This window comes from Clarias gariepinus, chromosome 16 (genome assembly GCF_024256425.1).
Source record: "Clarias gariepinus isolate MV-2021 ecotype Netherlands chromosome 16, CGAR_prim_01v2, whole genome shotgun sequence".
Lineage (NCBI taxonomy): Eukaryota > Metazoa > Chordata > Actinopteri > Siluriformes > Clariidae > Clarias > Clarias gariepinus.
The window spans coordinates 14,327,914-14,450,346 of NC_071115.1; the positions used below are offsets into that span (position 1 = coordinate 14,327,914).

At 37.5% G+C, this 122,433-nt stretch overlaps 1 protein-coding gene across 1 annotated transcript; it reads left to right on the forward strand.

Moving 5' to 3' along the window:
- Window positions 1–61,572: 61,572 nt before the first annotated feature.
- On the forward strand, window positions 61,573–121,140 carry fam20ca (FAM20C golgi associated secretory pathway kinase a). Its single transcript, XM_053515279.1, has 10 exons — window positions 61,573–62,704; window positions 65,331–65,506; window positions 71,881–71,959; window positions 108,821–108,913; window positions 113,923–114,038; window positions 115,691–115,871; window positions 116,481–116,590; window positions 116,800–116,881; window positions 117,989–118,048; window positions 118,191–121,140. The coding sequence occupies exons 1-10, from the start codon at window positions 62,115–62,117 to the stop codon at window positions 118,435–118,437; spliced, it is 1,734 nt and encodes a 577-aa protein (XP_053371254.1). The 5' UTR covers window positions 61,573–62,114; the 3' UTR covers window positions 118,438–121,140.
- The last annotated feature ends 1,293 nt before the right edge of the window (window positions 121,141–122,433 follow it).

Sequence of the window (122,433 nt, forward strand, 5' to 3'; positions counted from 1 at the left end):
TTTGGGTTTATGTTAGTATTATTGTTAATATAACTATTATTCAGTTCCATTCATATTTCAACAGTTTTATTTCAAACAGTTTATTTATACAGTTTTTAAACATTTTTTTTATTTACCTACAGTATACCACACCATAACGCCCAAGATTATTTAAGATCTCAAAAGGTGAAAGTAAACAAGTAACAATCAGTATAACGCATACAGGATACCCTGCTAATTTTTAATCATGGTTATAATCACCACACTTTTTACAAATGACAACAAACCATCTTAACCTGCAGCCAAATTGAATCTAAATATTTTTATTATTTATTTTTATTAATTCTTTTATAAATATTAAATTGTTAATTTTTAACACAATAAGATAAATATCAAAACTTGTGAGACACAATCTGGCAATCCTGATTAAACCTCATTGTTTGTTTGTTTGTTTGTTTTTATACCAATCATGCAGTACCAGAAAGTGGTATTCAGATACAACTACTACTACAACTACTACTACAACTACTACTACTACTACTATTAATAATAATAATAATAATAATAATAATAATAATAATAATAATCATCATCATCATCATCATCATCATCATAATAATACTGTGGCGTGGGCGGGGCGGCGGCTGACGACCAGCATGCCTTGCGGGGATGTCGGTGTGTGTTCACCATATTGGGGAAAGGTGTTCTGGTTAGTGGCTTAGGCCCTGTTGTGTGTGAGGTGGGTGTGACGTGTGAAATGTGCTCCAGTTCAAGCTAGTGCTGAATTGGATGTAGGCTCCTGAGTGAAGGTGCTGCTCATGCCTTTCATGCTGTGTGCTTAATAAAGTACTCCCAGCCATTGCATTGGGTAGCAAATAAGCTCACTCGTCTCTCCAGCATTCTTCCCGGCGTAGAAACGCTACATTGGTGTCAGAAGTGGGATGGAGAATAACGGGTTCGAGCGCACTAAGGAGGACCTTCTAAAAATCCAAGCGGGCCGCCGAGTAGCGGAGCGACTACTCGCGCAGAAGAAGCGCTTTCCTGGCGGAGCTAGCGCGAGCACACCACGTCAACCAACGCGGAGCGGGAAGCAGAAAATCCCGGCGCTGGATCTCGGGGCGGAGGCTGGCGCTGCGCAAGCGCCGGAGCAAGATACAGCTCCGTGCGCCGTTAGCCGGCAAAGCGACCTGCCGCTGCGCGAGGCCGAGCGCACTGAGGCCATATCGGCGGCACATCGCGGCGGAAGAGCCGAGCGACCGCCCGCAGCTCAGTGGCGCTCGGTTCGTAAACCTAGCCGGGGACAGGGCTACCCGTCGCGGCTAGGCAACAAGCAGCTCTCCGACGTTTTGCGGCGAGGCGACGGCGCGGGTGACCGTAAGGAGGCGCTGCGCGAGGTCGAGCGCGCTGAGCCCATAATGGCGGCACATCACGGCGAAAGAGCCGAGCGACCGCCCGCAGCTCAGTGGCGCTTGGTAGGTGAACCTAGCCGGGGACAGGGCTACCCGTCGCGGCTAGGCCTCGACACCGCTTCCGTGATTCCGCGACGACGCCGAGGCCAGGGACCGCCGGACTACAGCTGCAAGGTTCTCAGGCCTGAGGGACAGCGTACACCAGCAGCCGCTAAACTAGCGCCGGGTGGACGGTTGGGGAGCCCCGCGGGGCTTTACATCGACTGTGTGCCGGACGGCGTCTTACTGCGGGCGCTCGTGGACACCGGCTCCACTGTTTCCCACGGGTTGTGGAACTGTGAACCGCTCATCGCCAGGCAGAAGGGCCCCGCCCAGCGCTCGCGGGCACCGCAGCAAGACTTTTGGGTGGGGGCACCTATGGGGCGAATGGGCGTGGACACTCACAGCCGGGGGCGAGACTTTGCTGCTGGGGAGCAGGTTTGGGTGTATTCCCCCGGAAGAAAAAGGGGGCTCACGCCTAAGCTTATGTCGCACTGGGCGGGCCCCTGCACGGTCGTTGCTTAGCTCTCCGACGTAGTCTACCGGGTGCGGTTGACGGGGCGGTCGCGATTGGTCGTGCTCCACCGGGACCGGCTCGCTCCCTACCAGCCCCACGTCAGCAAAACATCGAGCTCTGTGGAGGCCGGTCCACCTCAGGAAGAGGGCTGCGCCCTGCCTTCCCCCGCAAAAAGACTCCGGCGTTCACAACGCCAGCGCCGACCATTTCGCCCCGCCTGCTAGACTGATTTCGCCATGGTGACCAGGGACGGTCACAGCTCGGGTGGGGGCAGTGTGGCGTGGGCGGGGCGGCGGCTGACGACCAGCATGCCTTGCGGAGATGTCGGTGTGTGTTCACCATATTGGGGAAAGGTGTTCTGGTTAGTGGCTTAGGCCCTGTTGTGTGTGAGGTGGGTGTGACGTGTGAAATGTGCTCCAGTTCAAGCTAGTGCTGAATTGGATGTAGGCTCCTGAGTGAAGGTGCTGCTCATGCCTTTCATGCTGTGTGCTTAATAAAGTACTCCCAGCCATTGCATTGGGTAGCAAATAAGCTCACTCGTCTCTCCAGCATTCTTCCCGGCGTAGAAACGCTACAATACATTAAAAGCAGTAAAAGGAGAAAATTATACCCCCAGCGTCTTTTAAGTCAATTAGGGGATTTAGTTATAATAATTATAATAATTGTAATAATAATAATAATTATTATTATTATTATTGTTATTATTATTATTATTATTATTATTATTATTATTAATAATAATAATAATAATAAACTTTTCATTTTAAATAATATATCATTTATATGTATAGCTGTATATTGGATTGCATGGATTTTTTTCTGTGCTGAAGTTGTGTATTGAATTAATTTTAAGCAATGTATCATTTTTTCCATTTCATGTTTTGCTCAAAATCAATCATATAGGTAGTTTTTTTTAATGAAGATGAATGTTAAATTAAGGTATAAATTAAATGCTAATTATATCTGAACTAAAAACTTCACCATCACGCAACATGTAATGATCCAATGATTTAACAGGGAGATGGTGTGCAATGCTCCTGCAAAATTTACTAAAAGCTGCAGTGTTCTCTGGGTAATCATTGGAAAACATAAAAAAAATACTTGAATTTAAATAAACACGCAGGGATCTTTAACTAGGCAATGCATAAGGATAAAAGGTAGAGAAAATTAAATCTGAATTCTGTAATAGACATATTTTTAAACATTGAGCATACAGAGAAAAAGTTGTTAGTCTGGGTACATGGAAGACAGAGAAAGACAGATCAAAAGATCTTCACCTAGATAAAAATACACAATACACATTGGAAGCAAACATGCCAAAAATCCCTAGTGTCTTTCTTTAGCTTTCCAAAATGGGGCTTTATTTCCCACTTTGAGAACACACTGTTAAGAAAAGGCTCAATTTCTCCCAAAGCCCCTTTGCAAAATTAAATAGTATCATAAATAATTTTCATTAGACATTCAGTTTCTGTTTTAAGCTTAAGGCTCAAACTTGTTTGGGTATTTTAAGTCTTCGGAAGCTTAATAAATCTGAAAGTCAGTGTGAGTTTTAAATGCCCCCAAAACTAATAAATTAATGTATTTTTGTATGGCTATGTACACAGCTCATAAGAAATTGCCTTATAGACTTAAAAGTCAAAGGGTTTAAGCTCAGTAAACCCTCAGCAAGTGAATTGATTTTTATTATTGAAAATTCTTAAACTCTCCAGTAGAATACTGTTCAAATATTGCTGTTAAATTTGGGAGAATATAGTATTCTGTAATGAGGCGGCCTGTATGTGACAAACTCACCATGTCAGAAAGAAAAAAAAGAAATTTGTGCCACAAGCAGTGTATGAGCCAAAAATGAAACTGTCTTAAATGATAAAACAAAGTAAATATGACAGCTAGTGGGTTTTCTTGCCAAAATCAAGTTCTACTCATTTACATGTCAATCTTTATTTACTGTTATTCTGGATCCACTTTGGGTCTCAGAACATCAATATCAAGGACGTAAGGGTGTGTCAAATTGTGAAGAGTCTAATCTTTTTTTTTTTTTTTTTTTGCTTTTTTCCCCTGAGACTGGAGAAAAACTTGTGTCTGGTGGAATATCAGGCAACAAAATCAATATGAGTGCGTGCGCCTCCTAGATTCAATTTCTAAAGAAGGAGAAACTATAGACTGCAAGCCATTTCAGTTTTCTCTCAAGACTGAAAAGAGCTAATAAAGTGGAAAAAGTGTTCAGTACAGTGATCAAATAGTTTTCCTATTTGTTCGACTTTTGTTTCATATACTCAGTACAACCACAAAACTATTGTCAGGTTTTATGCAAGATTCAGAATTTAATTAATAATGTGTGAATGGCAATGTTAGATTTATGATAGCACCAAAACGTAGTTGCATTCCTGATTTATTGTCTTTTGTATAACATTTTTCTTACACTATTAGTATCATATTGCAGTAATTTAAGCCTTACTTTTATATTTAAGGTATGTGGGCTGTTTGTATTGCAACAAAGGGTTACCGTGAGTAATATTCAGTGGCCTGCTGTAGTGCATAAAAGAATCTTGTGACTTTCTTATTCATCTTTTTACAAGCATTTATTTATGGATGCGAATTTTAGCCCAATCATCACAAATATAGATATAAATATAGATATATAGATATAGATAGGCTTTGGAATTTGTTGTCCGTACACCATCAAATTGTATTTGAAATGAAACACTCAAGATGTGAACAAAGTCAAGGTTTTAGCTTAAATGTAAAGGTTTGACAAAGTATGGCATTAACTATTCAAGAATTATAGCCACTTTATATGCATTCCCCCATTTGGAGGACCCATGAATAATGAATCCAACTAACATAATTGCCATCATCAGGATTGCCTTTGATACATAGGTAAAAATCCTTTGCAGTTAACAACTGCCTGAAGTCTGGAATTCATGTACATGACAAAATGCTAAGTTTCTTCCCTCAAGATGCTTTGCTAGGCCTTTCCTGGAGCTGCCAGCTGTTTGTGGACATTTCTGCCTTCGGTTTTGTCTTCAGTAAGTGAAAAGCATGCTCTATTGGGTCGACACCAGATACTGTACCAATGAATCCCAGCAGTCACCATCCCTTTGGGATGTGGTGGAACTAGATATTTGCATTATGGATTTGTAGTCTGCAGCAACTGCATCAACTTTTCAGGTCAACATGGACCAAAATCTTTAAGGGATGTTTCTAGAATCTATGCCATAAAAAATTGAAACAGTTCTGAAGGTAAAGGGGGTCAAACTTAGTACTAGCAGGTGTACCTAATGAAGTGGTGGGTGAGTGTGTCCTGGCATGCAAATTACTTATCTTAAAGATTAGCTGTACCATAATTCTATGCACTGGTTTATGAATTTGCATACAAAACTTGTTGTTGAAGCATCTTTCTGTGACTATGAAACATTCTTGTTTGGCATCAAAACCAAGTCTGTGATTTTATTTCAACTTTTTATTTAGTTTACTAAATCTTCTTTAGCTTCTGGTGCCACGCTCATGTCGATACCGTTCACTGACCTATGAAATGCAATTTACAAACTAAACCTGACTAATGAGTGAAACTAATGGGGTTGATCTTCAATGTGCCATTTTTAGGAACACTATGGAGAAAAAACTCTAGCGTCCATGTTCCTGGGAAATGAGTTGGATGATTAGAGACAAAAATCAATCAACTGTTGGTGATGAGACCATCCCAACCTGTTCTACTTTAAATGTCTTTAATATGGATTTACGAACTTCACAGGTAATGTCGTTATAATTTACTGATTTGCTATCCAATTATTTTGACTATTTGAAACATGAGCTTTTGATAATTAAAACTTTTATTATAATAACTTAACATATTTACAGTAGGTGTAGAATGAAATCATTTACACCCAATCATACTGTACTTTCACTTTGTGCTTTGTCTGTTTTATACTCTTAGGTTTGTAGTGATGGTACCTTTATAAGATGACTGGTGAAAAAACAAATGTGGAAGTTAGGGCACAATACCAGTAACGGATTGACAGTAGTGCTCACAGGGTCTCTGTCAATAAAATTAGTCAGATAAACGGAATTAGATGGAGAGAGTCAAGTTCTTTTATTCAAATGCCAATGCCTCCCAGCTGAAAAGCGTGCTTGTAATCTTCTAGCAGATACCACTTAATGTGCTCTAATCAATACTTGCCGAACCCATAGCATTGCTGAAGCACAGCATGCCAGCTCACATTGAACAGGTAGATTTCTTTTCCTCCCCTGACCTGTCTTTCTTTCCTCTGCAAAGCATTACTGCATTAGACACCCTGCTCTGTAAGGTAAGAAAGAACAGGTTATTTGGTCAATATCACATTTGCATATGGGGCTGATTTCTGGAAGTCACAGTATGTTTTCCCTCCAACTAGACACATCTGTTTGTTTCGTAGAGCAATTTCCCTGGCGCCCTTCACTTAAATTTGTCCTGATAGCTTTGCTAGTATCGTCTGTCAGGTCTGTTCTTATGGGACTTCATTTTGCATGTTCTTGGCACACAACTCTGCTTTTATAGACTGCTTACACTCCAATCTTTAACATCCCCTAGCAATGTCAACCTTTTCTTTTTTTTTACCTAGTTTAGCTTATAATGAAAACCTCCCCTGTAGGCAACTCAAACCCAAAGTGAAAGACTTTTTCCACACGCTGTACACGCCTTATGCTTTCTGTTTGTTAAATAGTCTAATAAAATATAGACACTGGACTGTTCCTTTGAGCCTGCCATTACATCTCAGCAGTCATTTATCATGGATGCGCATTTGGAGAAAAATGAAATTAATTTAACCTTAAATAAGAGTGTACTCAAAGCATATTTATGGCTCCTATCTTTACTTCACTATTTCATAGTGATATGAGGATCCTTGAAAAGGCGCAGACTTCAAACTTTTTATTCATTTTAGAATAAGAGAAGGGGGTCATAAAGAAGTGACTGCAATGCCCCATAAAGAATGATAATGAGGAAAAGAGTAACATATGTCACAGTCAGCCAAATATAGGCACATTTTTGGGGGAGGATTTACGAGTGGGAATAAAAGACAGGAGAAAACTATCTCCTATAAACTTCATGGGTGGTTGATTATGGCAGAAAATCACTGCAATGGGAAGCATAATATGGCAGTCTCAGAACCTAGTTAATACAAGTAGAGCAAACTACTAAATTCTAATGAGAAGCTGCCAAAGATACACAAATACCCACATGCAAAGGCTTCACCGGGGTTCATTAGTCAAGTCAAGTCAAATTTATTTGTAGCACATTTGAAAACAAACGAAGTTGACCAAAGTGCTGTACAATGATAGGGGTAAAATGACCAGAATTAAACAGCATAAAATAAAAGCAAATAAAATTAAATTTACCTATGTAAAAAATAAATAAAAATCAGTTAGTGACAGTTAATAAAAACAATAATCAAATGAAATCATGCATAAATAATTTAATTTAAATAAGTAATCAATTAAACTTAACTAAAATGTAAAATAAATAATTAAAATGAATAAAAGGGATCAAATGTCTCAGCCAGGTGTAAAAGCCATTAAAAAGAAGTGAGCTTTCAGTCTGGATTTACAGAAATTCACTACTGGAGAAATTTTTATAAAGGCCACAATCTCAGTTTTATTTTCATTTATTTTTGAGAAAATTTTGAGCCCCCTATGCTTTAATATCATTTAAACAAGATATAAGGGCCTTTATGGCATTTTAGTGTGTTTTTTCTTTAAAGGCAAATAGATCTGAGTTAGTTGACAGTGATAGATCTCATTAGCTGACAGTGAAGGAACGTCTAAGTGGATTCCTGGGAGCTCAAGTTCAAATTATAGGTGTGAAAACAACCAAATATATATTTTGCTTCCTCTAAGCCAATCTAATGAGAAAGCTAAAAGTGTCTTATTATTTTTTACACCACTTAGAGCAGGTTTTACAAGTATAGACAGATCTCATGAGGAAATCTTGAGAAGAAGAAGTGCAGGCTTTTCTCTGAAATTAACAAATACACACAGCATCAAAAGGTCTAAAAGAGTCTGGAGAGCATTCAACAGCCTTCTGTCCATTTTCATCCTTTATTCCAATGCTGATATTAAGGCTTGGCAAATCACAATTCCCTGCCCTTGATCTCTATGATGAGGCATATTGGATAAAAAGCAAAAATGACAAAAAAAAAAAAAAATCTGATTCTATTGCAGATATCAGTTCGTGCATCACAAAGCACAAAGCACGGTTGCATCCTTACGAATAACCAACAACCTTCTAGTACAACATTAAATATTAGGTAATACACCTAGTAATATAGCACAAAATTTTAGAAACTACGCATACTGTAGGCACTCTGTCCAGGGTGTACCCCACCCAAGTTACCCTGAATACAGGATAAAGCGGTATAGACGATGAGTAAGTGAGTGAGTTCACATTCTAGTACAGCACTGAATGTCCATGTATTAATCATGCTAGTTAAATCTGGAGGTACTGCAGGACCTAATCTATTTCTAAACTAAATTTTAAAGTAGTACTGTGTGTGTGTGTGTGTGTCTGTGTGTGTGTGTGTGTGTGTGTGTGTGTGTGTGTGTGTGTGTGTGTGTGTGTGTGTGTGTGTGTGTGCGCGCGTGTCTTGCGATGGATAGACATCCTGTCTAAGGTGCCTACCTGGTGTGCACTAAGTTTCCTGGGCCTACGGCCAGTACACAGGATAAGGGGTGCAGAAGATGAATGAATCCTGATTATATTCTACTCACATTAGCGCATTAACTAATTGGCAAGATATATCAATATCATTCAAGTACAAAGCTGAATTTCAAGCTACTCATTTTAGGAACAACCTAAATTCAGAGGAGGTATGACAAACACATGCACAAACTATCAAGGTACTGTACTACTTATCCTAGTACACAGCTACTGTAAATGTTGAGGTATGACTCACCCTACAATACAGCTAAGGTCTTGTCCATACATGTGCATAAATCTTTTTTTGCATTTCATTTTGGCCTTTCATTCACACACAAACCATTTTAGAGCACTAAAAAAATAGACCTTATGGAAGATATTTGGAAACTGTTAGTTTTCAGTGTTGATGCGTAGCCAGGAAAAACTGCCTTTTTGGCTTGTTAGAGCATCCACTGCAGGCACACTGTCTCCTGTGTTTGTTCTTAGAGTGTAACATACCCTTTGGTAACTTTTTTCAGGCTCCTTAATGGCCAAAGTGGCTTTGCAGCTAAGGTAATATCTCTGACGGCTGGTTTGCCATGCTTTCACAGCATGCTTTTGTATTTTCATATGGATAAAGTTGTGGTCAATTGTGTGGAGTTTCATACCTTAACATTCCAGATATTTTTTTTTACTTCTTAATTAAAAAAAAAAAAATCTAGGTTAAATAAAAGAAGAGGTTTTGAGTTATGTTGAATTATTCTGTATTACAAATACAGCAGGAAGTAATATATATAATAAAATTAAAAAAATAAAATTTTGTCACATACATGAAATGCTTAACATACACTAGTTGTAAAATAATAAATAAATAAAATGTTTTCAAAATTAAAGTAAAATTTTTTTTATCATACGTATCTCTTGAAAAAACTTCAAATATGGCCAATGAATGCTACTCATGGATGTCCAGAATAATGCCTCTAAATTAACTTTATGTACAAATAGTGACACTGTATTAAACAGCACTATTTTTTTTAAGTCAAAGATCTTTATTCTCCCATATGCTCTCAAATATGTAGTTACAGTACTGTATATTACTCAGTTCATTTCATACACTAGCTCACTGTATAGTTCATTTCAAACACTAGCAATGCCATATATCTCAGATGAATAGACATACTGTATATCCAGGGTCACTGCTTGCTTTAGTTTATTTGTATATGTAATTTATATTATTATTGTATATGTGAGTTCCCAAAGAAATAAAATTTTATTAGCATCTAAAATCAAACAGCTGGCGATTGTCATGTCAACTCCCCTGCAAATTGTGGCCCACAAACAGAGCCTCCACAGTGTACAACTCCAAATAAACATATTCACTGTTATGTTTAAGGTCTCCTAGTTACTAACTTAAATCACCTGGTCTAAATCTTCCACACAGACTTTGATCCTTTACTCAGTGCAAAATATTGCTCAGTGTTGTTTACTCAGCTGATGTACCAAGTCTTTTACTCTGAGCCTATCTGGTTTTCAGTATGGCTTTTAGTGTTCACTTTTTTGTTCTTGCAATCATGTACCTGTTTGCTGATTACACTGTAAAAAATGAAAAAAAAAAATTGTTTGCTTTTTTTTTTTTTTTAAATAAAGCAATTTCTACAAATGTAGCCATCCCTGCCTCATGACAGCCCCATAATAAAATAAATCCAGGGCTGCCACTACAATGCACAGAAATGAAACTACAGTATCATAAGAAATGAATTATGTATATTATGCTGTGTGTCTGTTTCTCTGTTTGAATGATAAAAAAACTACAAAGAAACACACTCAAAGAACCAGCTAATTAACAATACTTCCATTTCTTAATCAAAGTTTTAAAAAGGAGTCTTGATCTCGACAGAATCCACAAACATATCTGAAGTTGTTTATCACAGGACAACAGACTTTTAAGTCAAATCCATGTAACTAGATTACAATTAAAAAATTAAATCCATTTAAAATAAATAACACTATCACCGAGCTCCAACGTTATGTCCATTTGTGTGAGGCCATGCTGAGTCTGCTATCAGTTAATATGTTCTTTTTAGTAGCATAGCAGTAACTTATTAGAGATCTCAGTGGGAAAGCAGGCTTCATAGAGTCATTCACTCCCCTTCAATGAAAACTTCGGCACAGTTTATGCAAATCAAAGCACATCAACCGAGAAAGGCTCACATTTCCCCCTATAAAAGGATAATGTTAGCATTGTAGAATGATTGCTTTATGAAAGACGGCCATGATTGAATTCATTAACTCTTAAGTATATTTTTAGAGGACATTTGAAAGTTAGAATTTTTTCCCATTTAACTTTTTAATTTACTGTAGCCATTCGAAATGTTCTAAAAGAAAAGTAAAAGAAAATAAGCATATTTGGTCATATTTTTCTTTGCACAAATTTTACCGAACTGGTCCAAAGACCAACTAACTACATAGTATAAGTCACATGGGAACTAATCTGCACTTGTAATTCACAGACTGAATGCTCCATTTTTGTTGGCACTTTTTATTAGCAAGTCAAAAAGCTTGAGCATGCTTAGCTTATTTTTGTCCTTTCTTAGGGTACAATAGCTGACTAATCCACTGGCATAATTTTTTTTTGTTTTATATCTTCTATCAGTGCTAGAAGTCAGTGAGATCGGTTTGTCAGAGCCACAGTGTCTGCTACCTACTGTAAATGTAGGCTACAATACTTGTCAGAAACATGATATAATTCACCAGGTAGCATCTTACTCGATTGGGTTCATGGACGAAAGATAAAAACATAGGAATGGTCTATTTTATTTTTATAAACCCTTATAAAGCAATATACAAATCCTTAAACTAATTTAAAGGAACTAATGAGCTTATAATCCAGTAAGCATTATTTGTACTATTTTGCACATATACAAATAATGTGGCAAAAATATTTATCGTTTAACCATTAAAAACAGCAGTTTTAATTTTCCATTGGGTAACCAGATAGAACCCTCAAAGGAAATGGAAAAGCATCAGTGCTATCTCTGACATGCAGTGACGCTGGCCCTGTGGTTTAGTTAATCACTCAAACTTTCAAGGCGGCAAGGAATGATACAATAAACAATTGAGTCTTACAAATTTCAAGGAACAGAGACATTAGTATTGCTTACATTTTAATTGAACAATTTTGCTTACATTTTAATTTAACAAAAATATAGATATCTTTAAATGAACATGTTACGGATTTCGATAGCAATTTATTTTTGATTTTGACACTAATTTCATGCTTGTATTATGATCGCCACCCATATGCCCATATGATCTCAAAATCATTGAGGATGCAAACTTGCCATTGCTGCCCGGGCACACCAAAAAGACACTTCCAGCTGTGACGATTTCTTAAAGTTATGCCAAAAAAATGGCTCAGGACTTTCTAAGCACTGCTTTTTAGAGGTCCTAGCATGCTCAAAAACCACACAGTTCGGGCAGTGCACCCAGGCAGCAATGGATTTTTGGAGGTCATAACATGCTCAAAAAGCACACAGGTTGTCAGAGGTCTTAACATACCCAAAAAGCACACAGGTTGTATGGTGTGCCCAGGCGACGAAGCATGGGCTGCTTATCGTTGCTTGCAACCATATTTATGATTATAATTATGATTATTATTATTGTTGGATCTACTGGCTATTATGATTGTTCAGAATCCATTATACCTCAACATAGACATTAATCAGGCAGATAGACACAAACATCCCCACTCCGTGTACCACAGCACAATGACAAAATTTTGCTGTCCCATAAAACCATACACATTAGAGCTACAGTAATTAACCTGTTCTGTCATCTGAACACCACAATTTCTTTCTCTCTACTGCTAATATTTTTGCTATTATAACAGCTCCACTGGTCCTGTTGCCAAATCTTGTACCCTTGACTTCACTCCAAGACACACACACTTTCTCACACATTCACACACAAGCTTACTGATTATCCCGAAATACAATTTCTCAGCTCCTATCTCAGCACATATTGATCAGGTCTGACTGGTCGATTCTCACCACGGATTACACTAGCAAGATCTGTTTAGGTTAGACTGGCAAACATTGATCATTGTTAGAGGGAAAAATAATGAATTTTTTGAACATGGATTCTGAGGTCCTGCTTTGTTCGTGTTAGCTGATTAGGCACTGGAATTAGGCTATTGTTGCTTGCAAAGAAATTCAGGTCACGTAATACAGTGGATTAGGGAGAATGCTTTTCACAGCAGCATACATGTTCATATCTCCCATGACATCAAATATAAAGATTCAGGTTAAATATATTGTATGCAGTTTTATTTAACTTTAACATATTATGAATACTGCAAATGCACTGTTGTGAATACTGGGGCCACAGCTTAATGAGACAAAGGACTTTTCAGTCCCTCCAAAAATAGTTTTTCACTTAATAATCAAATAAAGTTTAAAAAAAAAAAAAAATCCATGCATAACTAGAAATTACCATTATAGTGTAGACAATGTTGTTTTCCTACATAACCTTATAGTTTCATAGTTCAAAACATTTATAGTTTTAAATAATTAATTGTGCACATTTTACCCAGCTCTCATCTGTGTTTCCGTGTACGTATTTAAAAGAAAGAAAAGGAAAAAGAATTAGTTGAGCTAAGAATTTAAATGGATACGAATTGTACTTTTCTCAGACTAACCCCTTTTTTATAAAATTTATAAGGTGAATCATCTTTATGTAAGGATAAAATAAATTTAAGAATAAAATATATACACCAGTATATATTTTGATCTCCATTTTCACTCACAAATAATTAAACAACTTGTTAGCTGATAACAATACACAATTTTAGATTAGAATTTCTAACTTTCTAGGTTCATTAAACAATAAATTAAAAACATGGACTATCAGCCCAACACAACATTAACAATTGTTAATGTTTCTCCATATTCACTCGCTCTGTTTTTTTTTTTTAATACACATTTACATTGGCTGTAAGTTGTACCACATAAGTTCAGTAAGATTAATTTATCACCATCACCATATCTACACAAATAAATGAATAAAGACAGAAAATAAAGACAGAATGAACTCACTCTCACTCACTCATCGTCTATACCACTTTATACTGTATTCAGGGTTGCAGGGGGCCTGAAGCTTATACCAGGAGGCTTAGGGCACAAGACGGGGTACACTCTGGACAGGGTGCCAATCCATTACAGAAAGAACACCTAAAATAATTAATAAATTAATGAAATATTTAAAAAAATACATGAATGCAGATTTATCACAATCTTCACTATAAATACAGATTTAAGATGGATTAACAGATAGAAATGTCAATAATTAGAGAATAAATCAACTGATGAATGTTTAAAGGGAAAAATATTATAGACATAAACAAAAGTAAAATAATGTGTGTATGTTTGGGAAAATAAGAGAAAAAAAGGTAATAGGTAAAACTAAGCTTTGGCTTCCAAAAACCAAAGACAGTAAAGGTTAACGTGTCGGGAACCGGGCCAATTCACAGTGCACATGAAGGCTTTCTATCCCCTGATGGTGCTAGCCTTGAGCTGTCATCATGCAGGAAGCCAAAATAATGACCCCTCAAATACTGTAGAACATAAAACAATTTTATTTTAAAATAAACCACATGTAAATGTGAAAGTATAGGTTATATAGTTAACCATTTAAAATAAAACAATAAAGCAAGCCAAATCACTATACACTGAAAAAGAGTTTATACATTGGCATACTGTATAGGCAAAAATTAATGTGTTCTATAATGTGAAATGAGGTAAAACAACAACACTTAACCTTCAATTATAGCGCTGTAATGAAGCAGAATGCATATTCCCAACCACAAAAGAACTATGCCTATAGCCCATGAACTGCAGTAACATGGTTGGTGCTAATAAACAGGCAAGTGTTTAACTTTTAAAGCTTTCAAATGTATAATTGTAAAAAAAATATGTCACCCTTAGCCTGTGTGGTTATCAAAACATGCACATCAGCCAATTTTATTTATTTATTCATTCATTTATTTAACAGTATAGCACTTCTTAGTGCTAATCGCTTAAATCCACTGAAGTACACTGAAATCCATTGCTACTAGAATAAAAAAGTCACCATTAGGCTAGTGGCATAGGATGCAAACTTATGAAGAATCTTTAAATTCAAATTTTATTTGTCTGTACACAGTCATACAGTATACAGTACGATATGCAGTGAAATGCTTAAACAACTGCCTGTAACCTTAATAATGTAAAAACAATTAGCAAGAAATAAATAGAACAAAATATTTTTAAAATATTTAAAAAAATATATAAGTAACAAAAAACTTATAACCAATATAAACAATAAGAAAAAAATAGAAAGATGAATTTAAATGAATCTTCAGAATTATTGTATTCTGTATGGCTCTTTATATTCACAATGCACAGAACCTTTTAAATAGGATCATTTGAACACAGTGACAAATCGTTTCTGTAGAACAATCTAGTCAGTGGATAGAAAGGGTTCTCTAGCTTCCGTTCTAAAAGGCTGGTTGTATACAGTGTCGGTGAAATGACCACTTCTTGGGAAAGTGGGCAGTTTATAAAAGTCTAAAAACTACTAAACACTAGGACACACTTGACATTATTCTTCAAAATTCGTTATTTGCAACACCTACTGCCTACAACTTGCCGTTGCCCAAACACAAGACATTGCATATTTGTTATTTCTTTCCTAAACGTCCATGCAATTATACACCATAATCGATTTTATTGTTTGGCAATATAAGAGCAAGGTACAGTTTAGTAGGAGCTCCAAAAAAGCCCACAAACAGTTTAGTCCAAATTAGCTGCTTCTATAAAAAAATCCACAGGACATTAACTGGTCAACTCTCCAGACCTGCAGGTCTAAGGCTTCCAAAAGGGGAGTAGGGATTTCATTAAGCATAAGCTGAAAACCCAATTATCCCAATGTACCAGTCAGCTTTAATTAGCCTTGTCTGGTATGCAGCAGATCTATTACGGTTCTAATTAAGTTCCTATCAGCACTCAGGAATAATGGGCACTGCACATCAAAAACACAGCATTGCTGCTCACGACATGATTATCGAAGTATCTCAAGGCAATCTAACCCACCTTTGGAGTGGGGGTGGACTGAGGAATCCTTTAAAGAATTGAATAGGTTCATCAGAGAAGCTCTATCAGTGCCTGAGCACAGGGCTGTGTGCATTCAGAACTTGAGCGAGACTTATCTTCACAGCACAGAGGCAAGACCTCCATCACTCTTGCTCTATCCCATCAATACAGCCAGTAAAAGGCGTTGCTGCATCCATGCCTCCAATCTGGCACACACCATTCACTTTACATGCATTCACTAACAAATAGCTCAAGTGACACTTAGATCCCTTTCTATCAGTGACATTCAGGCTGATACAAAGTGACACAATGAATGGTAAAAACAATAAAGATCTATAGACAGGTGAGATAAGAAGCTTTAAAAGTGAATTCCCATGCAATTATCAAAGGAATTGTCATTCTTGATGGTGGCATTGTCATGGTAGTGCCAAAACTACCTATTATCCCCAACAGGTCACAAGGCCTAATCATTCTAACCTGCATCTCATCTTACCCTAATTACCTCAAATATTTTAATTCCTGTTGTTGTTTTTTCCTTTTTTTAAGCTTTTCATTGTGTTGTTTGTTGTCATGTGTTGCACAATGTTTTTCTTCATGTCTGTAGTTCTTGCTCCTGATTTATGTATTTCAGATATCTTTGCTTGTGTTTGTACTTTGGTTATTTAAGGATCTGCATTTGCATGCACCTTCACCTCCTAATCATGACAGCCTCTTTCGAGCCTCCTTTTATACTCTTTCGATAACTAATATCGCCCCCTCTCTTTTGTTAAGGAAAAAATAAAATCCATGCAAGTTGAAGTAAACAAAACCAACAAAAAATTTTCACAAGCAAACAAGCCTGCGAATTGGGCAATTTCTCTGGTGACATTGTTATTATTAAAGATTCATTCTATGAAGAACATGATGACAACATATAGAAGCAATTGTCCTTTTGAGAATAAAACAACCAATCTCTTTCTGAGTAAATAAACAGGACCTGATTCTGATTTTTGACAATCCCAAGGAACAAACTTTTTGTTTGTTTAAAACAATGAATAACTTGTAAACAGGGACAAAACACAAAACACAATGAACATAAACCATTCTAGGAGCAAAAATACATTTGGGCATATCAGGCTTTTATGTTAGGTGACACATTATAAATGTATTCTGAAAGACGTCAAATTTGACATCTACAAATTTACCAGACAAAAATCAATCCGACTCAAAAAAACTGTATGCCAAAGGTTTTGAGTCAGCTTTGATAATCTAGGCACACTAGACCATTGACCATTGTGTCAGGCAATCCTGACCTACATTTCATATACATTTCAATGGTTTAGCTCCCACATACCTAACCGGACTTCTGATACGCTACAATCCGCCACGCTCCTTAAGATCACAAAACTCTGGACTTCTGGTAGTTCCCAGAATTTTTAAATTTACGAAAGGGGGCAGGGCATTTTCATATTTAGCTCCAAAGCTTTGGAATAGCCTTCCAGACAGTGTTCGGGGGGGAGCAGACACGGTTTCCCAATTCAAAAGTAGATTCAAGACGCATCTCTTTAATCTGGCATAGATATGTACTGTAACTCATCCCATAACCTCATACTCCAGTACACTATTCTGAATGGCAACTACGCTAATTCTCTCCATCTGTTCTGTATTTGCTTACCCATCCCGAGGCATCCAGAGAAGGACCAACTCCAGCTGGGTTGGAGCTACACATCCTGCTTCTGTGCTTCCAGTGACCCAGACCCCATCTGCCCTCGGCACCTACTGACTCCCTGTGCTGAACTGGACTTAATGTTAATTTAAATACCTTCTGTTATATTGAACTTTCACCTGCACAACACACATGATGTTATTTCTATCTGTTATCACACAAATGAGGATGGGTTCCCTGATTGAGTTTGGTTCCTCTCAAGGTTTCTTCCTTTTGCCATCTCAGGGAGTTTTTACTTGCCACTGTCGCCGTCACCCTTGGCTTGCTGATCAGAGACATTTCATTCATCATTCATTCATCTCATTATTATCTAGACACATTTTTCTCACACATACACACTTTCAAATATTTTCTTTTCTTAAAAATTCTTTCATTTTTTTGAAGCTGCTTTGAGACAATGACCATTGGTAAAAGCGCTATATAAATAAAATTGAATTGAATACACAGCAAATTAGTTCCTAGACACTGCTAATCAAGCAGATAGACTTCTCTAATGACAAAAAGCAGCAATAGGGTTTTTTTTTGTTTGTTTTGTTTTGTTTTTACAATCACTAAAAAGGGTTTGTAACTGCAAAACAAAATATTGAATTTGGACCCATTTTTATTTTATTTTATAATTTTTTTCCCCCTAATTTAGTTGCATTCCCACCCGCCACTTACGCGCTCCCACATTAAGGCTACTTCTACCAGTCTAAAGACTATGATGATTTTACTCTAAACCACATGACGCTAGCCAACCATATCTTTTTGGCTGCTCGCTCAAGCACCGTTGGGGGCAGCATAACACACTCGAAGGACAGCGCTATCCGCTCCTTCCGCCTGCGTCAGCTCACAGATGCCCATGACTGGCTCAAGACTCACGGTTGATGTGAGAGCACTAAGTGCCTTCCATCCCGCTCGACTGAGAGAGCCAATCAGCTTTCTCCCTTCCCTGTCTGCGGGAAGCTACAGCATTATCTGGGAATCGAACTAGCAATCTCCAGGTGATAGGGCGAGCACTTTACTGTTCCGCTCCACTCGGGGGCCATTTGCATAACTATATTTAACAATAATTTACCTATAAGGACATTTTGACCTTTTGCACGTCAATTTATGGTGTCTGGTCCCACCTACTTCTAGACAGTAAAAGGCACATTACTTACTGGTTGCCAATGATAAAACCTACATACAAAACCAACCATTGGAATTTAGCAAGAAATAACATCTTTCATCTCAAACAACATTTTGTCTTAAGATAGGAATAGGGTCCATGTGCTACCCAGCATATCGGGCAACAGATACTCCCTACCCCGGAGGTAAGTACATAGTTTCTGTGGCAGTTACTTATGGTATCAGGTTGCCAGCTCAAGTGAAGGACATTGTTCAAGGGTCTAACAGTGGCAATCTGACAGCATCAAGGCTTAAAACGGGGACCTCTTGATCAGTGGTCCAACTCCTTAACCACAAGGCTACCCCTGTCTCTTTGTCTCCTCAGTCACTGGTTCTTTTAAATAGCTTCTGTCATTTTACATTGTTTTAGAACTTTCTTTGCCTCTAACATAAGGCTGTACCCAAAGCCCTCTCTATGCCCCAAACAATGGCACCGGTGTTGGTTGACATCACCGTAGTCATGTGACTGCAAATGGTAATTATTTCTACAGTCAACATGTTATAAAGTATAAAGATTTTAAAATCTTAAATAAACATTCAAGACATGAAAGCGGCAGGAATGCTGAGCAGATTCCAGAGGCACTGTCTGTGGTGTGTAATAGCACCACACAGAAGAGCACAATGCTATGATTAACACCTTTACAGCCCAAAAGCAAAGCCTCAGGAAATTAACAAATGATGCTGCATTAATACATAATGAAACGTAATTTATTGAAAGCATTAATACTTTTGTTTTCCCACTCCTACATACACTATATATATATATATATATATATATATATATATATATATTTATTTATTTATTTTTTGCATTTAACATAGTGACTTCTGCTAGGAGGCAATTCCCCTCCTACCCCCACAAACTCTATCCAAAATCACACAACAATTCATTGTGGTTTGTTGCCGTGACGAGCCACAGCACCACCAGCCTATTGTGCACTTTGATAGGCTTACAGTGGCCAACAGTAATAGCATGGGCTTTTCCAAAGGCTTTCAAATTTTTATGTTCAGCTTTGCTTCTAAATCGATCTGACCCAAATTAAAAGGCAGTTGAAATCCCTATGAAGCCTTGAATTCAGAGCCGGGTCGAGCACTGAGCCAAGGGACAGCAGGACGTTTATTTAACTATCCACTGAAGCAGAAATATCAGTGAGAGGCAGAGGCCTGTGCTGCCCCGTGAAACCGCTGTGTGTGAAACCAGGCAAGATTCCCAGAGGATAAGAGAAAGTCTATAATGGAGTGAGATGAGATGACGAGGAGCCTCTGAACTCCCCAATGTATACATAATAGCCAGTTAATAATGGGAAACAAGGGCCTTATTAATGCCAAAACTAATGCTACTCATTTCCTTCCTTGGTTGTTACATTTTTCCAAGTGTTTTTTGTCCCATCCTGTGAAATCCATTTTCTGTATTTTCTACTATGTATAGTTTTAAAAACTATATCGCTTCCTGAAGTTGTTCTTCTCTATGTAGACCATGTGGCCAAAGGTGTTGTAAACCTCATTAATACACATCACATTCATAAGCCATGGGCATTAATAGTGAGTTGTTCCCTATTTGTTTCCCTAACTCACTCCACTTTTCATGAACACTTTTCAACTAGAAATCCACTACAACATGCTGCAAAATCTTAATTAATTCTACATTATAAAGTATCAATATAAATTATAATTAAGTTTACAATAGAAAATTAGTTCTTGCTTTCATTATCAGCATCATCCACATCAGTCTTTCACAGCTTTTAAACAACACAAGCTCTCTCTTTATTTAATTTTGCTTAATTTTACAACATTAGTGGGAAAATTAATTGTGGATTCATTTACTTAGCTGGCTAAATTTCCTGGTGTCTATGTGTCATTATTGACCTATTATTAGATCAATTAAAAAAATTAAAAACCATCAGCTGTCCCCTGTACAGTGTATATAATCTAATTATTATTATTATTATTATTATTATTACTATTATTATTATTATTATTATTATTATTATTATTATTATTATAAGAATGCACCATAAACATATCGAGAGCTGTCAAACTTAGTCTTATGTTGACTTTACTATAATATAAAACTTTCCAAAAATATCCAAAGAGATATAGCAAATAGCCCAAATGATACATTTTCATGTGAAATATCACATACAGGGTTGCAGGGGGCCTGGAGCCTATCCCAGGAGACTTTAGACATGAAGTGGAGTACACCCTGGATAAGGTGCCAATCCATTACAGGACACACACACACAGTCACACACACACACACACACACTACAGGCAATCCCGTTTAGCCTAATCTGCACGTCTTTGGAATATGGGAGAAAACCGGACTACCCGGAGAAAACCCACCAAGCACAGGGAGAATATGCAACCTCCACAGGAGACAGGAATTGAACACTCGACCCTGAAGGTGCGTGGCCACAGTGCTAACCAGTAGTGCCACCTATATTTTTTCATTTATTAAAGCAGCTATGTGAAATGATGTAAAAAAATATATTTTTTCAGCTTTTAAAAAGGCCATTTTTTCCTTTTTTTAAATTATTTTTTTACTGTTATTCCAGCATACAAATGGCCTTAGTGATATCTCAGCATACAAATGGCCCACCTCACAAATTTTTTTATGGTAAGAAGTAGAATTTTGCAAGAAATTTGCATTTGCATGTAAAGCATTTTCGGCAAACAAACCAACAAACCAAGCTGAATTATATTTTTGGAAATTAGTAATATTGGTAATATTTTTGAGAGGCTGGAATGGATTATCTGCATTTACATTATTTTCTATTGGAAAATGCATTTTGCAATACGACATTTATGGAATAGATTAAATTTGTATGCTAAGGTACCATTGTACTGTATACATACAGCACACATACAGTATAAATGAAGGCCAACCTACTATTAAGACTGGCTACAAAAAAAGCAGACAACTGTAAAAGCTATTCCCAAATATTTAGTGGTATCGAGTAGAGGTATCCTTGGTATACCATACCTTTACTCTTATTGTCCAAGGAAAAAAATACCAATACAGTTCTTTTCCCAATGCCTCTTCTTACTTGCATGGCTCTCCATCAAATTTGGCTGCCATCCACCCAAATACTGATGCCAAATTTGCTTTTTGCTTTGAAATGAAGCATTAATGTATAGACAAATAGTAAATAAGCTTCAGGCTTCACACATCTCTGTAACACAATATATTTTTTCCTTATCCATATTTAATACACCTACTTTACACAGGATGCTCATAGACTTCATGATTTAGCTGATTGTAAATAAAGAAATACATGAATAAATAAAATCCCCTCTTTATCTTGCCATATAAATGGACCATTAAATTGTGAGTTGAGTTTATTAGTCCACAAGCGATTTGTATTATGGTGTTCTCAGGATAAATGGGTAATAAAGTTCAATATCACATACTGTACAGATTTTACCATGCATCTGTGCTTTTGTATGTCATTATTTTCATGAGATCTCATGAAATGCAGGATTTTTAATGCAGAGCTAGGAAAAACTGCTTCCTTATTCATATTCATATGTTTTATTTCTCTTATCTGGAGGCCAGCAGTGTGATTCATTCCATGCATCATTCATGACTGCATCTAACACCATCTGACTCGCAAACTGATTTTCAAATAAGAGCATGCACATCAAGTCAGACAACAGACCAACTCTCTCTCTTCCTCCTAATAGCAAATGAGAGAACAAATCACCCATACACAAGATAATGCTCGACTTCCACTTCTGTTTGATCAAGATGTTTATAAAGATTTCTCTAGATTGTAGGAGGAATTGCATAATCATAATTTGGACTATTTTTTTTTTCCAAATGTTTGATCCCTAAAACCCATGGCAGCACCTGTTATATGCTCTGTGAAATAGGAATGTATGCAGTTTGGATATGCCATATTATATACTAAATAAAAATATGTGAAGTGCAGTATCTCCTTTTTCTTTCTGCTCCTGCTCCTCCTATCAAAAGACTTGTATTATCTGTCTGTTATGTTATAAGCCATAGGGGACCACTGATGAACATGAGGTTTGTTGATGCACGAAGGTAACTAAAAGGTTTGTTTTATGTGTAAAATAGGGAGATGTCATAAAGTACCAAAGTAAATTAAAACTATATTGTTTTATACTATATATAAAAGAATATAGTTTTAATTATAAAACTATATAGTTATATATTGCATAAGCTAGTATAAAACTATATAGTTATATATTGCATAAGCTGCTGCAGCATTGCTTACACCTGTATAGTGTCTGTCTGAGATCCAGCAATGAGAAAGGCTGGTGTGATTGCTGCAGTTGCGCCGATGGGCCGGAAGGAGTCGCTGCCCACATCAACGCACTCTGCCATTCCATCACTGCCCATACTAGCCAGACGAGTGGCCCTCGACTGCTGGGCACTGACTGGACCTGCACGTGCAACCTTCACTTCGTTCCTTCTCTTATTTTCCTTCCTGCCTCCCCAGTTTTCTTCTCATTTTTTTATTATCCTAAATAAATGTACCCGTTTCCCGTAAGACCTCACCTCATGTCTGTGTGTCAGTGGTGCCACCCGAGTCAAAGATTTTACACTGGTGGAGAATGCAGGCATTGGAAGCACCTGGCACAGACCTAATAGGGCTTAATGTTAAAGGTGAGAGCGGCATGCGGGTGGAGTGAGCTACATCAAGCGCTCCACAATCTTTAAAGGCAAGTAAACAGGACACTGCTAATTATCCACCTCATGAGGAGATCCTGACTTATAGTGGGCATACCAGCACACAACTTCCAAGGTGGCCAGTAGATGGCTGGGCAGGGCCAGCTGGGCTCTTCAGTAAATGGTGTAGTTAAGCGCATTAAATCCTGCACAGATTCTACCCAGGAGAAACCACTCTGCTGCTTTAAGCCATCAATGAGTACTCTTCTGCACACATGAGTGGCATATGAGTGGGGCGATACCCAGCGTCCCAGGGAATGGTACAAGGTGAACCTGCAATGCTGTCGATGTATCAATTTAAATACTTTATGCATGCTTCGCTGTTGTTGCACCAGCCTACGCCTGCAATACCACCCTTCTTCCTTTCTCAGCTCCTTTCATGAGTGCCACTGCCATATCTGCTTGAGATTGCCAGATAAAGGCAAAAGGACAAAGTGCCACCCTGTCTCCCGCTTAAGCTTAAGCACTGACAACTCACCTGATGGAGCTCAACCAACACTGTGTTCTGACAAATTTCTATGGAACCCAACATTAACCTTTTCCGCAATTTGGACTATAATAGCTCTTCTATTAGATTTGACACAGGCGAGCCTTTGCTCCTCACGTGAATCAGTGAGCCTTGGCCACCTATGACCTGTCACTGGTTCACTGGTTTTTCTTTCTTGAGGTACCTTTTGTGAATCCTGACCACTGCACATGGGAACATCTCACAAGAGCTGCAGTTTTGGAGTTGTTTTGATCCAGCCATCTAGTCAACCCTGGGGTAGGCTCCAGGCTTCCCACAACCCTATACAGGATAAGCAGCATAGGGAATAAGTGAGCAAGAGAGTATTTGTATTTAAATTTTATTGTATGTCTTCATCAGTCATATCTCCAAGCTATAAATAAAACAGTGTTATTATTTCTGTGTGTGTGTGTGCGTGCGTGTGTGCGTGTGTGTGTGTGTGTGTGTGAGAGAGAGAGAGAGAGAGATGTGCTGATGGAGAACATTACACTGAGAAAGACAATTTAATTTTCTACAGGTGTTGCCATGCAGTTGCAGTAATAAAAGCATGATTTCTCAAAGATATGGGCCAGGGTTCATGAATAAGAATCCTTGCCTTACAAAGAAATCTTACTCCTACTGGTTTTGACACTTAGTCATCCTTGGACTTTTTTAGGCTTTTGACATCTGCACAAATGAACAAAAAGAAAGAGAAATCTGTACACAAGCAATGCTGTTAAACAATTTGTATATACAGTACTGATCCTGAAACTATAGTCATTAGATGAACTGTAGCATCCATACATATGCTAGGAGTGCTGCAGGGCATCAAAGTATTTGAATCTGGTGTAATAAATAAGCTAAAATGAATTGTAGTCGTGAAATTAATCTGATGCCCCACATCTCTATTGGCAATCAACATCTGTAAATCTGTAGCCTATATGGTAAAACATTATTCTGCGTCTTACACTGCAGAAAATAACATGTATGATAACAGACTGTCTGCCCTATTTCTATACCAAAAAGAATAAACATAATCACATGATCACATAATAGTTCTCTCTATGCAGTTATGAAGAATTTAGAACAAGTTTGTCTTTTTATAATTTTTGAGCTGCTTAATGGGTTTGCCAGCATTTTCAATTTAGCATTAATCCTAACAATATAGCTAAATGGCAAGTCAAATTCTAGCAGCATATTTTATAAATAGCACAATACGTTTCTCCTTACAAATTGTTTTGCAGTCAGCTCAGCTCAGGAGACTATTTTTTAGTTCCAGATGAGTTAGGCTTAATCCAAACAAATGTAAGAACTACAGTATCTGCTGCTTAATTTGGACACAATTGTATAACTTTATGTCAAATGAATTTTTAAATGAAATAACAAGTAATTAAGAAGAAGCAAATAAACAAAACAATGTTTTTTTCCTGAAAGGTAATAGTAAAGCATATATAATAATTCAAATCAAAACAAATTCTAATTTTATTTGTCACATACACAGTCATACACAGCACAAAATGCAGTGAAATGCGTATACGATTGACATGATCTTAAAAAAACAAGGTTACCAATATAAAATAAATTATGGAATAAAATAGAAATAAAATATAGAAAAACAAAATATAAAAGATATAGAAGGTTTTGTCCGTACAAAATCTTCTTATAAGCATGGAGTATTTCTAAAGTTATTTCAAATTTTAAAAGAAAGCACTAACACAAACTGCTTCGATTCTGCTTTAGATTCTGAGAATCTATCAGGCATCTATCTAAAATCGAAACAGTGTCCTTAAAGGTGCATTCCCAGCAGAAACCATATTGTTGTATGAAGTATTTATATAGTAGTAATAATGTGGAAAGTTTTTCACCCGAAAACTTCAATCCCACTAACCACAAAATGATGTTTTAAATTGAACCACAAAATGACAAAATAACAACATTTATGTCACTTAACATCTGTTTGCACAATGTGCAACAATAATTGGACTGTGGTTACTTAAGTTTTTAAGGGTGTTTTCCAATTTAATAGCTTGGTAAATTGCAGTTGACTTTTTCAACTTGGAGGAGTTATTTTGTGCAGCTCCTGTTTAATAAAGCAATGTATACACCTTTACTAACATCAGCAGTAGGTTCCCTAATGGACCAGTGGCTTTCACTTAGAGCTACTTCTACCTTGGCATGGGTTCTTTTCCTGGTCAGGAAATCAGCTTAGTTGCTAAATAAAAAAATATAGCAATACAGCAATATCAGTATTTTAGTAATACAGTGGAACCTCATATTACGAGCATAATTCGTTCTGGAAGTTGGTTCGTATTCCAAAACACTTGTAAACCAAATTTAATTTTCCCATAAGAAATAATGGAAACTTAAATTGTTCATTTAGGCAGACGCTCTTATCCAGAGCGACTTACAATTTTATTTTTTATCTCATTATACATCTGAGCAGTTGAGGGTTAAGGGCCTTGCTCAAGGGCCCAACAGTGGCAACTTGGTGGTTGTGAGGTTCGAACCTGGGATCATCTGAACCGTAGTCCAATGCCTTAACCACTGAGCTACCCCTATTCATTCTCCAGCCCAAAGAAATAAAGTAAAAATAAAACTAATTAACCTGCACTTTATCTTTTAAAAAAAAAGGAAAAGTAAATCCCAACAAATAAGTGTTTCTGCACGCAGGCACTGTGTGTGTGTGTGTGTGTGTGTGTGCGTGCGTGCGTGTGTGCGTGTGTGTGTGTGTAATGTGCATGCACACACACACATTAACGGAGAGACTGTTTTATCGGAAAAATTAGCAAGGAACATCTCTAGTCACACTCGCCTGAGCGCATACTAACGAAATCACTGATGTAAAGTAAAAAAAAAAAATTAAACCCTACACAGAAACTCCGCCCTGTCGCGATTCTTTTCAAAGGTAAAGTGAAACATGACAGACTGATACAGAGAGAAAAAATGGATCTTTACCTTCTGATGAGACTTGCTCTTGCCTCATACACGCACGCACACACGTGCGCTGTACAAACATGCTTACAAACACAAAATAAAATATGTTTCACACACACACACACATGTGGTCACAGTGTTGTAGTAAACAGTACACATGTGCACGGCTGTTGACTAAACCAGTAGGAGACAAGCATTAAGACCCAGCAGGGGAGACAATTACCTACAATTCCACAGCGCAAGAGAGAAAGAAAAAACATTGGCTCAGTTGTGATCACGTGACACTCTGCATCAAAACAAGAAGCGCATGCGTGATACATGATACTCGGTGCTTGTAAAACAAGGCAATGCTCGTTTTTCAAATCAGAATTTATTAAAACACTTTGCTCGCCCTGCAGGACACTCGCAAACCACATTTATATACTGTAAAAAATACAGTATATAAAATATGTTTATGTACAGTAGATTCTTAAACATATCCCAGAACAAAGGAGTCCTGCAAAAGAAGACTATTTGCCCACATGATATTGACACAGTACACTAGCAGAAAGCAAAATTTCATAACAATAGACTGTTACTTGGTGCCATCTTATTAAATCTCTCTCTGAATTGTTTTGCCACCTTTTTTAAACTTTGTTCTCATTCCCGACCACTTCCATATAAGCAAAAATAAGACTCAACTATGAATACTTTTTAATCCATCAGAAAACCAATTTTCAACATCAGCTCCACAATACAACTTCCCTTTTACGACTGGGAACACGTCATTTTGACAGTTTGTGTGTCATATTTTTTAAAATTGATGATGAAAGCATGATTTAATAGCCTGTAGATACAACTTTAGTAGGAATAATTTAATTATTTTTTCCTTTATGACTTTAGAAAGAAATATTGGTTTATTATTCTACATTGTTTTTTTTCATTGAGGTTTTATAGTTAAAGGCTGCTTATCCACATCTCTTTTAATGTTCTGCCACATGTTAATTAGGTTTAGGTCTAAACTTTGACCAAGCCTTTCTAACCTTGATTATTTATTTATTTTTTTATTTACTGGTTTCCTTCACATCATTATACTATTGCATGATCTGTTTTTGCTGAAATGCAGTTTGTTTTTTTACCAAAGATGGTGCTGGGCCAAACAACTCCACATTGGTCTCATTTGCCCATAGGACATTGTTCCAGAAGTCTTGTGGTTTGTTCAAATGCGGATTTGCAAACTTTATCCATGCCTCAATATTTTTTCTGGACAGAAGAGGCTTTTTAGTTAACCCTTCCAAACCAAACCGTACTTGTTCAGTCTTCTGCTAATTGTCATGCTGTCATGGACTTTAACATTTAACATGTTCAGTGCAATTTTTTTTTTTATTATTCCTTTGAACATTGCATGGTCTGATGTTGAGATGAATCTACTGGGCAATGGTCTATGGTGTAAAAAAAAATTGTTTGTTTTTTTTTGGCCTGAGGTAGTATTTGTCTAAACAAGTAATTGTAAACACATTGCCCTCAGAAAATATCTAAGTGGAATGATTGCTTTTAAATTAGTGCACTTTACACCTTGCATTGTTCCCCTGCTATTTACTCTATTGAGTATCTTGTGCTGGTTAAAAACTGCTTTTACTGATTTAAGATTTGATATTTGAAACTGATTAAACCCTAAAAAGTCTATTCGAAAGTTGGGTGACAAAGCTCCATGGTGTCTTCATGTTTAAAAGCAAAAATTGTACCTAATAGTTTTATATGGTTTATATGGCCACACACAAAGAAGAAGAAAAAACAAGCAACACTTCTTTCCAATCTCTGAGTCCTCAAATAGATTAAAAACTAATTACAATTAATTTAATTTAAATCAATAAACATCCCTGAACTTGGACCCAAGTTAATGTTGATTCATTTACCAGATATGCTCATCTGTTACTTTTGAGGGGGGAAAAGGTTTAAAATCATGTGCCATTTCATTTTATACCTCATTTAACAGGCTAAGCACATAATGTGTTGTTGCCTCATGGCTAAAGGCAGTTTCAGTCGAGAATATCTTTCTAATGGAACTGGAATTAGCAGAGTAAATGCTCCACGCTTGCTAATGTTAAGAAATCATGGAAAAGTAGTTTATTAGTTTTACAATGCTCTTAAATACTGTAGATGCATATAGAATATCCATCAGATTTTATGTGCATTATTTGGTTCCTTTCACAATACAACATATGGTGATGGTGCTGTAGTTGTCTTGTCCAGGATAACTTCACTCCATCCAAAGTTCATGTCGACTTACTTACTGTGTGCTTTAGTGAGGATGTAAATAATTAAATTATATTAAAACTAGTATAACATTATACCTTTACTGTATAAACACATAATATTTCAGCCATCACTGCCATAACCAAAATAAACCTTAATATATTATAATCAATGTTATAAATAATGTTTATCACAGTGTAAGAGATGAGACAAGAAGAGGACAATCTGTGTAGAGTATTGTAGCACAACTTAAAAATATATACTTAAAATAATATATACAACAGTTAAGCTTTTTGTATGCCATATTACAATAACACTGAGATTATTATATGTTAGGTTGGGATTTTAATAATCGTTCCAACTACAGTACCTAGCATGCTTACCAGTAAAAAAAAAAAATAATTTTAATATCTCATTACATTTAGCACGTATAAATATGAGTTTCCTTAGCTTAGCACCAAATGTAGCCAAAGGCCTTGTTACTGTGTATTATCTTTTTCAAAGCTTATATTAGTGCTCCATTCATCCTGTCACCACCTCTTCCTCTGAATAGCATGTGATAACAGTCTGTGACTGAAGTGAGACATCCAGAAGCACTATGCTCAAGCCATTTGGCAAGTTTTTCACAATGCTTGCATATGCTTCACAGATGCTTTACATATCCTCAGCACTATTTGAAAATGTAGTTGTTTAAAAATAAACTTTTTGCTTTAGCTTAAGGCAGAGCCTTATGCGTGCTTTCTAAAAATACCACTTTACCGATATTGACTGTCCTATTATAAAGTCCTTGCATGCAGCTCACAAAAGTCAGTTCCTGTTACTGTGAATGCTGATGATCATGTCATACTTGGCAATATAATTATTGTATAATAAGTGTAGTTATTTATAACACTGCTACAGCTGTCATTACAGTGAAAAACTTGTTCAGCTTGCAGTACCATTCTCATGTCCCTACAAGCTATTTGGAACAATCTAACACCTCTCTTCTTTAAAATTTATCCAGAGTCTACTGCTGTGCAGTTTTAAAATTATTTATTATTATTTATTTATTAATTTTTATCTATGTTTAGTGTTTGCTAATGCTAAGGGATATATTGACCTATATATTTATTTTACATTTAGTTAGTGAATTGTCTCAAATGATCATAACAGGTTTTATCAGATATCATAAACAAATATTACAAATATCACTTTTTTTTTTTGTCCAAACATGATGTAATACTATTCCAAACCAGGAAGTCAAACCAGGACTTTCACTTTTGTGGAATAACAGAACACAAATACTGTATGAGAGTAAAACCATAAACAATAAATAACTTTATTTCCCTATATAATCCCCTGTTACACAAATGCATTTTGCTGGAGCTTGGATATCATCGTGATAGAAAGTATCTCAAGAAAAAAAAATTATATCTCCACATATTTAATTTAGGGTCAGTAATTTCACTCAACCTAAATATGAAAAATATGTAAATATATAACATAACAGATAAAAATCGATAATATTAAAAATAGTTAAAAAATTATATGTTAATCTTAAACCCATTAATTAGAATTAAGTACATACTTACAAGAGGCAGTTATAAAATTATTACTGCTGAAAAAAATGCATAGTCCTTCTCAACATATCCACCATCTAAGGCAACACACTTCTCCAAATGATGGATGAGATGAGCTGGGTGTGATCGTCTTTGAAGAAGCCTTCTTTTTGGTGCTTGAGAAAAAGTTCATGATGAAGACACACTTAAAATTTGTTTAACAGGATGCAGAATTTTGGTTTTGACTCTTTAGCGCCATTGTCCAGACTTATATGGCGGCATTTTTTTAAACAATAAGAAATGTTAATGAACATTTCTGAAGACATAATGGAGCAAATATTTTCCATTTTTTCATGTGACGATACAAATTTTATGACCATCCCTTGTACAAACTTACGACCTTAACTCATTGTAGTAAAATAGATGTAATATCAATGTTTTACAGCCACACTAGGTCAAACTCATTTTTCACCTGACTAGATACTTGTTTAGATTAGATTATCTTATCTATATTCTGCTGATAAAAACATGTTTGTCCTCTCTGTTTGTCTTGAAGGCTTAGAAGCAGGAAAATAAGGAAACATGAGCAAATTCACTGTATGCAGCTATATTTAAAGAGGGTAGTCATCATTTACAGGTGACTGTGCTAAAAACAGGCAAGCTTTAACTTTGAAAATTTGAATCATTGAACATTTGATTACTTCAACATCAAAGACTTTAAGTAACAATTCAAAAATAACTCTGGAGCTCAGATAAGTACATTGCTCTTAAGTGCAAATTCCTGTTTACACATTTTACTATATAGTATACAGTTATACTATAATTATTTATAATCACATGATCTGGTGCCACTCATAAGTATGTGTTCCCCTTATGTCAGGTTCCTCTTCAAAAACAACTCTGTCATAACAGTTTTTCCAGTACCGCTGGCTTGCCCATTAGGTATTTTTTTCAATCCACATTTTGTATGTTTCTGTAAAGCTGCTTTGTGACAATTCATTCCATTGTTAGAAGTGTTAATCCAATTACGTTCAGTTAAATAAAATTAAATACTGGCAACAAACAAAAAAAATATAAATATAAATTATATTTAAGAAATAAAATAAATTCAATATTTTTTCACAGCACCCTGTCATCCATGTTTTTTTTTTTTTTTTGTTACAGTGAAACCTTGGATTGCGAGTAACTCAGTTTGCGAGTGTTCCACAAGAGGGTCTTAGTGCACGTCTCTTACTGGTATAATCAACATCTGTGCACGCGTGTACTGTTTACTATAAATGGTGTGTGCGGAAAACATATTTAATTTTGTGTCTGTATGCATGTGTGTACGCGCATGTCTGAAGCAAAGGCTTTAAAGTCTCATTAGAGAGACTAAAGTCTCATTAGAGAGGTTAAAATCAATTTTCTCTCTCTGCTCAAGGCTCCGTCTGCTCTTTCTGTCTGTGTGCTTGTGCGTCATTAGACACCGTGCTACACACACACACACACACACACACACACACACACACACACACACACACTCCTTCTTTCTGCTTTACACAGAAACACTGCTCTGTCGTGATTCTTCTCAAAGGTAAAGTGCAGGTTAATTTGTTTTATTCTTACCTTACAGCAGTGATTTTATTAGTGTGTCGCTCAATCGAGTGTCATTAAAAAAATTTCTTGTTTATTTTTCTGACAAAACAGTGTTTCCTTTGGGTGCGCGCGTGTGTGTGAAAAGAGTGGAGGAAGGCTAACTGTGTAAACCGCGAAGGGGGAGAGCGGAGTTTACATTAGATTCACACACACACATACACAGCGCCTGCATGCACAAACGGAAACACTTATTTGTCAAGATTTATTTTTACTTTTTTTAAAGGTAAATTGCAGGTTAATTTGTTTTATTTTTACTTAAAATTTGTGTGATTATTATTTTTATGTATTTATTATTTTTTTGGCTGTGGAACGAATAATTTGAGTTTCCATTATTTCTGATGGAAAAATAGATTTTGGTTTATAAGTGTTTTGGAATATGAGCCCGCTTGCGTAATGAATTATACTTGTAATCCAAGTTCCACTGTACTGGGCACTTATTTTAAAATCTGCTATACAGCTAAATTTTTCTTTTAATTTTGAAATCAGTCTGTTATGTCCAAAAACTACTAGTGGTAGCACATTTTAAAAGTGCATTTGGCCCTAAGCATTAATTTAAAATTTGTGCTACCCTCAAAGGGGGATAAAAGCCAAGTATCAAAGGACCCTGAATAACATTTTCTCATATAATCTTTTGCATATAGACTTCAAAACATGCAAGCAGTTGCAGTACCTTAGTAATTTAGGAATCAGCAAAGAATTCAAATAAGTCAGATAAATAAAAAAAATGGTGGTTTGTATAGTGTCAGAATGGTCTAAAAGCATTACTAGTAGAACCGCCTTTAAAACCATGTGTTAATAAAAAGGAAATAAATTCAAGGTAATTATTGTCACTAATATTGTCTGTGGATCAGAAAAGGCAAGGTCATTTAACGACTGAGGGGTCGAGATACCAAACTAAACAGATTTTACATTATAAATATATCTAGACCTTAAAGAAAAAAATGACTGATCGAGTCCTGATTTGAAAGGTACAGTAGGTATATTATTTTAAACCAGAATGCTCAGCGCCAAATAATGCCTGAAATATAAAACATTGAAGAGTCCAGTACCTTAAATACTGATACAACAGGCCCGTAGCCAGGGGGGGTTCGGGTGGTTCGAACGACCCACCCCCCACTGCCAAAGGTCCAGAATTTTTTGTTATTATTATTATTATTATTTAAAAATATATATTTTTAAGACAGATTAAAATTGTTGGGCATTATTTAAAATAACACTTTATTACAAAACAATTTACAAAAAAAAAAAAACGCGACGTGACAAACCTGCGCAGCAACTGACGTTTTTTAAATGTGCGCGGCGGCATCCAGCGGTGTATAATATGGGTCGAAAAGAGCAGGAGAGACGGAAGAGAAAGCAGGCAGCAGCGTCATTATCGCAGTATATTGAACATATGTTCAAAAAGACTGCCAAACAAATTGCTAACGCTAGTTAAGTGGTAGCTAATCGTCAACCCCACATCACACACAGAATAGTTCTCTTGTGCCTTTTCTTGAGCAGTCTGAATGGCTATGACAAGTCTGTAACATCTTAAATAAACATTAACAGACAGGAGCCTATCTGATGGATCTGTGAATTTATTATGTTAAATAATGTTAATCCATCAAAAAAAAAGAAAAGAAAAGAAAGAACGACGAGTTCAATGCGTAAACAAACCTGCTTGACCATGCATAATATTAGGATTTATTAACATTTTATTTTGAATTAATAAATTATTATATTAAATTAGTAAATTTATTAAATTATTTTATTAACCATAGGTGATGCTGTCTGGTGTCTATACGCGGTGTAGACAGCATTCGAATAAGGTTTATCATGAATAATTGTTACATAAAACATAAAATAAAATAAGCCCACAAAAAATAAATTTTATTCATCCCACAGTCTTGTAAGTACAATAACTGATCTTCTTTTCCCCGTAATATTTGTGTATTATTATTATTAGATAATTAATGGTAATATTTTTATATTTGTTTATATACGATTTTTCCCCTCATTTCGATCTCTTTACATTCTGAATGTAAATGATAGCCTACTGTAAATGCTCGACATGCCAATAAAGATTAAATTAAGCTATATGACTGGGATTTTAAAGGTTGAATTTAACATATTTTATTATATTTCGCCTAATTAATAGACTATATAAATAACAATTCGTTGAATATTAAATATATTTTATATAAGTTCAATAAAGTGAAGAGGCAAAGACAAAGAAATGGGAGAGCATGTTGATGAGAGAAGTTGAATTTGTAGTTTAATGATATTCCAGTAAAAATTCCTTAAATGTATTCTGTTGTTAGTGTGGTTTTTAAACTTTTGAACACTGTGTGTGTGTGTGTGTGTGTGTGTGTGTGTGTGTGGGTGTGTTTTTGAAGTGAAAAAAAGGCGCACGTGATCTTGATAAGCAATTTGACAACATTGTAGCAAATATTTTTGGTGCATCAAAAGCATGCACATTATGATACCAGCAGACAAGCTAATCCAGCACATGTCACTAAAATGCAGTATTTAATCCTCAAAATGAAATACAAAATAAGTAAATACTCAAATACAAAATACTGAGAAAAAAGGTCCACTTTTTAAAAAAAAAGAACCCCCCCCCCCCCCTTGCACTAGGCTGGCTACGGGCCTGTACAACCCTATATTTTGATACATAAAGTATACTAACTACAAGTTTGTTTGTTTTTTCTGTCATTTAAAATCCAGGGTACAGCTTCACATCTAAGCCATAAATGTTTCCAAGAAACCACAACATAACTGTATCAAATATAAGCATTATTGTCATCACCTTGGCTCAGGGGTCTCATCCTTCTCCTGTAATCCAAGCTAATGGGATGTCAATTTCAGAGGAGACCCTGGCTAGTGATGCTACTAGCACTGGCGTAAAATGAATGTCCAGTGGTCTTGACTGAAACCCTCCTTTCCCCTCCCATACCCATAAAACAGAGATTTGCTCATTTATCAAAGAAGAAACTGGCTCTATCTCTGCTGTGGTTTGCGGGGCTGGCTAAATGAGTTATAGACCCATTAAACCCTTCATCACCCATGGTTCAGTGTGTGATGACGGCCAGCTTCAGACGATGAGCTCAATGTAACCACAGAAAAATCTTTGCCAAATACCAGAGTTAATACCCCTCACAACTACCTTCTGCCCTCTGTTGTCCTGAATTGCATCTGCAAGTGCGTCATTTAACTTTATTTGGATAATTTAAAGAATGACTGTTGCAGGTATGAGGAAAATCCCTGCATCACCTGCAACATTAAATAAAACTAAATCAGTTCTGCTCATAGTGCCTGAATAAGTGTCAGTGCCTTAAAAAGAAATCAGTTGTCTCAATGTATGTGCATTCTGTCATTCTGTTAAATTAGTTACAATTACCACATTGCATTGTACTTATTTTCCAAGCCACAATAAGTGATGCACTCTATTTCTTCTACTGTATGCCACTACAGAACTCTCTGTGACACAGTTTTTTTTTTTTTTTTTTTTTTTTTTGACAATGACATTTGTAGTTTCTGCATCTAAGAACATTTAAGGAATAATTTCTTAGGCTTTTTTAAGAAGTGACTACACTTAAGAAGACTACACTTAGTCTTAAGCATTTAGTAGTTTTATGCTGCCTTGCCTCTTGCTGCTCTGACATTTGGATGGAGTGAAAGTCTGCACTCTCCAGCTGGGATCTACAAAGCCAGAGCTAACCCCACAAAGTAAGAAGCCGCACGAAGCATAGGACAGAAACAGCAGCATGCAGAGGTGATGCATGTCACTCGGCGCTCCCCTGTGTAATTAAGGGAAAAAGCTACTGCCTACATGCCAGCTCGGAATTACTAAGCCTTGAATTACCTTGCCCCAGCCCCCCAGCTTTACACCCCATGTAGCAATGTGAGCACACTCCATGCCTGCTGCCAGGCAAAAATTGAAAATCCAGTTATAACTTAGTGGCAGGCCACTTCCCTTTTTTGTAAATTCCTTCTTCACATTTTTTGAAACGTCTTTCAGAAAGCAGCCTGTAGATTACAGCCAATGGAAAGTAAAAATGAGTCTACAAAATAATCACCTAAAATTATCAACTAAAACAGGGGTAAGCCACAATTTACCACACTGACCACATACACCCACTTGTCTGCATTTTTTGCCTCCATACTTCCTGGAACAGAACAAGTAGCTATATCCAGAGAAAAACATACACCCACAAACACAAACAATGACATACTGTATTTATATATGTCCACATCCTGTAGTGTGTTCATCCTATATACAGTGTGTATGTATATATACACACACACACACACACACACACACACACACACACATATATATATATATATATATATATATATATATATATATATATATATATATATATATATAGGCTATATATATTTATTTATTTAATTTTATTTTTTATGGGGGAGGGGGATTAGTTCAAGTAATAAAAATTGAAGCACTGAAGGATTAGCCCAACTACTGAAGAAATTGAGCATTGAGTCACAACTGCCCTGTAAAAGGGGATGCTTTACAACCCCAACATGGTTTGAACACGCAACGTTCTGATGTAGAGTCAGACGCTCTACTATTGCGCAATGAGGTCCTACATATAGTAGTATACATACAGTACATATGGAGTAATAACTTTTACATGATATAGCCTAATGCTTAAGAATTTACTAATTTCGCATTATTAACTTACTGTGCAGACAAAACTCTAAGGTAACACTGTATTGCCTACATTTACAGGCATCATGCACTTACTTGCAAGTACTTTTTCATTACCAGTGCATTGCTATTCAATGCCCTCAGCCTTACTGTTAAGAACTAGTGTTCAATATCAAATTACATATCATTACAGGGTTGTTACCATAATACTAATGAGTATCCAACATAAATTAGTTATGTTATTCTTACTGTAAATTATTACTATTACTATTAATAGTCTTTACTTATTACATTTACAGTAGGAATAGCTGTGGATTAAGAATAGCTAAGGAAATATAAATTTTTTTAAATAATTTAGTAAGTACACAATTATTAAGTTAAGCACCATAAAAAAACATTGCTATCATTATCAATTTAAATGTCTCAATGTATTTAAGTATTTATCAAGAGACTAAATGGTAAAATAATGCTATTTCTTTTATGTGAATTAATTCTAGACACATTCCCTTTAAAACATACTGAATCATGTGATATTTCAAAACAATACCAGATCTTTGAACATGTTTGGGGGCAAGATTATGTAAACATTTTCTTTTTAATGTAAAATGTAAGAACAATTGCACATATCTGAGGCAGTTCTTAAAGTTCTAGCTGTGGTGTTTAAATGAGCATGAGCATCACTCTGAGCATACTCCCCAAGCACAATCATTAAAGCATGATCACACACAAGTATGCTTTTGAGTATAGAGCAGTGAAGAGTGCGTGGAGAAACTGTTGCACATGAAAGCACTTTACTTATGTCAGGACTCTCAGCGTTTGCCCCTAAAGAGCTTTTTTTAGGCCTAGTATGACCTCTATTTTAAGCATATACTGTAGATGCTGTTTTTTTAACATAATATCACTCTAAAGGGCTGAATGTGCAAAAATATGCAAACTGATGAGTTAATAGGTGTCCTCTAGCGATTCTTAGAATAAATAATGCTCTGGATGAGCTCTACACAGGCCTCAACATCTCTTTCTGACTGCTGACACATGGTGAATACTGTCTGGTTTGGTTTGTTGGTCTTATGCTTTGACTTTGAACAAGTGCCTCCTCAAAGTATTGCGTCTTCAATCATTCTTGTCTGAACAGCCCACTGCTTTACTCTCTCCTTCTCCTGCCCATGGGAATCATGCCAACAAAAAAGAGCCTGTTCTTTTGCTTCCTTAAAGCAGCAAATTTCTCTTTCCTTGTTAATCAATCTTGTTCCACTCTTGTCCAATTTTACATGTTTGACCAAATTAATTATGTAAAACTTGATGCTGCCTTATTGATTCCATAATTGGAGAGCCACAACTATATAAACTATAAAAATTTTCTTTCAATACTGAATTTTAGAAAATTAGAATTTAAGAATTTTAAAAAATTACATTATAACAATACAATGCAATATACACAGTTTTATGTTTAAAAAAAAGAATGCATTATGATCTTAGACTAGTAACATAGTTCCGGTTTTAGGATAGACTTGTCCATCCATGGGTCCTCCATGCTAATTTGATGAGATGATTAACAACATTTAAATGTGTCATATGTCATAATGTCATTCAATAAATTAATTTATTATTTAAATAATATTTATTTTTCAATCAATGAGTAACAGGATTATACTTATAAAGGTCCTTGTCCACCAATATGTTTTGCAAAATAAAGGAAAAAGAAAAAAATAATGTTGTAAAAAAGTATATTCAACAATTTCAATGTAACATATACATATGCAGGCCAAAGAGGTCATATTTCAGTGGGGACAATTTATTTGCATTCATCAAGCAAAGAAAACAACTAACACAATTGCTGGAACTTAGTTGAGAATTCTTAGTTTCCAACAGCACCTGGGAAGATACAGTAGTGCTGAACCATCAACTTCATAAAAAAAACAGTCAGAAAAACATCAACAATTGGAGATCACGTAAAACACTTGGGAAAGTCAAAGCATTTCCACATTTACAATGCAACAAGAACTCACAGGATAGGAACTAAACAACTGTGGCCATAGGAAAATCAATTGTTAGTGAGTCTAGACAAAAAAAAAGTTTCAGTTTACTAGTGAGCATAAAGATTGGACTTTGGAGCAATGGAAAATGGTCAGGTGGTTTGATGAGCCTACTGTATACTGACCATACTCCAGAGCCCCCTGTACAAGCCTTAGAAGGCAGTGTTGTGATCTGGGGTTGCTTTATTTGGCCAGACCTAGATTCAGCAACATTAGGTGGCAATAAAATGACTTCAGCTGATGGCCTGGATGTACTAAATGAACAGGTTGGATCACATCAATAGATTTTTTTTTTCTTTCCTGATGGCAAAGGCATATTCCAGAATGACAGTGACAGGATTCACCAATGATTTGGACACAAATTGGAATATGCAAGTGTCAAGTCAAGTCAAGTCAACCATATACAGTTTAGTACACAGTGAAACAAAACGTTTCTCCAGGACCAAGGTGCTACATAGAACATGAATTAACAGAAACTAACTAACTAAAAAACATAATTAGCTGGCCAGCTGAGACAAAACATTCTGACATGACAACATAAATTAACAACATAAATTACCAAAGACAAGACAGATTGACAGTTAACAGGGAACTATCTACGTTTTTAAACAAAAGAGACAACAAATCTGACTACTCGCTTGCACTGAAAGTTATCAATCTGAAACATGCCCAAACTCATGTTGTCATGAAGGCTTGACATGTAGGCCGCACTGCCTACTGTATACCTAATTTCAGCCATGGCTACAGGCACTCTGCAGCCAAACAATAAGTGTGATTATAAATTCGAAACAATTTTACACAGTGGAAGGAAATAAAAAGGGATCTTCATTCAGTTTGATATTAATATTGTAACTAGTGCTTATCCATATTATTCTGTATAAAATAATATTTGCTCAACCAATACATGAACAGTATTTAGCTGTTACAGGTTATCCCTTCTGATAATATCCAACATATTTTTAGGCTTGTGAGTCTCCTGAAATTTACTGCTTAAGACAGGTCAGACAGATGTAGTTAGAATGTGTGTTCATTAATGCCTAGCCAACCATATGAAATATGTGCAGGTGATGCTGTGACAAATATAAAATGATCTGACAAAATAGAAAAAAGTGTAAGAGATATTGACTAAAAGAGACAGTGAGAGAGAGAGAGAGAGAGAGAGAGAGAGAGTAAAAATTCAGGAGAGAGACTTAGACACAGCACAGCCTGTACATTCCCTTTTTCATTTCTGTATGCAAATGTCCCTTTGGAAAGGTACTGCTTTGTTCTCTATCAGCATTGCAGCGAAGGCAAGATCCTTTTGCATTTTCCATTTACACTTTTAAAGGGCTGTCATTATCAGTTTATAGGTACATTAGAAGGGAGCAATTTCAATATGTTTCCTTCGGCATGGCATGGGTGTGTAGCAGGCAGCACTATGAAACCGGACCTCTGAGAGCAAACCCATAGGGAAGCTATTTTTGGGTCCTCTTGGCAATTTCAGACACAGTATGTAGGTTTGCTGAGAGCCTGGGTCTCCTCCCCAAGGCTTCAGCACCAAGCACTGCAAACAAGAGAGGGCAAAGGGACACAGAAACAATAGGGAACAATAAATTATGTTATTACACAAGATATATGTTTGATGCACAACATAGTTTCAAAGATTATTGTGAAGTGGATTGAGTTGTCTTTCTCCAGTAAAGTCTCTAGTGTACTGTAACATATGCCTTATGTTTTGAATCAAACCCCCTCCATTTTCCCACTTGGTGCAGTTCGTTTAGGCAGGTGTGAACACAGCAATTGCACCCAAGTGTACAATGAAATGACTGGGTTAAGGAAATGTGTAAGAGGTGCAACTGATCCAATTACACTTACCTACTGTTTACTAGCTTATGAAAACAGGATGCAGGTCTGATTCAAACAAACTGATTAAAATGAAATTACAATGTCCATATTTTTCCTATCCTTGCTCAAGAAGACTTTCCGGTTTATAAACTTATGCATGTAGAATTAATGTTACATTAATTTGTAAAAAGCTGTTTATTAAGATTTGTGATTATCGAAATCATCAAAACAAATGTATGTTTCAAGATATCCACCAAAACAGCACTAAGAGCACTGTGTTGCTTATTTGCACATTTCTCACAGATAAGCAGTTTTAATGAGAACGACCTAAGGGCTGTTGAAGGTTAATTTTCGTCACTTCTTATTTTTACCCCTCATTACACAAACAGTATCTCATGTGAGAAACCGATAATAAAGATTTTAATTGGCAATGTCAAAGCCAGAATTAGAAACCCTTTGCTTTTTTTCACCTCCATGAGCGCACTTACAATTTAGATAGAAATGTCCAATATGTTTATTGTTTATTCCTGTGGAAGTCCATGACTAACGAAGAGCTCAGCCTTAGCAGAAATGATGACAAACCAGATTTTATTAACAGATTCAGTCATCTTTTCCGAGGTACAATGTGGAATATGGACAGAAGTAGAAGTGCAGAGTAAACTGATGCAGAAAGTGAAAAGTCGACATTTACAGTAGAAGAAAATATTGAATGAGATAAGAGTGAGAAATCAAGTGAGGGTGGGATGGAGGAACGGAGGGAAGCAAGCAGATGGTGAGTAATGCAGCTAAGCCCTCATTACTGTCTTCCTGTGTATTATTGTTTAGGAGAGAGATATTATAAAGACCTATAATAGGCCTGCGCGGCCTTCAGCTGAAGTACTTTTCCATGTCCTGCCGCTCCATAGGCAAACATTAGCCAGCCTGAATAAAGACAGACTTAAAGATATTATAGCCATGACAAGGGATATGAACACTGTACCGATGACCCACCAACAGGAATATTAAATCAATAATCTGTGTATTTAGTAAATAGGTGTAACATCCATTTGTGTGCTTTAGTTTTCTAAATTGGATTCTTCTCCACTGGTAAGGTAGGTTTTTAACTTTTGTACTGTTTTTGAAAACACAATTGGTTCATACTGTATACTGTACCTAGTTTTTGCTGTTTGGTAGTGTTGATTGCAGTGTGATTGAAGTAGGTCTAAAGCAATTAGTTCTCAGGTAATTAATCAAGAGTAGTTTCAGGCTTCCTTAAGGTGTGAATTGTGGGCAGGGCTTAGCTACATATATTGAAGGTGGATCTAGCTCATACTTTAGTGTGCTTTAGTTTTCTAAATTGGATTCTTCTCCACTGGTAAGGTAGGTTTTTAACTTTTGTACTGTTTTTGAAAACACAATTGGTTCATACTGTATACTGTACCTAGTTTTTGCTGTTTGGTAGTGTTGATTGCAGTGTGATTGAAGTAGGTCTAAAGCAATTAGTTCTCAGGTAATTAATCAAGAGTAGTTTCAGGCTTCCTTAAGGTGTGAATTGTGGGCAGGGCTTAGCTACATATATTGAAGGTGTCTGTAGCGGTTAATAAGAATATCCTGCAACAAAGGTAGTGCACAGAGAATTGATTTAAACTCTTGTTTGCCAAGAAGTTACAAGTTTTTATAGACAGTTACCTCAGTCTAGCATGTGTCTTCAACCTATCTCTGTCAGTTCTCACAGACCAAGATGCTTTTACTCACACAGCAGAGGCAGATCTCCCAGAAACCTCATCTACCCTCCAGTACTGTCTCATTGTCCTGCACTGGTGGTAGGTGGGCTCTGGAACTGCCAATCTGCTGTAAATAAAGCAGACTTTATCTCTGCCCTAGCTACTCATTACTCTTTTGACTTTCTGGCACTAACTGAGACCTGGATATCTCCTCAGAACTCAGCTACACCGGCTGCCCTATCCTCTGCCTATGTATTCTCTCACACTCCACGAGAAACTGGCAGAGGTGGTGGTACGGGTCTCCTGTTGTCCAAGAGGTGGTCCTTCTCGCCCATCACCCTGTCTCATCTCAGTTTTTCATCATTTGAATTTCATGCAGTTAAGGTAACCTCTCCAATTAACCTCCACATCTTGGTTATTTACCGTCCTCCTGGCTCTCTAGGAAACTTTCTAGATGAAATGGACATACTTCTTAGTCTTTTTCCTTCTGCTAACACTCCTCTCACTGTTCTAGGAGATTTCAACCTTCCATCTGATAAACTTCAATCCTCTTTCCTTCTCCCTCTCCTCAACTCCTTCTCTTTAACCCTAAACAGCTGCCCTCCTACACACAAGGCAGGAAATTCTCTCGACCTTGTTTTCTGCCGCCCTTCCCCAGTCACAGATATCACTACTATTCCTCTTCATAAATCTGATCATTACCTGGTATCCTTCACTATAACCCTTCCCATTCTATGTAAACCTAACCACCAAAATGTCTCTTTTACCCGCAAAAACCTTCACTCTGTCTCCCCTTCCTCTGTGTCTTCATACACCCTATCATTCCTCCCAGACCCAGACTCCTTCTCCTCTTTACCACTAGAGACTGCGACTGAAACTTTCCTCTCCTCTCTCTCCTCATCCATAGATCTCCTTTGCCCGCTGTCATCTAAACCAAGGAAGAAATCTTGTCCTGCTCCTTGGCTATCTGATGTACTGCGCAACAACAGGAGAGAATTAAGAACTGCGGAGAGAAGATGGAAGAAATCACAGCTTGATGCAGATCTCATCTCTTACCAGACTCTTCTTTCCAAATTCTCATGTGATGTGACTTCTGCCAAAACTACCTTCTTCAGACAAAAGTTGGAAGCGTCTGCACATGATCCTGGCAAACTCCACAACATCTTCTCCTCACTACTCAACCCACCGACTCCTCCTGCCCCTTCCTCTCTGACTGCTGACGATTTTGCCACATTCTACGATGGGAAGATTGTAGCAATCCGCCAGTCCTTCGCTCTCAACCAAAGTCCTACGGCAGAACCTCAGGACCTTTCCTTCCCTCCTTTAGCAGAATTTTCCAACTTGTCATCTGACGAGATTCAACAGATCATCTCGTCATCTAACCCCACCACCTGTTCATTAGACCCAATCCCTTCCACAATGCTCCAGGCCATCTCACGAGACCTCCTTCCCTTCACCACAGCCATCATCAACCAATCCATATCATCTGGTCATGTTCCTGCCGCTTTTAAGAAGGCGAGGGTTATTCCCATCCTCAAGAAACCCTGCCTGGACCCATCAGAAGTTAACAACTATCGCCCGGTATCACTGCTCTCTTTTATTTCCAAAATTCTTGAAAGAACGGTTTATAATCAAATGTCTCTTTATCTCTCACAGAACAACCTTAATGACCCAAACCAATCTGGATTCAAAGTGGCACATTCCACAGAGACTGCCCTTCTGTCAGTCACTGAGAAGCTCCATGCTGCTAGATCTGCTAAACTTTCATCTGTCCTCATCCTCCTGGACCTGTCAGCTGCATTTGACACCGTGAACCACAAGATTCTATTATCTATCCTTACAAGCCTTGGAATTTGTGGAACAGCGTGGCAATGGTTTGCTTCTTACCTTAAAGATAGGTCATATGAGGTAACATGGAGGGGATCTACATCTGCCCCACGTAGACTCTCTACTGGTGTCCCGCAGGGCTCAGTACTTGGTCCTCTTCTGTTCTCCCTCTATACCCGGTCTCTTGGTAAGGTCATATCATCGCATGGATTCTCATACCACTGTTATGCAGACGACACCCAACTTGTCCTCTCCTTTCCTCCCTCTGACACTCAGGTTTCCACCCGGATCTCAGCATGTCTGGCAGACATCTCATTTTGGATGGCTGCTCATCAGCTGAAGCTCAATCTCAGTAAAACCGAACTGTTGTTTATCCCTTGTGACTCATCTCCAGGTCAAGACCTTGTGATATCCATGGACAACAACCAAATCACTCCCTCAACCACCGCCCGCAATCTTGGGGTAACCGTGGACAATCATCTGTCATTTTCCCCACACATCGCTAACCTTACTCGCTCTTGTCGATTTCTTCTTTACAATATCAGAAGAATTCGCCCATTTCTTTCTTCACAGGCTACTCAGGTGCTTGTTCAGTCCCTTGTTATTTCAAGACTGGACTACTGCAACTCACTCCTGGCAGGCCTGCCTCTGTCCACGATTCGTCCTCTGCAACTGATCCAGAATGCAGCAGCACGACTCGTTTTTAACCTTCCCAAGTTCTCCCACACCACCCCACTCCTCCGCTCCCTGCACTGGCTTCCTGTAGCTGCCCGCATCAAATTCAAAACACTGATGCTTGCCTACAAAGCCAAAAATGGCCCAGCACCCACTTACCTCTCTGCGCTAATTACACCACGCACTGCACCACGTTGCCTCCGATCCTCCAGCACTGCTCGCCTCATCCCACCATCTCTCAGGGATCGAGGGCGGCATTCATCCAGGCTCTTTTCTGTTCTGGCACCTAGATGGTGGAATGAACTTCCTCTAGATGTCCGTACATCAGAGACTTTGACTATCTTTAAACGACGACTCAAGACGCATCTGTTTCTCCAGTACTTGGACTAACCCCCCTCCCCCCGAGAAAAAAAAAAAAAAAAAAAAAAAACACCTCAGTTGTGTTGGACTAATGGTACTTAGTTATTAACCTAGTAAACCCAGTGTAAGTATGTATCCAATGTTGTAAACATTAAAGCACTTTTTGTAAGTCGCTCTGGATAAGAGCGTCTGCCAAATGCCTAAATCTAAATGTAAATGTAATCCATTTAATTCACGTCCATTGTGAAATTTAAAATAAGAAAATGAAAAATCAAGGCTCTCCATTGTATTTACCAAGAGCAAAGACCATTTTAACAATTATTACTTAAATTAGTATCATTTTAATGCCCAATTAATTTTGAACAATGAATATATATTAAAATAAACATACATGCATTAGTTTTTCAGTCTGCCAAGATCATACACACACACACACACACACACACACACCTGCCCCTCCACATTATGTGAAAGAAAATGTGTTTAATTTTACAGCGCCACCCTTTTCTATTGCTCCATGTTCCAGTTCTGATCCTTACATGTCCATTGTAGGTGTCTCTGACCAGTCAGTTGCTACAAAGCACCATAGACAGCAAGCAGCAATGCTCTGTGTGTTCTGATTATTTTTGGTATAATCAATACAATTCAGCACCTTGTGCAACAGTAACTATCAAGCTAGCTTTCTCTCGCCACACACTTCAATAAACCTCAGAGCCTGTTGCCTGTTTATATTGTAGTTGTCCTTTTTGGACCACTTATTGTATGTACTATCCAGTACATACTAAGAACACCCATCACAACCTGCCTTTTCGGAAATTTGCTAATTTGTTTTCCCTTCCAAAATATCAACCTTAAGAATTAGCTACAGTATTCACTTGCTGTCTAATATCCAATCCATTAACAAGTACTATTGTAAAGAGATTATCGCTGTTATTTTCTTCAACTGGGTCAGTAGTCTGTAATTGGTAATCGGTAATTTGGTTGCAACTAACCCAGATGATGTGCTTATGAAGAGTGACAAGTAAAATGTACCAAAATTAATAAATGTTTGAACTGAGAAAATAAGTTTAAATAAATACACAAACAATGGAGTGATTTTTGAATGAACTGGAATTTTCTTTAAAGCAGGAAAATGAACACTGAACTTATTGATAGAAAATAACAAAGCTTTGGAGATGATGGAGCAGTGATTGAGACCTGCACTCATTCATGCTTGCAACATAATTGATGCTTTTTTAAGAGCACTACAGGAAGGTAGGTACTAAAGTTACTGGCTCATCTGATAAAGCCTTCATATTTATAGGGCTGTACAATCGTGTGCAGAGAGAGGGAGAGAGCGACTAAGTGTGCTGCTAACATAATTTGCTTATTTATGCTGAGAAGCAGAGGCATATTTAGCTTAAATTATGAATTCATCAAAATGAAAATAACCGGGGTACACACTAATTCTGTTCCCTGTGCTACAGGAAGAAATGTTGTCACATTGCTTAATGACAAAAAGCATTCTTTGTTTCTGTATCACCTAAGAGACCTATTGTACATACCACCTTGGGGACCTTATTATAATAGGATCACATGTTTGCATCATTGGACAACAATCATTAAGGTACATAATGCTACCTTATAAACAACAATCTTCGAGTTTACCCATTTTATAAAATTTGCTAATTTTATAAAGCCCGATTATGTATTTAGTCAAAAGTCCCCCCATAGACATGGCGACTGAAAAAAGGCAGGATTTAAGGATAGCATATCAGCACTAATCATTGGAAGCAAAAGAACCAGCACTTTTCACTAGATTAATCAACTCAGCCGTGCTTCATATCAGCCAAGACCCAAGGTGCAGACTATGCAGAAAAAAAAAATAGCCCTCGAGACAGTTCTGCACATACTGTAGCAGCAGGGTGCAAAAGACAAGATGGAGAAACATCCACACCCAGCCACAATCATGTAGCAGGAATTATATACAGGGGGATGTACAGTATAAAATATACTCCGTACGTCCAAGTCCCTCACTGGAAGGAACTACTGAGATTAGGAGAAAAGAAGGTTAAAATACTGAAAATATGGTTTGATAGACAGGCAGTACCAAACTGACTGGTCATCATAATAGATATTAAGAAATAAAGGAAAGAAAGAAGAAAATTGTTAAAATACAGAGAACTGTAAGAGCAACTGCAGATTCGGCATACTTGTGACTGCTTTGATTCGGTTCTGTAAAGCCGTGGTTCTGAAACCAGGGTTTGTGAAGCATAGCCAAGGGTCCATGATAAGGGATTTTTGTTTGTTTTGTTTGTTTGTTTAATGATGGAAATCCAATAGACCATTATCAAAGTTACATGTATTAGTACATTGTTATAGGACGTAACCTTTTGTATTACTTTCAACTTAAACTTAATCTATGTCTGATTAACTCAAAATGAGTCGAACAATGATAATATCAGTTTGAACGCATTGTGTTTTGTTAGTTGAAAGTTTAAGACTAAAAATCTGCATTAAAAAAATTATTATTCATTCAGCTAAAATTGGACATAAGTAGTTGAATAAGGTTCATAATGTAAATCTTTATTGAGAGGCTCATGAAATGTTTTCCACAGGTAAACAGCTGCTAAATGTTTTAGCTTGTCATGTATTTCCCCTGGCATTACAGGGACCAAGCACCATGTGCTTATCTTTGTGCTTGTTGGTATAACATTCTTGTCTTCACACCTAGTGTGGTACCCAATCATGTGTGAAATGTTTGTATTAGTTCTTAATTACTTTGCATATTTATACTCTGCTGCATCTTAGATGTTGTGCATTTTATCTATGCCTTTTTATTGTTTCTTGGGTTCTTGTTCTTTTTTTCCTAGTTCCTATTGCTTCTTGGTTCAGCATGTCACACGTTTTCAATTATCTTAATTGTAGAATAATCTCATTTGATACTATCTGTTTTGACCAATGTTGGGGATTATGGCTGAAAGATTTGGTCATATAAAGAAAAAGTGTATGCTTTTATACTGTACATGTAAACATCTTGCACTTTAAAAGTACACTTCTATTCATAATATGATTTCTTAATTATTTCCTTTTGTTGGCAAAATAAATGTAGTATTACTTTTTTTACCACAAAGATAATTTTGCATAATGGTAACATTTACAGTGGATTTGGTTTTGTTCTCTGTTCTGTGGTACCAACAAGGCCAGTTCTTTCCATGAAAGAACTGTTTCTGTTGGTGTTGAAAGAAAGAAAGAAGAAAGAAAGAGAGAGAGAGAGAGAGAGAGAGAGAGAGAGAGAGAGAGACTACTTGAAAGTAAAATATGGGTAAAGAAACAAGTTTTAAAGAAAATCAACAATAAAACCAAGAAATTTTCTGATAAAACTAGGATAATTATAAAGTAATTATAGTAGAGAGTGAGTAGTTACACTGAATATTTACAGCTGTAAGCTTACTTACCCTTTGAATCACCTGTACGTGAGTAATGATGTGAATTATGATATTATCATTATGCTAAAATGGGAAAATGAGAAAATGAGAAATGAAATACTATCAGCCAAGAATACCATTGCAAGCTTAAACTGAATAGGAAACCTAAAATGTGTTTAATAAGCTTTGAATTAGTTTATTCCATTTTTATAATAGGTAATAGCCCTGCGTGGTTGTTGTTTTTGTTTGTTTGTTTGTTTGTTTGTTTGTTTGTTTGTTTGTTTGTTTGTTTGTTTGTTTTGGAGTGATATACATCAAAGCATTTTGATGTGTGTTAAGAATTGACTTAACACATATCATAAGTACTGTATGTTAAACATGAAGCTACAGTAATAGCTGTAATAATAAAACAAGAAGGCAATTGAAGGAGAAATTAATTCACCTATACTGTAGTAGTAACAATATATTTCCTGTAGCTGCTTTAAAGGCCTTTGTTGCAGCATGGCATGACTAATAACAATAGCACTGCATTGGCAAGCAAAATTAATAAAAACTGTATGTAAGCATGACACAAAAAGGTAAATATGTTATGCATACCACTGGGTTGGTCCAGATAAAAATAAGGATATTAATTTGAGTAGCCTCATTCAGGGTAATATTCAATACTGTATCTCCTTAAAATGGTGCTACATGCTATCCACAAGGAGCACCAACTGCTTCATACCTCCAACCAATAGAAAACTCTTTAAACCTTTAAGCTGTACCCTTGGGAAATGAGGGATTAAATGCAGGTTAACATATTCATCAGAAGATAAGACTGGCTGTAATAGAAATATGGCAGAAAGTTTCAAGTCATCTTCATCTCATACTGTTCACCTTGGCATTATTTCAGCAATGTCATAAGATTTATTTCCATCAAGAGCTGGATTACTCTTTGGCCCAGATTTTCCCTTGATGATGTGAGAGTCAAATCACTCAATAAGGATAACCAGTCATTCAATACATTCAGGTTGTCAGCTGACCTTATTTTTTTTTATTGCCATATAACATTTCTGAGCTTAGACCCGTCCAAATGAAGCAAGCCCAGATCATAAAACTGCATTCAGAGGCTTGTACAGTGGACACTATACTACATACTGTACTGTATAATGTGTGCAACACTTCACAAGCTTTCATTCGCACCCTGACAATTTTTCCAATGGCCAATGTTTATGCTCCCTAGCAAACTGGAGCCTTTGTTTTTTTTAGCTTCACTTATTTTATTTTTTTTCGCCACACTTCTGTGACTTGTTGTTGCATTGTGCATGTGTAAATGCTATGTTGTATGTTTATGTTAGTTAATGTCAGTTTTTACTGATTGTATTTCTTTAATGAAGTTTAGCATCATCTTTATAGGTTTTGATAATTTTTTAACTTTGAATAAGTTCTCAACATAATGATAGTAATTTCAGCAGTCTCCCAAGGTTGCTTTCTTTGCTTAAAGCAGACCAATAATATGACACAACACCGTGGAATTTTACCGTAAAATATATACTGTATGCCATTTTTCACAACTATGGCATACAGTATACATTTTAATATGGTTGCTTAGAAATTAGAAGCTACTCACTTCATCAGTTGGGATTAAAAGAATTGTTGCCAACTGAAACATTAATTACTGTAGTAATTATTTAATTAAAGGCTCTTAAGGATTTATTTATTTATTTATTTAAATTCAAAAAGAAAACTTTTTGTTTGTCCTGGCAGAGTAGAGAAAACCCAAATATATTGGGTTATATAGGTGTTTTCTGAAATCAACATACAAAATGATACAGTACCTACAGCCCACATTATATTTAGTTGAATATTCCTTACCAAATTTCACCTTTAGCCGATGCTTTTGGTAGCCATCAAAAAGCGTCTGGCAGTCATCTGATTTGGATATTTGCCCACAGTTTTCAACTGAGTTGAGGCTTCATAAATGAATATCCATTCCAAACACGCACACAGTTTTCTCTTAAAGGCTTACTTTTTTTCAGTGAGGTCAACTGCAAACTTTATTTGAGCTTGAAGGTGTCAGTTTTAAAACAAGAGCTTCTTTCTTGGCAGCCTTTTAGTCTACAGTGATGTAAAGCTTTTCTATCCATAGACAGTAGCACAGTTCATGGCAGGTCTAAACCTTGGTGTTTCCTGGTTAATTTCTTACTATCAAAACCAATTTCCTCTCAGCTGAGGCTGGCAGTTTAGGCCTTCTTCCAGACCACATTAAAGTGGCTACTCCTTCCAATAACCTGTATTTAGATGCAGTTGTATAAACCAATCTAGGACTCCTCTGTTGTTTAGAACGTTCCGGACATCTGTCAATCTAACATCCTTTTTCTCTATGCCCTGAGCTCCTTGGACTTTTTTGTTTACTCTGTTTGTCAGTCGAAACAAACAAAGCTACCATCTGTAGTCAGGCATGCTCACTAACAAGAAGTTGAAAGGCCTTGGGCTTGGCAAACTAAAACACATTTTGAGACTTTCAGTACCACCGAATTAATAATGTATGTGGGTGTATGTATATTTTTAATCAGGTATGCATATTTGTAAACTTGCATTGATTTCACAAAAGCAATAAGAAATTACCTGTGCTTCAAATTATTGGTCTTTTCTTTTATTAAAGTCTGGGTAATCATTCTGGCCCAGAAAAAGATTAATAATTAAGCGTCCAATACAGTATTACTGTGATGATCATGGTAATGGTGAGTACGTGTATTTTTTTAAATGTCTCAATTGTAAATGTCTAGAAATTTGCTTAATAAACTTTTTTTTTTTAATTCTGGTGATATTATAATAGTAAACACTATGCAGTGATTGTTTTCCCTGACAAATTATATTTAAATTAATTTTTTTTATTCATTTTATTTATTTGTTTGTTTATTTAGCAACATTTTCCTACATATTCGGCTTGCAAATTAGAAATCTGTAGTACGCATGATGAATGATAAAATCATGTTTTTTGATGGCTTTTAACCAAATCAGGGTCACATGAAGGACTACCGTGTATGTGTTAATTAAGAAACTGCAAATAAGTCCTCTATAAAAAACAACAACATATACTGTATGGGGCAATTTTAGTTAAGGCTATGATTCAGCTGTCTGCAGTTCCGCTGAAGCCTCATTTGACTCCTACTTGTGGCAGAGTAAATAGTTGATTCATTTCCTGTGGCCTGCTTTCATGATCGAAAGCTAGTAACTGCCAGTGTCGATGACTGTGTGCTTCAGGCAAACAAACTGATCAACACCATTACTTCTTCTTAGTTTGGATGTAATGTTCTGCATAATTATGGCACTTCTGGAGAAGGAGCGGAAATTCAAGCCAACCCATCAACCTGTGACCTTGAATAAATACACGTCAGAATTTTTTTCCTACAAACCATGGAAACCCATGCTTTCCTTCCTGCAAATGAAACCGTCATGTCGAGGGCGAGCCCCACGCTAACCCATATATAAACACAAGAGGAGACAGACAGGAAGCAGCCTACGATGGGACCAAGCAAGGCTCATTTCTTTAACACTAAGCAAACGTTATGTGCTTGACAACAGCATAAGCCAGTGGTTAAGACATTAATCCATGCTGGATTGAATAAATTACTTCAATTTTAACCACCTTTATCTCACCTTAAAATTTAAATCATAGAAAATGTTGGTATGACCTGTTATACAGGTATTTATTTATGCAGGTAAAATCGCAATTTCTGTAATTTGCATGAGAACAAAGTTAAAGTGCTTTGGTTACTTTGGCATAAAATCAAACATGTCACTGACCAAATCCTCTCATATGACCACTGAATATCACAGTAAAAGCAAGCAGGAAGACATTATATGTCTGGCCTGCAGTGCTATGCTGCCAGTTAAGAATTTAAAAATTTCTTCCAAATGTCTGGAGGCTGAATGTAGTATTCCTAGGGGTTGAATTTTTAAGAGTTCTGTGCATCTTGTTTTTATTACTTTTAGTTTTTCTGTTATTATTTTTCCCCTTTGTATCATGTTTTATTATTATTGTCTTCCTTTGTGGCATGATTCTGTTTCTCAATGCTAATAAACGGATATATCTCATTTTTGAAAGCAGGGAATTAAACCTTTGATGGTTCGGTACTGCTACTTTCGTTATTATATCCATCTAAAAATATGCATGAATTGTTTACTTTTATGGGCTAATCTGCAGCTCTTACCATAGTCTTTTCACTCTTTAGGCAAATGCTAAGGCATGGTAAAAAAAAATCATATGTTGTTCGTATTTGCCTAATACTGAGACTGGTTACCTTGCCCATCTTTGTTGGTTTGTTTCTGGTGAAAATGGACAACAGGGTTATTTAAGGGCATTGTCTACACTTCTACAATGTCACCGGTTTAACTCTGGTGCCTCTCATAGCAATTGGATAATTTTTCATGACTAAGGTTTTATTGTACGTAATGATGCATATTTATAATTATCTAAATGTATGAGTCTCTGATTTTGGGGGTTTTCGTAGTTTTTTGTATTTTATATTATTTCAGTATTTCGAAGGGTGACTAAGAACAGCATGAAATCATTTTCACAATAATGATTAAATTCAAATTTTAATTTTATTGGTCACAAACACAGCCATACACAGTATGATATGCTGTGAAATTATTAAACAACTGCTGGTGACCTAAAATTTAAAAAAGAAAATAGAGTATCCAAATAAATAAATAAAATATGAGATAATTATAAGAGAAAATTGTACAAATATAGAAAACTTTAGCACAATTTATAAAACTTTAGTATCATATTACATGTGGACTTTGTGTTAAAGCAACACCTACAGTATTGTATCTTTTTGTAGCTTTTTAGGCAATAGCTGTAGACTCTTTGCAAATGATCCATATGCCTTCATCCTACTTGTCCTTCACCTGCCAACTCTTGAGTTATCTACTGACATAAAATCTGAGTCAAGGGCACTGACATTATCTGCCCTGACTACTCCTCATCTAATTCTTCTTACATCCACCTCATCTCTGTAGCACCTAATCTGTTGTAAAGGTAAATGAGGTGCTCGTCTTCTCCGAGCACCCCATCCCCCATTTAGAAGTTCTCTGTTTCACACCTTGACAAGATCACTCTGTGTCAGTGTCTGATGTTGACACAGCCGTAGCACTGGGTGTGTGTTCCATGAAATTTGGGGCTAATACAAAAATTGAAATAAATCAGAACACACATGATTTCTTTGTAATCACACATGATGCCACCTCACTCACATAAGATGGTGGTTTCTCTAGTTGTTCTTCTGCTGCCTAATGGAAATTGATACAAGCTATGTGTGACACCTTACATGCATTTATTTTCATATGGATAAAGTCCAGAATTATTTTACATGCCAGGTTTGGTTTGCATAAGTGACTAAGAGATTTAAAACTATTATATTTTATTTAGTTTAATCTTAACTTTTGTTTTTTAATAATGCTTTTCAGTACAAATAGCAGCAGCAAGTCTATCACAGGTTGAACATAAACTTTTATAACCTTCATGATGCCCATAAATGTTCCTCTCCTAACACACCACATTTTTCCAATTTTGTGATGATATTTACCAAAAAAAAAAAAAAAAAAAAAAAAAAAAAAAAAAAAATATATATATATATATATATATATATATATATATATATATATATATATATATATATATATATGAAACCTGCACAACTGCTGCAAAATCCCATTGTAAACTCACACAGAGTTTAATTACAACATGATCACCGTACATAATCATGTACAGGGTTCTTACCATGTATTCGTGTTTTTTACTTCCCCAGTGCAGAAAAGTGCAAGTCATTAAAGAAGCAAAAGTCATGTCTGAAGGACAGCAAGATTAGAAAGAGAACGAAAACAGGATTTACTACTGCTACTAATATTAAGAACAAACTCTTTGCTCATTTGCTCTTGACAGTGTCACAAGAAAGGATGAATAACTTTGCCATACTCTACTGAAAGTAGTTAACTTTGAATAAATTAACTTTGAAAGCGGAACATTTCAAGTAATGTGTTATATTGTACTGCTTGTTGTTTCCTTTGTGTAAACTGGAGCCAAAATGCTTTTAAATTATAACTTTGCTGTTTATTCTGTTTTTGAATAAAAAATGTCTTTCTGACAAAAGATAGCTGAAATATTGATATTGTTCAGCCTATTACAAGTTTGCAACTTTAAACAAGATTACATGAAGTGCTAGCAACACTTAACTGTATTTGAAGTTTCTAACATAGATATAGTTTCTAACATAAATATTTGTGGAAAGGAAGAGTCAAGGTTTATCAGGTGCCTAAGGTAACATTTCGTCTAATGATGCCCTGGTGCAACACCAGACATTCTTTGTATTTCTTTTTGCTCACATTTACTTCTAATTTCAACTAGATGCCCTGTGAACCACCCTGGGAAAATACGAGCAATATTTACATGATTGGAACACAGAGAGGCTTGTACAGTAGGCGTCTGGAAACAGGCTATATTGATGGCTACTGTATGGCAACTAGCTGCTATTATTAAGATGAGTGGATAACATTTACAGTGAAAGACAGAAAACATCTAATATGATGGATGAGCACATGAAATTGTTATGTATAAATAATTGATTCACATGTACTCTATATACTGTACAGCAAATTAATCCTTGTGGCTGTCACGTGCTGGAAGGCATATGCATTAGAGATAAATGTTTAAAGCATCTACTTGAAATAAAGTCATTGAAGAATGCTACTCCAATCCATTCATCCTATATGAACATTTGGGATTCGTTCTTAAATTCCATTCCTCCCACTGCTGTAGGATCTGAACATACAATGGAAAACACGCCGCTGATACATTCCTGATTACAAATGTCATTTTGTGTACAGTATATGAGAAATATTTTTGCAAGTGTAACCAAAATGAATACTGGACCTCTCAAATAGTTTCAGATAGTACAGATTGCATTTGGGCTGATATTAATAATTAAAACTCAGTGGATGGTGTCTATAAGCATGTAAAAGGTCAGACACTGCTCTGGCATCAATAATGAAACAAACTCTTTTGCCTGAGGGAGAAATGTGCGTTCAGTTTGTTGTTTACAGAGAGAAAAATAAATTCCAACTGAGATGGCTTTTTGTAAGTTCAGAATAAAGGAAAAACTGAAATTATGAGGTGTATTTTTTTCATATTATGCCAAGAAAATAGAAAGATCTTTACATTCTAACACTCATCTGAGGGTAACTGGGCAATGGTTATTCCTCAGCACGACAAGAGTGAAAGTTATTTTTTTATTATTTTGGCTGAGACACTAGACACCGATTTGTGTCTTTGTTCTGTCTGCAACTACATTACTCACTGCCATGCCACTGACTCCTCCCTGTCTATTTCTGTCTCAGATTGGGTCGCATGGTCACTGCCTCAGTCATACAGCCCACGAAGCAGCCAAGGGAACCAAATTTTTAATGTCTGTTTTTTCCTCCACAGTTGCCTACCCACATGAAGCACTTAATAATTGTCAGCAATAAATGTAACAACGGCAGTCCTTTTTTAATGTCCAAAAATTTGTAACAATTTGTACCACTGACTCATTTAAGTTGTCAAGCTGCCCAAGTAAGCACCTTGAAATATCTACAGTTTGGTCCTGTACCTCAAAACTCTATGAGGGTAGAACCTTCTGCTTTGGGTATAACAGAAGGCATATGCAGCAAAACAAGAGCAAATTTAATTACGATTGCACAAAAATACCTCATATTTTAGATTTGCAAAATATAGACATATATTTTGCTTATATCGCTGCATATTGGGATTGTATTGCTTTGCAAATTGCAAGCTGACACCATGCATCAGTGAACCCTTGCTGTGACACAGCTACATGATTTTGACAAAGTTTGCCAATTTTTGAAGCAGCATGAACGTCTGTGAGTCATCAGCACACCACAGAACTCTTGCCAGGAACATCTGGGGTTGGTCAGTATGCTCATCCTGTACATGATATTTTAGTTGATTTGTTATAGCTTTTATTTATTTTAAGTAAAGCTGTTTTTAAATAATGCTTAACATATGCAGTGTATTGAACTAAAAGATTGTGCTTCATAAATATGTATATAGCTCCATGTTTAAATATCATGAAATTTTAAGCATTATAGCACAGCAAATGGCTAATTCATATGAAGAATTACAAGCTGCTTATTTATTTCCCATAGTCATTGTGCTGCCACATGGTCTCCACAGTCCAGTAGTCTTTTTCTGGAATATGCATTGATTTTTCTGACAAAGCTCAAGTCTCCTTAGAGTTCTATTTCACTGAAAGAAATGTTTCATAAAAAACCTCCCTGGTTTTGGTGTGGTCTGTGGGTTAAGCAGTGCGATCAATGCCAGAAATAATGCAACTCACTTCTTGGCTTTGCTCAAAAGCCAAAGGTCAAAAACCATCAACAATAGCCAAAAAGCATGATCCAGATGCATTAACTGTAAAGAAACTTAATAATGAAAAAAAGAGTACAGTACAAATAATGAATAATGTAGAATTTTATTGAAATGGTGTTTATGAAACATGGTATAACACGTTTTCTTCTGTACCCACATGACCACATTGCAGTTTGCATGTATTGGTTTACATTTAGGCATTTGGCAGATGCTCCTATCCAGAGCGACTTACGAAAGTGCTTAAGTTTCCCATCATTAGATCAATCTTAACACTGGCTTACTAGGTCACTAAATATAAGTACCATAAGTCAAACACTGTTGGGATTTTTTTTTTTATTATTATTATTATTATTATTGGGGACGTTTTAAATCGTCGTTAAAGATTGTCAAAGACTCAGCTGTCGGTTTATACTAATATATAGCCACTTTAAGAGTAGGTATCATATCATCTTCAACTTGATCTTAATATTTGTGGGTAATAATGAGCCACACCAGAGATGGTAAGAATATGAATAGCCAACTGCTTAAACTATGTGTACAAAATTTAACATTGTGCCTATAGTGCATACTTAAAAGAGTCAATCACTTTATTGGTTAAGTCATACTAAGAAAATGTATGGTTAAAGCATTACCAGAAAACATATAGCCCATTGGATTTTAAAACATTGTACGCAGATAAAGAGTGTTTCAAATTGTGTAGACATTCAGAGATCATATCTGAAAGCCTATTTAAAAAAAAAAAAAAAAAAGCCACTCAGAGTTTTCAGCAAAAAATATATACAGTATATATCATTACTAAGAATGATACAACACATATAACTCTCCTACAAAGAGGAAGAAGACAATCCTTTATTTATAAAATAACTAAGCAAACTTGAATTGAATAAATTTATTTCAACCCTCAGTGACCCAAAAACAAGTCATCCTATAAATAATCTCAAATTGGCCCTAATGTGTTTTTATCTGTAGAAACATCTAAAATGCTCCATTGCTCCAAGACTTAGCCAAAATATTATTGTACACATGAAAATAACGAGTGTGCTATTTGAATCCTTAAATCGTAGATTTAAAAAAATATGATTACTTTAATAGGTCACTTAATGTACTAGCAAATCCAGCCTAATAATTTAGCAAGTTGCTATGTAAAGCAAACTCATTACTGTACATTTGCTGTTCTTTTTTTCTTTGCTGCTATGTGCTACAGTATGTGTATGCATGTATTAAAGCTGTGTTTAACTCTAATCACCTGGTCTTTTTCCAGTCTTCAACTGTTGTCCTGTGAGATTGTCTCCATGATACTTCTGATTCCTGTTTGTGGCTTACAGGAGGGGAACCTGATTGTGGTCTCATAGCCTTGCATCCACCTCAAGGTTAAATGTGCTGTGCATACCGAGATTCTTTTCTGATCCCCTGAGTTATAATATCTTTCCTGGCAACTTCTACCTGTCTGGCCATTTTTGTCTGACTGGGTGTTTTCACCCAGACATGTGTCACTCATTTAATCCTTTTTATATAATTCTGTAAACTCTAGGGACTGTCCTGTGTATAAAAAATAAAATCCTAAGAGATAAGCAGTTTTTGAAATGTTCAAATTAGCTCATCTGGCACCAAAGTAGTTTTTGAAATATTAAAATCAGCACATTTGGCACCAACAACCATGCCACTGTTATAGTCACTAAGGTGACATTTTTTCCCATTGGATAACTGATTGGATAACTGCCTAAATAAGCAGGTGCAGAGGTGTTCCTATTAAAGTGTAAAGTGAATGTATATTGCCTGCACACAAACCTTAAGGGCTTACCAGTTCTGTACAAATGTAACTCCTCCGGCTAGAGGATTTTTTAATCCGATTTTTAACCTGAAGTATGACACAAGATTTCAGGCTATAGTTCATTTAACTCTCAGTTTATTATAGACTAATTTATCTTAAACTGTATTATTCAAGAACTATTATTAATTTTTTTGTAAAACCAATGATATGTAGTTAGAATAATGGGAAGGGAAGGTCTGGACCCATTAACAGGTCCTGGAAGTTTAAAAGGCTAAATTATGCCTTGTCATTAACTAATAATGTAATAAAAAGTTAATATAGCATAAATGTTCACATCAATCCATGAACTAATATAACATTCGGTTAGATTTTATTGTTGTTTTATTGGCGTTTAGTTCATCATTATTATACAGTATATGCCAAGAATAAGAAAACAAATGTGGCAAACTTATTCCCAACATCACCCAGACATTTTACAGTAGTAAAATGATTTATCCTTGGAATAAAAACATTTCCAGCTGTTCTGTTCTGTTTCTTCTTGTCTTGTTTTTTCCCCAAATAAATTACAACAGAAAAGAGCCCAATAAGTGCTGATTATGTAATCGATATAAAAATATGCAAAAGCCTTTTCCCCCCGTTACTTTCTCACATTCAAACTCCATTTATGTCACCATCCACTGACTGACCCAATCACTGATGAGGGATGATCACTCATAGAAAGAGATTTTATATTAATTATTAGGGAGAATAATAGCTGGAGCTACAGTATGTAGAACTGTGGATGTTAGTTATCACAGCCAACACTCAATAAACAAAATGGTTTAGTCCATTAATTTTCAAGAGCAGATTACAATGATAAGCCTATTGTGTTATGCCCTCAAGAAAATTTTAGTTGTTAAAACACCAGCTGTTGTTTCTCTTGTCTCTGTGGGTTTATTTTTCCCTACATATGTTTTCATGCAAGGGTAATGCAGTGGCAGAGTGGGTAATTTCACAACTCCAGGCTGTACAGTTCAATCCTGAGCAGCAGTTATTGTCCATGCAGAGTTCATGTGCTCATCATGTTCACCTGTGTTTCCTCCGGATTCCCTGTTTTCTTCCCAAAATATGCCAATAGGTAGATTATGCTAAACTATAGTAGACAAAAGTCAAATATGATATTTCAAATGTAGGAAAAATATTACATAATGTATGTTACACATAAACATATTATGTCACTTATGATATCTTTGCATGTACTGAAACAAGTATTTAAACAATAACTAGATTGAATTATGGCATGCACCACTAGAGATTCTGGACCCCTGATATACTGAACTCCCAACCACGATGAAGCCAAACCTTTAAATTGTGATAAATTTTTTAGGGTCTCCCGTCACTCCTTACCTACCACTCCCTTTTTACGGCATCCCTGAGTTATGTAGACCAAGAGGTGCAAACGAGTGTGCAAATATGTAAGTGTGTTGTGCCTATGATATATCCTGTGGTTATTCCAATGTTCCTAGGGCAAGCTCTGAAATTACAATAACCATAATTGGGATAAGTTATTAACTTAAATTAATGAATGAATTAATGAATGAAAAGGCATCTAAAATTCATAACTCAAAGTGCTGATTTAATAAATTGTTGAATCTGTAAAAAACATTTATTATTTCCAAACATTACTTTTTATAAAATGTTATAGAAAAATTCTGTACAGCTATAAATAAAACAACATATTGCATAGCAGATCACCTATACACACACACACACACACACACACACACACATGCACATTTCTTTCAACATGCACATTTTGATAAGAAACACACAATTTCTATGTATAGCATATGTAATATTTTTCTTACATCTGAATTTTTTTTCCTCACAGCTGACATTTGACTTTTTTTTTTTCTTCAGTAGTTTAGCATGTTGTTGTTCTTTTGGCTGCTCCTGGCAAGGGGTCGCCACAGCGGACTATCCGATCCACATACAAGCTTGGCACAGGTTTTGCGATAAATGCCCTTCCTGATGCAACCCTCCAATTTTATCTGGACTTGGGCCCGGCACTGCATTCACTGGCTGGGGTTTGGGCATTGGCTGAGAATCAACCCAAGGCTTCCGCATGTCAGGCAAGAAACCTACCACTGAGCCACCAGTGCCCTTTAATGTAGTTTAGCCTAATCCCCTTTTTTGGGTGGAATAAGTCTTATGGGTTTTGTACTGTATGTAATAAAAGAATGTGAGTCAAAGTCTCCAGAAGAACTGTAAAGCATAAATGTACCTGCCAAGTTTCTTATAAAATTACAGTATACCTGTTTTTTATTATTTTTACTGTGTTATTATTATTTTAGGGCAAAGGGTTGCCAAACCGGTTAAAGCTTTTAACCAATTTTTCTACTGTTGACTCCCCTTCACACTGTTTTATAGTGCCTCATTTTTTAAGGCGTCTCTGCATGCAATATTGAACAGTAGCTTCAGGTGTGCTGACATGAAAAATGAAGCAAACGAGACCATTATTCTTGGAATAAAGCGGAGCTCGTTAGGATATGTGTGCACGAGCATGAGGGCCACCCTCTTTGTGCACTAGCGCCCTCTTGTCGCCCGCATGTGAAGTGAAGGTGGGTATTTCAAAATGGCATTTAAAGGTTTTCTTCGAGGATCGGCGGCTGCTCGCGCGTAGTCTTAGCAGCCAATCTGGGGCCTGTGACGCGCGCGCGAGGCAGCACAGTTCCGTGCTCATATTTAACACAGCAGTGCGAGAGAATAAGCGACAGCACCGGGACGCGAGCGCGCGGACACGTCAGACACCTGCCACAGCATAGCGGACACACGGCCGACACTTCATTCATTTTCCCATCCGAACTGTTCGTTTCATTGCTTCTTATGCGAGTTGTCTTGTGCATTTTTTTACACTGCACGGACTTGATTCAATACATTTTTTTGAATCTATTGGTGATAAAAAGGATTCATCTGTGCGTTAACGTTCAGTAAGGAAACGGACTGCACACGATCTCTAAAACGATTTCTTATTGAGCTTTGCTTTTTTTTCCAATGGGATGGAGTGCTGCTTCGGATTTACAGTATAGCTCGCCACCTTTAAAAACATTTTGACTGTAGGTGCACAGGAAGATGATGCGCGCGATATAACGCTGATCGATCGAAAAGCATGCTTATGTATATTATCATGGACCTGGATACAAAAGATGAATCATAGCTAAAAAAAAAAAAAATCAGACACCGCGGATTATACTTTGAGATGAAAGCAGATGCATATCCAAGAAGCACCGTGAGGTGTGTTTCCGTTTCAGCATCCTTAAAACGCCGGTAATGTGGCACTTGGATTGATCAAACTAGCCGCCTTTTTGAATGATCAAAATGATCCTTTTCCGCAAATTTCGCGTGTTGCTTCTCATGGTCTTTCTCGTAGCGTGCACCATGCACATCATGATAGACTTGCTGCCCAAACTGGAAAAGAGAGCAGCGGGAGCGGACCCCGCAAACTCGGGTTGTTCTTGTGCGCACGAGCCGAGCGAGGCGCCCCGCGGCCGGGGCAAACAGCAGCAGCAGCAGCCCCAACAGCAGCGCGCGAGGTCCGGCGCACCGGTGGAAGCGAGCTGGCCCAGCAAGCACACACTCAGAATCCTGCAAGATTTCAGCCAAGAGCCCAGCTCGAACCTTAGCTCACAGTCTCTGGAGAAGGCGGCGGCCACCGGAGACAAGACGGATCCGATTCGAGGAGCGCAGCAGCGCGGGACGGATTCAGACAGCCCGAGGAGGCTGATGAAGGAGGCGGCAAGTGGAGGCAGGCAGACTAACAGGGGCGCCTCCAGACTCGCATCTCTCTACCAACACCCGCTTTATAAAAGCGAGCTGCCGCTGCTCACCGACGACGACACGCTGTTCAGCGTCAACACGGACATACGATTTTATTCCAAAGCCACCGGAAACCAAGAATGGTAAAGTAACCAAGCTCGAGACGTGTTAGATTTGAAAGTAGCTCACGTGCGCTTTGGCTGTGTTAAGTTTTAAAGGTCGTTACCGACACCTGAGGAAACTGGCGTCTTACTAACGTGACATGTGGTGGAGGGAAAACATTCAAGTTCCGTTCTCACTAAATAAACTTTGATTTTTCCATGTCATTTACAGTATGTAAATTATAGTGTATCCTGCATTTCCTACATGGTTTCTCAGATAAAGGCACTAATCTGTACCGTGTAGCTGTTATGACATCCTTGCGCGTTCTTACCTTTATACAGTATGTTTTTTTTCTCCTAAAATGCTATATCTATATATACTGTAGCATAAAGCACATTGTAAATTTAAATTATAAAAATAATTACGTCCATATATGTACCTTATTTTTTAACGGTACACTATAACCAATCACTATAACCTATCAACATTTCCAGTTAAAATGTACACTTGTTGTGAGATTGTAAATAACCTTAGATGTTCTGCTTTCTGCACATTAGATACAATCCAGGAAAAGTAAATCTTCAACTGTGATCTTGTGGTACAAAACACTTCTCTCAGGGATTATATACACAAAGTTACTCTTTTGTACTTTAACATAATGAAATGTAATAAAAAGTTGTATTAAGCTTCATAACAAATAGGTTCAGACTTTAAGGATCGGTCTTGAATGTATGATGTGGGGAATTGAACATTTATATTGCATCTTGTACTGTTAGGGTGAAAAGAGTACTAAATTGTAATATCAGTATAAAATATAAAGATTACCTTCAGTTGAGTACCTTTTATGTGAGTGTTGAATTAAATACTTTTCTAAAATACAATCATATTAAAATATCGTTTATTTTTAGTGTAAGTGGAAATCAAGGGCATTTCAAAGAAAATCGAACATAAAAGACCATCCATTGCTTCCCTTGATTTATTTTATTTTATTTTATTTTATTTTATTTTTTCTCATATCAAAATGTGAGTTGTTTGTCAATCCATTTTTCACTGCTTCTCCTGCAATGGTTTTGTGCTCGAATTTGGTTTTGACAGTTATTCTGCGTAACTTATCCAACATAGTTGTTGTTATTTTCCAGACAAAAAAAAAATATGGTTGCTGAAAAATTTTAGTTTAAGCAATAAATATTATATTCCTGTATACCATCATAGCTAATGCATTATATATTTGTTCTCCAGAATGTTGTGCTTTGACCTCTAAAGGCTCTAGGAGTCAGTGTCATTCCCTGTTGTTGCAAGGACAAAATGATGAATGCAGAACACAGTCACCTAAAGCAATATGATCTACTTAGTGACTGTTTTACTGATCAAATTACCCACTTTTGTTATAATGGCATAAAATTAAGGCCAGAACTCCATAATTTTTTAATTGATTGTAATAGTCAGAGCCTCAGGTGCTAGGTATTACATGTGTGAATCAGTAATTATTCCAATATATTCTCTGTCAAGAACTTTGACCTAACACAACTTGACACTGTGTGACATTACGGCCATTATAAAAAAAATTCTTAACTGATTACCTGTCATTGTGTTTGTGGAATTTATGTCATAAATGTAGATTACATCTCTCTGCAATATCCGTTGAACTCTCATAAATGACACGTTTTTTTACGAGGCTATTTACTATGAAAACGGCCTAGCTATGAAAAAATAATTTAGTTAAAAAGTATAATAAGGGACAAGGTAAAAGAGAAAGATTGGCTACTTCCAAGACTAATTATTGGTGAAAAGAAAGAGAAATCCACAGTAAGAGATTATTGCAGTGATGCAGTGCAGAGAGAGGCTGAAATATAGAAACTGAAGCGAATTATGGTGATGACTCAACAACTGGACCACTGAGTTGCTAAAAAACTGGATTTGACTTTAGAATTACATCATACATTACCCTGATATATTTATAAGAGATTATATATTTATATCTTGACTTAATTTTTTAAGAGATGAGAGTAGCCTTTTAGTCAGTAATGTAGTGCTTTCATCTGATTTAAGCCTTGGAACTTATAAGTCTTGGTATTAGATTTAGACATATCTAATTAACCTATTTATTTACTTACCTTCTGACATTTATAAATAATGAATATAAAGTTTTGTAAAGTTTTTTTAGAGTAATACATAGTTGGAGCACTTTGGCTGGTGCCTTATTTTAAGACACTCACTCAAGAAAATAACCTTGAGAATCGATTTGGGCTTGAGCTTATAAAACTTAAACATTAAGTTGTGCTTTATTTATTTTTTATTTTTTGTGCTCTGGCAACAGTTCTACTTTCACCTGCAGTTCATTAAATTGGCCTTCCTTTCCTAATTTCGGATCAGAATGAAAAGTTGACTTTGATTCTATAAACATTTTAGGGACTTTAGACATAAATGTTAGGTTTGGAGTCATTTTTAATGGTAAAACTGAAATGCCAATTGAGAACAGACTTGACTTACAGACACACATGTGCTTGACATGTGCATGTGCTACAGTATATGTTCAGGTTCCCAACTGTTCCTCAGTACTTATGTAAAGATACAGATATTAGTTTCCATGTTCGTTGTTTATAATACAAATACATAACTTGCATAATTGTATGAAGTCTGATGGTCTGTGCTGCACATTGTTCTTAGGCACCATGAGGGTAATGAAGAGGAGTACAACCCAACCGGGGAAGCCACTGCTGAATCATACCCTAACTGGCTTCGCTTTCACATTGGGATTAACCGCTATGAGCTTTACTCCAGACACAACCCTGTAGTGGAGGCTTTGCTCAAAGACCTTCAGGCCCAGAAGATAACAAGCGTAGGTAAGCTCAAATGAAATGGGTCACTAATATGGAAAATGACAGTCATGGTTAAACTTAAAAATATTTAGCAAAGTTTGGCTGCAATTCCCTTTCATAGGCATCACAGTTTCATTGCTTAGGATTAACCTCTGGCAACCTACAGATGCACACACAATCACAACAAACCCACTCATGCAATTAAAAAGTGAAAAAGCATTCAAATTCTGATTTGTATGTACTGTATACAGTATACAGTAATGTGAAAAGTCTTAAGTCATAATAATTTCTTCATATTTTACTTCCAAAGAGATCGACTTTCTTGTATTTTTTAATGTAGTCTTACGGAATAGTTCTCCAGACTTCCTGAAGGAGTTTTTGGCCTACTGTAGTGATTAATATGTTTCAGTTTGCAAGATATTGAACCCTAGAGGGGAGAGGCTTCTCATTTCTTAAACAAACATGTCAGAAGAAATATCCTGTGACTGTGGCAAAGATGTCACTTTGTTTCAGAAGGGCCAAATTATTGTCCTGCGTCAAGGGAAAAAAACAACTCAGGAGATTTCTGAAACTACTTAAATTTGGTCAAGAAGTGATTACTTAAATGCTTAGTGAAATCAAATAATAATTAAAAGAAATAACAGTAGAACTCAGCTATGTTTAATAGTGAAAGTAAGAACTCAAGCGATTGGGGATAAACAGCAGTGTAACCTTAAAACCACTTGTCAGTGAGGCTAATTAATTAATTGAGGCTAGGTTAAGAAGAAAGGTGGATAAACTGATGCGCCCAAGCCATTGGGGCAGTGTTATGATCTGGGATTGCTTCTGTTGTTCAGGTCTAGATTCAGCAATGTTATGTGCCCAAAAATGAGGTCAGCTGATGACCTGAATATACTGAATGAGTTTTTCTATCAATGGATTTATTTTCTTCCCTGATGGCATGGGCATATTCCAAGATGACAATGCCAGGATTCATCAGGCTCAAATAGTGAAAGAGTGGTCCAAACAGCATGAGACATCATTTTCACACATGGGTTGGCCACCACCCATGAGTCCAGAGAATCTTTTGGATTTGCTGAAGAAGACAATCCAACTCCCTTTCTCAACTCAATTTGTATTCATTTTTTATAAGAAAAAAAATCTGCTGTTTTGCTGTCCTAGATATGCAAAAAAAAAAAAAAAAGGATACATAGCTTGTATGATAGAAATGCCCCAGAATATCATGATTGACTTTTCTGATTGATTGTTTCTTTAGTTTTTGTTTCTTTGTTCTGTTTTTGTTTTTCTGTTTAGACTATATTCACTGTAAAAACTGAGTACAGATTCAGATATTTGGAGCACTAAACAGACATATACAGTGACATCATACAGAAGGATGAATGGATGCATGTCTGCTACAGTTGAATGGCAGCCCAATCGCTGTCCATCTATCAGTACCCCTCTTAGCCTTGCTGCAGAGTGAATGCTGATGTAGCCTAGTTGTTTATAGTGCGGTATACATCAGTCAGTACCATCAGCTTTCTGACACTCCAGTAAAACTGTCCCAAGCTTAGGGATTTTAAACCCTGCACTGTAAGTCTTTACAACCTTTGTGTCTGGATGTTGGCTGAGTTGGAAGTGGTGCTGGTAAAGCACATTGTTACAACACAGGTGGGGTCAGATTCAAGATATTTACTCATACATTTATTTATCTTTATTATCCTGGGCAGCAGGGTTGCAGCAGATTCAAGGCTTATCCATGGATTACTTCCTGCCAGTCCATCCCATCGAAGTCAAATTTGTTAATGCAGAAGCAATATACAGGGTGACCCATAGTCCGAATCCACAAGCAAAACTCACTTAAAAGAATAAATTAAATGCAAATGCAGCAAAAATAATGGATTTTAATTTTGTTGCACTCATATATACACTGAATACAACAATTTTAAACATAAACATTTTCGAAAGTATTAGAGCTGATTGCATGCAGAGATAATTTTGATCTTGAGTCTAAAATAAAAGAATGATAACAAATATATATAAGCAAAATGCCTCCCGACTTCTTTAGGCCATTTGGTAGAAACAGTGTTGAAGCTATAGTTATGGCACTGGTGTTGAAACTTTTGTAACCACTTCCTGCAAAATATAATATGCAGTATAGAGAATGATTAATAGAATAGAATAGAATAGAATAGAATAGAATAGAATAGAGAGCTGGCAGCACAGTGGCTTAGTGTTTACCACTGCCGCCTTGCAACTCCAGGGTCCGAGTTCAATTCCCGTCTCTGCATGTTTGCATGTTTTCCCTGAGCTTGGTGGGTTTCCTTCAGGTTCTCCGGTTTCCTCCAACAGTCCAAAGACATGCAAATTAGGATAATTGGCATTCCCAAATAGCCCATAGTGTGTAAATGAGTGTGTGAGTGTGGGTATGTGTGTGCCCTGCGATGGATTGGCACCGCGTTCAGGGTGTACTCCGCCTCGTGCCTTAAGTTTCCTGAAATAGGCTTCAAGCTCCTGCGACCCTACTGTATATACAGGATTAAGTGATATAGCCGATGAGTAAGTAAATAAAAATATACACTTATTTCCTAGTTCTATGTTTTTTGTGTAAAAACATCATAAAAATCATCTGATCATAGCAGGTCTCATTATTAATTTCTATAATGGTAATTTATAAATATTTAATAACTTTATGAAAAGCATGTGTTCATTAAGGACATTCCCTCATTCACAGCTCCCTTAAAGTCCCACTACAGTATTTTAGTTGGCTTGCCTTTTCAATACTCTGGTATACAGAGGAATTCATGCTGGAGGCTGAAAAATAAGCCCAAGCCATCAGCCCTCCATGGCTGTGCTTGACAGAAAAGACTTTCTCCTGACAACTCTTTCAAACAAAGCATACTTGTTCAGTCTTCTTCTAATTGAGCTGTCATGAACTGTAACATTTAACATGCTCAGTAAGGCCTATAGAGTCTGAGCTCTAGCCCTTTTTTTTTTTTTTTTGTATTTCTCTGAGCATTGCACAGTCTGGTCTTAGTGTGAATGTGCTAGGACATCAACTTCCACTTGCATATAATCTATCCTACTGTAGAATGTTAAACTCCAAATTGTTTGAAAGTGGTTTTATAACATTTTTCGGGTTGATGTGCACCAACAATTGCTTCTATTAGACCATTGCTTATGAGCATTGTGTTAAAACACACACCTGAATGCTCCAACAAACTGCCAAAACTTCTGGTTTTATAGGAATCTGCATAAGTGCTGATAATCAAATAATCACGATCTCATTATTAGCAGTAGCTGGCTGCAACTTACCCTCTTGAATCCTGTGATAGCAATAATAGGGTAATTGCAATATATTTTTTTTGGCCTCCTTTTTGTTAAATAAATAATGGCACCTGCTATAATTAGATGATTTTTATACACAAATAAAAAACATAATCAATTATGTTAATAGAATTAAATGTGTGGTGCTGACTATTGAACATGTTTAAGATAACAGGATGAGCAGGAATTTATCGGCTACTGTCCAAAGTTTCAATTGATATTATTATTCGGACAGAAAAGTAATGAAACCTCTACTAAATTAGTTATTATACTCTACTGTTATACCTTATTATTTGTCTGATTTTTCTAAACTATCCTTAGGATAGGAATCTTTGATGTTGAAAAGTTTAAATTCTACTCACTTAAGTATCTTGTCTTAGAAAAATGGAACAGGGCTAGTCCATAAGTCTGAACTATCTGGCATCTGGGTCAAGCATCCATTGTAATGATATAGCTAAAGGATGCCAATTTTACAGCTGTGTACAATATAGGGAATAGATTCAGCTAAGCACACAATGAAAGATAAGCAAAGCTGCTGAAAGCCAGGCAATTAAATCTACCAGGCCATAAAAGCTGACACAAAAGGCGAAAAAAAAAAGAACTTTAATCTGTGCATTCTGACAAATAAACAGGGACACTGTGTGTCATTAAAGCTATGTGTAACACAGAAGACTCACATGAGAGGTGTGCATGTACCCACAGAGATTTATTAATGGGTTTCTAGAATCATTGTCAGCATTTACTGCAGAGGTCAGAAGGCAGGCAGACAAGGTGAATGCGTGCAGGTCAGTGATAAGCCAAAAGACAGGCCAGTAACAAATATTAAGGCCTTAGGATCTTCAGGCAAAAACAAGGGACCAATACAGCTAACATTCGCTGGATGGATAAACAGGACTTAAGAAAGGGCAGCAGGAAAACAAATCGCTTAAGTAGAAAAGCCAAAAGCTAAGCACAGTTAGAAACGATAATCAAGAGAAAGAGAGTGTTAACAAGGACAGGAAACGAACGGTGTATAGAAATACCTAGAATGGTTTTTTTTGTTTGTTTTATTTCACATTTAGTTAATTTATGTTCTACTGTTTAGGATTAGAGTGCATAATGTCATGGTGTGCATAAGGTGGAATGAGCCTAAATTAAAAAAAAAAAGTTTTGTGTCACAGAACAAGTGCAGAGTGGATTTTGCATTGTTTTGCAATTTAATATACTTTGTTATAGGCTATTATGTATCTCATAATTTTTTTTAATTACGAAGCGTTTTGCGTTTTTATGACAGGTAAGTTGTTTAATTAATTCATTATTTCTTGTTTGTTTTTTCTGTTCATGTTAATATAGAAAAAATGAAAACAACAAAAAACATTTTAAACAAAAAGCTGAAAAGAGCATTTTGTGCCAAAAAAGTCTAAAAGTCTAGGAAATTATTAGAATTAAATAATTTCTGCATTCTAAATTAATTAGACATTAGGTGTTTTATCATTTCTACCATCCCATCCACCCATCTACACCCAAAATTCTATTTATCTCTTAAGCTGTATGGATTTTGTAAGCATGGTGATAAAGTATGTATGGTGTTTTTGTTTTTTTTCATGATTGTTTTTTTATTGTTCTGTTTGCACTAGTTCATAGATCCTCAGTTGACTGTTAGTATCTGTTCTGTCCGTCACATAGTTTGCAGCGTATCTCTGACACCTTTTCAGTCATAACACATAGATTGAGCTGAACTTATCAGGTTGTTTATTGCTCTGTTGCTTCATATTATTGTAAACTTTTTTTTTTATCACTAGTACTATCACTCAAACTACATACAAAAAGGTATAACAAATCATTGCTTATCTCAGAGTGATGTTATACTATTTGTTGGCCAAGCCATAAATTGTCACTCTTGGGGGGGGTTGTGAAAAAGTAAATCAGTAGGGAAAGTTATCAGCATTTCTCAGGAGGATGAACGAGTAGGCAGGGGGACAATGGAGGCAAGGGAAGACAGAAGGGCAGGAGGAGAATAGGAAGACAAGGGAGGACAGTAGGCAGCAGAGGGACAAATATCAAGGGGTAGGCAGTGGAGGCCTGGACTCTGGAAAAGGACAGGTAGGCACAAGAGAAGTGGGAGGCGGGTGGAGGACGGGGTGGGATGGGGAGGACACGGAGGCAGTATGTTTTTATAGATATATTATGTTCGATATCAAGAATCAATTCAATATGACAGATATTTTTTTTTAAAAGAGCATTTTATCTATAGTCATTTAGTGTCACCCATATATGTATTTTTTAATAACAAGCAGCAGCGAAACGTCCTTGTAGTGTCGGAATGCAAACTATAAGGATATACTGTAACTATGACATGGGCCGTGTGAAATTAAATAAAGTGTATACACATATTGCAGGAACACATCATGGCAAATGAATAATTAAAGCAGTTTTGGAACTGTATCATTAACTTTGTGGGACCACAGGCTGCACATGGCTTCTCAATAATCATTTGAGCACCATTCAGATATGAGGAAACACTCCTCTATTCATTTGAATTAAGGTTGTCTATTGTTCTGTTCATCCGTCATGAAAATCAGATGCATGTTTCTAAAAAAAAAAATACTTGCATGGAAAGCAAAATATCTTTTTCACTGAAAGAAAAATAGTCATCTACAATGTACTTTACATTTATTAAGTCAGTGATATAATTTTAGACACATCATCACTGCATACTGGATGATGGTAGTGATGCTTGGTCTGGGTCATGTGCATTCCTAGAGCGGCAAAGTGAGAAAAGGAGAGTGCTTAAATATTAGGATCTCTTCGAATAAACTAATAATTACATTCCATCTTTTGTCAGGTTGGATTAATAAATAAAAGAAAAAAATTTTAGAGGAAAAAAGTATATTTGGGTGCTTGTCAGTATGCCAGGGCACAGTGCCAGAGTATTACCTATGTGGTAATCACTATATTAGGTATTACTGTGTGTGTGTGTGTGTGTGTGTGTGTGTGTGTGTGTGTGTGTGTGTGTGTGAGTGTGTGTGTGTGTGCACGCTAAATAAACTGTGATGAATTTTCTTGTCTCACAACTAAAGACCCTGAATAAAAAGTGGTCTCTCTTCCCACAGCTATGAAGTCTGGTGGCACTCAACTGAAACTCATCATGACATTTCAGAATTATGGCCAAGCTCTCTTCAAGCCGATGAAGTAAGTGGCACAAGAGTCTCAGATTTATCATCCTTAATACAATGCAATTAGGGGAATCTCAGGTTTCTTTACTGAGACAGGGAAAATATTTCAAGAGCGTGCTGTGTTATGTAGATGAGGTAATATTATAAAAGCTCTAAGCGTGTTCCTAAGCTAAAACTCTAAAAACAACCCTGAAGTTTTAGCCATCTGGTTTTTTTTTCTTTTTCTTTTTCGGCTATGTTCACATTACAAGCTGGATTATTCAATTTAGATTTTTGGGCCAGGTCAGATTTGCATATCATGATGGTTCACATTCCTAATTACATTATTACAATATTGTGGATGTGTCTGTCCTGTGTATCGATTTATCTTTGCTTATATTATCAAGGTTAAAACACATAATATTTGTGCAACAATTTATTCATTCAAAACACTGATTGCTATTTTAGCAAAAATGTTCTTTTCTCTGGAGGATAGCAAGCAGTTACTAGCACTGCTATTAAATCCCTGCGCTGCCATCAGTGAGCGCTCCACGCATGTGCAGAGACAAAAAGTCGCATGAATTCTAAACTGGACGTTAATTAATTTACGTCACCTATATTTAGCCTATATCTATCCAATCTGGGACCACATACAAAAGTGACTCAATAAATCAGATTTATAAGTTCAGATCTGTGTCGCATTAGGGTAAAAAATTTTTTTAACTTAGTCACTCCTGAATTATAATAGAAATGCAGCCTATGTTGAATAGAGGTGGACAATATGACAAAAAAAATTATATCTAAATATTTGAAGACAATACTATCCATGATATATATCACAATATATTGGTTTTCTAACAAACTTCCAGGGACCAACAGCGTTGTTTTAAAGAAACTGAATTGTGTTCAATTCTAATCTTAATTAATGCCTACAGTACATCAATTTATTAATTTTACTGAAAACAAAGTCAAATAAATGACATCAGGTGCATTCAATCAGAGTTTATAATTGTTACTAATATTTTTGTCAATTCTTTTACAATTAAGGGTCTTTATTTTTTATTTAAATAAAAAAATCTATTTTTGTCCATTTATTACACTACTGATATTATATCAATATCTTTCCCAACCATATTTAGAGAGGATACTTACAATACATGTTTGTATTATGTACAATCATCAATATAAAATTAATATAATAAAAATAAAATCTACGGATTTGCCATATGTAATATAGCATGCATCTGAAAAGTGATAGCTACAACAAAAAATATCTCTTCATGTTCCATGAAGTTGTCTGAGCTCACCGTGTTAAGATCTGCTAGAACATTCATGTAATATTTCCTGGTAGGTAATGATCAGTTTGGTAGTAATGATGAATCTGTTTTTAATTAACATCACCAGGCCTACATGTTAATTAAAAAGACAGAGGTGCCATCAGAAGCTCTTGGGAATGTTTGTTCGCAAAAGCAGTAGCAACACATAAAACCATGCTGAATGACTCCAGACTCCCACAGCTGAGACCGAGCTGCTACCTTTCTCTCTCTTGATCAAATAATTGCATGTGGATGCCTGATTTCCTTTGCGCAAAGACTGTCAAGCTCGTTTTATTTGATTGCCCCTAATCAAAGGAATTGGACCATTAATGCTCTGTGTTTTCGAACGCTCTGTGGCACACAAGAGCTGCTAAAACCACATGTTTTCCCAATTACTTTAACAATGTTAATTAAATAAAATTCCAGCTCCAAAACACCAATCCTAAAAAAACATTGGATGATTATCGAACATTGTTTGTCTGGTATCCAGATCTTAATTTGCACTTTTTTTCCCCTCCTTGCTTGAAGTTTTCTACAAATGCCCTGAAGGGGACTGTAAAAAATAATGTTATTTGATCCAGTGTAATGTAACCAAGCAGTTTTACAAATCTACCCTTACAAATGTACAGAAGCTGTGCTTACTGGATGCAAAATAATATGTTTTGTCTACATACTGATAAGCTGTGCTGACACAGATAAGAAGCAGAATGTGGTGGATTTAGGATAAAAGTGTCAATAGGCTTTCCCAGGCCAGCCATTAGAAATTATGGACAGAGGACAAACATTTTCAAAATTGGGTCCCTCATTCATATCGACTCTGTCACCTCTAACATCCAATGACACCCACCCACCCAGCAATAGCTCTAATACAACACAGGCAATTTCAAATAAGTGCTTGGCCATAAGCCTTGTAGTGGCACACAGATGAAGTCACTAATAACCATTTACAAATTCATTGTTATAGTCCCATCCAGGCCAGGCTTTGTTAGGTATACAGTACATATACAGTACTCAATACAACCCGAATTCCAGAAAAGTTGGGAAGTTTTTTACATTTGAATAAAAGAAAGACTTTCGAATCACACGAGCCAATATTCTATTCACAATAGAATATAAATTTTACACTTTCATCCACTAAACGAGCTCATTTTAAATTTGATGCCTGCTACAGAAAAGTTGAGACGAAGGCAACAAATGGCTAGAAAAATCAAGAAATTTTAAATAGATTCAGCAGGGAGAACATCTAGCATCAGGTCTGTAACATAATTAATCAATTTAATTACAATTTTTTAAATCATCAATTTTCCCAACTGTGTGTGTTCACACTCTGTCCGATTAAACATATACCCTGCCTATTGTAGTCACGTAACTCTGCCCCAGACAATCTGCGACATAAAAGCAACATGGCGAAGAACTCTTTTGTTAGAACAAAAATTTAAATTTAATTTAAATAGTTAAGCATATTTACAGTACAAACCTTAATAATACAGTGAATTGCAAGTAACTTGGTTTGCGATTGTTTTTTCAAGACGAGCAAATTTTAAAAATACATTTTAACTTCAAAAACGAGGTCTTGAATGACGATTGCTTTGTCTGACGAACATCATGTGATCACAACTGAGCCAATAGTTCTTCTCTCCTTCATGCTGTGGGATTGTGGGTAATCGTCTCCAACGCTCAGTCATAGTGTGCATGCATCACTCCTATGGTCAACATCCGTGCATGCATGTAGGCCTATTGTTTACTATAACATTGTGACCATGTGTAAGCGGGTAAAACATTCTTTTATTTATTTTTTTGTTCTTTAGTAACTGTACTGCAACAATGCCCCCCAGGAATTAAAGGTTAAAAAGTCTGTAGCAGTGCAGGAGATGAATCTGTTTAAAAACAATGCAATGTCACATTTTCACGGAATCCTCAAAAAGTGGCAAAAGCAAGTGTCCTAAGAGTGGTTCCTTGTTAAAGAGGTATGCCGACAAAGACTCTCTGTCAGAGTACAGTAATTCCATTAGTGTGTATGTGAAAGTCGTCTTACACCGAGTCCCCCGGCTCCTCTTCTCCTCTTCTCTCTCGTCTTACTCCAGCCACAATTCGTTTAAAAGTGCAGGTCAAATTTTTTTTTTACTTTATATTTCATATCAATCATATTTATATGAATATTTTTAGCTTGTGGAACGAATTATCTTAGTTTTTTTTCCTTATAGGGAAATTTGCTTTGATATACGAGTGCTTCGGATTAAAAGCACACATCCGGACAGAATTATGCTCATGGAACCTACTATAAGTGGTGGATAACAGAAAAAAAAAAAAAAAAAACAGATGATGAAATAACAAAAAGTAACACTACAAGGAGACATACAATATTTGATATTTGATGATGCAGATGCAGGAGGAGGGGCATTCAGGCTCAGCCTTAATTCTGCAAATATACAGAAGCAGAATAATATTTTCAAGTAAAAGACATCTGCTTATCCAAAATACTGTGTCTGAATTTTACATAATGAAACCAGTTATCAAATAGGATTTGTGACTAAAAATAAACTTGTTGATGCATGCTTGATGTGCATAGTAGAGTCATTATACCTCAAAGGTGAAGTAAACAGTATTTACAAAGTAAATAAATTTTGTCATCCATTAAAATCTGGTTATTTTTATTCCATTTAAAATAAAACATGACTTGGGCATTTGAGTCTCTTGGGCTTAGTTCCATTCTACATTTTCACATTATCAAGCTTTATACATTATACACATTGCTTTGTTGAAATGAATGAACAAGGTCTGCAGGCATTTCCCAGTCTAAGCTTTACTCTCATCATTCTTTATTCTGTTCAGTGCAAGCTATAGATTTTTTTTTAGGTCTTAAAAGAGCCAAATAACTGTCGGAATCCAGGCTGATAGTGTTGAAGTCTCGCTCTCTGTCTCCTAGTCTCCTCCAGTGCAGTCACACAGCGCATCAAAGCCTCTTTTGATGTTCTGTTGCTTTGAGCTGGATGCAAATCTGCCTGCAGGGATGTAGCGAAAGAAATAATGCCCGTTGCTGTAGGGGACAACTCCCCGCGAGGAAAGGCAGAGATAAAGTAGTGCACAATGGTTTGATGCCACATTTACGCCTATATACATCAGAATAACGTGCATATGCAAGCGATTGTGCACTTAAGTGTTGGTCAAGCTGTCTCATATTACTCAGGAGCAGAGGATCTTACAGCACTTGAAACTTTCTGACAAGCTAAAACATTTACACTGTACAAAGAACTGAGTTAGGATTTACCTGTTATAACGCTGCTTTTCAGGATTATATAACTGTACTACCACCAGAAAATAAGCTAATGATTTGTCTTGGTTATCAAAAATCTGAATTTTTTTTTTTTTACATTTATACAAAATAACAAAAATTATAACAAAATAACTGACATTTTGTTTGTTTATGCGTTTTTTGTTGTTGTTGTTGTTGTCCGTTTTACCCAACCCGCAGAAATAATTCCCAAAAAAGCTGTAGCTTGGTAGAGTTTTACATCTTGCCATCCAACACACAGATTGACTAATGGCTACTGTACCTTGAAATGTATAGCAAATAGTTCAATTTAACAAACAATGTATTTAGTGAACAGAGATAAGTGGAGTGAAAAAACAATGAACTGTATGACTGTAGTTCTAACAAATATCAGCTCTTGTGGGACACCACTTTTCTAATCAAATTTGTGGAGTGGAACTAAGACCAAGTTTACATCAGGCAACAACGTGTGCTGCTTAATCAGATCCCAAATGGGCAGTGGTAAGCACAAGTGTAAACAGGGTCCAAAGTTACATTACAATCACTCAACCCACATACAGATGTGCTTTGGGACACACATGACCACATATCATATGTACTATAATTGCAAAACATGCCCGAATGCATTAAAACATGTAAAGCCACCCAGGAAGCCTGACCATTTCGGCAACTAGAAATTCCCGGAAATGTAACTTTCAGAAAATGTTCTAAAAGCTAAAATTCTTGACTGGTGTTGCATCAGCTGTATGTGTCAGTCCTACTTTCTCCATGAGCCTAAATATACTTGCCCATGAGTTGGTGCAAACTAAAGGACCAGAAAGTGTCTGTCTGTGTCTGTTTCACCAGACTTCATGCTGTTTCCATGTGGTGCATGTGTAAATTTCAGAAATGGGATGGAGTTTATGATAAGTGAACATATACCTTTATATTGTTAATGCATGTGAAAAGCTTCCAAACTGCATTTGAATTTCAAAACCTTTTAAGTACTACTAATGATACATTGGCAACAACTGGCATATGGTATGATTTTTTTTTTCCATAAGCGTCTCTTTCTTTAAATTAGCTTGTATGATTCTATGTTATATGTGTGTGCACTGTGAATGCTCTGGTGTCTTTGCTGAAAGGACGATACCAGGCAGTTAGCCCGCAGTTACGGGCGTCTGATTTCAAACCACTCTGCACAGGGATTACAGCCTTGGCTAAGCACACAATCAAATCCAGTTGCAGAGATTTAGGATGAACTCGCAAAATCCATTCTGCTTACAAGCCTGGCAAAACACTGAGGGGAAAAAATGTTCTGCCTCCTCTTTTCTAACCTCTGAGACGACAGGCTGGTCCTGTCTTTGTTTGTTTAGTTAAGTGATTCGTCCTAGATTTTATTTTGCATAAAACATTACTTATATTTTCATCACCTTTATTACCAAACAAAAATAATGTGTAATTTTATTTCCGATTAGATATTTGAAGACCAAAAATGCTTAACTATGAACATTACTCTGACCTTGTGTTAAACAGAATTTGTAAATGACTCCTCTCAGGGGTTAGGGATGGATTTGGGATTTAGCCCGATGTTAAAAGTTACAGTATTTAGCTTTGTAGATTGATAGATGGTTCAGAGAAGATTTGGAACGATTAAGTAGCGGTTATTAAGGAGACATAGTGTTGTCTAATATAAATAAAAGTGAAAGTGCTTCTGTGTTTGGGGTTGACCAGGGGCTTTGGCAGGCAGCTGCTCTCTCCTAAATATTGCAGACCATACCAACCTACTTCCACCCATGCTGATGACCAACACATAGTGTAATTAATGATTATTAGAACACCTGTATGGAGTGATACATATACTGTAGTTAAACATCCAGTGCTTTTAGGCTTTTGCTATATTACCACTCATGGAATGCCTCTCATCCAATCATATTACTTCATGACCAGGTCATTCCCACCTTGAAGTTATTAATTTCCCAAAAATATCTTAAAGTGTTTTGTTTGATAAAAAAATTATAATAATTTCCGTTAAAATACGACAGATGCCCTTCCTGATGCAACGCTAACATTTTATCTGGGGACGGCGCAGCATCCAGTGGCTGGGGTTTGGCCGTGGTGTGGGAATCAAACCCGGGCCTTCCTCTACTTTATTTCACTAGTCTACTCATGACATTTTTTTAATTTTAAATAGACACTTGTTACTTTTCAAATGGCCATATACAAGATGCATTGATTTTCTAATATAAATAAAAAAATGTTCACGTTGTCATTCACACCATATTGTGATGTAAACTACCCCATGTGGGTAAGGGGTGATTTAGAGGGCAGTTCAGATCAGTCTAGTCATTCTTCCCTGATCTCTTATCAACAAGGTGTTTCAGGAAAAAAAAGTCTGTTACAGACATATTAAAATGCTACAGTTTGATTCACATAAAGTCCTCTGGTAATAAACCTGCATGTTGTCTTGGATTAGACCTTTTTGGTCTTGTCATGTCTTGACATGCTTCTGTTCTTTTCTCTTCTTCTTCCATTTCTTATCTGTCTGGATCCCTTGAGGACACAGATATTTTTAAAATGTCTATGAGACACATGCCAAAAACTAAAACAGAGCCACGTTGAGTTGAGAAAGTGGCAACCCTATTATTGTAACCTTGTAAGACAGGAAGGCTGTCTTTGGGCAACAATAACTCTAAAGCCAACATTGATTCAGGTGACTCTGCAAAAAAAAAAAAAAAAAAAAGATCTGACCCTAGACCAGCACATCCCAGATGCTTTCACTGTAACCCCCCCATTCTGTCTCTCCTGCTCCACTTGCCTCCATATTGTCTTAATCAGATAGCCATCATGGAGGCACTGGCCAATGGCACGGCAGCAAGCCAAAGCGAGTTCACCATCACGCGGCGCAGGGTCCGATTTCCTCCATGTGTGAGACACACAGCCTCCCTTGCTGCCAGGAAACTAGGGCACAAACGATAGACTGTCTGGGTGCATCAGGCATCAATTTGTTAGATCAGGCTATACTGGCAGCTCTCTGTGGAATGGCGACGTTCTTCCAAACACATGCTGCCAGAGCAATAAAATTTAATTAAATTTCATCAGCATGGTTGGAGCTTGTGTGGATTTTTTTTTTTTACCCTTGGCTGCTATATGAGGACAGATAAATAATTCAGGTTATGATAAAATATTAGGTGCTGCAAAGGGAGAATTAATTAGCATTTGCTAACTTAAGCTTACTCATGTTGTGTCAACAGTCTGTAAATCCACATTACACTGGCTGGCTCAGAACCTCGGACAACTTAGAGAAGCCAAATAGCCAGATGATAAGTTGCTTTTCAGAGCAGTAAGGGCATTTGTAATGCAATAAAGACATCTGTTACCTAGATTAGACTGAAACCAACCATGATAAGCCTTCTGGATGCTAATGGCACCATTTTTGTACCCTATCTAGTTGAGTTGATCTGATTGCTCCTCTGAAAGTTCTTCATGCTTCCCCTTGTCCCCGTCTCATTCCACATTCCTTGGCAGTGATTCTGTCTGCAAGATGGCAAGCAGTCAAAACACGTTCTGATAACAGCTTTCGCTCTATCACTGGTTGAAATCCTCTCCTGTTCTCAGCATGACTACCTTTGCTCACTCCTCCCTCTTCCTTTTGCTCGTCTGCTTATTTCATCCCAAAAACCGTTGAACTGTATGTACAGTAACAAGGGGAAACGTTTGTCCAAGCAATCAGGGGAGTTTAACCAGAACCCTGTCTCACTGCTGATGGCAATATGGTGACAGGAATAAATGGAGCATGGATGACTAACATGAGGATGCTGGATATTTTTGTGACATTTTAAAAGCGTTTTCAGAACAACTGTTTATAATATTTGTTTCATTTTACAGATGGTCCTGTCATCCATTTGTATCTTTTTTGTACACTGTCGGAATGGTTCCTGGTACACAAACATTCTCTTGTATGTCTTGCAGTCTGGGAAAACCTGTCAGATGTCACTGTGGCTAAATCCTGTAAATCAACAAAATGCCAGTAGTTGATTTTGAAATACTTAAAAAAAAAAAAAGAAACAAAATATGGAAAAATTTAGGAAATATTTTTACACTTTTAAGCCTTTGGGTTTAAACCATAGGGTGGTGTCCATCTGTCCATTCTTCTGTGCATCTGTCCAAGAAATTTTAATAGCATGATATCCCAAGAAGGAATGGCTGAAATTTGGACATGTACATTAAATTCCACATGTATTTCCTCCTGCTGAGAGACTTCCATTGTTGTGAAAAGGATTTTCACCAGTTTTTAGAGTGTGGATGTGGGGATTTTTGCTCATTTAGACACAAGAGCGTTAATGAGGTCAGACACAGTCAGCATTCCAGTTAATCCCATAGGTGTTTGGTGGCGTTAAGGCTCTATGCAGGCCAGTCGAGTTCTTCCACACCAACCTGCGCAAATCACATCTTTTTGGAACTCGCTTTGTGTACAGGGGCATGGTCATGCTGCAACAGGTTTATGCCTCTTAGTTCCAGCAAAAGGAAATTGTAATGCTAGAGTGTAACTTATACAATGGTGTGCTTCAGATTTTGTGGCAACAGTTCGGGAAAGGCCTTTCTGTCCTTTTAAAGTTTATTTTAATGGTCTTTCCAGGTTTGCAAATTAGTAAAAAGAAAAAGTATATTTGTCAAGTTCTATTAGTTTACATTGTGTTCAAATTAATTTAAATAGATAAACATATACGGTGAACTGGGAAAACCATCCAGATATACTGTAATTGCGTTTGCATCCTTGCTAAGACAAAGATTGCATACTGTATAACAAAAATGGACACCTCAACTGTAAGGAAACCATAAATACAGTAAGTCCCCAACATACGAACGAGTTCCTTGACAAGAGTTTGTTCATAAGTCCAATTTGTTTGTAAGTCCAGTAAATACTAGGATACTAACACAATCGGCTACACACAGGATAAAATTACCATTTTTCATGATCTTGTCCTTGTTCTTTAGAATCTTGCCAATTGTTGAATGGTTTATGTTAAAAAAAACAAGCAATGTCTGCCATCTTTTCACCTCTCTCCATTTTCTAAGGTATTTTCACTTTTTTTGTTATTGATTGACACTTCTTAGCAGTTTCAGCTTCATCAGTGTTGCTTTAACAACTTTAAAAGTAATGTTCAACTTCCTAAGTCAAATGTTCATGTGCAGGGGACTTGTACATTTCACTGAAATATCTTCAAATATTTTCCTAGCCTATTTTCATGCAAATATGGCTTAAAGATCATGTAGGAATTGCTGTCAGCCTGCCTAGTGATGTATAAAGATGTATAAAGCCTTGCAAGCATCTGGGCATTACCTTGCTAGCAAGTAAGAATTTCCCCACACAATGGATCAGTTTATGTTGTATACAGAAAGTGTCTGTCAAGATATTCGTGATGCACCTGTGCTAATAGCTCATCATCATAACTGACAAGAACACTTGCACACTCTAGAAATAACAGCAGACACAGTTTCAAATGTTTAAATTACCTAATAAAAGACAGTAATAAAAATAAAAATGAGTCAACAGAGCAGAACTGATTTAATTAATCAGTGATTATGTCCACATCCCGAGGGAGAACTGTTAAGTGAAGAGACATTGATGAACTCCTGCTTTCTTTTGTTTACTGTGCAAGTTTAAAATAACTCATAAATCTTTTATCCTGACTTTTCTTTTTAGCCCTGATTGTTTCCTCCCAATTCTTTTACTAAGCTGCCCCAGTGCTTTTTAATCAGCCTGATGCTGTGGATGAATAAATTTAGATTAAGCATTGACTGAAAACCTCTCCCATGCTTAGTTTAATTATTAAATTAATATCATGGAGTTGACATTTTATATATCTCAACCTTAGCATCATGTATGGTTAAATAAATTAATTAATTTATTAAAGCTGAGGTTTATTCAAGTGTATAAGAAGTTTAGCTTTAAGGTTAGAATGTGTAAAAATGTATACATACTGTATAAGTATTTGTACTGTTTTAATATGGTAATTAAGATTGTTATTTTATTATAAATTAGATCTATTAATTTCTAATAATCTAATTACTCCTTACATATTTTTTATTAACTTGATGAGTATCTGGCCATTATATACTGCAATTAGGAGTTGAGACTCTTTCACCTCGGGGAGTTATTATTCTATACTGTATTATTCTCAATGATTTGACAATAATGATGGCAATATCACACTTAATGCCGTGCTGTTGTGCTGGATCACAGCCATGCTGATATTCAGTACAACAGCACAACCTCGATTGTGATATTGGTTTTATACAACAGTTCCACAAACACTTTCTTTATCAACAGATTATTATTTGTTTGTTTTTTATAGTACGGTCAAAAGCTGTTTTAAATGCTTATCAGTATTATGTAGCGAAAAGGTGAGGAAAATAAACCATAGAGGCGGTGAACAGTCCTATAAATCTTTATTTTATCATCTTTGTATCATTTTTCTTTATATTTGTAATTACTCAGCTGCATTAACTTTCAGATTCTGGGGTTGAATCCCAAATAGCATATTAACATTAGTTATTGCTTTGTAGCCTTTGAACCTTTGTAAGTAAAAGATTGTGGATGGTTTAAAGCATTGTAGACATTTAACAATTGATGGGTATTATCTGAAGTGCAATTACTTATTGCAGCTAAGGTAATTGTTAATATCGCAGAAAAACACGAATTATAACTGTGGGGTTGTATGGGATTGGTTGATTTGAACAACCAGTGTTTTTAATTAGTAGTTTCTGAGTACTTGTGTTGAGTACTTTTACACATTTTTAATTAACTGCTTTAGGTACGTTTTAATTAAACCCAATGTACAGGAGCATGCTGAAGCACAAGTTCCAAATTTTATCTCATTGTACCTTATTCTATTAATTTGCTTATTGTCATGCATATGTTTAATATATTTATATATATAACTAGTCTGGTCATTCTTCTCTGAACTTTTTCATTAACTAGGTGTTTCTGCCCTCAGAACGTCTGCTGTCTATTGCTGTTGTGTATGGAAATCCAAGGATATAGTGGTTACTTACTTGTAGACCTGCCATTCTGATGTAGTCAAAGTCACTGCGATCACATTTATTTTAACATTAACTGATGCTCTAATCTGGATCTGTGTAATTATAAGCACTGCATTAGTGCCACATGATTGGATAATCCGAGGTGCAGGTATTGCTGTCAAAATGAAACTTTATAAAATATATTGCTTTTGCTGAAGGTAAATGAATGTCTTTATTTGAACAAAATATACTTTCATACCAATATCCAATTTTGCAAACAAAAGACAACAGGTAAAATATGTGCTTCAAAGAAACACAAAAGGCATCTCACAGTAATTAGGGAGTAAAAAGATGGGTTAACCTGTTCATTAGCAAAATTCTTTATATATCTAAAGAAAAAGATATCATTATCTCTCCTCCTTACCCTCTTCCTTTCAGCGCATAGTGGCAGGATGTAGGTGTAATTTTGATTATCAGGTCATGTATCAGTAGGTTGTGGCTACAGCAATCTGATCCCACAAGCTACTTTTTTCTCAACCATGCGTACCTTGACTCCAGCAGGAGTTCAAACAGAAGAGGCTCTGTGCTTCAATTCAGCACAACATTTAGCCATTGTCTGTGCTGTGACCGGCTACGCTTCAAGGCACAGCTGAATTGGTGTGAGAGGCAGGGGGGGGGCATGAGGGGTAAAGGGTGCTTGCTCTTTCTATCTCAAACTCTCCCACTGCCTTCCTCTTTCTTTTACTTCCTAGTAACAATGGAAAACAACTGCTTCTGGATTTGTAACTTTAAAATGCTACACTGTGATGTGTTATAATGGTACGACCAACCTTCTACAATCATGCCAGTAATGGCTTTATTTGTGAGCTATTATTCCATTCAGACAGGATTACCAGCAGGTTCCTTGGACTTGGTGCATTTTCCCCATAATCACTGAGCATTATGCAGCCTTCAAGCACTAGAGACAGAACTTGGTGAGACGTTGCCATTTGGAGGAAAGAGTGAGCGGACCCACTGAAACCTCGTGTTAAGCTTTCAGACACATCCCCTGCCAGTAGCCCTTAAGTTACGAGCAAAGTACCTAGAATAGTTAAGAACAACCTTGTACATTTCCTCAACCTGTGGTTCCAGTTGGAGGAAAGACCAAATGTTTTTTAAATTCTCGTTGCCACCGTCTGCACAACATTCTAGTAATTTCGAATCTGCCGAGTGCTGTTTATGAAATTGTTCTATTTAAGAAGCAGTTACTTAGAGGGCTCTGCTGGTTTTTGCAAAGATGATAGGTTTGAAAAGGAAAAATGTTATAGTGCTATTCACAACTCTCCAAATCTGAAGGGTTTATGGCCAAAGAGACACTAATTTAAGACCATTGTAGTCCTCTGTGTTTTTCTTTGTAGACTTCAAAACTAAAAGTAAGAAGAACAACAGCAAAGGATATCTGACATTCACTATATTTTCTTTTTAGAGTTGCAGGGCTGTGTGCTCAATTTCATCTGTATCCTTCATCTCTTTTGGTTAGCTTAGTGAAATAACAAAATGGAGGGTTTCTGAAGTAATTAATACACAGGAAACACATTCATTAAGTACACAAATAAAAGACTATGAGGCGCCGTATAGGGCTTAAATGAAACTTTACTCATGCACACACATATGAAACACTTGCATACACATATATGAACCACTCACACATACATATATACTACTAACTGCTCAAACAACTACATATTGTAGCGTTTTTCACCACTATGCAGGAACTTGGAGAGACGAGTGAGCTGCTTTTGCTGCCCAATGCAAATGGCTGGGAGTAATTTATTTTCTTCCGCACGTATACACAAAATCCACCACATCCAACCTCCATAAAACACCCATCCTCCACACACACACACCTATGGCCGAAGCCACTAACTTGAACACTTTTTCCCAACAGGGTGAACACAAAACAATCCCTCCCGCAAAGCATGATGGTAGACCATCAAAACCCCGCCCACGCCACACTGCCCCCACCCGAGCTGTGACCGTCCCCGGTCATCATGGCGAACTCAGTCTAGGAGGCGTGCCGGTGGTCGGCGCTGGCGTTGCGAACGCCAGAGTCTCTTTGCAGAGGAAGGAGGGTTGCAACCGTCCTCCTGAGGCGGCCCGGCCTCCACAGAGTTCGATATCTCGCTGGCGTTGGGCTGATAGGGAGCGAGACGGTCCCGGTGGAGCACGACCACTCGTGACCGCCCCGTCAACCGCACCCGGTAGACTACGTCAGAGAGCTGGGCCAGTACCGTGCAGGGCCCCACCCAGTGAGACATAAGCTTAGGGGAAAGCCCCCTTTTCCTTCCAGGGGAATACACCCAAACCTGCTCCCCAGTAGCAAAGTCTCGTCCCCGGCTGTGGGTGTCATACACGCGGCGCTGTTTAACACCAGCGTCCGCCAAGTGTCTACGCGCTAATTCGTGGACACGGAACAGTTTGTCTCTCAGCGAACAAAAATAATCCAACCCCGGCTTCGTAGGTAAATCCACTTGTGGAGGGGGGCCGAACACCAGGTCCACGGGCGTGCGCAATTCGCGACCGAACATTAACGCCGCTGGCGTCAGCTGTGAGGACTCCTGCACTGCGGTGCGATAGGCCCACAGCACGAGGGGCAGATGTTCGTCCCAATCCTTCTGCCGGGCGCTGGTAAGCACGGCGAGCTGGGTAGTGAGTGTCCGGTTGAAACGCTCCACGAGGCCGTCACTCTGCGGATGAAGGGGCGTGGTGCGGGTCTTTTTCACCCCGAGGCGCTCACACACCGCCGCAAACACCTCCGCCTCGAAGTTACGCCCCTGATCGCTGTGCAACCGCTCCGGGGCGCCGAACCGGCTGAACACTTCATCCACCAGCACTCGAGCCGTGGTGGAAGCGCTTTGGTCAGGAACGGCAAATGCCTCCGGCCACTTGGTGAAGTAGTCCATGGCCACCAGCACATACCGGTTCCCGCGATCGGAAATGGGAAACGGCCCGAGAATGTCCACGCCCATACGCTCCATAGGTGCCCCCACCCGAAAGTCTTGCAGGGGTGCTCGCGAGCGCTGGGTAGGGCCCTTCTTTGCCGTGCAGACGTCGCATCTGTGCACAAAGAGTTCGTTATCAGTGTGGCAGCCCGGCCAGTAGAAACGAGCGCGCAGCCGCCGCAAAGTTTTTGTTACGCCGAAGTGTCCCGCGCCCGCGTGCCCATGGACCATCCCTAACACCCGTGTCCGCAAAGTCCGCGGCACCAGCAGCTGAAAATACTCGCCAGCGCCGCACGGCCGCTCCCAGTGGCGATAGAGTAGGCCCCCCCGCAACGATAGTCTGTCGAACTGCGAATGGAGCGCTTTTACCTCTAGGCCCAGGTGGGCGACAGCGTTATACTCCGGTCTCCGGCCCACTTTAACCCAACCTAATACCTGCTGCAGTGCCGGGTCCTTCTCCTGCTCAGCGATTAACTGTTCACAGTCCAGCTGCGGCACCGGCGCAACGGCTATAGGCGATGGTTTAGGCACCGCAGTAACTCGGCTGCACGCCGGCTCGGACGGCTGGTTACCGACGGGGGCTCCGGAGGACTGCGCAGGAAGACTGTTCTGACTCACGGGGTTCGAAAAGTGCTCGACGTCGCAATCGCCCGCGCGCGCTTCTACCCTCTCGCAGTGCTGACAGCGCTCGTTGCTACACGGCCGGCGGGACAAAGCATCGGCGTTAGCATGCAGTTTCCCCGCTCGGTGCTGAACAATAAAATCGTAATCTTGCAACCGCTCGAGCCAGCGCGCTAACTGCCCTTCAGGCTCTTTAAAGCTAAGCAGCCAAACTAACGAAGCGTGATCGGTCCGCAGCAAGAAAGACTGCCCATATAAATACGGCCTAAAATGCTTAAGAGCCGCGACGACCGCTAACAGCTCGCGCCGCGTGACGCAGTAGTTCTTCTCCGGTCCAGACAACGCGCGGCTGAAGTAGGCGATAGCACGCTCTTTGCCCTCGGACACCTGAGACAGGACGGCCCCCAGCCCTACATCGCTTGCGTCCGTGTCGAGGATAAACATACGGGACGCGTCCGGATATTCTAGAACAGGCGACGTAACCAGAGCTTCCCGTAACTGGGTGAACGCTCGCGCGTGCACCCAGTCCCAGCGAAATGGCTGGTTCTTTCTCGTGAGCTCGTGTAGCGGGCTGGCGATCGTGGCAAAATTCTTTACGAACTGGCGATAGTACGAGGCTAACCCGAGAAAGGTGCGTAGCTGCGACACATTTACCGGTTCAGGCCAATTCTGTACCGCAGCAATTTTGGCTGGATCGGTGGCAATCCCTTGAGCGCTAATCACGTGTCCCAGAAAGACAGTCTCCTGCCGCAACAACTGGCACTTTTTGGGATTTAGCCGCAAATTCGCCCGCCGGATAGCTAGAAATACCTCCCGTAAGTTAGCTAGCGCAACCTCAAACTCCTTGCCGTGCACCAGTAAATCGTCCAGGTAGACGACACACCGATTGCGAGGAATATCGGCCAACACTTTCTCCATCAACCGTTCGAACGTAGCTGGAGCGTTACATAGGCCGAACGGCATGCGCCGGAATTGCCACAACCCCTGTCCGATCGAGAACGCCGTTTTAGGACGTGCTTCCGGTGCGAGTTCTACCTGCCAATACCCGCTATGCAAATCCAGCGAGCTAAACCACGCCGAGCCCGCAACGTGTTCAAGCGCATCATGTATTCGCGGTAACGGATAAGAATCTTTGCGCGTTACCTCGTTTAACCGCCGGTAATCCACGCAAAACCGCCACGACTCGTCTTTTTTCCGCACCAGCACAACCGGCGAAGACCACGGCCCGGACGCTGGCTCTATGACGCCCGAGTCGGCCATCTCCCGCAGCGTCTGCTCGGCGATAGCCCGTTTAGCTAATGGAAGCCGTCTCGGATGTAGCCGCACAGGAGCTGCGTTACCCGTATCGATACTGTGCTGCACCAAATTGGTATGAGTGCACTCGCGCTCATCTACCGCGAAAATGTCCGCGAACTCGTTCAAAAGGGACTTCACGGCATCGGTCTACGTCTGATTTAGGCCTACGCTGCTACGCTGCATAAGCTCGGCCATTATGCTCGTTCGGTCTGCTACCGGATGTTTACATGGGGCGCCAACCGGAAGTTCCGCCCTCCGGGTTTGCTCCACTAACCTGTCCGGCTGCGTTTTGGGCACTAGCAACCTGGCTAACCCGAAGCTACCACGCAACGTTCCGTCATCGAGATTCAGTACGGCACCCCACCTTTCCAAAATATCCAACCCCAAGATACAATCATCCTCAATGTCGGCCACAAAGAATGGATGAAAAAGAATGATTGCACCTACTTGTATTCGCACGGTGCGACAGGCCCGTATCTCCAGATAACTCCCCGACACGGTGCGAATGTTCGCGGCTGGGGCCGGCAGCAAACGATCGCAATCACCCTGTGCCAGTACTCCCCAGCGCAGCAGCGAAACGGTAGAGCCGGTGTCCACGAGCGCTCGTAGCGAAACGTTGTCCAGGCCACACTGAACGTAAACCCCCGCGCGATTTCCTACACGTCCTGACCGGAGATTGAGACCGGCAGTCGGGGAAACAAGGAAAGCTGTGGGAGGCGGCTTCCCCTCGGCGCCCCCCGAAGCTAGTTTAACGGCTGCTGGGGTACGTTGTCCTCAGGCCGGAGAAGATTGCAGCGGTAATCCGGCGGCCCCTGGCCTCGGCGGCGTCGCGAACTCTCAGGAGCGGTGTCGAGGCCTAGCCGCGACGGGTAGCCCTGTCCCCGGCCAGGTTCACCTACCGAGCGGCCCCGAGCCACGGGAGTGCGCTCGGCTCTTTCGCCGTGGCGTTCCGCCATGATGGGTTCGGCGCGTTCAGCCTCGCGCAGCGCCTCAGCCAGGGAAGCCGGTGCCGCTAGCCGGATGTGCTCCCGAAGCCGCCACGGCCGGACTCCCCGCAGAAAAGCACGGCGCGCTAGCTCCTCCTGCTGGGCGGGCCCAAACTCCGGGTAGCCTATGCGCGCGAGAGCTCTTAGGTCCATGGCGAACGCCCCCAATGGCTCGGAGGCGCTCCGCACGCGGGTTGCCAGCTCCTCGCCCGCAGCCTCATTACGTTCACCTGTGCCGAAGCGAAAACGGAGCGATTGCTGCAGCTTTACCCAGTCATCCCGCTCATCAGCCCGGAGGTCTTGCAGCGCCCGCAGCGCGTCTCCCTCCAACGAGAGGGCCACCCGGACGGCTGTTTCTGCCGGGGACCAGCCCGCGAATTTGGCGGCTAGCTCTACTTGGGCGATGAATGCGTTGGGATCGCCGGCGCCGTTGTAGGCCGGCAGGCGCAGCTGCAGGTCGCTTCGCTGGCGGACGGGGCACGGAGCTGTAGCTTGCTCCGGTGCCGGCGCCGCGTCACTGGAGGAATCCTCTCCGAGGTCCAATGCCGGGACCTGGAACGCGCCGCTCCGCTCCGGTCGCCGCTCTTTGCCCGCGCTGGCCCCATCAGGGAGGGGCTTCTTCCTCCTCAGCCGCTCTGCCACTCGGCGGCCTATTTGGATCCGCCGGATTTCCTCCGGGGTGCGCTCTAACCCGCGACTCTCCATCCCACTTCTGACACCAAATGTAGCGTTTTTCACCGCTATGCAGGAACTTGGAGAGACGAGTGAGCTGCTTTTGCTGCCCAATGCAAATGGCTGGGAGTAATTTATTTTCTTCCGCACGTATACACAAAATCCACCACATCCAACCTCCATAAAACACCCATCCTCCACACACACACACCTATGGCCGAAGCCACTAACTTGAACACTTTTTCCCAACAGGGTGAACACAAAACAATCCCTCCCGCAAAGCATGATGGTAGACCATCAAAACCCCGCCCACGCCACAATATGAAATGCGCGCGCACATACATACATACTTTCCGCGCACACACATACATACTTTCCGCGCATATACATACATACTTTCCGCGCACATACATACATACTTTCCGCGCACACACATACATACTTTCCGCGCACATACATACATACTTTCCGCGCACACACATACATACTTTCCGCGCACACACATACATACTTTCCGCGCATATACATACATACTTTCCGCGCACATACATACATACTTTCCACGCACACACATACATACTTTCCGCGCATATACATACATACTTTCCGCGCATATACATACATACTTTCCGCGCACATACATACATACTTTCCGCGCACACGCACGCACACACACACATACATACTTTCTGTGCACGCGCACAAAGCCAACTGTAGCGGTGTAGGGAACGAGTGAACAACGGATCTTTAGTTTAGCGGAAAAGGGAATGGATAATTTCCTATAAGTCATTACATATCGCTGGAGTGTGAAAAAATTTTACTCGAAAAATAATTTATATTTTTATTATAATTATTATCGAGGCGAGGACATCATATAAATAGGACACAATAATTTACATTTTGATTTAATAAAGAAACCATTCGTATTATATAGGCTAGTAATCTGTAAAAATAAATAAATAAATAATACGTTTTATATTTTTTTATGGTATCAGTTTTTGTTTCAATAAATAATCTATATTTAATGTCCGTAGCGTGAAATTTTCACAGCAGCAGCGACAGGTATCCGAGGTGCTTGTGTTACCATGGTAACGCAAGGAGGAAGTGACGTTGCATGGTGTTCTGAATGGTGGAATTTTGTAGAGTGAAGTTCCCTTTTCAGACATTTCCTGCGCAGGGAGTAGGGTGTAGGGAGTAGTAATTTCAATGTATATGAACTTCATTCTCCCTGATTAGTAGTAGCGTTTCTTAAATAGACCGTTAATGGACAGTTTAAGGTGATTTATTTATCACCACAAAAGTGGGTGATATGGGGGGTCGGAACAATGTTTGTCCCGTGGGATTCCGATGAGTTATTGTTCATATTAGCGAAGGCGAGGAAACACATTTCACAAAACAGTATTTCTTTCTGTTGTAGGATCCGACATATTAGCCACAGATTCCGTGCTTCAATTTTCTTTTTGCAAATCATCACCTGCGTTTTCTGCCGCTGACATATTCAGACATTATGTGGATAGTTCTGAATACGCCATGTGATTGAGCAGTGATGATACAAACCAGTACTACCATTCAGGGAGAATGAAGCGACAAGTCCGTCTACACTGAAATGCCTTCCGGTTACACTGAAATGCCTTCCTTTTACACTGAAATGCCTTCCGGTTACACTGAAATGCCTTCCGGTTACACTGAGAATCTCATAGGTGAATGTGCGAGAAGAGTTTGTATGTATGTGCGCGGAAAGTATGTATGTGTGTGCGCGAAAAGTATGTATGTATGTATGTGCGCGGTATGTATGTATGTGCGCGGAAAGTATGTATGTGTGTGCGTGAAAAGTATGTATGTATGTGCGCGGAAAGTATGTATGTATGTGCGCGGAAAGTATGTATGTGTGTGCGCGGAAAGTATGTATGTGTGTGCGCGGAAAGTATGTATGTATGTGCGCGGAAAGTATGTATGTGTGTGCGCGGAAAGTATGTATGTATGTGCGCGCGCATTTCATATGTAGTTGTTTGAGCAGTTAGTAGTATATATGTATGTGTGAGTGTTTCATATATGTGTATGCAAGTGTTTCATATGTAGTTGTTTGAGCAGTTAGTAGTATATATGTATGTGTGAGTGTTTCATATATGTGTATGCAAGTGTTTCATATGTGTGTGCATGAGTAAAGTTTGATTTAAGCCCTATACGGCGCCTCATAAAAGACAGTGTTTTTAAATCCACTACAATTCTATTAGCACTCGTGCACTACTGGTTAATGGCTTTTTAATGATCTTCACATTGAATTAATTAAAAGCAAGGAAGCTGCATGACAAAGCAGCAGGAAATTCTTGGTTTGTTGTTAGACATAAAATGAATAGCTGGAAAGGTCTTTGCTCCTCTGGTGGATGTTCCAGTAGCTTGACCAGTCTACATATGGAATTACATATAGTAAATTTTGAGAAAATTGTAACTAATTTTATTTCTTGCATTCTCTCTGTTGGATGTCAGATGATGACATCATAACTTAATAGAGAGCAAAGCAACACTAGCCATGAATTCAAAAAGATGCAGGTGTCACAACAGCCAACTAGAATTCCGTAGCCCATCAGCCCTGCAAGTCACATAACCTTAGCACATTCCTCACTGATTACTTGCACATGTCTTATGTCTTCTTAATTGATATAACTGCGTTTATTCATAATGCATTGCACTTTGCATTTCATTGTCAAGGTTTGTTGTTTTGTCACATGTGCTGTAGTTGTGTGTTTTATGCCTAGGTTTCCAAGCTTTTTCTTATAATTCATGCTTTAATATAGTTTTATGGTTTAATAAGCTGCCTACTTTTGAACCTTTGACTCTAACTGCTTCACAGCATGTTTTAAAATGGTCACTTTCTTTTATAATAGATCTATTCAATCAACTTCACAACAAACAGTGTTCATGTAGTGCTTGAAAGTTTAAGCTTTAGAATGTGTTAAGTTAATTTTTTAGTAAATTACAAAGTACTACAGTACTTATTTGGTCCAAAAAAAAAATCTTGATTACCATTTGATACAATGCAAAATCATAGCATCATAATTTCCATTATATATTTCCAGTAATTTAACAATATTTAACAAAAACACACCAAAAAATAAAAGCACTGTTGTTATGTTTTGTTCCATATAGTTCAGTTAGCTTTTTTTTTGTGTATTGCCTCCAAAGTCACAAATATTTTGTGATAATGTCGTCATGTCTTTTGTAACATTGTTCAGTGCATCATATTGTGTAGCATAATATGTAATAGTATAGTATGGTTCTCTTCAGTGAAGATATTATTATAAGTAAAAATAAAGTTATAATATTTACAATAAACTTTAATTAATTTGTTAATTAATTAGGGCAAAGTAACCAAGATTTTTTCACGGTGCTCTTGAGAATAAGGGAATAATGTGCAAAAACTAGATTTATTCTTCACTGTAGCAAAAGCCTTTAAGGGACTTTACATATTAGTTAGTGTATAAATGGGAGTTAACAGATATTCTAACTCTAACTCTCCCACTGAGAAGATCAGTGTTTCCATTATCCTGACTGTTAACTGTAAAAGTAATTAAAATTTTTAGCATATAGTTGCTTTTTCTAATAAATCTACATTTTATGAAACTTAATTAGATCATCAATTAATTCTGTCAGGCAAAATGTATCACCTATATATATACGATTAAAACACAAATATCATGCCCATAATAGTAGAGGTTTGCCAGTCAGTGAGTGAGAACAAGTGTATGTGATTTGAAGTCATGAAATGAGAGTGTGGTAGCAGGTCATGTGACAGGTCTGGTGGGGAGTGGTCATGGTAGATCATTTCAGGATTATTCACCAAAAATATTATTTCTCAGAATGCACTGATAACTACATTACCACATGTGTTCTCAAATCCACAATATTAGCTGGTTGTGTTTACATTAGCGTCTTCGATTATTTGTCTTCAGGTCAAGCTTCATTACAGTGAGCTAAAATGTCTTTAAAAAATCTATTACTACAAACATGAAACAGCAGAAATCTAAAGAATGATCCCAAACACCAAATGGTATTTTTTCTTTCTGTCAAGTGAAAGAGCTTTCCCACCCGAACAATGGAGATTTGTTTGTCAGGAGATTTGCACTGAAATTGAACTGGTTTGTTTTCATGCTGAATTATTTTGCTCTACTGTTTTTGCTCTTTTGAGCAAGATGTAATTATGATTTAAACATAAAAGCACAGCAGTACTGTGCCTTAATTTTTTTGTTACCTTTTTATCACGATTCCTATTACAAGTTGTGCTGTTTTACAGATCATAGTGGCTCACTTTCCTGTTGATGGCTGGCCCAGTTTTCAGCAGATGCTAAAACGCCACTGCTCAATACACACCAACTATCAAGGGATGAGAGCTTGATGAATACAAATTGATTTATGGGCTGGAGAAGGCATAGGAAAAGTGCTTAAAATCCCTCCTGGAGTAGAGCAGCTGCAAACATCCAGACTTGTCTTCATTATTATTCTCTTCAGCTTTTGAACTTCAATGGTCAAGTCAAAACATCACATTAAACACTGGTCTAAAAAGGTTTATGATGGTTTGTGCCTGGTTAGTGGCTCTTCTTGCCAACTTTGCATGTAACTTGCATGTTTCACACTTAAGACCAACTTTGTCAACAAGTTAGAGATATGTATATATGGTTGGGTGGGTGGGGAGGGGAGGTAGGGTGCATCAACATTTTTGCCTGTACATTTCGTATGTTGTTGTTTTCCTAGTGACAAGATTTAGTTACAGAAATACAGATTCTGTGAAGCACAAAAGTAGAGGCTATGATAGTAGTAAAACAAAATATTACATTTTTATTCAGATAACCATGAGGGGTGTTCAAACCAGGAGCTGCCGTCTCATAAAAAGAAGAATAAGGGTGCAAAACCAACTGACAATGTCTGTGTATAGCGATCCCGGTCAAGGTGGTTTGGAGCCCACTGCAGTAATTCTCGTGAACATTCAGCAGGTTGAATGCCTGATCCTTAAAAATCAACAGATAATTTGTTGCCAGCTTATGGAAGAGTCACATCTGTTTGTGGGAACTGTACGCACAATCATTCACAAACACCTGCATTTCTTGGGAGGTCAGTGCAGATTGGGTGAAAGAGAGCTTTCTGCATTTGACCGAGCACAAAAGAATGCTAATCTGCTGTGAATTAAAGGAATGTTTTGACATAAAAAGCCCGATGACTGATCATGGCTCCAGCATAATAATAATATTTCAACCTTGAGCACTAATGAAACACTAGGATAAGGGCATTAGTGTAAAAGGTGATTATAAAGAAATAAAGGTAGTCCTAAAAAAGCAAAAGGTCAAAAATATGGTTTGATTTAAATGCCCTTCGTAGTTTTCTAAAATGATAATTAACACTTGATGTTTGGTGTATGTCTAATTTAACTCTTTATGTAATGTTGTTATGAAATTTAAATACACCACAGGGGGAAAAACATAATTTAATGTGAGATGTGTGTAATTTAAATATATAACATTCATATTATATACTGTACAGTATGATATATGATTCACATCTTCAGCCATCCATACTGTACATCTGTCGAATCCTCTGTCAGGTTACCACTTGAACTCTGAAGCATGTGACTAATTTTGATTTGGAATGAATTCCTATAGATTTGAGCTATTCATGACTCTAGTAAATCTGTGCTATGAGAAGCGGAAGCTTTGAGAAGAGAAGGAATGATTATCCAAAGGCACTTTAAAGTCCTACTTGTGGCTTCATTATCGTGGCCTTTGTAATGTTCTGGTCATGTGACTCCTGAATGGAAAAGCGTTCCAAGGCCAGCCAGTAAAGCTCATCCAGTAACCATTTTCCAGTAATGTCATTTTCCTATATATCGTCTCATTTCAGTGCTGTACTGCACAACCTGAACTCGGTTTTTGAAATGAGAAATGATAGCAAAATGCTTTAAAAGAAAACACTATGATGATAACAGGCAGAATAATATACAAGTAATTGTTGCTTGTAGTCCACATATTTTCTTACTGGAGTGTAACAAGGATGTTTGTTAAGATTTTTTTTAATCTAATTCAAGTCCCTTAAACACAGAAACAGTTAAACACAGTAATCTTTTTGAGTTGGCAGTTAATCTGCTTATTGTTAAGCTCTATGCTTGAAAGGTAGACTTTGATCACTTCTTTGTGCTTCTTTTCTTTTTTTGTTTGTCTTGCATATGAACCTGACAGTGCCAACCAGCCATTCTGGAAAAACAAGATATAAAGCTTAGTAAAATGTTCAGTCTTTTAGAATAATGAGGTTAAACAGCCTGGCTCTGGTTTATACACTATACTATAGTATGGCCAACAGTATGTGGACATCATATCGATTTCAGGTATTTCCAAAACTGTTACCACAATGATAGAAGCACAAAGTAATCCAGAATGTCTTTGTATGATGAAAAGTCTCCTAGAACAAAGTATGCTAAATAAAGATATTTTGGAGAACTTGAGTGACCTGCACAGACACCTGACTTTAACCCAATGGAACATCTTTGGATTAAACAGTGTTATAGTGTCTGACTTCTCTAATGCTTTTGTGGCTGAATGAGCAAATCCCCACAACCATGCTGTAAATTCTAGTGGAAAGCCTTCCCAGTAGAGTGGAGGTTATTATAATACCAAAAGGAACTAACTCTGGAATAGGATGTTTAACAAGCAGGTTTGTGTGTAGTTGGTCAGGTGCCCACATACTTTTGGTTACACAGTCTACTTCCTTCTGACTCAGTGCACTGGCCTTATTTTATAATGATGGATTCAGCAATGGAATATTCACCAGGCACATTAGGATGTGTTACTCCTAACATTATCACAATACACTAATACACTGTCATAAACAGATATTCATACACCAAATCCTCTTGCTTTCTATCTGAACAACAAAAAAATCTTACTAAAAAACAACACAAAGTGCCCTTGGTACTGAAGATTGTTTAATGTTGAGAAACATAAATAGCCTTACAGTACAGTACAGTACAGCCTAACTGCAAAAAAAATCTATGATATTGGAAACGCTGTTAAACGCTGTTTCTTCACAAAAAACTTCAGAATATGAACAAGCATTAATTGTTTCTATATAAATGATAATATATTAAAAAGAGTGCATTAATATAGACATTTTGTTTATCTTGCAACTGAAACTACTGTCAAAGCTGCTATTATAGAAAATTTATCAGCACCATCTGACCAATCAGAATCAACATTTATTTCCTTGACTTGACTTGAAGAGCCCTTAGAAAAACACTTCGGGTGATTTAAAGGCAGTGAATCTTTACACATGGCTGGAGCTCAAGTAACTTCATAGCACACCTGATTTCTCTTATTGGCAAGGGAGAGAGGAAAGCCATCTCAAGCATCATCTCAATTCAAACACACAATCCCCCAACCACATGCCAAACGCTTTACTGCCGCAGCCGTCAGGAGTCTGCGAGGGGTTTTAAATCAATTCTGACATTGGAAATAATTTGTTGTTGGGTTTTTTTGTTTGTTTGTTTGCTGCTCAGTTTCCTGAGTCAAGTCGAATTTATTCGAAGCATTTTAAAAGATAAAAGGTCTGCTGAAATTCTGCACTTAAAGTTAATTGGAATTTGACTAAAGGAGGTTTAATATCTACTTGGAAATTGAACAAGGTCTTTGGAACAATGAAACAGGACATCGTTTGAACTAAAATTCGCCTTCCACATGGACTACTAGATTTCCTTTTCAATAAATCTATTTATCCATAAGGAGTATATAAATTATTTAAGATGCACGGTGAAGATTTATCAAGCAGCAACTCCTTAGAGCTGGAAAACACAATTAAATCTGGCATTCAGGGAACATTACATCATAAGATGCTTTTGGGGAGGCTTCCAGGAAACAGGAATGTTTTGCATTACAGAAAAAAAAAACATAACCAAGAAAAACATTAGTGTAAGTATTACAAAGAAGTCATGGGAGATGGGTATATTATAAATGTAGCATGTTTGTTTTTTCAGAATTCCATGAGGTTTCAATGCTTTTAGCTTCAGCAATCCCAGTGGCTGAACCAATGTCAGCACTGCTTGAACAGCACTGCGCAAGGATTTTTCCAGTTGATTCGTAACTGAGTGTATATCACATCCTTATTAATTAAAGCAGCCCTGAGAGGGACATCTCCAATTTGTGCTTTCACAGCAGTTCCAAGTGTGAGGGCTCTGGCAGCTTCCCCAGTCTTATCCAACAGAAACGAGTTGGCAAGAAGATTCCCAACTCTAACCAGCGGCCCCCTTGTCATGGTGGGCAGAAAGGTGACGTTTAAATGTGTAACCAGCTAATGGGCATCACTGCTGAGTATTTTGCTGACCTTTTAGACTGATCTGAGGCAGGTGCTTTCTCTGTATAAAGTCAGAATTTCAATAGGTTGCTCTTGAGACAGCTGGAAAGACAGCTCCAGGTAGTACTATTCATTCTCAGACTAAACCTTAAGAAAAGTAATAACAGAGAGGACTGTCATTGGAGCTACTGGGTAGCAGTGGCAGTGTACAGCAAGTCCTCGCGTCTGTGCAGCCGGCAGAAAGCGACAGCCTGAGGGCGATGTCAATTATAGTCAGAGAGAGAAAGGTGCAGCACAGCAAGGGAGAGGGATTGAATCAATGCACTGTAATCTTCCCCTCAGTGCCCTAGGGCAGGTCTAATTAAAAATCACAATGACCCTTAATTCTCTTTACTCTGAAATATAATTACCACAGTGAATTCTACTGTTTCCAATTATCCAATGTCTTAATATATGTGACAGTTACAACATAGCATATTTTTTAATGTCCTTTTTAAGTCATTGTTTCTTTTTTTTATTAAATACCCTACCTGGTAACCTCTCAGCTTATTCAGTAACACAACTAAAACATACAAATCAATTCAGTTCGTTTCAAATTACTTGTGTAAATGAATGTGGATCAATTAAAACATGATAAAAATATACAATTATTTAAATGTTAAAAAAAGAAAAACATGCTGAAGCCATACCAGAATTTTTGAGCAGCTATAAACTATTGAAAATAATTGCTCTCATTCAGTAAGAATCGCACCACCTTTCAATAAAGACTTAATGTACCAGTTTTCTCTATTGTCTATTTTGCTTTTAAAACTGATCAAATAACAGTTTCAGTCATTTTATGCTTCTCACAATGTAGTTCATTATTTTGAAATATGAATCCTTAGTCGATATTTGATGGACTGTCAATTAAAGCTTTATTCTTTATTAAAAAAGAGAAAAAGAGAACAGTTTTATTACTGCTTTAATGCTGACTATGATGTCTAACTTTGATAGTCTCTTTCTCTGCAAAAGTGGGCGAGTGTTATTACAGAACATTTAGAGAGCACAGCCCAGGCAGTATTAACATGATTTGCTCAGCAATACCAGAGTGCTTCTGAGAACAAGCTTTAAAAACCTATTGTATCCTAAACCTTTTTCCCCTAAATGTTACACATTTTATTTCTATAACAATGACAATGCTTGACATAAGTAGTCCATTCTTTTATTTAATTGGATCCATTAGGGACAGGAAAGTGATGATATATTGTAGCGCTTAAGGAGTTCAGAGACTAAATAAGAACAGAAAATAAGCACAGGAATGCAATTTAGGCCAGATTTAGTAAACTAAATCAGTTTGGGAATTGAGCTAAAAGTGTATAATATTCTTAACCCAGGCTTACTGTACAGTATGTATGCACTGCAGAGAAACAAAACATCTGGCTCTGGTCATCCTCAAAATTTGCTATTTAAAAACTATTTTATGACATATTTTCTTTGTCTGTTTTGTTTTCATAAAATGAAAAAAAAAATTGTCACTCTCTCTGTGATTTCTGCATGTGGCTAGTGTCTGTATAGCAGGAGATAAAAAGAAAAGGTGAAAAAGAAGGCAAAGGGAATAAAAATATATTTTCCAATGATTACTTAATTTGTTTTTTTTTTATCCAAATTTCTTTAGTTTTTAAGATTTTCCTCTTTCCCGTAAATAGTTTTTGACCTCCTTCCCTTATGTAACATTGTCTCCTCCAAGATCTGTATGAGAGCACAGATGAACGGCCCTGTTGTCAGGACCATAAACCCAGCCAGGATTACATAAAGATTAGAGAGCTCATTCTGTCTCTCCAAGCTTTGTCTAACGAAATACAGAGGTATGCCATTTCAAGGTTGCCCAGTGCCACTCTGTACAGTACAGTATATGTGCTCCTGGAGAATTTGTGAATAGAGGTTTCAGGTGTTGGTAACAGGGGTGAACTCAGGTCTGCAGTCTCGTCTGGTGTCTCAATCACTCTACAGGTCATTGGGTTCATCCATGTAGAATGGTGTGTGGAAACAGCCATGGGTGAAAGACAGAAAAAAAAAAAGTTAGTAAAAGCAAATGTAGTAGGAGTTAGAATGACCAGAGGGAAAGTGTTGTGTAGATCATGTCGGACAGCTGTGGCTGACTGAAGTGCCTTTGTTCAAGTGGAAAACAACTTGCTCTAGTTGGAAGAAGTTTAGAAGTGTAGGCTTGCACATACTGTAATAAGAGTATGACAATGTTTCTGTCTACCAGTGGAATTTTGAACACCTCACTGACCAGAAGTCGCCATTATCTCACTCATTTCTCACAACAGTAGTAACAGCTGTTGTTTTGCAAAACCACGCTCAACCGTTTTGTTTGGTTTTGACCTAAGATTTGCTCTCAATTTTATTATGTCTCACTAAGTTCATTTCAGCCATAACACTGGGCAACTGTCTGGAACTCCAAATAATTAAAAAACTACTTTTAAAAGTGGTGGTAATTGAAGTTAAAGTAATTGAAGTCGTTTCAGTCACTGATTTTTTTGCTACGCATAGAAATTACCGGAAAAGATTAAAATTGAACGAATTGAACCAGGCATTAAAAGTTAAACATGTCAAACTCGTCCAATTAAAAGACATCAACACAGAAGTAGGCAATAATATATATTAATAATCCAAAGATAAAAGGCCCGTCTGCACTTTCACTTAAATATCTCTTAAATAACTAATTAAAATTAAATCAGGTTACCCACAGTGGTTAGAGAAAGTGGATTATTACTGTAGAGGAGTTTAACACAGATCGACTGTGTAATAATAGCACCAAAACGTAAAGGAATACAGTTATAGGATAAATTAACTAACTAATTGGTGCACACTTACACCCATGTATAGGCTTATAAGAAATGGTTTGGAAGACGTGTCTGATTGCTATGTTTTGTTTCCAGGTTTTAAATGTGTATTATTTAGAATATTTACCACTGTGATATGGAGTTCTTCTTCGCTGACTATAGATTAAAATTACAGTTTAACATGAAGTACAGGCTGCTGCCCTAAGGATGCTTTTTTTTTTTTTTTTTAAATATAAGTAATTTTAAATGTTGTGCTGATTACAAGGGAAACAAGTCTGGTTTAAAATTATTATTGATTCCTCAGAGGGAAAGACAGGATTAAACAGCAAAAAACACAGTGTTCTTGAGCTGCTTGAGTCATTCTGGCAGGGTTGTCACAGTCAGTGCCGTCAGCATACATTACTACGCCACAAAAGCTTCACGCAGAGTTTTGTTAGAAATAATGTTATGTAGTTATCTAAAAGGCAGGGCAAAATCAAAATGTTCTGCAAAGGATCACACACACACACACACGCACACACACACACACACACACACACACACACACAAAGGAGCAAGCATAAACCCAAGCTTTTGTGTTTTGTTTTGTTTTCCTTCTAAAGTTGGTTTACAGTTTATGACAGTTATATTAAAATACCCTGTACACAAGTGTTTTAAATTTAAAACTGAGGACAATAATTATTGCAACTAATACACTTATTTATCGAGCCTGTGTCCCAAACTGCATGCTGCTCTAGCAATTAGTATGTCAGTGCATCAATGGTGCTATTGTTAAAGAGGGATAGTATTAAATGTGTGGTTTAGGGCACATCCTTTATTTTTTTTATAGTTATATATACAGTACGTGGCACTTGGCAAACTTTAGGATAATCTGTTTGGTGGAGAATAACACAAAACCACCACATTACAAATAGTTTTTGTTGTTGTTATTCTTGTTTGTACCCAAGAAGGTAAAAAATAAAATCAGCCCCTTTAAATGACCTTGCAAGACAATGACCTTTTAAATCCTAAACTTGTAATATCACATTAAGATGTGACCAGGGAACTTAATAAGAACTTAAAATAACAGAAAATACTCTTATCAAAATATGAAACCTTAATTTTCAACTATCAAAATAAGAACCTTGATTCTTTCCTTGTCCAGGGGTGTTGGTGACTAAGGTCATATACTTGATCGTGACTTGCCCTGGGATAGCATATACCATAATTTGAAAGCTGACATAATGCAGATAAAACATAAACTGTTTTAAAACGATGTTGTCATGGCAACATATCTACGATGACATTGCACAAATAGGCAATTTTATCATTTCAACTGGCTCTGTAACCTTGACCTTTGGGTCAAATATATTGTATCATAAGATACCCTTGATAGTTTAAGGTTTCCATCAAATATCTAAATCCTACTTAATATATTATAAATAAGGTGCCGGAAAATAATTTTTTCAGAGAATTGCCAAAATTCTGTTAAGATTTGATCTGACTCCATACATTCAGTCCTGAATATTTTTTATTAACAGTTCCATATTCTAATATTGTCACTGCATTACCTTAAATTAAACAACTTTATTTTTTCCTATCACTGGTGCAACAGAATTTTCAGGTTTTGTTTCCAGACCAAACTATCGGTTACAAAAGCAGCACTGCAAAAAAAATTAATTTTTTTTTTCTTTTTTTGTTTACATTTTAAAGTGTAAAGCATCATATATGGCAATACTGACCCCATGCATTAACATGTTTTGTTCTTTTTAGAAGTTTCCAAAAATTGTCTATTTTACCTCTCTTCCTTTTGAATATGCAATTAAAGGGTATTAAAGGGAAGAAGGACTGCTAGTGGTGCTTGTGTCCTCTCTTACAAAGTCTCCCTGGGAGTCTCACTCTGGGAGAGCTTCAGAAAGCTGACTGGTTTTATAGTAAAGCCATTAGGGAAATATTTCACAGGAATGTCAGTTATTTCTAGTCCCGTGCAGGGGGACATGACGAGGCTCATTCTGAATTTCTGTGCTTGGGAAGCAATTCTGAGATTCTGTGCTTGGTAAGCTATTCATGTAATCGCTGTTTAGATGCTACTGTGCTTTAAAATCGGACAAGTTTAAGAAAATCTGTTCTGTGAAGCAACTTCTGCAGAATCTTCTGAACGCTGAATTTTTTATAATGTATAAAAACTCATGCAGACACGATTTCCTTCTTTATGTGCATCGATTTTTCTTTGCTGACACTAAGAGACTCCTAAATTCAGATGATCCCAAAGAAAAAGTCAAGTGGTGTTATGTCTGGTTCTGTTCAACCTTCCATTGCTAGGTTTAAAGCCATGTGGGGTCTGAAATAAAAAGAAAAATATTACATTTCATATAAGGAAAATTGCCTCAGGATCCAGACCTTTGAGCCTCTCTTTGTATAATAGTGTTATTTTTTTCTTATAAGATTTTCCCTGTCAAAATTATTGACATCCCTAAGAAAAATGTGTCCTTTAGAGGAACACACAAAATCCAGCAGCTAAACTGTACCAAGCATTATTGCGGCACTAATGTAAATTGTGTTTTGGTCAAATAAATCCAAGGCAAACTTGTCCAGCATCAAACCCCATAACCACTGTAAACTATGCTGGTGAATTATGGATTCACTGGGGCTGTTTTGCGGTGCAGGGGCTTTTAGGATTGATGGATTTCCAAAACTCACTAAGCATATTAAATGTTAGGTTGCTTCTGTCAGGAATTCACAGAATAGACAAGAAGTTGACTTCAAACTTCAAAGTCAGAGTTTTGTGAAAGCCATCTGAAGCCCTCTACAGCTTAAAAAAAAGGCTGAAAAACAGAAGTCTATGATTCTTTAAGTGTCTCCAACCAGTTATTTTAACTTTAGTTGAGGCATCAATAAATCGCTTATACTACTTTTGTGAGCGCTCAAATTAGAAGGCAGATTCATTTATACCAGTTTCATTAGTTTCATCATCAACAGATTCATTATTACGTAAGTTTGGCTGTGATATAAATCATATGTTTTTATAAATATGCTCATTATAGTTTTTGTACTAATAGCCTGTGCTCAGTCTCCATGTAATCTAAAAACTAATAATAAATAAAGATGATCATGGAAGGAGGCGGCACAGTGGTGTAGTGGTTAGCCTTGCACCTCCAGGGCTTGATTCCCGGTTAGGTTTGATTCCCACCTCTGTGTACATGGAGTTTTGCATGTTCTCCCCATACTTGGTGGGTTTCCTGGACCCCCTGCCCTGCACACTGTAATGTTTTCCTGGATTCTAGCACACCTGAATTAACTAATCAGCTAATAGTTGTCACCCCGGACCAGGCTTGAGAACTACTGATCTAAATATGATCCAGTCTAAGTGTGAAATCATTCATAAATTATTTAAGAATTGTAAATTGCAATCCCCTGTGATGTAAGTAGAATAACACACTTTGAGGTATTCTGCTGAAGAAAAAAATCTGCTCTATATGAGGGAGTATGGAATGACCCCCGAGTGCATTATTTTCCTATAACAGCATGGTCCATCTTGTTTTATACCCCACTTGAGAACTTCAGATTTTGAAGAGAGGAATTTGAATCACTAGCTAATGAAATTAAAAGAAATGCTATATAGCAGCCCCATAGGTTTAAGCTTAGAATGTCACTGGTTGCATATTTGCATGTAGTGTTATGGTTTCTGTTTATGAAATAATTACACTGTATTTTTTTAAGCAACAACAAAGACAAAGAAATAGAAGTGACTGTTGCCTATTCTGTTGCACAAGGATTCCTTCTCATGCTTGTCATTATTTAGCAAAAAATAAATAAATTCAATTTAATTTTTAAAATATGATTGATTTTTTATTATTATCATTATTCTGATTTATATGGAGGCAATTACACTGGTTCATCTATCTGTGACCAAGGTTCTTACAGGTGGACCAGCATGTGTGTAACATCACAAGTTGTCTGACCATGACCAAGGTTTCCTCCCCTACAGGAAATAACAGACAGGAACATTGTGATCGGTGCAATAGGACTGTCAATCACAACCCAGCAGGAGATCGCAGTGTAAATTAGCGAGATCTGGAACACAGTGATGAGAGGAAAATAGTGAAAGAGAACAAAAGAGAGAAAGTGCTTGGACATTACACACACACACATACACACACATCTCAATTATTTGTGCATCCTTTATGCTTTCTTCTTGTTCTTTTCACATTTTGGATACAGTAATTATTCTGTAGTTCCCTTTTTTTTCAAAGAGTATGTTCAATAGCTCCCCTCCCCAGTGGCCACAATTTAGGAGGTACAATGTGTACCAAAGGTGTCAAATTAGGCCTTACCTAGGCCACCACTGAGTATCATATTAAATTCTGGGTCAAAAGGCAGACAGACTTTCCTCTCAGGGGAGCTGCTCAGGCTTTTAAATTCTGAATCGGTGCTAAGTCTCAGCTCTCACCTAGCAAATAAAAAGCCATTAGTTCCCTTTATATCTTAAACAATTGGGCATATCATAATAGAACTGTATATATATATATATATATATTTACAGTGGTGTGAAAAACTATTTGCCCCCTTCCTGATTTCTTATTCTTTTGCATGTTTGTCACACTTAAATGTTTCTGATCATCAAACACATTTAACTATTAGTCAAAGATAACACAAGTAAACACAAAATGCAGTTTTTAAATGATGGTTTTTATTATTTAGGGAGAAAAAAAATCCAAACCTACATGGCCCTGTGTGAAAAAGTAATTGCCCCCTGAACCTAATAACTGGTTGGGCCACCCTTAGCAGCGATAACTGCAATCAAGCGTTTGCGATAACTTGCAATGAGTCTTTTACAGCGCTCTGGAGGAATTTTGGCCCACTCATCTTTGCAGAATTGTTGTAATTCAGCTTTATTTGAGGGTTTTCTAGCATGAACCGCCTTTTTAAGGTCATGCCACAACATCTCAATAGGATTCAGGTCAGGACTTTGACTAGGCCACTCCAAAGTCTTCATTTTGTTTTCCTTCAGCCATTCAGAGGTGGATTTGCTGGTGTGTTTTGGGTCATTGTCCTGCTGCAGCACACAAGATCGCTTCAGCTTGAGTTGACGAACAGATGGCCGGACATTCTCCTTCAGGATTTTTTTTAGTAGACAGTAGAATTCATGGTTCCATCTATCACAGCAAGCCTTCCAGGTCCTGAAGCAGCAAAACAACCCCAGACCATCACACTACTACCACCATATTTTACTGTTGGTATGATGTTCTTTTTCTGAAATGCTGTGTTACTTTTACGCCAGATGTAACGGGACACGCACCTTCCAAAAGGTTTAACTTTTGTCTCGTCGGTCCACAAGGTATTTTCCCAAAAGTCTTGGCAATCATTGAGATGTTTTTTAGCAAAATTGAGATGAGCCTTAATGTTCTTTTTGCTTAAAAGTGGTTTGCGCCTTGGAAATCTGCCATGCAGGCCGTTTTTGCCCAGTCTCTTTCTTATGGTGAAGTCGTGAACACTGACCTTAATTGAGGCAAGTGAGGCCTGCAGTTCTTTAGATGTTGTCCTGGGGTCTTTTGTGGCCTCTCGGATGAGTTGTCTCTGCGCTCTTGGGGTAATTTTGGTCGGCCGACCACTCCTGGGAAGATTCACTACTGTTCCATGTTTTTGCCATTTGTGGATAATGGCTCTCACTGTGGTTCGCTGGAGTCCCAAAGCTTTAGAAATGGCTTTATAACCTTTACCAGACTGATAGATCTCAATTACTTTTGTTCTCATTTGTTCCTGAATTTCTTTGGATCTTCGCATGATGTCTAGCTTTTGAGGTGCTTTTGGTCTACTTCTCTGTGTCAGGTAGCTCCTATTTAAGTGATTTCTTGATTAAAATAGGTGTGGCAGTAATCAGGCCTGGGGGTGACTACAGAAACTTAACTCAGGCGTGATAAACCACAGTTAAGTCATTTTTTAACAAGGGGGGCAATTACTTTTTCACACAGGGCCATGTAGATTTTGAGTTTTTTTTCTCCCTTAATAACGTAAACCTTTATTTAAAAACTGCATTTTGTGTTCAATTATGTTATCTTTGACTAATAGTTAACGGTTTTTGATGAGCAGAAACATTTAAGTGTGACAAACATGCAAAAGAATAAGAAATCAGGAAGGGGGCAAATAGTTTTTCACACCACTGTGTATATATATATATATATATATATATATAAGTCTAAGTCTCCTGGGATAGGCTCCAGGTTCCCGTGTGAGTGAGTGATATACTGTATATATATATATATACAGAGAGAGAGAGAGAGAGGTTGAAAAGTCGTTTCCATTTGTAGTTTGTTAGTAGTTATAGATATGGGAAAGAGGTACATTCAGAAACAAAGAATGCACTTACTTAAAAGGAATGATATGACAGGTTTCGTCTGCAGATAGCGCCGCACTGGACGAGAGGGAGAAAGAGAGCGATGGTTGTAATAATGTTTGAGGCAGGCTGTTGGGAAGCCATAGCACACACCTGGGTCGCACTAAAATCTCCCAATCTGCCTCAGCTGTGACAGCCTTGGATAGATCAGCCTATCACGCAACAGTAGTTCTGGAAAAACAACACTCAGTTTAGATCAAGTTGTGCAAAACACATTCTGTGCACATTCTGCAGATAAAATACTAGACAGCCAATATCCACTTAGCTGTCTTTATGCATGTCTCTGTCTGTCTGTCTCCCTCTCTCTCTTTGTCTTTCTCTTACTGAATTTATGAGTGCATTCTACTGAAAAATTAATGCCAACCTGTGTTTTTTTTTTTTTTTCTAAAAACATCAAACATTAAAACACCATAATCCACTATGTGACTTGCTAGGCAACAGTCCACATTCCTGGCTCATCTGTTTCAGTCTATCTCAGCCTTGAGGCGAGACAGAGCGGATAGTCTGCTGCCAAATTTTGTATACTATCCATTCAACCCAGCTCTCTGAATACACAAGCTCGGATCTGTATGACCTGTAACTCCATACTGTTTCTCTATTTTTTTCCCCCCCTTAACCCTCTCTCTAGATGGCTGACCTCATTCTCAGAAATCCTGCTGAGATCTGGAACATGGGCATCTTTCACATCACAGGGTTGACCACAAATCATACTTTTTTTTTTGTTTGTCTGTTTGTTTTTGTTTAGTTTTTTAGACCTGGGTCAACACAACAGTCCAATCTTTTCAAAACCCCATTTGAGCCACTTTCATATGGTCCTAGATCTGATATACGCCCATGCACCTGTAATGAGAACTGTCAAATAGGAATTCATGCGTTTTATTTACATCACTGTGTATGTACATAGCACTGTAGTCATCATTCAGGACTGGCAGCATGTCAACAGAAGCTACCTCTGGGAGGGGAAAAAAGGAAGATTGATGAATAATAAAAAGCAAAACAGGCATCTGGTCTTTTTCTTCACTTTCTCATGAGTGCAAATACTTTTGTCCTGAAGGCTTCTTTTGCAAGTACAAATTTAGTTGTTATTCAAGCATGCAGATTACTGTGAAATCTTAGTGATGCGTTTTATTGGCTTTATTACCACTTGCAGCGCTTAGTCTAGTAATAGGAAACTAATCTCAACTTTTGACTGTATCTCTCTTTTTCTTTTTGTGTTTTCTCCAGGCAAACCAGAGAGCAAGAGACCCCACCAGACTTTTTCTACTTCTCTGACTTTGAGAGGCACAATGCCGAGATTGCAGCATTTCATCTCGACAGGTAGGACTGGCTACGTGATAACACCTGCTGAGAAAAAAGCGGAATCCTACTCAAATTCAGCTGTAGATATATACTCACATGTCCTTATTATTCTCAATCAAACATGATCTGAAAGCAGTCCCACGCTGTTCGTCTCCAATATGTTTAAAGCTGACAGGCATTGTGGTCTTTTATACATGTGGGATTGCTACTACATTCTATGAGTTATGAATCAGAAAAGCCATATAAACTCATGAGGACCCCATGTAGTTCGTATAGTTCATTCTTAGAAAAATGCATAGTATCTATGGGAAAAGTTTGAGTCAATGAGCCCCAGTGGGCTTATTTCTCTTACAACTTTAATGTTTCATAAACACTATTTTGGTACTGCTGCCCTATCTCAAAGCTTTGAAAAACAGAGCACTATGGACTATAATACTTGTATAGTGGCCATGACCAGAAGCCAAAAAACACTTACAGTATGTTCCTCACTTCTTTAATGTTCATTTGATGGTCTATCCTTCTATCAAAGCCATATATGATTTTTTTTTTCCCAGGAATTAATCTCTGAAATACTTATAGTGCAACCATTAATTAATTTTTGTCTAAAACAAGAATGTCTAAAACAACACACTATTAAAAAAATGTCCAGCTGCTATGTTCAGTTATATACAGTACAGTACTACATGAAAGATCAATATATGGTAAATTGTAGCTGTTAGATAATGAATTAGTGTACATACTGTAACAAGCACCAAGCCATCTTGCTTGCTAACTTATGATAGTTAACCCTTTACTAATCAGAGCTTGTTGTCAAGGAAAAGACCTAGAACCTTCAACATAAAACCTTTTCTTACGGACATCTGTTTCTTTTCTTTAATTTTGGGCCCATATTAATGTTTAAAAACTTTAACAAAAGTTGTTCTGAATTTTGCCAAGAAGGCTGGTAAACCGTTGTACTATGAAACTTGAAACATAACGTCAAGCAAAACAAGGTGATGCACAAAAAGGAGTGCTGTACTGTTGGATATACTGTAGCACAGCTGTGATGCAGTCGTGCGTCATAGGGATAGGCATGCTATAACCAGCAATACAGCAGGACCTTTAGTGTGATATGGCTTTTACACAACAGTTCTTTGAACACCATTTATCTTCAACAGATTATATGTTTCTTTATTTAACCAGCTATTCTTAACCACCAACACATATCCTTCTATGACTGGTGTAACTCACATACTACTTTTCTGGTGGAACTGGCAACCTACAGTTAGCAACCAACAATTAGTGTAATTAACAGGGGCGAAAGTCATTCTAAATTCATACCATGTAGCCGAAAGTTGAGGAGAATAAAACATGGAGGTGGTGGACAGTCCTATAACCTTTTTTTATATTTCCACTTGTTGTGCATTAGAATATCCGCTCACTTCATGTCTGAGTTCTGGGGCTAAATCCCTAATAGTGTTAATTGGAAAGCTAGTGCACTAGGGTGTTCAATCCATTGTCTCACAAGAATGGAAAATCAGCATTGTGTTAGGAGCTACAGTAGTTAGCTTTGTACCCTGCTATAACAGTTGCAGAATAATAGCTAGTAAAAAAATTATTAAGCTATGTTTGCATGAAATTGCCATGATTGTAAGCTAGAAAACATACCCAAAATATCCATGTAATATTTTGCAGTGTGTCCACAATTAAATGAGCACATTGGTCCTGTAAAAGTTCAGCCTGTAACATCACATGTTCTGGCATTGTTTAAAATCTAAACTTTGTAAATAGATAAAGATATCATTATGATAATAAACTGTATCAAATGATCAAATACAACAGCAAACGCATGTTTAAGAATATATGTCAGTCATTACAGATGATTACAAATGATATTTCTTTAACCAGTGCAAGAAAAGACATAAATTATTGCTCCAAACCTAGGAGACAAAAGTTGTGATGCTTCACCCTTTCATAAAATTATTGCATGAAATTCAATACATGAACCCAACTGAACCAATTAGAAAAAAAAATATTTTATTCTAAATATTTTCTAATATTTAATTATGGGAAGCAAGGTTCAGTAAACTCATTGTGCCATTTAACATACTTTGCTTGCATTGCATCATAGCAGCTGTCACTTTAATAGCAGTATATCTCCCATTCATATCCTGGGCCACATAAAAATTAATGCTACTTACATTTACCCTGCCATGGACGACACATAAATCATAAAAGTCCCTTATAAAATCTCATGAGAGGATGCTACGACTCCCATGAAATGCTTCTTATGACCAATTTAAAGCTGAACTTCATACATAATGCCCATATGGCCCCAACAATGCATGTTCTGCTCAATCAGTGACTAACCTATTAAAATGCAAGAAGAAATATAGATCATTTTACAGTTAATTACCCATTAATATTGGGTTGTGAGATGATATAGGTGCAGACATGTTGGACACAACAGAGGCAGAGGGCGATTTTAAAAAGGTTTAATAAGAGTTTAGATGAAATTCAAGTAATAGAGGAGATGCAAACACTTAAGCATTTTGCAGATTGGTCACACACAAAGAACTCCATGTCAGGTTTGGGCAGTCGACTGCAACAGATAAGTGAAAAGGTGGTGGGTAGCTCAGCAATCTTGAACACAGGGAGAGACGGAGTTATGGAAGATGAACAGAGAAACTCAAGTTTTTCAATCAAGAAAGTACTCACATTGTGGCTAAGCTTTAGGATTCAGACACGGAGTTGAAGTTCAATAGAAAGCCTGAAAGCCAACACATAGCAAGAGCAGCCCGGTTGCTGATGCTAGCAAATATGAGGTCAGGGCAGATTCATCGACCTGGCTCAGGGCACTTGATAATTGCAGAATATACAGACATGAGTTGGAAGTACACTCACTGAAAATCCCAGAGAAGGCAGGAATAGTAGTTTCCAGCCCACTAAGTTTGCTAGTCGTTAATCCAAACTCAGATAGGGAAGGTAGTAAGCATAAAAGAACTTAGGAAACTCTGTATTACCATCTCACAGGGAACACATGCTCCACAACTCTATTTTAAGCATAGACAAAATGGCCAACACATAGCAGGTTCCCCCAACATGATGGCCACCAACCCGGAAGTGCAAATCATAACTATATTAACATGCTAAGAATTCATGTGCCATATTCACTGGACATCAATGGACTTTGGAAATTCCAACTGAATTCTCTTAGGAATATTCTCATAGTAATAAGAGAAAAAACTAACTTTAATCAGTCTGTAATGCTAGTACTGAACAGTGATAACAAGATGTTTTTAGTTGTTTTACAATGTGATTGTATTACTAATCCTTCAGTATAAGATCTGTGCTTTGATCTAAAGCCTGAAAGTAGATGTGGTCTCTACTGAATCAAAAGCATTATCTTCGTATCTCACATATTGCTGGTTTTAGAGCCAATTGTTTGTGTTTCTGGGCATTTTTTAAAGGCTTTTCCTCTTTATCAATGAAAGCTTCCAAATCTCACCTGTGATTCTACAGAAACCACCAATATCATATGGATCATTATTATGATCAGACGAAATGGTACACTCCACTCTTCCGCTGTCTTGTCAGAAGGTCACAGGCATGGGTGTAGGAAATCCAAGTGCATTGGTGCTCACACAAGTATCGATTTTACCCAGAATTAGGCTTCACAAAGCCCAAAAGAGCATCTTGGACCCCTTTTACACAGCCAAGTCCCACCATCTCTGATTCTACACACATTTCTTAGACCCTGTCACTCCAGCCCCTGGCCAACAGCCTGAAAAGCACTTAGCAGGATTGATTTGATCCAGCTCCCCATGAAGTGGGCTGTGCGAATAACAAGGTGCATATGAGAGCAATCAAAAGTTGGGAGACACCCCCTGCTGACTTTAACAAGGAAGGCTCATAGAGAGTGTCTGCGCTGGATGATTGTTGTTTCGGCTTGTTGAGACCCACTCTATTTTAGAAATCTATTTTTTTTATAACGGTAAACAACACCTTTAGACGTTGCTGCTATGAACTGTTGATATATTAATCCTTCAATATAAACTGCATAAAAAAAATTATAATTAAATCATCATAATTCAATCCAGTTGTCTATCAAGGTTGGATTTAATGCGAAAAGCAGATTTTAGGACATATGTGGCTTTTGTAAGGTGACCTAATTGCAAAAAATATGAATAATAGTTGCCTACTGTAAAGTTCAATGATATGCTATCTCTGCATGGTACCATGTACTGTAATGCAATGCATCAGAGCTTTAATACGCAGAAGAGCACAGAATCGCAAGAGCTGTTTCATTTTTTCTCTTTTTTTTTTCTCTGTGCCTTCAAACCTTCCCTCTTCTGTATGTTCTAATGTATACCACTAATCCTACATGGCTGACAGAGCTCTGCCCGCAAGGAATCATGCCTCCACACTGAGCTCTTTGTCATACATCTCCAGAGTGACTTGGGGCTTTTGTAGCCTGGGCTCACTCTGGGCTCTCGGATCCAGGTATCTCTGGAAAGTCAGTTTACAAAGGCTGCAGGAAGTATTCACAGATATAGCCCGCTTTACACACTTAAACATACCCACAGTAAATGGTAATGATGTGTGGCTAGATGTAGAAGGCAAATAAGCAGGCCTTTAAAAGGCCAATAAGTAGCAGTCATGAATGCATCATAAAGTGGATAAGTAATGAATGGCCTCCCAGGCTAGGACAGGGCTGAGACAGCTGCTGTCAGAGAAATGGAAGAATGATAAAATCATCACTCTGTCACTTTGAAAAATTGCTCATTCTTTTTATAAACCTGCAGCACTCCATAGGGTTTGTTCAGGTACATTATTCAGATTGAACTCATCTTCAGTTTCTGCTTTATCATCGACAATGTTGCATAAATGAAGAACTGAGGGAAGTAAAGTGAAAATGCAAACTTATTTGCCCATATTAGCAATGTAATTATTTATATCATAAACTTGTTAATGAATGAAACAGTTAATGAATATACAATATGATGTATTACTCACTTTGTTTTTGTTTGTCTCTTTTGCACCTTTAGAATTCTAGATTTCAGACGAGTTCCTCCGGTGGCTGGTAGACTGGTAAATATGACTCGGGAGATTCGAGATGTGACCCGGGACAAGAAGCTCTGGCGGACATTCTTTATCTCTCCAGGTAACAGCATCCAGCATACCCACCCTTCTCTTATTTATACTGATGCAAAGTTGTAAGCAGTGCATCAGTATAAATAAGAGAATTGTTAAAAGAAATAGTACAACTGTTATAATTCATTGGGTCATGTTACTGTATAATGAATAATATCACACGAAAGTGCTGTTGTGATGAATTTCAGCACGGCCTGAACACCAAAGGCATTACAGGCGTGCTGATATTTAGCACAACAGCATGACCTTGAGTGTGATGTTGCTTTTATAGAACATCTCTACATACACCATTTATCACCAGCAGAATATGATTTTTTTCTTTATTTAACTAGTTATTCTGTTCCGCCGATACATATTCTTCCACATCTGGCGACGGACAGTTAGTGTAATTAACAAGGGACATTTTGGAAGTCTTGTATTAGGAGCTTGTCAGCTTTGTAACCGTAAATAAATGAACAGGGATGGTTGAGAGAGACAATTTGAAAGACTTAGAAGGACTGTTTTTTTGATGACATAACATTCAGATATTTGTTGTTGTTGTTGTTGTTGTTAATAGTGCTTCTGGGCCTTGTTTTGCATGTCACAAAGCTGCTCTCTTCTTAGAACTGTGGACAGTACCAACCTATTTTCACCCATGCTGCGACTGACAGTTATTGTTATTCAAGGTTATACACCTGGGAAGCAGAATGATACATATAGTTAAACATCTCTATTGCTGTTACCTGTCCATTATTATCATTCAGGGAATGCCTCTCGTCCAACCTGTCGGCTCGGTCAGTGTAGACTGTTGTATAATTAACAACAAGCCACATTAACAATCACCACTTTAATAAAAAGGAACAGATACAGTGTTTGAAACAGATAGCAACAAAAATCTTCCTTAAAATGTTCACATAACATCTGCTTTAGAACAGTGGTGTGCAGCAAGGGATTTAAAATAAATAAAAGCTCTTTAATTTTAGGCCATGCTCACTTTGGTTTTAAAACTAAATACAAAAATATGAATACAGGTTTTATTTAAACAGAAGAACATACAGTAATATGCAAATAAATGCTGTAGACCAAGGATAAAAAAAACTATAAAGCCCAGTGAACAGTTAATAATGCAACAAAGTCAGTATTTGGTGTGACAATGCTTTGAGGACCCTTAAGTGTCAGGTAGAGATTGTGTAGTTTTATAAGGAAATTAGCTACTAAGTTTACAGTAACTGAACATCCTGCAAAATCACCCACAGTTTGACTTTGACTTCTTTTAACATGCAAAACCCTGAAGCTTTTATTTTGTTTCTGCATAAAAAAAGTGGTTGCTTATATGTGCTGCTTTTTTTTCTGGCGAACAAGTATTATTCTGTAACTTCTAAATTTGTGGTAGATGACAGGTTTTTGAAAATCAGAAATGTTTTTGTACTGTTCAATAAAAAAAAAAATCTAAATATAATTAGTAATTTAAAATTCTATAACAAACTTTGTACTAACAACATGGGTACTGTACATTCTACAACAATTGCATTATATGCTAATTTACCCTAATTTTTATATTTTTATTAATAAAACATTTTAAATTATAACACATTTTTCTAAATCCCAATATATACAGCACTTTAAATGCCAGTACTTTAACCATCATCCTTTTCTAATTTTACCTCTGTTCTCTTTCCTCAGCCAACAACATTTGTTTCTACGGTGAATGCTCTTACTATTGCTCCACTGAACATGCCCTATGTGGCAAACCTGATCAGATTGAGGGCTCACTGGCCGCCTTTCTGCCTGATCTGGCCCTCGCCAAGCGCAAGACCTGGAGGAACCCCTGGCGTCGCTCATACCATAAGCGGAAGAAAGCTGAGTAAGGCTTTTTTTTTCTTCTTACTTTTTCATTCACTTTATCTCAGGTCACCATATACCACCCTGCATGTTCATTAAACTCACAAACTGCCTTTATCAGCAGAAATAGTTGCCTAGCACAGATGCCCCAAGACAATAGGCTGCCCTTTCTGGGAAGACAATTTTAGTCAGATGGTCCACATCATTTTTAAATGCAACATAATGCAAAGCTACTGGCTGAGGCAACAAAACAGTTCTTGCATGCTTTTACTTTTAGAACTGTAAGAGAAAAGCAAGGGAACACATCATTTTATCTTTGCATACACAACTTTCTTTCACAATTCCATAGAAATAAGATGGCTGTCTTGGATGTTTCTCTTGGATATTTCATAGCCTCTGCATTAATGCAGAGATACAGACTTGGGAATTGCACCGTGCATCATAAGTCCCTTATGGATTATCATTTTATATATAGTACATGCAGTATATACAGAGAATGTTATGTGTTATAGTGTTGCATACAGTAGGTTATTTTTAAGTCATATTTAGCTCGAATGTTGCCACTGCAATCCAGGATAACTAAAAACAGTCCAGCGAATAAGAAAATCTCTCACTGTGTTATTTTCCTAAGGTGGGAAGTGGATCCAGATTACTGTGATGAAGTAAAGCAGACTCCACCCTATGACCATGGCACCCGTCTGCTGGATATCATGGACATGACCATCTTTGACTTTCTAATGGGTGAGTTTTGTAGCAGTCCAAACCCAATGCAAAAAAAAAAAAAATAATAATAATAATAATAATAATAATAATTTTTAGCTCTGTCCATTAAATAAACACTTTTGTTTTGTCTATTTTGCAATTCTGACTGACAAATAGGCACAACAACGTCTAAAAGAAGCAAAAAATCAAGTCTGCATAATTTCTTCTTTTTTTTTTTCCTTGGCCAGGCAACATGGATCGTCACCATTATGAAACTTTTGAGAAGTTTGGCAACGAGACATTCATCATCCATCTGGACAACGGCAGAGGGTGAGTCAACTTCAGCACCCTTTCACATAGCTTTATCTGTGATTAGGCTCTTCAAAGCAAGCAAATACCACACATTCTTTAACTCAGCATTGCTCCATCAGTCATTTGACCTTATGGAAACTGGGGATATAAATGAAATTGAACTTTATTAAAAGCAAGGTCGGGCTCGAATATCAGTTTTATCAGAGTAAGTAATAAATGTACTGCTGAAAGCTATGTACAATAAAAGCTATACAGTATTGTAAGTACGTGAAATAGGGTTTAGATGTACAAATGTACATAACAGGCAAATGTATATTATGTGGCCAAAGATAAAGCACCTTATGGGAATAAATAGCTCTGGTTTTATTCATTTAAATTATTTTGTGCTGATCCTGCTGCTTTTTAAAATCATTGGGGATTAGAAAGCATAGACCAAATTATCATGCTCATAGAGCAGTTTCTCGAAAGGTATTACTGAAAAGAATGAAGACAACTCTGTATATAGATACTATAGTGCAATTTTTCAGGCATTTAGTTATTTATACTGATTGTTTATGAAATAGACCCCAGGAGGATTTCATTACAATTTCCCTCCAACTCACATGCCGTTACCTGACACCACCCATTAATCAATAACATTCATCAAGCAAAGCCCTAGTGCTCCTTAAGTAACAAATAAAACACAACAGGGAATGCAGGCAATAATGAGTTTGTGTGATTCGGTTACACACTAAAGTTAATTACTTTTTAATATAAGTGTTTTATTTCCCTTATACCACAACAGTTACCAGCAACAATGATGACTTGTTTTGTCCATTTATGGTTACATTTACTGTAATATTACCATGTAATCACTTAAATTACAGAAGCTCCATTAGTTACTTTAAGTCATATTTTTTAAAAACTGTTCTAGGGGAAAGTGGTTTCTGTTTAGTGGACATGGACATTGTCTTGGTCAGTGTATTCAGGAAGTTCGGCTAAAAACAAGGAAAAGTTGGTTTTCACAAAACAGGCTCTTCAGCATTATGTGTAAGCTTGCAGCCTGCACAATACCATAAATATGCTTTTATCAAGGACTTATTTTAACAGTATTTTTTTTTTTTTTTTTTGTGAATTGTGACACAGATTTGGAAAACACTCACATGATGAAATGTCAATCTTGGTGCCCTTGAGTCAATGCTGCAGGTAAGAGTATCTTTTTTACCCATACCCATTTACTCATTTTTTACCCATTTTTTGCTTTTCTGAGATAACTATTCATCATGAGTTTGTCTTTCTCTACCTCTGCATTTCCCTCTCTTCTCTAATGCCCCTCGGTCCCTCCTAGGGTGAGGAGGTCCACCTACCTGCGCCTGCAGCTGCTGGCTAAGGAGGAGTACCAGCTGAGCTCACTGATGGAGGAGTCTCTTTTGCGTGACCGCCTTTCTCCCATACTCATTAGGCCGCACCTGCAGGCCCTGGACCGGCGCCTGCGCCTGGCTCTAAATGTGCTGGTCGAGTGCGTGGAGAAGGAGGGCTACAGCACTGTAGTTGAGGACGATATGGAGCATTTTCAGACCTCTTGGGCGAGGTAGTGGAACCTGGACCTATAACACCATGAGGCTCGGGCACATCGTGCTTGAGACACGTTTGAATTCAGTGAATTCAAAGAGACTCACCACTAATGCCTCTCAAATGACACTCTGCATATGGATATGTCTGGTACGTCTACAGACCTACATAGTCTTTAAGACTTTAGACCAGAGGCATTACGGAAAGAGGTCCATTTTCTTTTCTTTTGATGTTACCCACAAGCACAGGGGATTGTATATCATGTTTATTTGATTTGTTTCTTTTTACTTTTAAAGTCCAAGGCTTGCATTTTAGCCATGGTGAAAGCTGCAGCACATGTTGTTATACTTTGTTATTTACTCTGTTATACTCTGTTTCTTATTAAGTGATTGGTTGTGCAAAATAAATCATTCATTTTGCACATTTGTATTATTTTAGTATACTGTATTAATGAGATGGTAGATGTACAAAGATGTTTAGTAGAAGCACAGAGAAACCTTCGCCCGATAATGCAGTGATCACCTGTTTTGTTGTAGTATAAAAGCCTGTTCCTTGATCCTGCTAATCTAACAGACTGGTTCTCTGGAGAAGACATGTTGAATAAGGTTTCAGGCAGAATTCCATTTAAAGAACAAAGCAGATGATCACTGCATTAGCCAATATGATGCAGGAACGGGAGCTTAACTTTATTTACTACAGTTAGCATTGGACTTATAGATATATTTATGGTTGCCAATTTATTTTCTTTGTAGCCAACTGCGCTCTGCGTGTGATATATTTTGCCTAAAGATACATTTTAAGCTTTAAGAGTAGTACTGCAGCGCAGTGCTGCTCCTGATGAGGACTTGTAAACAACGCCTGTCCTATCTTTGTGTGATAAGTTTTGTTTTTTTCTATTTGCTTTCAAAAGCTTACATAGACGCATCAAGTTGAAATTCTGTGCAATCCAGTGTTAAGTATTTTTTTCCCCTCCATGTTGTGAACTCTGCAATTCCTCTCTCATTAGAGCTATTCAGCGCAGGAGTAAGCATGACATTTAGGGTTATACAAAAATGCACTCTTGGTAGGAACTTGGTTGAAGAGTGCAGGATGACTGTAATTGGTGTTTTTTGTTTTGGCACTGCCTCCCGTCAGCGACACCATGCTGAATGCACCTGTTTCCCCGGCATGGGGAGCATTTGCTGCTCTCAGATGTCATGCTGCCATGGTTTGTTAATTCTGTGTCCTTTTCTGTGCCATAGATGGGCAAGCTGATCCTTTCTAACTGACTGCACTCTTGGTTCTTTTTGCAATACATCAATTAGTGTGAGGAATACACAGCTCTGCATCAGTGTGTGTACTGTATATAAAGCGTTTGCCGTTTTGTATAAAGAAGCAAATTATCTGTATCTCTAGATTTGTTACTAGACATTTTTTAACATATTATGTCACTGTCTTCACAAATATTTTAGGCTTTCTCTTTTCTTTCAGATTCGGCATAACAAATTTAAGCAGTCTTAACCACTAGTTGTGAATTGTTTCCCAAACTAAAACCTGAAGCCAAGAGAGTGCTCTTATCATTCCTCATACTGACAGGGAAAAAAACAAGATTTGTTCCATTTAATGTTCTATTTCAAGACACTATGGGCCATATTCAGAGTTAAGCGTTAATGATGATTAATATTTGCAATAAAGCCAAAACATTGCCAAAACAAAATCAATCTTTTAATAATTTAAACAACTATTAATCAAGAACTGGTAAAAGCTCATAAAATGAATTTCATGACCTTGATTTAACACCTTCATGCAAAAAAATAAATATATAAATAAATGAAAAACTTGGAAATGTGCTGGATCAAATGCTGTTTTGTAAGCTTTGTTTTGTTAAATTAAACTAGATTTGCAGTATTTTTTTTTTATAATTTTTATTTAAATTATGCCTGTTCATGCAGAATTATACTAGACCCCTATAAGATGTTAGAATGCTTGCAAGTTTAACATATATTATCACATTAGTAATTTATATTTTTTGTTGTTAAATTATGTTACAAGCAGAATGGTGGCGTAGTGGTTAGCATTGTGGCCTTGCACCTCCAAGGATGAGGGATTGAATCTTCCCTTGGGTCAGTATGCGTAAAGCTGGCATGTTCTCCCTTGAGCTGGGTTTCCTCCAGGAGCTCCGGTTTCCTCCCACATTCCAAAGATATACAGTGTAGGCTAATTGGTGTTCCCAAATTGCCTGTAGTAAGTGAGTGTGTGCCTGCTTTTGTCCTGTAATTGATTGGCCGTATGTCCATAGTGTACCCCACCCTTTGCCCTGAGTTTCCTGGGATGGGCTGCACTGTATATAAACAGTATAGAGAATAAGTAAGGGGAAATTATGTTACATCACTTGTAACTTGTATGCTTATTCTCAAGCTTAAAGGCCAATGTTCAGTCATGATGGTCGAGACAATATCGCAAATCTCTGTCTTAGACACTTTATAGGAGAAATAATGAACCATGTATGGGTAACTTGCATAACCTGTATGGGATGGCAAAGAAATTAAAAATAGCGTATGCATAATTTGAGGCTGAATATGCGTAACTTTCCAACTTAGACTTGTCGCCCTACTCTGAATACGGCCCTATGTGCGCTTGTTTGTTATATTATATTATATTATATTATATTATATTATATTATATTATATTATATTATATTATATTATATTATATTAAAGTGTCACATTATTATTCACAAACCTCTAAAAATAATACATTCGTGTAACAGTTATTATAAATTAACATTTAAACAGTATCAAACATGGTATAATTTAAACATCAGCCCACATAAATATGAATGAAGAATCAGTGTTTATGTGCGTCTCTGTGTAAATGACATGTGCCTGTGCAATGACAGAGATACTTGAATGTTTTTGGATTCATTACAACTGGACCTTCAAACCCTGAAGTCTGGACTAATTGTGGCATTTTCCAGCAGTTGAGGAGGTGAGATCACAGCACAGTTTCAGTTGCTGAGTAGCCTGCAGTAACTCCCTATGCTTTCATTGTGTATGTGTAAATATCTATTAATACTCTACACTGAACCCAAGGCTGTTTTTAACAGCCAAAATGCTTTTATTTCTCACCCTCTCTCTCTTATGCATTTTTACTGTGAAGACTTGTTTGCAAAAGATAATGGTGTGCAATAAAAAAAATGAAGCTGTTGAATGTGTGTGTGGTACAATATGGAATGTAGTGAAAAATCAGAAGGAATCGTGCTATTTTTGCCTGTCTCCTTAACTACATATATATCCATAAAGGAGTTTAATATATATGTATGTGTGGCATTTTGTTAACGGAATAGCTCATTTTTGTTCAAGCGAAAATCTTTGCTTATTTATTATTTCTGTACAGTATCTTAAAACCAACAGTAAGTTTGGCATTTCCCTGTACTGTGAAAAGAATGGAAAACCTGCTTACTCAGACCTCATATATAATGGAAATCTGTGGGCAGTCATTAAACTTTTATACAAACCATGCTTTAATGAAACCTTTATTCAAAGGTATATGTAAATTAGGCTGTTAATATCTGAAAATCGAACCTTGTCAGAGGAAAGAATTAGTTATCACACAGAGAAACATAATAGGCACATAGGCTATGAAGTATGTTAGATAAAATGACTGAAATAGTGTTAAAAATATGGAAAAGGTCTGTTTTATTGAACCGTTTTATTATGTGTAATGAAATGTGTTACACAATAATTCTTCACAATAGTATTTGTTAATGCTGTTTATTAAACTTTTAGATTTAGTCTTTTCAGCTAAATATTTTTATTGCTTCTTTCTCTGTACAAGATAGCGAGAATGAGGATATGCTCAGACATACAGTACAATATCTACAATATCTGTAGTGATGAGATAATAATAATATTATTATTATTATTATTATTATTATTAATAATATTATTATTATTATCCTATTGAACTCCACTATAACTGTGCTAACAGTGTCCTGCTATATATAAATAAATAAACTCTTCTACCTTTATTTTCTGTTC

Excerpts from the sequence above, each read along its gene's own strand:
- fam20ca (XM_053515279.1), top strand. The coding sequence starts at position 62,115 with ATGATCAAAATGATCCTTTTCCGCAAATTTCGCGTGTTGCTTCTCATG. Across the intron at positions 108,914-113,922 it reads GCAGCATTTCATCTCGACAG|AATTCTAGATTTCAGACGAG; the intron begins GTAGGACTGGCT and ends TTGCACCTTTAG. Across the intron at positions 116,882-117,988 it reads CATCTGGACAACGGCAGAGG|ATTTGGAAAACACTCACATG; the intron begins GTGAGTCAACTT and ends ATTGTGACACAG.